The following is a 140,850-nucleotide window of genomic DNA, read 5'->3' as shown; positions in this document are numbered from 1 at the left end:
ACTTGGTCTTCGAACCCCAGTCAGGATCCAATGAGCAGAAGCAAGAGCGTCTGGCCCACCTGAGCAGCTGAGTAGGTCTTGCACCTGTTTCTGCCTTAACCCCCAGCATGAGTGACAGCCATGGTGATGCCCCAGGGACGCAGCCTCGGAAGGGTCCGAGCACCCACGGGATTGCGAAGTGCATTACCAAGTTCATGCCTGAGTCCTGCGTTACACCCTCCGGGCTTCTGTTTTTCATTTAATACATTTAATATAGTGCTCTAGGCTCACGAGAGTTAGCCTGTGTGTATGTCAGTCAGGGACATGCAGCGTCCTGGGTCCTGGGGTGTCTCCTTGTTGAATTAGAGGGCTCTGAGGCCCATCCAACTCTGGTGTCTACTGTCATGTACCCTTCCTTTTCTCTTGGCCCAAATTTCTGAGAGATTTTGGTCACCACTCACCACCCGGGACAGAAAAGGTTGCATTTCTTCAGCAGAACTCAAAATGTCACCACCTTGCCAAGGCTGGCATGGCGGACGCAGGCTGCCTGTCTGCCCTTCATCCTGGCACACAATCGACTGCATTTCCCAGACCCTTGGGTCAGGTGTGACCGAGCTGGAAGGTTTCCAGGCCTGGCCTGCACTCCCCCAGTGATGACCCTCCATGCTATATGCCCCTGGCCCTGGACGTCAGGGGTTGAAGCTGACAGAGTTGCAGGAAGGCCCTTGAGGTCCTGAAACAGTGCATGCGGGAGAGACACCAGGTGACCGGGCACCTGTTTGGCATCGCGTGGGTGAGGAATAAATGCTTAATTCTGCTAAGCCCTAGAGATTTACACGTTTGCTGTAAGAGTGGCAAGCCTGTCACTTTTCTGACACTGATGCTTTGCGTACATGCCTCTCATGCGCTCGCGAACAGGAATAGATAAATAAAACAAACCAGTTAAGATGCCCCTGAAATCTATTGACATCCAAAGCCCCACTTTTCAGAAAAGCTTTCAACTGAGAACAGTCTGTGTCTGCATTTTTCTGCAGATCATCCTCCAATGTCCCAGGAGCACTGGAGAGGTAGAATCTGTTAAAAGAGCACCCGTTGTCACTAGCCCCTGACACCCTGCACAGGCAGTGACAGCGGTGGCCCACCTGCCACCTGGCTGACAGTGACTGTGCGCAGCATGATGTCAAAATACGCATTGTAAGGTAGGAAAATGATGGGGCCATTCGGTGTCAATGACTCCAGATTTACACTCCCAGCCCCAAAGCCCCCACGGAGTCTGGCATCTCCCCTGGAAGGTCTAACAGGTTCTCAAACCAAACCGGCCACCTGCTTGCTTAAGTCAAAGACTCAGGAGCTGGCCTCAAGGCCTCTTCTCCCCACCACTGCTCCGACATTGGCTCCTTTGCCAGGCTTGCTGATTCCACTTCCAAAATGTGTTCCTAAGCTGCCTTTTCTTCTCCAGCTCCAAAGCCTCCGTTCTTGTCTAAGTCACCGAGCCCAGAGAGGTCTTGTTAGCACACAGAGCAATTCATACCCCTGCCTAGCCTAAAATCCTCTCCGCGTTCAATTCCTTCCCAACACTCTTGAAAGGAAAGCCAAGCTCCTTATGCACCTGGAGCAACGTGACCTGGATTCCTCTCTCTGACATCCTCTGCCCCAACGCCCTGCTTTCCCGGTCCCTTATTCTGCTCCAGGAGCGCTGCTTGCTCTTTCTGCTCCAGCAACGCCAAGCTTACCTCTGCCTCAGTGCCTTGGCACCGGCTGTTCCCCTGCCTGGGACCCTCCGCCTCTCACTGCCCTTGACTGGCTCCTTCTCATCCTTCTGACCTCAGCTTCCTTGAGCACCCTGCCTAAGTTTGTCTCCCTGCCACACACACACACAACATGCACACACATGCAACGCATATACAGAAACATGCACACACATGCACACGTACGATTAGTTTACTGTAAAGGTCCAATAAGAGCTTTCTGCAAGGCCGGTAAGAGGTCGTTGCCGTAGATAAATTATTATTCTAAGAGACTGCATTTGCTTGCTTGTCACAGATCTCCACACTTGTCCAGGAAGTCATCCGAGAGAGACCGATTAAACCAATGTGCTCCAGGGAGGGATGGGGGAGTGTGTGTCCTGAGGGCACAGAGGCGAGCCAGTCTCGAACCGGAGGGCATCAGTACCAGGAACTGGGGGCTGAGCTGTGTCCTACTGGGAAACCAGGGGACAGTTTTAAATGGGGGAGGGGACGGTATCTGTGACATGATCGAAGCTGCGTTTTTAGAAGCTCACTCTGGGTGTCAGGTGGAGAAGAGACTGTTCAGAGTAGACACGGCAGCACAACTTGCAGGCCGTGACGACCATCCAGCGAGAGGCCGTGCTGGCTTGGAGTGCGGCGCTGGAGGAGGAAACGCAGAGGAATCGACTCCTTCAGGATACATTTAGAAGGTAGAATCTCTAGGACTTGCTAAGAGCTTGGGTGGGTGAGGGAAAGAGAAGAATCAAGAATAACTCCCAACCCCGGCTGGGTAGCTTAGCTGGTCAGAGCGTCATCCCAATACACCAAGGTTGTGGGTTCGATCCCCAGTCAGGGCACCTACAAGAATCAACCACTGAATGCATCAATAATGGAACAACAAATCGATGTTTCTCTCTCTTTCTCTTTTTTTTTTCCCTCTCTTTCTCTCAAATCAATAAATGAAAGAGAAAAGAATAATTCCCAGGTGTTGGCCGTGGGGCCGACGGTGGCCGCCTGGGGAAAGGGGAGGAGGAGCGGCCTGCGGGTGAGAATCCAGTGCTCCGCGTGGAACCTGTGAGCTCTGAGGTGTCGCTGGACTTCCGTGTGCAGCTGTCGCCTGCGCAGTCGGGTGTGCGTGTCTGAAGTTCAAAAGCGATGTGAGCACAGGAGATAGAGATGGGGCCGCTGGCATAGAGAGGGTGTGTAACACCATGGGGGCGGGTGGGCTCACCAGGGAGCGTGCAGGGAAGGGACAGGACTCGGGACCCAGTCCCGGGGACCCCACCACTGGAAGGCAAGCAGAGGAGGAGCTGCCTAAGGAAAGGAAAGGGACAGGAGCCAAGAGTGAGAGGAGGAGCCAGATCCACGCGGGAGCCTAGGGAAGGGATGGAACTAAGGGGGGAGAAGGGACTGCGTCAGATGCCGAGACAGGGAAAATGACGAGGACAGAGATTGTTACCGCGCGTGCCCACACTGCAGTCACTGCTGGTCCTTCCGAGGGCAGGCTCAGAGGACCAGTGGCGGCCGGAGACAGCCGGGAGCTGGCTGAAGGTGGACACAGGGATGCCAGGCCGCCCATCTGAGAAGTTCTACTGTGAGCAGGAGCCGAGAAGGGAGGAGGCAGCGTCAAGAGGACTTTTCCTCTCGTGGGACAGCAGAGCAAGTTTCTAACCTGATGTGTGTGATTGGTCAGTTAGCACAGAGAAGCTCCATGTTCAGGATGATACAGGTTACCGTGGGAAGGAGTCCCTGACCAACCAGAGGGCAGGACCCAGAGCCGGGGCAGAGGGCTTGGCCTTCGACAGAGCAGGGACGGGTCATCCTTGGGAGCGGATGGGAAGACAGAATGGGCGCACGTGGGCTGATCTCCTGCATGTGCCTCCACGCCTGATAACTCTGTTTCACGTGTCCCCATTGGACGGTGTACTTATAGCGTGGTGGGGACGTTCCAGCTCTCCCAGCATGGGACACAGGGTACCTGCTCAAAGGACGTTTGCAGGGTAAGTAACTTCCCAATAGGTTTCCAATGTTGATGGTTAAAGGCAGGGGAATTCTGCCGCACAGATAAAACCAACAATTTTGGATGCCTAGGTATTCTATTTCCTGGAGGGCCTCCTCCACCTCGCTCCCCATCCCTGCCTATCAAAGTCCTTCCAAGTCCACAGACTGAGCCACCCCCTCCAGGAGGCCTTTTGGTTCTTCCAGCTCCCAGAACCAGCTCCCTTCCGAATTTATAGATCTGCTCTGGCATCTCTTCCATTTGGTCTGGAACTAAACTGTGTCATTCTCTTGACTGCATCCTGACCTAATGTTTATAAATAAATAACAGTGGGCTCTCTCAGGTCGGAGTTGTGTCCTGGTGCTCAGTAAGCCCCGTCTCACGTTCGCTGGTTTGAGTTGGACATCTTAGACCCAGCGCTGAGACTTCCTTCTTCCGTGGAGTTGAAACCACAGGTCAGCTCTGCAGAAAGGGACGGTGATGTGATCCCTAGCTCTGTGCCGTCCATGACCCATGGGTTCTCTGGTTTCGGTGCACGTCCAATGGGGAAGTTAACCGACACTGGTCCCTGCTGTAAACTTGGCCAACAAAGGCAGGCGTTCCCTTCTCCTCAAGCCTCGAGGTGCTGCGAGACCCGGCCCGCCCGAAAGCCTTGCTGGTCCTGCTTGCGTCTCTGCACACGCCACAGAGCCTGCCCAGGCCTGGTCCCCTGAGCAGCTGCAGGAGTGATAAGTACCGGAGCCGGAAAAGCTCCCTGCCTTCCTGCCACTGTAGTCCTTGGACTTGATCATTGATGAGTAGTAACTGATAAATAGTTCCTGAAAGAGAGCCTTTGAAAGAAGGCCATGTTAGCCCTGGCTGGTGTGGCTCAGTTGGTTGGAGCATTGTTCTGTAACTGAAAGGATGTGGGTTTGGTTCCTAGTCTGAGCACAGGCCTGGGTTGTGGGTTTGATCCCCGGTCCAGGTGCGTACAGGAGGCAACCGATTCCTATTTCTCTCTCACATCCAGTTTCTGTCTCTCCCTTCCTCTCTCTCTAAAAGAAATGAGGGAAATGTCCTTGGGTGAGGATAAAAAAATTTTTTTTGAAGACCATTTTAAAGGTCTAACGTGAGCTGAACTCTGTGTCAAAGTACGAGACAGCTTGGTTAGGACCGTGGAGCTACCCTGGCTGATTTAAAGGAGCCTCATATTGACAAGGCTTAGATCGGTTCTGGGTGGTCCCAGAAGGCAGAGTTGGGACCGAAAGGCAGGGAGAGTACGCAGCCCGAGGCAGACTTCGGCTCAGACCTCGGATGAACTTTTCACCAATAAAGGCATTCACGAGGCGAGCAGGCCGCCTCACCGAGTGAGCGTTCTCCCCGCTGGCCCCCCAGCAGAGCTGGCAGCGGGGACTCCACGAATCCTTTTGGCTTTGAAGAGAAAAGGCTGGCACCTGCAAATGTCAGCAAGTGCCTGGGGCATCCATCAGTCTCCTGCCACCCTCTGGGTGTCCTTGTCAGCAGTCATACTCCAGGGGAGCCCGTGGAATTACTTCTGACCCCCTGCAATAGCGTCACATCTGATAAATTCCGGATCAGCCTCAAACTTTAGACACCAGGCTCCAGGTCACGACAATGGGGAGGTGGAGGAAACGGAGCAGCGACCCCTGCCTTCAGGGAGTTCACGGTGTACTACAGGGGCAGATGGGGGTGGAGAAAGGACACTGTGAGGGCCGGGGTGCTAAATAATAACTCTGCTGTCCTCTCCTGCCTTCTGAGAACCAGGAAACAGTAAACAAGCGCAGATCAGACTATCAGCGTGGTTACCAAAATGGTTGATTGGAGAAGGTGACCCATCAGGGGGACCTCGTGACCCTCTGTGCCAAGCATGGGGTAGAGGTGGGAGCTCAGGGTCCGCTGCCCCAGAGGGGAGGGGCCATGGGCTGGCTGCACAAGTTCGCTCCCTCTTCTCCCAAATCCCCAACCTGAGCAGCTGCTCTGCGCTGCCCCCAGGAGTCACTGAGAGGCTGAAAGGGTTCCTCCCACACTTTTCCCTCCGGGGAGTACAGTCGTTTAACCCGGGATCCTTGGACTCATGAGGGTTCATGATCAGAACTCAGACTGGCCTATGAACTTGGATGGAAAAAATTACCTGTTCTCTTCTAATCCGTCATTGAAATTTAGCAGGGTTTGTTTTTGTTTTTTTCAAAAAAGAATAAAAGTGTGAAGGTGGTCAAAGGTACCAACTTCCAGTTATAAACTAAGTAAGACTTGGGGATGTAATGTACAGCATGGGGACCATCGTTAACAATGACACCCTCACTGATCTATCACCTCCCCCGTCCTCCAGCCTCAGACCCAGAAACAAAGGCAGGAAACAGGCTTCAGACTCCTTTGCCTTCCCACCTCTCACCTCCTTCTTTCTCATTCCCACAATCTTCCAGGTTCCCCAAAAGGGCTGCTTTACTTCCCCAAATTCTCACGTCCCTGTACTCCATTCTCCCTGGCAGTCTGCCCCGCCCCCAGACAGACCCCTGGGGATCTGAACAGCCTCTAGGCTTTGCCCTTGATATGCTAAAGAGGCAGAACAAAGCCTAGCACATCCTCTCTCTCTTTCTCTGAAGAGCTTTCAAAACCAGGTCTTGCAAAGCCTCTCCTGCCTTGGAGCAAAAAGCCTTCTGGCTCCCTTGCAGGGAGCGGCTGCAAGGAAACTGGATTGAAAAGGGGAAGTGCAAATGCATTGGTTTAAATTTACAACAAATTACCCTTGGGACATGAGGCTCATTACAGCCCTTGAGTTGGGGTGAGATGCCAGAATGGAGGATGAACTTCAGGCAGATCATTCCCACGTCCACACATCCGTGGTCTTGAACCACAAGGACAGCAATAAGGGTAGGAAAGCCCACAGCTGGGCCTGAGTCTTGAACTCTGAGGAGCTCAGGCGTCTCCTCCAATTACGAAATTCGGGGTTTGGAAGAGGCCATCCCCAAGGGCTTTAAACTCAGAGGTTCTCTGGGCAAAGGTCCTAATTCCCTGCATCAACGCTTCATATTTCTGATCGAAGCTGCCAAATACAGTAAAAACCCAAGCCATGTTGAAGGCGGTGGTACTTTAGGAGTTGAGCACCTGCATCCATTTACCAGGAGGAAGGGTGTGGACCCAGGTAGGGCTCATGAGCTGGGGCAGAGGGGCAGCAGGTCAGGGCTCACCTGCAGGGAACCAGCAGGGAGCAAGAAAATGCAGAAGATGACAAGATGTGAAGAACTGAGTGAGGTCATTCCAGACGATGTAGCCCAGCAAGACCGAACCATCTGCTTTGGTCTATTCCCACTGTCAGCAGGCCCAGAGCACGCCAGTCCTAGAGCTGCCGCGATAGCCTCCACAGGTCTTCCTGCCTCCGCTCTGGGTCCCTCCCATCACGTTCTCACTCAAGAGCCTGAGCGTCCACCACCCTCTGGATCTTCCCTCTGCCCAGAATAAAGACCATGGCTCACGAGGCCTTGAATGTTCTGGCCCACTGGTTCTCAACTCTGACCGCCTGTACTAATCCTGCGGGCCCAGTCTCAGAAGATTCTGATTCAGTTGATCTAGGGTGAGGTTAGGGCAGTTGAAACAGGTTACAGATATTCCCCACAGCCCATGGCTTGGGGGATGGGGGAAGGAGATAATACAGCTTTTAAGGGACTTGGCATCTCTATGGTAGGCTGGTAGCTAGATAATAGCTGTGCTACTGCCCAGGTAAAAGGTGTACCTGTCTTTCAGAGTGTATCCTGATTCTTTTGAGGTAGCCAGGGGAGGCGAAAGCCCTCCCTGGGAGCCCCTGTGACAGGAACTCTTGCCCTGACTACAAATGGCAGCCCAAAGGTTGTAAACAATACAGGGAAACTGACAAATGTAGCTCATTGTGGGAGGGGTTGGAGATGAGGTCCCGTAGGAAGTTCCAGGTCAGTATTTAAAAGAAAGGCAGGCAGCCTGGGGGATGATGTAGGTGCCATGAGGTAGGAGCAATGACAGCCGTGCCGTCTGTGGTCAGGATCCGGCCGCGCGGCCCGGGCCAGCAGGAGAGCAGGCAGGCTCCTCCTTTGGTCGTGCCTACTCCAGCTGACTCCGAAGCCACCAAGGACTCTGCCTTGCAGACTTGGACTCTATCTGGACTCTTGGAACTAGGGACATATGGAAAGGACCCTCTCTTAGGACGTGTGCCTTTCCTGGACTCCACCACGATCCAGTGCAACACGGCACATGCATTTCTGGACTATTCTGTGGAGGCTGAAGACAACGTACCCCAGATCCTGAAGGGGAGAGCCGACAGATAAGGGATGGGGAACTTCTGGGCTTGGTTTTGGCTTATAGCCTCTTGGGGAGCAAGGGAAGCACTGGGTCTCACGGGAGAACAGGGCTCTGAGCTGAAGTGCTCCCAGCCCACTCACCAAGGTTGGAATATTGTAAATAAAGGCCTGTTTGTCTCAACACTCATTGCTGGGTCTTACACCAAGGCGCCCCGTGAACGGGCCCCAGTCTTGGCCCTGCCCTGGCCTCCACCCCATCTCATGCGACCCCCCCTCATGTTCTCCACGGCACAGCACCTTGCCCAGTTTTCCCAGGAGCCCTCACGTGTCACGCGGCCTTCTCCCTTGGGTCACTTGCTCTTGCTTAACTCTGATGCCCAGAAATCATACTCATCCATTGGCTCTCTGCTCAGAAGTCCCTGCCTCAGCGAAGCCGTCCTGACCCGCTAGTCTGGGTCGCAGTACCCTCTTCCACACTGTGTCCCTCAGGGTCGGTTAGGAAAACAGAGGCCACTGTAGGTGTTTCAGCCAGAAGGAATGTAAATACGGGCGCTGGCTGCACAGGTGATGGGGATGGGGATGGGGGCTGGTGCCGCCACAGCCGGGCGCTGCTACCGCGCCTGCACCAGAGGGGTAACATGCTCTCTGGAAGCCAGAAGCTGGGGGCGCCTGGTAGGAGCTGGGATGCCGTGAGGGCTGCCTACTGGGCGCTGAAACCACAGGGGGAGGGTGTCTCTGAGAAGAGATACAGAGAGGCAGCCATTGCAGGAGGTGCCGCACACAGCGGGGCGGGAAAGAAAGCACCTGCCTTCTCCCTCCCTCCCCCGCCCGGTCTCCACAGGTGCCTTCCCTTGGTCCGGACTGCTGGGAACCCAGATGACACAGTACCTAGGACACTTGATTCTCCCTGATACCAAAAAAAAGGCAGACGTTCTAGTGTTGATGGCTGCATCAGACCACCCCAAACTTTAGCGACTTAAACCCATTTATGATCATCCTCCATGGCTCTGTGGATGGATGGGACTCAGCTGGGTCGTCCTCACTCGGGCTCTCTCCGGCAGTTTCAGTCCGATGGTGGGCGGTCTGCAGCTCTCGGAAAGCTCAGCTAGGCTACCTGTCCAAGACGGGGCACTCGCAGGGCCTCCAGGTGATGCTGGCTGTCGGCTGAAGCTGTCCACTGGAACTCCGCATGGCCCTTCCACAGGCTTGGGGCTGTCTCACAGCATGAGGGCTGGATTCCCAAAGGGTGCGTATCCAGAGCAAGCTTTCCAGGAGACTGAGGCAGAGCTGGACGGTTTCTTAGGACCTAGCCTTGGACATCATCTCCACTGCATCTGTGGGACCACGTGTGACTGCAGGTAGTGAACTAAATACCAATAAAGGAGCAAAGGGCATCAGACACTGAGTTTTATAAACTGGGGAGCATGAGCCTGTCTGCTTCACCAGGAAGCTACAGCTTCACACCCCAGTGGGTCATAGCATCGCTCTGCCAAGAGGATTAATGCTCCTCCTTCCCTCCCACCCGTGCACGACTGCCAGGGGGGCAAGGGAAGGCAGGCACATGCGCAACAGAAGTCAAAATGGTGCGAAAGCTTGGGAACTTGGTAGGTTCTTTTGAAAAAGCATCTGGTCCGTCCCAAACCAAAGCTAATGTAATCCCAGGGAGACAAAGGGCTTGCTCTCTCTCTCTCTCTCTCTCTCTCTCTCTCTCTCTCTCTCTCTCTCTCTCTCTCTCTCCCACGTGCACACAAGCACTCAGGACCCTGCACTCACCCCATGCACCCCCACGTTCTCTCTCCACAGCCCTGTGGTCTTGGCACCTGTATGGCCAGCCGCCGTGTGGACTCTGCCACCGGAGCAGCCACGAACAAGCTACCTGGATGGGGACTGGGACTGGTTATCAGCTGCCTGCAGGCTCCAAGGGACTGAGCTTTACTATGAAGCGGAAACTCTGGATACCAGCCTTTCTTCTGGCCTTGCCGAGGACACGGTTGGACTTCTTCCATGGCTGGACGGAGGGAGACGGCACACTGGAAACCCAGGACGTAGCTCTGCTATTTCCACCCAAACAAACCACCTTGTCACGGTACAATCTCCTGCGCAAGGGCCCTTGGAATGCTTCCCTCGTGATCCCATGTAGGAGCCTCATTTCCGCTGACAACAGAAGCCCAGGTGCACTCTAGGGGTTGGAAGAATAGACTCTGCTTCTCCGTGGGAAAATAGCACATGTACACAGGGAGAAAACAGATCAATGGTGGCCACCTTTGGAGGCAAAGCTGCCATCATCCCGTCTATAACCACAGCAATCCACAACCCTTTCACGTGCAAAATTTCCTTCTCCCCTGCCAAGACCTCCAAACTTTCATCCTATAATGGCCTTGGGTTCAGGCCCAAGGTATAGGACCCCATTGTATAAATCAGGCCCCGGTGTGGGTGAGGCTTATGATGGTCTGAATTCGTGTGTTGAAATCCTAACCCCCAGAGAGGTAGGATTTGTACGTAGGGCCTTGGGGAGGTGCCTCGGCTGTAAATGCGAAAGCCTCACGAACAGAATTAGTGCTGTTATAAGAGTCTCCTGAGAGCTCCCTCACCCCTTCTATCCCGTGGAAGTCACAGCAAGTAGGTCCTGGCTACGAACCAGGAAGAGGACCTTGACCGGGACGTAGCCATACAGGTGCCATCAGCTGCGACCTCCCAGCCCCCTCTAACTAAAAAAGAAACTCCTGTTGTTTATAACCCACGCAGTCTGTGGAATGTTGTTCTAGCAGCCGGCGGACACTGAGCCAGGGTTCCTCGGGGCAGCTCCTCAGCTACCGTCCTCACAATCTAAGGACCTGAAAAGGAAAGAGACAATGATGTCCCCCTCCTAGTCCCAGTCCTGGCACACAATGCTGAGATGAGCAGAGGATAAACGCAGTAACATGCCCAATAAAAAAGGGGCGGGGGGTGGATAAGGAGTGGGGGAAATGGAGGGTCCACGGGAGTCCCTGGTCTATAGCAATTCTTACTCAGCTGCGCACATCGCCAGTTCCTTGATTAAAGCCCCGTCCTGGTGTCTGGGAGGCTTCCCTGACTTGGCTCCTCGGGTCATCCTTCCTTTGCCTAAGACACGGCCTTTGCATGCAGTCAGCCTGCCTCCTGCTTGTACTATGTTCAGGGACAACGGGTCTCTTGTTATGTTCAACATTGTCCCTCTGGTCTAAGGTGATGCATTTCCCTTAAAGTTTGTATGGGTTTCCTATTATCCAATTATAAGCCACACATTTCTTTCTGAGATGTGCTCTTCCATACGTGTCTTGGGCTGCCTGTGAGGCTGCCGTGGGACAACAATGTTCATGTTCTTAAAGACCCTCTTCATGAGGTGGGCTCTCCATCCTCCATCCCGGGGGCAGAGGGTGACCTCTGGGGAGCAGTAGATGGCAGAGTGTCGGAGTGTCGTAGGGGGAGGGAGACCTGACGGAGCTCAGAGGAGAGGCAGGGAGGCGGGAGGGCCCCAGGACACGGAGCGTCCTAGGGGAGGAAGGCTGAGAAGGCTGCAGGAGTGCTGCCCGGGGACGTGCGCCGGCAGGTAAGGCCTTCAGGGCTTTGGGATCCTGTACAAAACGTGAGTCACCGTTATCACAGGTCTAAACCAGCACAAATGACTGCCCGGAGACCCAATGGGGCCCTCTGCCTACATTTTCATCCACAAGCTAAGAATGTGTTCGCATTGCTTAATGTTGAAAAGCAGTTTTAAAGAAAAACATGTCATGACAAATGGAAATTCTCTAAAGTTCAAATTCCAGTGTCCAAAAACCAAGTTTCCCAGGAACACGACCCTATGCATTCATTCATCCAGGGTCGTCTATGGCGACAGAGGTCATCTGACTCAAAAAACCGGAAGTGTGGACTCTTACCCTCTGAGTAGGAGGTTTGCCGCCCCTGGTCTGAACTGTTGCGTGGGGATGTCTTTTGGAGAACAGACCCTGTCTACCGTTAGTGTGAACTGTTAAAAGACAAATGGAAGTACACGACCCCTTGAAATCTGAACTGGTCTAAGTACCGCAGGACCTGGGCCCGTGGTTTTCTGTCTCCACGGTTTGGATCCTGCACTCAGTAGAGAGAATTAAGCTCTGAGCAGAGGGGAAAGCTGCCTGCCTTTGCACCTGCTTGGAGGGATGTCACCATGTGTCAGCAATTCTCCATGCCAGCTAATTAAGGTCACTTCCAGAAGCTCCTGGGATGCACTGCACTGGGGTCCTGCTCAGGGTACTGACCCCACCTGTCTTTGCCAGGCTAAGTCCCCTACCCCCACCCCCTAGGCTTCCTCTCACCCCAGTGTGCACGGGGTGGCAGCTGGGGCTGCCCAGAGTTTCCTGGCTCTGCGTCACCCCTGCCCTCCTGCATCCACTCCCAGCAGCCCTTTGTGACTAGCCTCGGGCCTTGGCGCTGGTCCACGGAGAAGTCTGCACAAGGTCAGCTCTCTGGGGAAGCCGAGTGGGCTTGTTGCCCATAGGTAGCAAAGGAAGAGGAGAGAAAAATCAAATAGAATTGTGTCCAAATAACTGCTCCTATTCGCAGGTCCCTTAGCATTTCATGTTGGTTTTCCGTCATTTGTCTCTCGCTCTCGGGGGACCGAGTGGATACCAGGCACACAGTGGGTGCTCAGAAAGGAGCAGACAAAGGGTAGTCCCTCAAGTCTGGGCTCCTGACATGTACCACCTTGTGTAACCCTGCAGCAGCCCAGAAGGAAGTACAAGTGACCTGTACCTTTGATGAAGCACAGAGAACTCCAGCAACTTGTCCATGATCACACAGCTGGCAAGAGGCAAAGCTTAGATTGGACTCTTAGCCCATGCTTTTCCGCAGCAAACTCACAGGACAGATAGAGATGAGAAGCAATTGGAGGCAGTGGATTAGAACATGGGCTTTGGGTCCCGGAGTCAAATCCTGATTCTGCAGTAGAGGCTGCTACTTGTCTAAAAGACTCTACACCCCCAGCTTCCCGGCCTCTAAGGGTGCCCACTTAAGCACAGGCAACTAAAATGTTGAGTGTGATCTCCGTCAAGGCTTTCAAGCCAAGCAGGTGCACCTTCTGTTACAGAGTGGGGGGGGGGGGTCTCCAAAAACCACCAGAGTCTGTAGGTTTGGGAATGGGGAAAAGGGAACAGCTTTTAAGATGCCTTTGCATGACTATGGCTGGTAGCTAGTTTCTTAATTATGCAAATGGCTTTGGATCTTCCAAAGCCCCAAGAAGATGGGAGGGGTTTTGACCATGGAATGGTGTGGAAAGGGCATATAGAGCCTGCGCAAGGTTCTGTGAATGGTCAGAACTGGTTACCACGCCCACTGCATCACAGGATGCAGTCAGAGATTTAAAAATAGGTGGCAACCATTTTAGAGGGGAGGAGAGGAGATCCACGTGGTTTGCAAGGAGGGCAGAGAAGGAACTCCATGCGGCTTTGAAAGGGCAAAGAGAGAACCTCGCGTGATCCAGTGCAACATGGCACATGCTTTCTTGGGCTATTATATGGAGGCTGATGACATCGTACCCCAGATCCTGAAGGAGAGAGCTGACAGATAAGGAATGGGGAACTTCTGGGCATGGTTTTGGTTTATAGCCTTTTGGGGAGCAAGGGAAGTGCTGGGTCCTGCGGGAGAACAGGGCTCTGAGCTGAAGTGCTCACTGCCCTCCCCAGGCTGGAATACTGTAAGTAAAGACCTGTTTTCCTCAGCACTAGTTGTTGGGTTTTACACAAGGCGCCACATGAAAGAACCCCCTTCTGCTCTGTAACAGATTTGGCGACCCAGATGGGACTAGTGGAACCTGTAGTCAGGTTCCCTCTGTAACACTTCCTCCATCCTGTTGGAAAGTGGATGTGATGATGGGAGCTTTGGCAGCTACCTTGGACCATGAGGAGCAGGATTACACCCAAAAGACTAGGTATCAGAGAGCTTCGGGGGCCTACCATACAAGCCCTAGACGTTTTAACACAAGGGAAAAATAAACTGCTATTTGGTTTAAGCCATTAATTTGTGTATTTCTTTTTAAAGCAGATAAATATAACCGTAACTGCCATACTTACTCTCTCTGAACCCCGGTCCCCCAATACGGAGTCATTATGGGGTGTTTGCACAGCAGCTAACACGAACTGAGCACCTGCTGCTTACCAAGCACTTTTCTATTAAGCATTTGACATGTACCAGCACACTGAGTCCTCACACAGGGGAGGTGCTATTGTTACTGTCACTCACAAGGAGAATGCCGAGGCTCAGAGAGTGCGTTTGCTAATTCAGGTTCGGCTGTGAGTGACGCAGACCCTAGGGTCGCAGTGGTGATCTTGTTGCCCTCACAGAACAGGCCAGAGGGCAGCTGGGCACCGGTGGAGACTGCGCTGTGAAGGCCACGGAGCTCGCCTCCTTGTCCCTGGCGGTGGCCTGCCTGCTCAGGTCCTCGCTGCCACACTGCAAGGCAGGTGGCGTGACAGAAGGTATATGCAAAACAAGGCAGGGGGGCCGTCTCTGAGGAAAGACTCCCCAGAAGCTAACATAGGCATTTTGGCTTAGACCTCATTGGCCAGAATGTAGCCACATGGCCACACATAGCAGGGAATGTGGTCTTGAGTCTAGAATGCCGTGTGCCAGCTAAAAACTCTGCTGCTATCAAAAGGGGAAGGATGGGTCCGGAGGGGCTGTATGCGTCGGGATTCTCCAAAGAAACAGAATCAAAAGGTTGGATGGATGGTTAGACAGACAGACAGAAAGAAAAACAGATAGATAGATGATAGATAGATGATAGATGATCGATAGATGACTGGTTCTAGGAATCGGCTCACATGGTTTTGGAGGGTGAGAAGTCAGTCCCATGATGCAATCTGCCACCTGTAAGCTACAGACCCAGGAAAGCAGTGATGGGATTCATTCCGAGTCTGAACACCTGAGAACCAGGGGGCTGACGGAGTAAGACCCAGGCTGAGTCTAAAAGCTTGAGAACAAGGAACCCTGATGTCTGAGGGCAGGAGAAGGGGGGCCTCTGGGCTCCCGCAGAGTGAGTTTGTCCCTCATCAGCCCTCAAAGGATTGGATGGAGCCCCTCCGCATTGGTGAGGGTGGGTCTTCTTTACTCAGTTCACCAATTCGAATGCGGATCTTTCCAGGAACACCATCACAGGCAGACTCAGAATTAGTGCTGGCCCCACTCTGAGCAGCCCTCGGCCCACACAAGCTGACACATAAAAGGAACCCTCATAGGAACTGAAGAACAAAGAGGTTAAATAAGTGACCTAAGACTACTGAGATTCACAGTGGCAGAGCCTGGATTCAGCTCCCAACAGTCTGGCTCAAGGGTCTGCCCTTCGAATCGTCCGTGGTGAAATCCAGCCCGCCACGTGTTTTTATAAACAAAATTTAATCGGCACACAGTCACGCTCATTCATTTCCATACCGTTGGTGGCTGCTTTTACACAACAGCCTGGGTGAGGAGTTGCCATAGAGACCATGTGGCCAAAGACGAAAGTATTTATCTTTGGAGAAGAGGCTACAACCCCTGCACTTCCAGAGGAGAAGCAGACACGCCAGTGCCAAGGCAGCCCAGTGGGGAGGTGAGCAAACCCTCCCCAGGCCACAGGAGGAGCTCCCAGCCTCCGTGGGGGCAGGCGCATGCAGAGGGGAGGCCAGGGACCCCATGCTCTCAGAGGGTGGGTGGATGGAGCCTGTTATGCAGGGCTGGGGACCCGCTGAAATGGCACCTATTTTTCAATGCTTGAATCTGTGTAGGTGAGCCAAAATTAAAAAGGGAATCTGTAGACAAAATGATTGTAAAGTTCATTAGGAAGAGAATTTTGGAAAGAATATCCAAGAAAAGTTTGAAAAAGAAAAGAGGAGAGAGTAGAGATACTCTGCCAGGAATTTGAGATGATAATGTCTCCCTCCCTGCAGGTGCATTAGGCAGGGACTGTTGTTAACCCCACTTTGGAGATGGGAAAGCTGACCTCAGTGACGACAAAGGGTCTCCCAAGACAATAGATTCAGACGTATTTGTAACTACACACACACACGTCTACCTCCACCTAGAAATGGTGTGAGAAGGCATTTCGATGAATGTTTTTTTCAACCAGATTCTAGATTCTTCCTTGATGGCTCCAAAGCTGCCTCTCAAACCCCGGTCCTCTGGGAGACGCTATGGGTGTGGCTCGTGACTGTCCCAGATTGCTGAGAGTCTGTCTTCCCGCTGGCATAACTGATCTCTCTGTCAAAAGTGGTTGATTAGAAGACGCCTCCTAATTGTGAAATGCTGCTATGTAATAAATAACCCCTCAAGGGAAAATGATTTCACACACACACACACACACACGGGTTGTTCGATACACAAGGAGACCTGCACACATTCAGCAAGAAGCTTCATTACCCCAAGCCTGAGGGCAAATTCTACGCCTCCTCTTCTCCCCGCTGTTTATTACTAGGGCTTGGAGCATCTCCACGTGTCGGGCCCTGTTATTGGATCCAAATGGCAGGCTCGAGCAGAGACTCAACAACATCTACGCTAATGAAAGTCTGGGAGTCACGCAGCACGGGCCTCGGAGCTGCAAGCTCTGCTCCCACGGTTAGAGTTGACGCATAATTCCCAACGGCACGTGGCTCTCATAGTCCACACACTCGAGAGCTCTCGTGTCAAGTAGATGGCGGGGTTCACCTCTCTCGCTTTCTCTCCCCCAACTCTCCACCACACCCACGCTCATGGGAAGCCGCCCCAGTCGCTTGTACATTTTTATACTATTGGCGGCCACTGTCATCAGGTGAAGGAAGGCCTAGACAACAGAACCATCTGGAGCCCAGAGAGTGGCCCAGGAAATGCTAGTTCCTAGGCCCTGGTGCAGAAACTATGACTTTACACATAGCTCCTGCTTCTCGCTCCCCCCAGCACCTCCAGCTCTACCTTCTAAATATCTCTCAAAGCCTTCACTACCTTCTGCCACCACTGCCACCACTAAAGGTTGTGAAAGCCACTCAAATAACTTCAAAAATGGCAGAGTAGCCTGGGTATTCAATCCTGGGCATGCAATGTACTGGCACCTCCTATATGCATAGCACTGTGCCAAGACACAATATGTATACAAGCTCTCTTTAATTCCTGCTACGACCTTTTAGTCGATATTATGACCCCCACCCCCATTATAGATGAGGACACTGAGCCTCAGAGGTGTTAAATAATTCCAGTTATGAGAAGAATAAGTTCTGGCGGTGTTAGGTCTAGAGCAGTGGCTACAGTGAATAACACCCTGTTGTGTATTTGAACATCGCTTAGAAAATAAATCTGAAACATTCTCATCACACATAAAAAAGTAACTAGGTGAGGTGGTGGGTGCGTTAATGACCTTCACTGTGGTAATCATTTCACAAACGTGTATGTATATCACACTGTACACTTTAAATATATATAATTTTATTCGTCAATTATACCCTAATAAAGCAGGGAAGGGGGAGGAGAAATAATGTTCTGTGTTGTTTGAGGCTGAATGAAGAAACTTCATAGGTCCTAAAACTTAAACCAAATTCAGTTCAATTCAGCAAGTATTTTTTGTGCACCTACTATGTGCCAACTATTCCCCAGGTACTTAGAAAACAGCAAGGAGCTGCAGCAGCAAAGTGTTCTCCCCACTCCTGATCTGCTGTTCCTGCTGCAACAGCAGAAAAAAGTGGGGGGAAAAAAATCACAAAAATTGTATTTCAGGGGTATTGGAAACTGTAAAACATCATCAGCCTCTATGGATCTTTTACACAAAATGGCTGGCTACAATAAATATAAAAAATCATGTGCTCTTCAAAGGGGAAGAAAATGTCATTCATAACTAGAAGAAAAAGAAGACCACAGCAGCATACCCACAGATGCTATAAATGGTAGAGCCAACGTGAGCTCCAGAATAATTATAATTAATATGTTAAAAATAGAGGAGGGACTTCCGGCCAAGATGGAGGCTTAGACGGACACACTAGGTCTCCCTCTACAACTAAAGAGGAATACAACTACTTCAAAACAAAGGATAACTAGAAATTCCAGAAAATAAAACTACACGGAAGTCCAACATATGAAGTTATAAACCAGCGGTGCCACTTGGGCAGGTAAGAGTTAAAGAGGGCAGTGCTGTTTGCGGTCGCACCTGGGGCGGCGAAAAATCCCGGCAGCAGTCAAGCCCCTGGCGGTGCGCGACTCCGGAGCTGGGGAGAGCGGCCGCATCGCCTTGAACAGTGAGGCCCAGGGGGGCGGGAGGACGGATCCCGGTCTCCTGGCTGAATAACTGTGTGAATCCATCTTGGACCCCCGCCCCCAAAGAAAGCACCACAGGGCTGCGAAATAGGTCGCGGACAGGCAGGCGCCGGCGGTCGCTGATTTGTGACGCGTACACAGGCACTGCCCCCGACAGCCAGCCCAAGAAAACAAAACGCATCTGTCAAAATGAGGCAGACAACTATAGAAATCCTGGTGGCGCAGCTCACCAGACAGCAGATAGAGAACCTGACAGATGAACAGATAAGAAACCTGTCAGAGGCTCAGTTCTGGGCCATTGTTATCAGGTGGCTTACAGAATTCACAAAAGAGCAGGAAAAAGATATGAAAGAAGCGAAAAACTTTCATAACGAAAGGAACAAAACCGCATACGAGACAGAAAGAAAGGAAATAAAATCCAGAGTTCATTTCAACAAACTGGAATATGGAGAAGGAACAAGCAGTCAACCAATGCAGCGAGAGGAAATGGCAAGCAACAATGAGAGGATCAGAAACCTCTGGGACAGCTATAAAAGGCCCAACATAAGAATCATTGGTTTGCCAGAGAGCAAGGAAGATGAACTAGAACTTGAAAAATTGAGTGAAAATATAATAAAGGAGAACTTCCCAGACTTGGGGAAGGGAATAGACTTGCAGGTCCAGGAAGCAAGGAGAGTTCCCAAGAGACTGGACCCAGGGAGAACCACTCCAAGACACATTATAATCAAAATGTCAAAAATTAAAGATAAAGAGAGAATCTTAAAAGCAGCAAGAGAGAAGAAAAGAATTATGTACAAAGGGGTCCCAATTAGACTATCAGCTGACTTCTCAAGGGAGACCCTACAGGCAAGAAGGGACTGGCAAGAAATATTCAAAGTAATGAAAATCCAAAACCTACAACCACGAATACTCTATCCAGCGAAATTGTCATTCAGAATAGAAGGACAGAGAAAGTGTTTCCAGGACAAAATAAAACTGAAAGAGTTCATTAGATCCAAACCACTGTTATATGAGATGTTAAAGGGACTGGTTTAAAAAAAACAGAAGCTAGGGAGATGAAACAAAGGCAAACTAAATAGGCAACGAGAGTGGAAAAGGAACTGTGGGTACGGGAAACATATTGGGGGGAGGTCAACAGGGAGGGGAAATGGGGAAAGGGAGGGAGATGATATAGGAATTGGGGATCAAGGTAGGAGGGAATGGAATAGACGGAGAGAGGTTGGGAGGAACTGTATGCACAACTAATGGACATAATCTAAAAGGGGGGGACAACTGGAGGGAGGGGGGCCACCGGGTGGAGGGGAGCAGAGGGAAGGGAAATTGGCACAAATGTAATATTTTAATCAATAAAACACATTAAATCTAAAAAAAAAAAAAAAAAATAGAGGAAATGATGCACAAGAGATATATGGAGAATTTTAATCAAGAATGTATCATCTATGAAAAAATTAGGTAGCATTCTAAAACATACTGTCTAAAAGAACTCATCGGATGGGTTTAACAGCAGTCTGGACAGGGCAGAACACAGAATCGGTGACCTTGAAAATAGGTCAACACAAAATACCTGCATACATTTCTCAAGTGGTAATGACTGCCTTGAAGAAAAGAAATTTGGGTAAGGGATAGAGAGGGATGGGGAAGCGGTTCTTTCCCAAAATGTGTTTGCCAAGAGCCCCCTGAGAATCCTGACTACATGCTGAGGTGGTGGAACTTGACGTCCTCGGTGAACAGCTGACCATGAACCTGCCCTTTCTCAGGTGACTTGTTTTCCAGCTGGCTCCTGCCAGCTTTGGCTTTAGACTGTGATCTTTCAACCAACACCATCCAGCCCGTTGCACACCTGGCACTGGGCTGGGTACAGGGGACTCAGCACATCAGACTGGCCCGTGCCCTTGGTCTCGCTCCTGGAGAATGGCCGCAGGCTATACAGAGCCAGAACTGAACTTCCGTCTGCTGGCCTTCAATCCAGTGCCCGTCTTGAGACCAGGGATATACGTTAAGACACTCTGGGGAGGTCAGAACTGAGAAAACAAGGTCTTCTTTTATGTGACCCCCCCCCCCTTCTTAGACTGCCACAGCCTCGGGCCAACATGGGCCACAGTAGTGTTAGGCCTGAAGGCCCCCTGCAGTTCTGTTGCTGGGAAAGCAGTCCCTATTCCCACCCTGCAAGGGATACTGCCCCCCTTAGCTCTCGAGGTCTGGGCAGATGTAAGCTTCTTTCCGTGTCCCTGGGGTGGGAAGAGTCCTGCTTCCAAATGAGTGAAGGCAGTGAGACCCATTCCTGACAGGTGAGTTGTTGAGCAGAGGTGTCAGGCCTCCTCCCCCATTTCCTGACAGAGGGACACTGATGAGAGGCCCAGCTGGAAGCAATTTACGGCCTTTGAACAAACACTTCCTCTCTGTTGCTGGGGGTTTCATGGGAGTTTCAGGGGGCGGGGGGAGGGCGCACACATTCAAACCATAGCAGTGCAAGACTGTTTAAAACTCACAAACTCCCTCTCAGGTGTTAGTTACCCCCTTTTGTAGAGGAAAATAACCTAAGACCTTGCTACAAGGGGCGCTCTAAGCAATGGGGACCACTGAAGAGTTTCATCCAGGTGAGTTACAGGCATGTGGACGGGCAGGTGAGTTGGGCCAATGGGTTTGTGGCAGTGGGGGTGGAGAGGAGACAACTAATTTGAAAGAGAGCTGGGGCGGATGCCAACATTGTTTGTATTGGAAGGAAGAAGAGGGTGCCTGGCCTGAGCAAGCAGTTGGAGGTGGGTTTGGACAAGACTAATGATCATAGCATGTAACGCATGGGTGACACATCCCATTTTCCAGCACATCATCATGCCTGTTCTTCAAGCCTCTTGGCCACCCTGGACGGAAGGACAAGGGCACTCTGGATAAGGGACATGGAGCCGACCTGGAACATGGGAGATGGAGGGCCGACCAGGGACCTGGACAGACAGATGCAGGCGCAGCCTGTCCTGAACATGACGGGCATAACCCCCAAGATTCTGGCGGACCACGAACAACGCAGCCTGCTTCCTTTGATGACCCCGCTGCGGACCAAGGGCAGGAGCCCTGCCAGCCGCTCCGCCTCTCACCCAAGAAAGGAGAACGAAAGACCATCTCCAGACACCCAGGTTTCTCCTCACCCCGATGCCAATCCTACCTTTGCCTTGGCTGTTGTCGGTTTTCCTTGCAGAGAAGCAAATTAACTTCTAACCACTACCCGCACTGGCTTATTTTTTGACAGGAGGCAGATGAGGCCACTGAGGCTCAGAGAGATTAAGTGGGCATCAGGATTCTGGTCGTGGTGTCCCGCCTGCCGCTTGCTTCCCTCCTCCCCACCCGGCCCGCCGGCCATCTCTCAGAACCACCGATCCCCGCCCGCGGAAGCAGGCATTCCTGGGGGGGAAGGAATGAACGTGGAGCGCTGTAGGCCTTTCTACGTGACTGTGCTGCCTGGTGACAAAACACACTCCCGATGTGCCAGAGAAGCATGTGACATCCCCTTCGGTGGGAGGACGTGTGGAACGTGGGGGAAGCAGAGCTCTACCTGGGGACATCTATAAATCTGCCTTATTTGCTTTTTCACACGGACGATGCATCAGAGAAGATCAGAACGTCTCGGCGTGGCTGCGTCCCAGCTGGGAAATCGGAAGTGGGGCACGGGGGGGGGGGGGCGGGGGCGGTCCACGGGGGTGCTCAGGCCCAGGGACGCAGCGCCACCTGCTGGGCCCCTGTGGAGCGACGCGCTGAGACCGCAGAGCAGAGGCCATTGGAGACTGGCATGGCCAGGACACAGGCGACGCCAACCGCAGGCTTTCCTGCTGGAGGTGAAGTTGAGAATATGCAAGGGCTTCGTCCACTGAGCATTTAAAACAAAACCAAAAAGGATGTTAATGATGCAATAGGTATGTATTGAGCACCTGTTAAGACAAACATGGTCCTGCCCTTTTGGGAGTTGCTGTTGGTGAAGGGTATTCATACCATCTGCCTCCCTTTTACACACACACACGCCCTTACCTACAGACCTATACACTTATGTACACACACTTACCTACAGACCTATACACGCATGCACACACACACACCCTTACCTACAGACCTATACACGCATGCACACACACACACACACACACACCCTTACCTGCAGACCTATACACGCATGCACATATACATACAAATAAAAGTCTGCTTTCGGTACTCTCAAATAGAGACCTTTTCTGGTGTGTGTAACTAAATTACTAGGGTAGTGGTTTGGATCACGGTGGGCCTTGGCACCGCTTGCCTGGGCTTATATTCCAATTCTTCCACTTTTTTTTTTTTTTAAGCTGTGTGTCCTGAGCAACTCGCTCAACCTCTCTCTGCCTCAGTGTTCTCATTGGTAAAATTTTAAATTAACTTGAAAATATATTTAATACAGTTCATATATTTGAGTGTTCCATATGTACAAAACTTAAAAAAAATTAAATGAACAAAACTTTCAAAAAATGTCCTCTCACTGAGAAGCATGAGAGAAGGCGGCCCCCTTTATAGACGGCAACACACAGTGATTCCACTGGAGCTGGGGTTACCAGAGCTTGTGGTTCAAGAACTCGGCCCCAGTCCCTGCTTTAAAACAGGGTTTCTCTTGAGCAACTCTGTTAGCCTCAGAAAATATAAACAGGAGCGAAGTCTTCAAATGTAAACAACTGATTAAACAAATAGATGACAACCCCAGAGGAGCAGCTTGCCCAACCAGTCCCTTCCTCCCCATCCCCAGCGCCCTGTACTGTGTGGGGGTGACAGATGAAGTGACCCCCGCCCCCAGGCACAGGGGCCGGAGGTCTGTCCCAGGGACATTGGTGCGGGAAGGAGGCTGGAACCCAGACAGGAAATCCCAGCTCAGAGTCTGGCTCCAGGTGGCTGCAAGACAGGACTCAGAAACTGTCTCTCTCTGAAAAGTGGGGACCCAGGTGTGGGCTGCCAGGTGTCCGAGGTAGGAAGGTTCTGCCGTGAGCAAGCCCAGGTGTGCGGGCCGCACCCTGTCGTCCTGTTGGTAAGCATTTTCCCGCGGTCATTTCCGAGTCCTTAGAAAAGTCTACTTCCCTGTTCCAGTCCTGGCCCAACTATGCCGGAGGACGCCACGGAGGGTCACGGGGCTGACCTAGTAACTAGAGTCTGTAAGAAGTTAATATTCTCTCTCAGAGGAAGGTGTGGGGGCTCAAAGCCCAGCCACCTGCAGATCCTCCTGGTGTCAGCGGTCCCCAAGACCACTTCAGAGGAACTCACAGATTTTTTTTAAAAAGCAAAGGTAAGAGGTGTACAGGGCGGAGTCCATGAGGGACCAGGCAGGACCTGCCAGTTACACCCCCCCCCCCCCGCATGGAACCACAGACAGCACTGAGTTCTCCCAGCAATTGTGTGACATGTGCCAAGTGTCGCCAACCTGGGGAGCTCACCTGAGCCTCGGAGTGCAGGGTATTTATGGGTGGCCAGTTGTGTGGGTGCTTAAGAGGTCAGACTGCTGGAGTGTGACCGGGGCCTCAGGGTGTGCCAAGGGCTCAGGAGCTCCCTCCCAGGACCCGGGCGGAGGGGGGCCAGGCCTCGCTGTGAGACGGGAGGGGTGTGGAGCCCCCCAGCCTTTACTCCGCTGTCACTGCCCCTGTCGAGTCCGATCCCACAGATGCTTCAGGCTCTTCACACCGCCATTCGGGAGCACCTTCTTTCCCACGTGGTGGACGTGTTCAGCACGTGGGGAAATGCAGACCAACTTCAGGAAAGACGCTTCTGCTTCTTGCAGAGCTCAGTGATGCCTTCAACTTGTAAGCTCTGATGACTGATAGGATCCGTGACTCACCAGCTTCCGAGTTAAAGTGGTCGCTTGGCCATTCTGCCCTGGTCCTAACATTCTAGGGACGTTTCTTACACTGATACCCCCTGCTGGTAACTTCCTCAGCATTTGTTTTCAAATGAACCCTAAGGGCAAAGCACCACACGGCACACCAGATGCGACTGGATGTGACCGCGTGTGCCCCACAGTCTGGTATTCACGCAGGGAATTCATGGGCGATTTGTCAATGGTCATCTTTGCAAAAGACAAGGTCGCAGCCTTGGCTGGGCTGACGAGGGGCAGTGGCCCAGGCGGGCCTTTGAGCACGTGGTCTCCCTGTGCCCTCACTTCCAACGGGGACACACAGTGGCTCCCCGGGGCGAGCCCCAGCCAACCTCCTGTGAGTCTGTGTGCGCTTAGCCTACAGCCGACACAGAAGGTGCTGCGGGGGGCAGTGTGCAGACTCACCTCACCAGAGCGTCTTGTAGGAACAATGTGCCTTCCCTGAAGCAGGGAGCTCTGCGGTTACCCAAGGGCTGTCCTCTCCTCCGACAGCACAGCCCCAGTGGAGTGGGGGGTGGGGCTGCCATTCCCCTTGCCTTTCCTTTTAAGTTAAAGTTTTCTTTTTCTTAAAAGATTTTATTAGGAAGGAAGGAAGGAAAGGAAGGAGGGAGGGAGGGAAGGAGGGAGGGAGGGAGGAAGGAAGAAAGGAAGGGAGGGAGGGAGGAAGGGAAGGATTTAGGGAGGAAAGAAAAAGGAAACAATTGTTTGAGAGTGGCTGACAGACCCTCAAAGAAACCCCCAAGGTCTGGTATTCATGCCCTTGTGACTCCACCTCTTGGAGGGGTGGGACCTGTGACTTATTTCTAGTGACAGAATGTATTAAGGGTGACAGGATTATGTGATTCCATGTAAGTGATTAGAGTTTATAAGACTATAGTGCTGATCTTGCCAGAGTCTCTCTGCCTTGCTGGCTTTGAAGAAGGAAGCTGCGATGCTGTGAACCGCTGATGGAAAGGACCATGGAACAGAGACCTGGAGGGAGCTACTGGCCAACAGCCAGTGTGAAACGGGGGTCCTCGGTCTGACAGCCTGAAGGGACTGAATGCTGCTAAAAGCCATGTGAGTTTGCAAGCAAATTCTTCCTCAGTAGAGCCTCTGATGAGACCACAGACTTGTCTGACACCTTGATTTGCCTTGCAGAGGACCCAGTTAAGCTGCGCTTTGACTCCTGACCTACAGAAACTGAGATCCTGTGCTTTAAGCTACAAAGCTCATGGCAATGTTGTTAGGCAGCAACAGCTAACTAATATATTGGGAAAAATAATCACTACGGCCTGTACGCTGCACAATTTCTACAGCTCACGCAGGTTAGAAACTGGTTAGGTTGCCTCGGCTAGAGTGAAGAGACCTCATTCTGAGTTCCAAAATTTAGTAGAAAACCTGCCAAAGCTGCGACGGAGGAGTGCAGCAAAATCAGCCCTAGACAAAAGGCTGTTTTAAGTCTGAAAGGGGCTTAAAGCAAACTTTGGAAAAACTGAAGTAATATTTAAGTAACTTACTAAATGGTCGGTCAGAGAAAGTCCAAGAAATTTAAAGAAGTATAATAAAACCAAGTACCCTGAAACAATTCACAATGTCCATTATTCAATTTTAAAAAACTAACAGACATACAAGGAATCAAGAAAATGTAACCTCTTACCAGGATAAAAAAAAAAAAAAAAAAAAAAAAGATTTTATTAATTTATTTTTAGAGAGAGGGAAAGGGAGGGAGAGAGGGAGAGAAGCATCAACGTGTGGTTGCCTCTTGTGCGCCCCAACTGGGGACCTGGCCCGCAACCCAGGCATATGCCCTGACCGGGAATCGAACCAGCAACCCTTTGGTTCGCAGGCCGGCGCTCATTCCACTGAGCCACACCAGCCAGGTCTTTTCCTTGCCTTCCTTTTGGGAGTCCCAAAACCCCCAGGGGAGGGAGGGCGGCAAGAGCAGCAAGCTCTGGGAGGACCCCGACCTGACGTGTCAACCCCTACCTCTAAGTCAGTCTGTTCTCGAGCTTTTCAAGAGGCTCTCAGGTTCACTGACATAGGACAGGCCTCGAGAATGGCTATGGGGGTTGAGGCTCGCCACGCCAGGATGGGCTCTCCCCCCAACTCACCGCCAAGCACCCCTCCAGCTCCCATTCCAGCACGGAGGTGGAGGCCACCGGGAGCCTTATGAAAAGATCCCGGAAGAACCTCTGCTATGACTCCAATTACTCCTTTTTAAATCGAGGCGCTCTTTTTGAAGAAATAAAGTACTCATTAGATCCCATCCTTGGAGGAGTGTCAATGACGTCTCCCGATGGGCAGGGGCTGCCCCCCGCAGCCTCACAGCTCGCCAGTCCCGCAGGCCTCCAATGGCCCCTTTAGCACCGCTCAGCGTGAACAACTTACTTCCCCTCGAGAGCCCAGAGCGCAGCCTGATAGCAATTTCTGCGGCGAATTTAACAGAGTGTGAAAATCACTCTTAATTTCTAGACTCCCAAGGTCACAGAACTAAAAATCCTGCTGTATGTTGAGTGTCTGTGTCCTGTCAAAATTCCTGTTGACATCTGGCCCGTACGTGGGTGGGGTTGGGAGGCGGGGCCTTTTGGAGCAGAGCCCTCATGGGGGGGATGAACACACTCACAAGAGGGACCCCAGAGAGCCCGCTAGTGAGCACACAGGGAGAAGACAGCGGTCTCCGCACCAGATGCTGGTTCTCACTGGGCCCGGAACCTGCCGGGCCTCGATCTTGGACTTCCAGCCTCCGGACTGTTGTCCACGAGCTGCCCAGTCCACGGCTTTCCGCTACAGCAGCAGGAAGAGCCAAAACACAGCCTTACTGCTCTTCAGAATTAACAACTCAACACACTGTATCCCTGGCAGTTTATTTTAAAAAATGACACCTCGGTTACCGTGTTCTCTTCCTTAACAGAACAAGTGACAAAAAATTGGGGGGCAGATATTATCTTTGCAGATTGACACACTGGCAGGGGACTCGTGACTAATCACGACGATGTAGAAACCCCTGGTTTTCCTCCTGAATCAGACAAAGCACAAACGGCTGTGTGAGCACACGCTCTGTTTATAGCAGGACGGTCACACGACCCTGAGCTACTACATACAGCGCAGGGCTTACAACTAAATCACGACAGAACCTTCTCGCCCAAACCCCTGACACACCAGGATCGCCTGACCGCTCACACACGGGAGGAGCCCGTGCGGGCAGCTGGGTGGGCAGGGAAAACAGGCCCGGTCAGGCTTCTCCACGGCAGCGGGTGTGCGGCCCCCGCCACCCTCACTTTGAGCCCTGGTCTTTCGTTTCGTCCAGAAGGGCGGAGCGGATGCCCAGCTTTTTCAGTTCTTCCACCAGGTCCCCGTTCTGGTGCATCTGCAGGAGAATGTCGCAGCCCCCCACAAACTCGCCGTTGAGGTACACCTGCGGGATGGTGGGCCAGTTGGAGTAGTCCTTAATGCCTGCGGGGAGAGAACACGTAAGCGTCACTGACACGGACAGAGCTGCCTTCTCCTCAGCCGCGTGCTCCTCGCCCGCCCCCAGCGGAGACCGGCGTTCCGGCCCGACGGCCCCCATGCCTGGGCAACGAGGTCACTACAAAGGGCACCAGCTGCGAGCCACACGGACTGGCGTTTAACCCCGATCTCTTCCCATTACAAACGGGGACCCCAGACACGTCATGACTTCCCCTCCCCTCTGCGCCACCCTCATCCCACCAGGGGCTGATGGGAGTCAGGCAAGGCTCTCCTGTGAAACACCCAGCACATGCTCGGCGCTGGTAACAGCCCAGAACGCGCGATCGGTTCATGGACGCCACACGTGATTCCCAGAGCCATGTTCTCGACGCACCTGCCGGGCATGCTTTCGGTAAAACCGACCCTGGAAGAAACGCTGCGGCTTCATCTCCAAGTGGGTTACATCGCAGGGAGCCGTCAGGGTGGCATTGCCCAGTGAGGCCGACCCACCTAAGGCCTGCCTCGGTGAGGGAGTGTCCCCCGTGACCCCTGCTCACGATGTCGGTCATTGGTTTCACCTTTAAACTCTCTGACCCAGAGAGAAGTCCCTTTCCATGCCTACAACCGCAGCCCTCATCTCGTTCGGCCCCCGGGACGGGGACAGGGACGGGGACGGGCATGCCATGGGGCAGGCCACTGGGCTCCACTCAGAGCCCCCAGGGACCAAGGAAGGGAGGCCCAACGCTCGCGGAGGCCCGGGTGGTGGTCCAGGCGCAGGACTCCCAGCGGCTCTCAAGCACTCACAGCAGGCGAGACCACCCAGCACCCATGGGACCAGGAGCCGCAGGGCTGCCAGGGACTGTCCTGAGCCCCATGGGGATGACGGTTGTGGCAGAGCAGTAAGAAGGAAATGTGCCTTCAGTCCCGAGACATAAAGAACCCACTCTTTTCTTACGTTCATCCTCACCCCTCTACTCCCACGTTGGGACGAAATATCCTTTTAAAACATATCCAGCCAATAAACATCTGTGCTGGTTACATTAAAACAGAGGACGGTCAACATCATGACATAATAATATTCACTACAGAGTACATGTGATTATTTTACACTTTATAGAGACAGGCAGTTATTTTAAAATAGTCGAAACAAACACAAAATAGAAAAGTCAACAGATCCTGCAAACAAAATACAGCATTATAAAAATTAAAAAACTGGTCACGTGGTGGTTTTTATGTAAACAGACTAAAAACACGAGGACTGGTTCTTGACACCCTATAATTTATTATCATTTATTTTCCCAATAAAATCACCAATTTCAGTTACATCACAAATAACTGCCCAAGATATATGTTTTTCTCATTTGAAAGTCACTGTTTTCTTTAAGAAGAAAACAGCAACCTCGCCCTGCAGGGCAGCTCTGGGAAAGGCCCCCAGCTGAGCTGAGGGCTTATCTCTCCCCCCCAGACACCCGTAGGAAGTGGTTACGATGTTACAGGCTCCCCAAAGCATACTTCTTCCCTTATGAACGCTTTACTGAGCTCTGACACGATGTTATGTTAGTTTCAGGTGTACAACACGATGTTTGCATATGTTGCAAAATGGTCACCACAATAAGTCTATAGTGACAAAATTTCCTCTCTTGCCATGAGATCTTAAGATCCACTCTCTTAGCAACTTCAAAGCATACCTCTAAGTCCCTCTGGAAGTCCAACAAGTTGGCTCCGGGGTCACCAAAGCAGGGCCCATTCCATTAAGCATCAGAATGCCCTCACGGTACCATCTAAATATACTAGAAGGCCCTGATGGATTCCAGTTTGTCAGCATTCTGACATTTGTTGCTATGACTTAGCACACAAGGGTGAGCATGCGTGTGCATGTGTGTGCATGTGTGTGTGTGTTATCTTCAGTCTATCAGAACTTCTTTTACAAGATGCCTGTTACAAACCTGTGTGTTTACTCTATCTTCAGTCTATCAGAACTTCTTTTACAACGACGCCTGTTACAAACCTAATTTCTTTACTTTTATGATAACTGAGATTGAGTGTGGGAATTAAGAAATGTTTAAAGTAAATATGAACTGACCACACATTCAACCCTAAAAGGGACAATTCTTTTAAACGGAATCTTTGCTGAGCAGCAGACTGGTTTGCTCTTATTGATCATTTGTACAGCACCACACATGACCAAAGCATTAGGCTCGTCCCATCCACTGAGCTTTATGTCACAGACTGTCTCTGACTGAGGGGAAGAGAGTGACATGCCACCAGGACGAACCCTGACCACCAAAACCACCACCACAAGGGGGCTTTCCAACCAGCCCGAGCATCCGACACAGAGCCACGTGCAGGGGGGTGGCTGGCCCCTTCCCAACCTTTGGGCCAGCGGCCAAGGTGCCGATCGGCTGACAATTTATCTGCTTACCTGCTTCTTTAATTTTTAGATTAACAAGTGTCACGGGCAGCTGATGTCAAGGCAAAGCTTCAGCATCTTTCTCTAAAAACATGCTATATTACATTTTTTTAAAGTCTGATACAGGTTTAAATATGTAAGGAAATATGTAATTGATCCCTGTAGAGCAGCGATTTTCAACCCTTTCCAGATCATGGCACACATAAACTAATTACTAAAATTCTGTGGCACACCGAAATACATATGATTTTTTTTTTTGCTGATCTGACAACAAAAGTATAATTTTGATTCACTCTCACTGGACAGCTGTTATTGTCATGCTGGCTGTTGCCATTTTCTTATCTGACTGTCTGAAGGACGAGAGGTCAGTGCCCCTGACCGAACAGGCAGGTAGCGCTTGTTTCAAAAATTCTTATGGCGCACCGGTGGAAAATTGCTGCTATAGAGTGAAGTGAGATACTTAAAATGATAAAAGAAAACTGTTCATAAGTTGAAGGTTAAAATGAGTCCCATCAATTCACAATTAACTGTTTAAATATGGCTAATTTCTCTCACAATTCAATTTTTAAAAACTGCAATATACAGAGATGGTTCTCCCAAATATCACTTGGAATTACTCAGAATCAGAGAGACTCCTGAAAATTCGAAAATTATATCCAAGAATGGACTGTAATGACAATCATCATATTTATTAGGTAACAGACACTGATTCAATCTGGGACAGAGAATCTTGACTGCAAAGTTATATAACAGGATAACACTCAGAACTGGAAGTCAGAAGGGTGTCTTACATATATACCTACTGCTCCACCAACCATTTAACATTCCAAGTACAAGCCAGAGTGGAGAACATGTTCTGGAAAATTCCCTTCCAAATTTTCAAAAGGCACTTTTTGAAATCCCTCACATTTCAGAGCGTCCTTCCTTGTTCCTGGTTTGGACAGTACCGTACGTTTCAAGAGCCCCCCTTTGACCTGGTAGATTTTTCACTACGGGAGCCTCAGAGTAGGATGCAAAGCAATTCCAACTTGGCCACTTCCTGGGCTCCGTTGACCTTGGGCGACTCCGGGAGTCCTGTACTTCTTCCTCTTCCCTGACTTAGAGGAGGAGGCTTGGACCAGGAGGTAACGTGAGCTGAGAGCATGGAGAACAGCAGACCCTCCACAGAGGGGAAGCAAAGCCCCGGGGGGGGGGGGGGGGGGGGACCAGGCACCCGCCAGGAGGCCATCACACTCTGGCCTGCTAGCTTGTACCTGGAGCCTCAGCTAAACCTGCTGATCTCTTAGCTCCAGTTTCCTCATCTAGAGAATGGGGATGACTCCCCGCCGCCCAGATTTCTTATGAAGGTGAAATGAGAAATAACTGGTGAAATGAACTAAACTCCCACAGGGCCAGGGACGGCGTGGGTGTCCTACTTCTCCTTCTTGAGGTCCTCTACCCGCCCCGCCCCAGGAATGCTTCTCTGAGAAACACACGCAACAGAGAAAGCTTAGGGAAAGGATGCAGGAAAATACCAATGAAAGATGCCACTAGACACCCATTTATTGAGCTCAAGGTTACAGAGTTTCATACTCTTTAAGTTTTACCTACATCATCTCACTGAATCTTTACAAAAATCCTACCCGGTAAGTATAATTAACCCCCCTACTTTTCAGATTAAGAAACTAAGGCTTACAGGGATTAAGTAACAATGCTAGCATATGCGGGGCCAGGGTTTACCCCAGGCTTCCCGGCGTCCGAAGGCCAGGCTCCTGACCACCAGGGGCAGCCTCTGGCCTGTGTGGGGCTGGCCTCTGTCTCTCCTGCCCATGGGCTACACTTGCACACACGCAGCTGCAATACATGGGCCAGTTTGTCATACTGAACATTTACACACACAAATAGCATTACTGCACACTTACCTTCTGGCGACTTACTTTTTGACTAAACTTTGCATCTTTCTGCAATTTAGTCACATGAATACATCTCGATTCATTTTACCAAGATCCCTTCTTGCCGGTTTTTCATTATTACAAGCAACACTGCGGAGGACAGCCTTACACGTCTCCTAACTCACAGGCAGGGTCTGTCTGTCTAGACCAAGGGGTGACACACTATGGCCTTTGGGCCAAATCTGGCCCAGTTCTTGCTCTCGTAAATAAAGTTTTATTGGCACATAGTTCCTCTTATTCACTAACGTAGGATCCCCGACCGCTTTCAGGCTACAGCAGCCAAGTCGAATACTCGCAACAGAGGCTGCACCGCCCATAAAGACTCAAGTATTTACTCTCTGGCCTTGAAAAAGGAAGCCTGTCAACTCCTGCTCTGGACGACACCCTCAGGAGCGAAGCAGCTGGGTGCTCAGCTCTGCTCACCTTCCACCCGGCCAGGCCCTGACGGTATGGGAATAACTCGGCACCCTCGTGCTCCTCCAAAGTGTCGGCCACCATTTCACACGCTCCTCTTCAGCGCACGACACATCTGCCACGCAGACGCATACAGACGGCCCACGGTCCAACTTTTAGAGTTGGCCGACGTCACAGGGTTTTTGATACCGCCTTAGGTTCCCGATACTGAAAAGGCTGGACAGATTGTCAAATGCTTCATAAACACGCAACAGTAGCACAATGATTATTCATTCCAAAGACAGTGGTCCCAAGGCAAGAACTACAGTGGTGTCTGATGAGGCAGAAATTTAAGGGTGCTCGTGCTTTTTAAGAGCGTGGAAGAGAGTCCCCGATACGATGAAGAAAAGTGGCGTTTAGTAATTCACTGGAACCCTCGCGGAAACCCTGCTCTGCAGAAACACGATACACAGCGGCCCCCGCTGTCCCGGGCCAGCGAAAAGCCACAGGTGCCGCCTGGCCTCTGGCTCCGGAAGCTCCCCGTCTCCAAGCCCTGGCCCCGCAAATCCTCCCCTGCCCTCGGTTTCCTGCCCCCCCCCCCGGATCCCCACGCAGACCAACGACAGAAGATGGTCCCTGACACCCTGAGCCTTGACCTTGCAGAGGCCAGCCTCTGACGTCACCAGCGCCGGACGACGGCACCCTGGGCCCCTCCGTTCACAGCACCAGCTCGTAACCCACCCAACAGGCAGGCCGATGCCCTCAAAGTATCCCCCCAAGTGCTTGCCTCCCGGGTTCTTACTGCACCCCTCTCCGCCCGACGTCCCCCTCCCTGCAGAGCGGGCAGCGAGGCGGCTGGACACTATTCGGAAGCAGCGAGGACTCGCCCCGAAACGCCGACGCCTGCTCCGCGGGCGGACCGCTGAGTCGCTAGGACTTAGCCCACTGTCCCAAGTGACAACAGACCGGGGCCCAAGGTCCTCGGACCGTGTTCAAGCCCATCATGTCCCCGCCCGAGACTCTCACACCGTGGGACCCGGGGCCCTCGCCCCGCGCAAACCCCAGAGTGGCCCCCGGCCCCGAGCAGCGGCCTGGGCCCGTCGTCCCCGTCCCGCACCTGGCCCGCCCTGACCTTGCCGGAGCTGGGGGTCGTCCAGCACGTTGTAGGCCGCGTAGTCCTGGACACCGTGCAGCCGCAGGATCTGCACCACGGCGTTGCTGAAGCCGCACTGGGGCTGCTCCGGGGTGCCCTTGAGGAAGACCACCACCTTGTCCTTCTTCACCATCGCGTCCAGCCGCTCCGCCGAGCCGCCGCCGCCCCCCGAGCCTGCCGTTCGCACGCCCGGGCCCCGCAGGCCGCCGCTGCCCGCGCCACGCCCCCAGCGGAGCAGAGCCGCCGCCGCGCGGCCCACGGACCAGCTCATCCCGCACGCTCGCTGGGACCCTTTACAGCCCGGGACCTCAGCTCGCCCCTAGGCGCCTTTCCCGGCCCGCCCCCCCGGAGGCCCTCATTGGGCCAACTCCATGCTGCTCTTCGTGATTGGAGAAGGCTGGCCGGCAACTACTCGAGTTTACCAATCCTGTCACTCGCCCCGCCCCGACAGGTTAAAGGTGGTCCTTACGCCAGAGCCACATCCTACAGCCTTATCATTGGCCCTCGGCAACCGCTTTGTTAGTTGATTGGAGAGAAGGGATGTCCATCAGGGTCACGCTCCGCGGCAAAGAGAGAAGAAACGCGGGAAAAGACGACTTCCCTCGGGAGGGTAGGCGGGCCCGCTGGGATCTCCCGGAGGACTGGGAAAGGCACTGGGCGGGGTTTTGCCCTTCCGCGGAACGCCGGGAAGGGGTCATTTCCAGATGGAGGTTCCGGTTCCGGTGTAAGGTGGTTGAGTTGCCGTGGCAACGCGGTTGGCGGCTCTCAGGTTTCTGCATCAGGGTTGCTAACAGCGCTAGAAAAGGCCTGCGTACATCTTTCCCAGCTTAGGTGAGCGACTCGGGTGCCTCCCTAAGGCCGGGGCCGAATGCCAGGCCAGGCACTGGGGTCCAGGCTTGCCCGGGGCTACCTCATCTGATCATGCGCTGCCTCGGCGCGCCGCCCACGTGGGAGCAGAAGGCCATGCTCGACCCCTTGGCCTCGCCTCTGGCGCGCGATTATTTCTCCAACATAGCTTTTATTTTAAAGGTTTGTAAAGCCTTCTCGTCTGCGTGATCCCATCAGGGTTTAGGGGAGCTGACTTTCCACTCTACTTAAGCCCTTGGGCCTGGCCCCGGGAAAGGTTTGCTGAATGGGGAACTAAGACGGAAATTGGTTCGTTGGACAAACGTTTTGTGAGCAGGTGCTGCGTGCTCCGCCCGAGGCCTGCGCGGGATCTCCAGAGAGCGATCTAGATCTTGTCAGCGTGAGAAATGAGAAGCAGGTACAAAGAAAGGCGGGGGTACAGCGTGCAGAAAGGAAGGTCCATTGTTTTCTAGTCTCTTGTGCTTTTGACACCTTAGCATATATTTATTAGGAGTTTGTTGATTTCACTCCCAGGCACTCGATTTAGCCCAGTGTACTTGGAGCGTGGCAGGTGCTCACGTTGGTGGAACGAATGATTCCGGAAGCGTGGGACTCGGGGAAATGGCCACGGGATCTGTAGTCTGGAGCCGCCCCTGGGTTGATGGTACCCGAGGGCACACCAGACTTGCAGAAAAAGCATACTGCAGAGGAAGCTGAGGCGTGACTGCTCCAGAGCCAGCTGTTCCATGTGCAATTTTCCTCTGATAGTTCCTCGGTACTGTTGCCACGGTGATGATGACTTTCCCATGTCATTATCTATCCACCAACAGTAAGAGAAGCTTTGCAGGCTTGATATTGTTTAACAGATGGAGTGGTTTCTGTTGGATACTTAAGTACTGCTACAAATTTTTTTATTTTTTAACCTTAAGTATTTTAAAAATTGTTTCTGGGGATGACCTGTGTATGCTTTGGAGGTGCCCAAATGTAAAATCAGAAAATTAGTGCATGCACTGTTAGCACGTGGATCTTTGAAATAATCCTTCAGTGTGAAACTTGAGCCTGCCTAGTTAACTGAAAATAAACTCAAGATGTTACCCAGAAGTGCCCCTCAGTGACATATTTCATCCCTTTGATGACTGATGGTTTCCTAATGTGGGACCCAAAATTGATCAGCTTCTTAAAGAATCTTCTTTTTACCCCCCAGATTATTTGATTCCAGGTAAGTCAGAGGAACACGCATCAGGAACAGAAATAACGAGGCTGTCTGGAAAAAGTCCAGCCGTTGTTAATATAACAGAACGGTTTGTACGACACCAATGTAACCTGGCAGCCAAGGAGAGTGGGCTGGAATGCACATGTGTGAATAATGATGGCCTCACTGTACTAGTCAGTGGGGGCGGTAGACACTGCTGAGTGAGCACGTGTGCTGTGTGGCCGTCACATCCAAAATGACTGAGCAAGCAGAGCAGCAAACCTGCGTCTCATTTTGCATTAAGCTTGAACACTGCTCTGCAAAAACTATTTGGATGACTCAGAAGGCTTCGGGGACAATGCAATGAATGCAGAGCAAATAAAAGTGCGGCACAAGTGATTCAAAGATGGTCAAGAATCTGCTGAAAGTGACCCATGTCCTAGAAGGCCCGCAACGAGCAGAACACCCGAGAATGTTGAACGTGTACAGGCTGCAATCAGCAGAGACCGATGACCCAGTTGACTCAACCCCCACACAGCCCAGATTTGGCACCATGCGACTTAATGGCTCTTTCCAAAGCTAAAATCACCATCGGTGAGATTCAGGAAAATACGTACGACAAGGCAGCTAATGGCAATCCCAACAAGTGATTTTGCAGAGTGTTTTGAACAGTGGAAGAGCCTGGGGGAACTGTGTGAGGTCCCAAGGTGCCTGCTTTGAAGGGGACTGAGGTGTCATTGTCCCGTGTACAGTGTTTCTTGTATCTTCTTCGAGAAATGTCTGGTTTCACAGCACGCGGCTGGATACTTTCTGGACAGGCCTCGTATTTAGGAAGCACGGTGATGCTGGCGCAGAACCGTGGCTTCGGAAGTCCGGCATGTGGTGCCACAGCAGGGAACGTGCGATTTCCAAGGTCACCTTTTACTCCTAGTAAGTTGTTTTTTTATTTAAAAAAAAAAACCTAAATATTGGCTATTTGTTCCTGAAATTGTAAATTGTTTATTGCCCACTGGAAACTGTCTCCTTTGGCTTTTGTGCTTGTTGGAAGAGGGAGAAGAATTTGCGAACTGGTATTCCAAGGCTCTGGAGGCACAGGGCGGTAATGGTACCCCTTCTCTGGTGTAGAGTATTGGCTTCGGAAGTGTAGTGGTCTTTTTCAGTTGTCTTACTAAGTTGAGAATACAGCCGTCGTTAAAGACGAAGTGTCGTCCTTGCGCAGGAAGGGCGCAGAGCCTGCGTCTCGCCAGCACTAAGCGGAGCCTCCGCGCCCAGCAGAGGATGAGAGGCACGTGAGTGAGAGGCAGGCCCTGGGAAAGCCTGTCCTTGCCCTCCAGGGAGCTGCCGGTGGCTGCGGTCGTGCACCCAGGGCAGGGGAACAGACCACGTCGCGACACCGAAGAAATTGGAACACTACACCTAAATTTAAGTGTTTAAGAGAGGAAGCAGAAATATAAAATGTTGTCTGTGTGGAACATATTCACTTCTGTCTTTGAGTGAAAACCACTGTTGGAGTGCTTGGCTCCAGACATCAAAGATTTAGAGAAGCAGATAAAATAGTGTTCAAAATATTTCTTCCAAAGCATAGAACTCTTATACATGTTTATGATTTGGCATTTTAGTTTTGCGGTTTCTCTTTAGGAATTCTGTAATGAAAATGTGTCACAAATATACTCTTTAAATAAACAGCTGTCAGAAATCTGCACATATGCCCAAATGTATTCGGGTGTTTTGAACACAGAAGTCAGTAATCTACCAATTCGTGATCTCTCCCATGTGGACATTAATGGGGACATGGGGGTGGAAAGTACACAGAGACTTCAGAGAATCCCGGCCTTTTGGTCACGAGATATAATTAGACCCCAAACCAAATAATCAAGGCATGTAAACATGCTGACTCAGGCATCTTAAAGATGTTTTTCTTCCCTGCACTTATTTATAGATAAGGCTTTACTACATTTGGTAAAATTTTTCCTTCCACCCACTTCTCCAAAAGCAAATTCATGTTGAACTATAAAAATCTTACAACGTTGAGATCACGTCTCCCCAAAACAAACCCTAAGTGATTATCAAGCTTAAGACGAATCCTTATTTGAACTGGGCACATCCGTGTTGCTGGGCCTCAGTGTTGAAGTCCGTTGCATCTGGCAAAGAGGGTGTGTTTCTGAGCGTAGGACAGGCCATACAGAAATGGCTGGGTCCCAGCTGCTCGGAGCATTCTTCCGTGTCATTTTGAGAGAAAAGTGACTGCCTGGGTGGCACAAAGAGTTGAGCCAGCAAACGTTCCTGAGCTAAAATAGCGTTTGTGCCCCGGCGTTGCAGCTGGAACCTGAACCCGTTCTCTGGTGCACGTGGCTGTTAACGGCTGCAACCCCGGCATTCACTCGGTGCCCCAGCTGCCCGAAGAATAATGTAGTGCGTGAGAAGCCAAGGCGCTGCCCCGCCCGCCAAGAGAATCTTTGCTAATCCCTAATGCCAAGATACAAATGTCTTGGATTTCGACTACCTCTATCTGACAGCTGTTTTTATAAATACTCCTCCGACCATGGGAGTGGCCCCAGTTTTGCTAATCGCTGTGTCCCACGCAGTGGGCGCCGCCCAGAAACAGGAAGGAGGGCCCCACCAGGGCCTGCGCTCCGCTCCGGGTAAAGGGGTGCTGTAAAGTGGGTGAGCGCAGCCCAGAGCCAGCGGTGGGAGATGCGGGCGAGGACGGGTTCCCTGAAGAAGCGTTTACGGAGCGTCCGGAGGCCGCAGCAGAACCTGATCCTGCTCTGGGATTTGAATTGTAGACGGGTGATGTGAGCCCCAGGTTCCAGTCCTCAGCAATCCTAAATACTCGGGGGTTCTTTTTCTCCTCCGTAGAATTTTCCACCCCTTCTGTCTTCCTGGTTTTGTGAAAAATGTGTGACGTCTGCAAACAGTTCCTGTTCTTTCAAGATGTCATTATACAAGGGCTGCGGAGTAAAAGGAACCGATTTGTACTCTTCCTCTGCTCCTGAGCCTTTACCCCCCCCCCCCCAAATAATAACTGTCTTGCATGTGTAGCGCACTGTTCTGGCCTTCAAACGGGTTTCTGCACGTGCATTCATTTGGACCTCACCGTTAACACTAGGATAGTGGTTCTCGGACATTTTGGTCCCCAGATTCGGTTCTCTTTCCAGTATTTGTGTAGAACATCTTTTTGACAGACTTGAGCACTCTGGGTTCCTCTAGAGGTTGGGTTGCCTTCACAAGCACTTTTTGAAATTTTACTGCTGAGTTGTAACCTCACCGGCGAGTCCCATGGAAAATTAAATATTCCTGAATTATCTTCACTGGCTCTGCATGTGAATATATTAGAGACGGATGTGATTTTTTTTATGCTTTGTGGAACTGGAATGACAATTTCAATTTAAAAACCAGTGGAAAAAAATGTAAACCATAGATTTTCATTCCTGAAAGTTACATTTTCTTTTGTCCCCATGCTTTTTCTGCATTGAGGCCCAGACTCCAGGCCTCTGCTGGGCTTGGCTCTGTTGAGAACCTTAATTTTACTCTGAGGAAAATAGCCCAGGCCAATCTCCTCTAAGGTAATATTAAGAATTAAGGGGTAATCGTAAAACATGTTCAGACTTGATTAAAGGTGGTAAAAGAACAGTTGACTTTTCCCAAACTGTTTAATGAAAGATTTTAATGTTCTGCATTATGTGTTTCTGTTTTCCAGCAGCAGATAGTTTCCATAACTCACACTGTTAGCACATTCCAGCAGCTTCTGAGACAGGACATAAAAGCAAGGAGCCAGTGCTGTTGTGGGTCAGACCTGTTACGGAAATTTATCTGCCAGCAGAAGTTTATGGCTCTCTCTGATAATCACCGAGTTTGCAGCCAGACGAACAGTGAGACAATTTTATTATTTTCTTTGAATGATTGCTGAGATGTATTGCCAAGGCCTTAAATACTCTTTATGATGAGTCAGAATTCCACTTGGTGCTTCCACCTTTGAGCCTTAGTAATTTAATGCGTCAAAATTAAATCTGGCTATCATGGGAATCCATTGCTCCAGCCTTCAGCAATGCATCTAGCGAAGGAGGAGAAATCCACCCCCGTTTCATGGCGGGGCGGGAGGCTGGAAATGGGATGAGACATCAGCTATTCATTATCTTTCGCAGGAAAATATTGGAGGATTTAAAATATTTTTCTGCTTTTATGGCCTGAAAAATTCCATTTGTTAATTCTAACTTGAAACTTTTTGAAAGCATAGCCTGCCGAGATATAGTTAACTGTTATCCAATTTCAGTGAGCCAGAGTTTCAAATAACTTCAATACAAGACTGTTAGAAACTAATATTCTGTTTAAAAGAAAAGAAAAAAAGGTGTGTGTGGGGGGGTCACTTTGGCCAGACCTCCCTCGCTCCCTCGCGGGACCAAGAGCATTTCGTACTGAAAGCCTCGAAGAGAAGGGCCCGTGCCGGCCGGCCTGCCGTCCACAGATGCACAGGGACGCGGCCGCCTCCTGCCGTGCGTTTCGGTGCAGCGCCACGTGTGCGCGTCAGCGGGGTGGCGAGGTCCTCCCGCCCGCTCATCTTCATACCACGCACGGCAGCTCGGACAGTTTGGACAGTGTGCACCTCCTGCCAGCTGCCTGGGGACAGAGCCTCTTGCTTGTGTTAAAAACCAAGCCCTGGCTGGTGTGGCCCCGTGGGCTGAGCGCCGGCCTGCGCACCAAAGGGTCGCCGGATCGGTCCCCGGTCAGGGCACGTGCCTGGGCTGCGGGCCAGGTCCCTGGCTGGGCGAGAGGCGGGGCGACCGATGTTTCTCTCGCACGTCCGTGTCTCTCTCCCTCGTCCTTCCCCACCTTTCCCTCTCTCTAAAAAATAAAATCTTTTTAAAAAATCAACATGTGTTTCAAAATCATTCCTTCGGGAACTTGGGGCACTCCGTGAGGGGCCTCTGCCTTCCCCTGCAGGGCCGGGAGAGGGCGCCAGTCTGTCAGGAAGCTGGGCAGCGTCCCTGTCCCCGGAGGGCGTCGGGAAGCGGAGTTTGCCCGACCCCGCAGGACTCGGTTCCCCTTGGAGGCCTGTTCTGACCTTAGGGAATGGCTGACGCTTAGCTTTCTGCTGTTACAGCCACGACAGATTAGAAGCAGTAAATTTCAAAAGTTTAACACTAAAAGCAGGAAGAAGCAATGACTTATAAATCGGTTAACAGGAGATTCTAAAAATTAAGAGGCAGACATTCTGGGATTTTTTTTTTTTTCTTTTTTTTTTGGAAAAGCAGCATTCTGGGAATATTTAATATAAGCGGGACTAACAGTCCTCACAACACACTATTCCTTGAGCATTAGAGGCTTATATAATAATATCAAAATACCAAGAAAAGGAAATTGTATTCCACGTGCCTCTGGATAAGAAGCCAAGGAAATGTAGTATATATTAGACTGCCAACTAAAATTATACCCACACATGGCTTAAAGAGGTTTTGTTTAAAAAAATAAACCTGAGGAATACATTCTTCCCTCCTTACGCCAGATAAGCAGTTTTATTCTACCTCTGTTACAGCCTTCATATTAGTCTGTGGCACATACCTTAGAAATACTTAATTAGGTGGTAAGGGACGGAATGACATTGGCATCGAGTTGGGTTTTCCTAAGCCGCGTGAACCAGATGCGCTTGAGAGCGCTCGGCTAACACGAGGCCTGGCCACGGCCACCCACGAGGCCGCCCTGGGAATGCCGAGGTACTGTTTCACCCGGGATGCGCAATCGGAGGCGTTACGGAATATAACCAGCCCCATTTCACGGCTGTTGGGGACCAAAACCCGTCAAGGGCTTGTATGTATCACAGTGTCATTGTGTGGTGTTGCCCCCTCCCCCACCACCAGACAGGCAGCTTGTAGTGCGACTGAGTTCTTTCCTGCCCCTGGCCCTTAGCACTCTACCTGGCACTTAGTATGTGCTCAATGCATAATTCTTGGATGCGGAACGCATACCATGGTGACAAGGCAGGACCGAATCTCCGAAATCCCCAAGTGCGTGACATCCTATGCCTGTGCCATGGGAGGGAAGAAGCAGACTCCTGTGGAGCACCCACCAGCTCTATGCTGGGTGGGTGAGACAACCCTCCCAAGGGCCTTGCAGTCATGACAGCGACAGGGACAAATGCAAGAATGCCATGAGTATTAGGTGGCAGTGGGGCCCTGAGTGCAGCAGTCAGCGCCTCAGGGGCCAGGGGGAGCTTTCACTGGCTGTTGGAAAAGGGAAAGGAGCTACTATCTGAAAGGGAGGTGCTTTGGATCCGGAGGAAACGGCCAGGGCAGAGGCCTGCCGTGCAGACATGGGGACAGGCCTGAGGGCCGTAGGGTTCCATCTGTGGGATGAGAGGAGGTCACGGAGGAGCGTGAGCTGCAAGTTCTTGAGGGATGAGCCCCGTGGAACGGTTGCAGGCGAACTGGAGGCCGTGAGACAGACGGGGAGACCCGCCGGGAGACTTAAGAGCCAGCCACGGCAGGGCTCTGGCTGGTGTGGCGCGGCTGTCCAGACTTCGGAGGCCAGATTGACAGCATCTGGCAACTGGCTGGCTGTGGGGAGGGGCCAGGAACAAGAGGGAGGAATGCAGGCCTGTCCCCAGGTTCCTGGCTTAGAGCTGGTGGCTCCTACCTGCCGAGGCAGAGCAGACAGGAAGGAGGGTGGAAGAGGTGAGTCAGGAGTTACTTTTGGACATTCTGAGTTTCGAGGAATTTGAGTTATCATAAGTCATCTGGTTGTATCAGAACTTTAGGAAGATAGTACTCGGGTAGTTGCATCTACAGGTCTGGACCTCATGATGAAAGAGGTTTGGGCAGGAGGAGCAAGAGAAAAGAAAACAGGGATGAGCCCTGGGGAAAGCATGTGGTGAGGAGGGACGGGCCCGGAGAAGGCTGAAGGGGCGGGATGGGGAACAGAAGAGCTCCCACAACAGAGCTGGATCACGGATGGATGTCAGAAGCCACCGGGGGGCCAGGCAAGACCCAACCTGAGTGTCTCCTGCGTTAGGCAATGCAGGTAAACATGGTTGCGAGCTGATGCAATCAGAGCTCTGGGATCCTCTCAGGGTCTCTGGGCCCGGCAGGAGCGGCCCAGTGAATTTGTAAGGTGTCTTCTGGCTGGCGCATGCGCACGTGTGTGTGTGTGTGTGTGTGTGTGTGTGTGTGTGTGTGTGTGTGTGTGCGTGTGTATACGTGCCTTTGTTTCAGGCCATCTTAGAGTTTGTAAACTGAGTGAGTAGACGGCCTGTCCTTTTGCCCAGATTCACCGGTGACACAAGCCAGCATTTCAGTTTGGGTGATGAAACAGCCTGGATTGCTGAAGCGGTGAACTAATTCCAGTGGCACAGTGACAGCAAGGACCTTTTAGACACTCAAGGTCACTGGGATGAGTGTGCTGCCTTCTCTCCTGCCTGTGTGTAGGAGCTGCTTTTGTCTGCTGAACCTGGCTTTTTAATTAGACAGGAGGTGCCTTTGCGGTGCCTGCCGCTTTCCTCTGCCCACCAACTCTGCAACATCAAAAACGATATTTAGGATTTACGGTCTTTAAGGTCTCAGGCCAGATGCCGCCAGTCTTGGAGGACCTGCAGCAGGCTCTTTGGAAAGCATTTGGTCTGCACACGTCTTGGGCCCCTGGTTTGCAGCAAGAGTCTGAGGTTTTATGGAAGGAGGCTCCTGCAGCGAGCCGGTCTTTCCTGCTCCAGAGCAACAGCCCGCATACAGACGCAGGGACCTATTTGACGCAAGCTTCTGCCACTCCAACAAAGGGGTCAGCTGTGCCCCAGTGCAGGCTTCTCCAAAGAGCCGAGCTTGCCTGCTCGCAGAGGGATGGTGGGGGTGGCACAGATGCCGAGCGTGGGCTCCGCTGCCCCAGCCCAGGTGCCCCGGCTGGGCCTCTGCTAGTCTGCCGGGCAGGGCTCAGAGCCTCCCCCGGCTTCCTGGGCACGCTGCCTATCACACAGCGCTGCTAATATTATCACATGTGCAGGACGGCCAAGTCCGCCCAGAGCAGGCGAGAACACTCCTGCAGATTTCAAAAACTTGTCCCGGGGGAGCAAAACAAGACAAGGTTTCTCTCCTTCTCAGGGAAGTCTTTCCCGCAGCCTCCTGCTGAGGTGGTTCTGTTGTGAAGTTCTGTTTGAAAGCACAGTAATCGGAGGGTTTCTTTTCCCGTAACAGCGCGTCTGCACAGAACTGCAGGTCTGTCAGCAGCACATGGTCCTTATTCTCTGATCCTGACGACAGCTCCTCCGGGGAAGACAGGGCAAGAAGTGTCTGCGTCTCCTCGCGTGGAGACATGGGGAGGGGCCCTGGCCCACCCAGCTCGGCCAGCTGGGGAACACGTGCAGGGAGAGAGAGAGACCGCGAGGAGATTTCCATCCAGTGATTTTCTACTCTGCCGACCCACAGCGCGGCTGGCAGCACTGCCGTTATCAAGGCTGCATCCAGGTGATGAAACAGAAATAAATAAGCCACGTTCCTAAAATGCTACTGTTTCAACCAAAAAGATGAAGCTGGAAGGGCGAGCAGCAGTCAAGGCTGTGACTGAGGAGTACTCGCGAGCTCACGTGCTTAGTAACCAAGGAAATAGCTGAGCATGGCTGGGACGTCCCTGGTACAGTTTGCAGCAGTTCAGAGAACACAAAACCACATTCGTTATCGGAAGCGGCTCAGCCAGCCCTGCATGTTCTATCTGTGCTGCTATGACGCTGTTCCTGCAGCAGACGCAGGTCACGGGCATAATGGGAGGGCTCAGCCCTGCTACACACACGGAGGGCTTGTCCCTGCTACACCCACACTCACACCCACACACACACATGGAGGGCTTGGGTTGCTACACGCATGTACATGCACACACCAGCCCTGCTGCGCACACACACACACACACACACACACACACACACACACCCCAGTGTTCTGGGATGCTGTTCTCTATCCTCAGAGGTCTCACATCACAAACGCCAGTGCTGTTCTTTGCCAAGTACTTTCATAACCTTGACCATACAGACCTCATGACGTTAATGAAGCTGGAGCTTAACATTTTGGGTTCAGTGTAGCTCTGTGTGAAACTATACCTTAAGAAACGGACTGGAATTTCATCATGACCGGAGGATGGCCCTCCGCTATCACTACCAGACAGGCAAGATGTGTAGTGATTAAGAGTGTGGGCTGGCCAGAGTGCCTGGGTTGTACCCTAAGTCAGTCACGTGATAGCCACATGACAACAGGCAAGTTATTGCCCTCTCTGTTCCCTCCTTGTTAAAGTAGATAATAATTATAATTCACCTGAAGGTAGTGAAGAGGATTAAATATAAGTAAAAGCTTAGGACAGCACTCGGCCCTAGTAACCCTTTAATAAATGTTAAATATCATGATTATTCTCTATCATTCAAAATGTAGCTCACATCCTGCCTCGTCCAGAACACTTTTCCCCAAACGCTCAAGTGTGCTCCCTCCCTCCCTCCCTCCCTTTTCTGGGCTCTTCTAAGAGTCACTTCTGTACCACGCAGCCCAGCATTTGTAGTTTGCTTTTCTTGGTTTTCCAAAACTCATGGCCTGATCCTGGGCAGTTACTGGGGTTTGCTCATCACCGTGAGTAAGCGGGCCAGAGTCTGGCGGCGTGGTATCGTGTGTTGGTACTCTAACAGTTAACACAGAACGTGTGAAAACTCATCTTGACACAGAAACCTGTACTGAATGTTTATAGCCGCTTTATTCATAATAGCCCCAAGCTGGAAATAATCCAGATGTCCTTCAACAAGTGAATGGTTACGCTGTGGCCCGTCGACACAGTAGACACTCCTCAGCAGGAAGAGGCATGAACCTTTGATACACAAAGCAAGCTGGTGGAACCTCCGGGGGGAAAACAGCCCATCCCCAAAGTGTGCATACTTGATAATTCCAATGATACGAGTGTCTTGAAATGGCAAAAGTATAGAAATGAGGACAGATGAATGGTTCCCAGGGCTAAAGGAGGGGAGGAGGGCAGGAGGGAGGAGCGGCATGGGGGGTTGTCCATGGCGATGGGCATGCTCTCTATCCTGCAGGTATCAGGGTCAACATCCTCCTTGTAACATTGTATACACAGTGTGCAACATGCTGCCATCGGAGAAAACTGGGTAAAAGGTGCAGTGGATCTCTCTGGACCATTTCTCACATCTGCACAATCTACAATGATCACAAAATCAAATGTTTACTTTAAAACAAAACCACTTACAGTGTTCCCAACAGAAGCAGAAAGAGTAGACCGGGTCGCCCACTCATGGGAGAAAGATAGCCAGCCTCTGGTAGAAGGGTTTTACTTTTTAGTAACACAGTTTGTCAGTTGTGCCTGAACATTTCTGAATTTATTGTACTTACTCCTTGGAGTGCAGTAATAGCAGTGTTAAGTCATATTAAACGACGGTCTTGTCTATCATGGCTATTTCCAGGGCGCTGCAAGAATTTTTAAAACATGCAATACCTGACTATTTATCAGGGGCACCGACCCTTTTTCCCTTAGATTGTCAAATTAAAAAAAAAAAAAACAAAAAAAACAACAGCCAACACAATAGCCATCTGTTGTGAATGAATAAAAATTGTACCTATTTTTTATTTTTATTTTTGGTCAGATTGGCAAAAAAATATATTTTTGGTGTGCCACAGAATTTTAGTAATTCGTTTTTGTGTGCCAGGAGATGAAAAAGGTTGAAAATCGCTGCTTTAATACATTTGGATTCACGTTGTTTGTTTCAGTTGGGAGAGGTACGATAACTTAGGGGTGATCTTTTTCTCTCTCCTTTTTGAATGTTTCATTTATTTATTTTTAGAAAGAGGGGAAGGGAAGGAGAAAGAGAGGGAGAGAAACATCTGACCAGGGATTGAACCTGCAACCCAGGCATGTGCCCTCATCGGGAATCAAACGGGTGACCTTTCACTTTGGGGGACGACATCCAACCAACGGAGCCACGCTGGTCAGGGCAGAGGTGATCTTTTCTAATTGTCTCATGGCACAGACTCAGGAACTCAGAGCGGACCCCAAGTCACACAGCTAATGAACAGTACTAACAAGGGCTAGAATCCCGCCACCACCCAGGACCTAGCCCTATGCCTCTGACAGACGTCAGCATGATTAGCGTATCTAGAGAAATGTCCCAAATTACTCCGCTTCCCAAGCTTAGTTCTTGAGACGACTCATTGCCCTCCAGCAAGGGAGCCCCTGCTCAGTGACTGGGTGGGTGGCAGCTACTGGCGGGGAAGGTGACCTGTCCAGAGAAGTTCAGGAACCAGGCTGGTACATGGGCTCACCCTAGAGGCACATTGTAGCACCTGAGTGGGGAAGGACAGACTCACACTTGGAGAGCTGGCAAGAAAGAACAAAAGAGACAAGGAAGGAGGGAGGGAGGGAGGGAGAAAACCTGACACCACAGCCAGGGTGAGAACCAGCTCCCCAGCTCAGATCAGGACTTCTCTTATGGGGCACCCCAGCAATGGCCACCCCAGGGGGAGATTTTCATTTCCGGTTAGTCAAGGACCCTTAATTCATTTAATCACTAAGGGGGAAGTCAGTCTAGGACAGAAAAATGGAAACATAATTTTCCAGAACACCAATTACGACCCTGGGACTCCGGGCAGGGCCTCTCCTTCCTGCCCTCTTGCCTCAGTTTTCCCATCCCTACAACAAGAAGTTGGATTCCAGTAGAGCAACCCAGCTTTTGTTCTGATCTTTCTGTGGAGACTGAACACACAAACAGCTAAAACCAGGTTCACAAAACACGATTTCTACCGAATCGCTGTAGAAGCTAGCTAGCCAAGTACAAATGTGAAACAGACTGGAATAATTTCCTCAGTTTATTAAATGGGCCCCTGCTTCCCCGTGGGGTGGGGTCGGGGGTGCTGGCTGCAGGGCAAACATGCAGGGAAAGCAGAGTAAAAAGTCTGCTTTTTGGGAGACCTTTTGTACGTTGCACAAACAGCTCCCACTACCAGATGAGTCAGAATTTCCGAATGGCATAATTTTAGGGCCTTTTTGTGGTTCCCTCTCTGGGCCACTCTGACAGGGAGGCCATGGGGTGGGGTTTCCTGTGCTCAATTCCAGAGATGACAGGGGGGCTGTCCTCCTACCCTTTGCCAGAATTTTCTTCCAGATAACTTCATTTCCACTGCTTTCTGTGGCAGTAACGCTGAAGCCGAAGTGAATTTTTTATGGTCTCCTGGTTGTAAACTCCCCCATTCTCCTGCCTTGCTTCCTCAACTCTTCTTTTCCTTCTGTGTGAACTGTTTTGGAGTGACAAAGGCTGCCATGTAATTGACCAAAAAAGTCCTGTTTTCATGTCACGCTTAAGAACAACAATAGGAGAGTGTTCTAAAAAGCATCAAGCCTTACAAAACTAATGATAATAATAATAGTAATAGAGCTAGTAAGATATGCATGCTAGTTTGTGGTTTATAAAATAACTTTATCACATATATTCTCACCTGTGAAATATTACTGTTATTTCTCTTGTGCAGATGAGAAAACCAAGGCTCTAAGAGATCACATGGCTTGCCAAGGTTCGTGCAGTTAAGCAGAGGAGCTGGGCCTGGAATTTGGGTCTCTCAGCTCTGGAACGGGTGCTCTTGGCCACGGGAACAACGAGAGGGACAGTTTGTCTCTGTGCACCAGCACGACCCTGTTCAGGCTTCAGCCCTTTGTACACAGACTCATTGCACGCTGACACCCCTCCCCCCCCCGGGTGTGGCAGTCTATGCCACATTCTTCTCTACATTCCCAGGGATTAGCACATAGTAGGTGCTCAGGAAATGTTTGATGAATGGCTGAATAGCTGGCTGTGTGCCAGAAACTGGAGTCATCACACTGTACCCAGAACCAGCCCACAATACCAGGCACAAAACCATTCAGGACAGGTTCCTATCACTACACCCATTTAACAGAAGAGGAAACCAAGGATGAGTAACAGGCTCCAAGCTGTTTGACACCAGAGCTTGAGCTCTTTACCCTCAACTGCACCAAACCTAGAACTGGTCAAGGGCAAGAATGGGAAGGACCCTTTGCGTCTATCGCCTGTGACCCTTGGAATAATTATAAATTAATAAATGGGTTCCAAGTGCACAGGTCAGGTCGGCACCGGCATTTTACTCAGGCTAGGTCTACCCAGCGTTACCTCTAGGCTTTGTCATTCTTCCACCCTCCTCCAGCGTGGGAAACACACGCGCGCGCACACGCACACACACGCGCACACACCCCGTCTGTTTTACAATTTAATCTTTCTTTTAGGAGACATTTCTACTCTGATTTATTCAACACACCTTGATAAAGGGCCTGCCAGCCCTCTGGGAATCACTAGATTTGGCCCAGGGACTTAATTCCTCCAGCCCAGCCTCCTTATCCCCATCTTCAAAATGCGCGTAGCCACACCTGAATCGAATAGACAGTCCACCAGGTGCACAGTCCTGCAAAGCTGTGTTCTTCCTTAGCGGCTGTCGCCCGGTCCGAAGGAGGCGAAACCAGTCGTGCAAACGTGTAATTACTGGGACAAAGACCAGGGCTGGGGCAGCGGGCAGTTCAAAGGGCTTGAAGGCGCTGGGAGCGCCCAGGCCCAGAGGCAGATAAGGTTTAGCCCTTCCACAGTGGCGTGGTCAAGGAGCTGGTGGAGTCCCTGGATCAAGCTAGTGGACTCGCGGGAGGATGGGTTTGCTGCGGGAGGGGGCGCCGGGGAGGAGGGAGGCACATTACTGGGCCTTAGGTTTGTGGGAGGTTCGCATTAGGCGTGGGAGTCACATTCTTTGCGGCTTTTTCCCAGGCGCCGCCGTTCCTCGGCATCCTGGGGACTCCCACCCGAACCTGGGGCCCAGCGATCCCGTGCGTGGCGGCTCCCGGGATTGTGGGGTCCGAGGCGCCGGACGGCGCTCCCCCAGCGTCAGGCGACCGAAAGGTGTCACTTCCTTCTTGGATTCGTGCCTCCGGGAGGGGTGCCCCCTGCCTTTGCCGTCCCCTGGGCTCTGAGAGGCCAGTACTCCAGCCTTCTCCCCAAGTTTGGACGCGCAGAGGAACTCCCTCCCCAGATTCAACTTTCCCGGGGAGAGAGGCAGCTTCGCGCCACCCGCAAGGAGGAGACCCGGGCGGAGGCAGGCGTGGGGCGGCAGTCACGGGCGCGGGACGGCGAGTGAGGATGGGGAGTAGCCCCCCCGCGCTCCCTCCGCCCAGGGGTTCTGATCTAGAGCACCCGCTGGGCTGAGCCCGCGTCCCCCAGCCTCGGCCGATCTCCTGGAGTCGGGCGCGTCCTCGGCGGCGCAGCCCTGGTGGCGGGGCCCCAGGGCGGCTCCCGCGTCAGGTCCTGCAGGGGGACTGGGCGGGGCGGGGGCCAACGGCCGGGGCCCCGCCCCGACCCCGCCCCGACCCCGCCCCGCTCCGGAGCCGCCCGGGACGCAGTGGGGAGGAGGGCCGCTCCGCGCGAACTGCCTGCGGCGCCCCGCTCCAGCACTCTCCGCGCCGGGTAAGTGGTGCGCGGCCTCGGGGCCGGGCGAGGGGAGCGCCGGTGGGTCGGGGCCTCAGCCCCTGGCCCAGCTCTGACGCGTCTCGCAGGGATCAGGGTCCCCGAAAGTCGAGGGGGCCAGTGGGAGCGTGCCCGGCGCGGGGGCGGGGGCCCTGGCGTGACAGCTGCTGGCTGGCGGGTATTTTTAGTTTAAACCCAGCCCGTCCCTGCCGCCTGCGAAATCCCAAAGTCCTTCCGCTCCCCAAGCCTGAAGGTTTGGCCCCCAAGAAAAAGCCCCTACACCTTGGGCCCCGCATCCGCGGCGGGCCGGGCGCCGCTTCCAAATCTTCGCTCTGCCTCCGCTTGGGGGAAGCGGACCTGACACCGCGGGCTCACGTGGGCAGTAAACGCGGGCAGAACTCCCCGCTCCTGGCGGCCGCGAGCTAGCTCCGTAGTGCCCCGGAGAGAGCCCAGAGCCCGACGTAGGGAGGGAAACTCAAATCCGGCGGGCGCTCTCCTTCAGGCCCCTCCGGGCTGTGCAGCTTTGGGCAAGTCGCTCACCTTCTCTGAGCCTCACGCCGCAGTTCTAAAGGAGGGGTTAGTGGGGCCAAAGATCGCCCGTGGGGCTCGAAGGAGCCCCCAGTGGATGCTGACTCCTCTTAGGGTCTTCCCATCTTGACTGCAAACAGCGGATCTGGTGGTTGTGTCCCAATGTCAGCCCAGGAGCAGTGGGTGTCCGCTGCAGCCCAGCTGACCTCCGCTTCAAAACTCTAAGGCAGGGGACTCCAGCTGGGGTGGGGCTACAATAAATATTATTATTTTGTCACTTTGACCCTGACGCTCTAGCCCAGGGCTGCCTTGGGACCCTCTCCCAGGTTACTGGCCTCTTTCACCTCTGAAGAGTTAACTTTTTTCCGACACTAATTAGGGCTGCTAGTGTGTGTGTGTGTGGGGGGTGACATGCTCAAGGGACATGCCCCATCCCACCCAAGTGAGACAGTGGGGAAAAGTGACTCCTCCCAGGAAAGGGAGCATGCCACAAAAACCCCTGTCGTTCTGAATTTGGCGGGACAGCCTTCCTCAACCGCTGGGAGGAGAGGAAACGGCCCCGAGAGAGGGAGCGATTTGCCCAGAGCCACACAGCCAAGAACTGAACTGACTCTTGACGCGCCAAGCCCTGCCTCCTCCCTGCACAGTTGGGGCAGCCAGCAGGCCCCGGGGTTCAGGAGCTGGAAGGCAGAGGGGCGGAGGGGCGCGCCTGTGCCAACGGGCTGTTTTACTCGTTTCCTGTAACCGTGCCCCAGCGGGGCTGTGTGACACGTGTGGGTCTGCACATTCCTTGGGCAGGACCACACCGGGCAGCCCGACAGCCGCAGCTGTGCCAAGCCTGCTGGCCCCGGATCTAGCGGAGCGTTGTTTTCAGCCCAAGAGGCCCCTCCGAGGGCAGCTGGGGCAGGCGGGGACTGGGCAGGAAGGGGGAAGGCTTATTTCAGGAACTTCTGTCTTGCCGGGGGTCCTGGGGGGAAGTCCTGAGGACTTACTGGTGGCACCAAGAAGAGAGGAGAGGTGAGAATCCAAGTCAGGTTTCTGCCTCGATGCAGGCTGGCCGCAGGCCTGGCAGGCACCTTCAGGGTGCTGGAGCACACCTTCTGTCTCCATGGGAACAGTCTCTAGCCCAGGTGCTTTGCATGTTCTCCCGAAGCTGTGGACTTAGCCGTGCCTGGGCGGTCCCTCCACCTGGGCAGACGGAAACCTGGGGTGGGGGCTGCTGGGAGATCCTGGCTTGGCTGCAGGATGACCTCCCCTCTGGGATGGCAAGACCGGGCAGGTCAGTACAACCTCCAAAGCACCTTGGAGCCCCTGGGAACCAGAGGGCACAGGGCCTCCCTAGTCACCAGCTGTCGGTTGGGGTGGCTAGGGCAGAATACCCGGGTCCAGTCCTGCCATAGCCCTTTCCTAGCTGTGTGACCCTGGGGACATCACGTTGCCTTTCAGAGCTTCCGTTTCCTCCCCCACCTGCATTGTAGGGTTCCAGGTGCATCAGTGAGACAGTCCCCCAATAGCTCTTATATGGTGTCAGACACAGCACATGCAATAAGTTGTCACAGTTTGGGGTGACAGAGCCTGGCTGGGACACTTGGGTCCCTTTCCCGTCAGCTGGGCCCTTCGCTTCTCTGCTTTGATGTTCCCATGTCTGTCAAAAGGTGGGTGGCCTTGGGTCACCTCCCTCGGGGCCCTTCCAGCACTGGAACCTGGTCCTTGACCTGGACAGAGAGATCTGAGGGGCCGCCGAGGGAGGGCTCCCCGTGTCGGGGCCGCCTGGCGGCATTTCCTGTCTCTCCCCTCTGTGGGTCTGACAGCGGCCGTCGGCCATTTACAGGTGAGGAGAGCCATTCAGAGGCAGGAGTGGTGGCAGCAGGATTTGAATCTGGGGCCTTCATTGCACTACACAGGCTGGCCTGGACGATGGCAGGACAGTGTTGACAGACAGAATCCTGGTCAGCATGACCACGGTGACATTTGCTGGAAAACATGGAGGTCAAACATGTTTCTTCCCCAGTGGCATCTGAAAGTAGCCACGAGTCACCAAGAGAGGATCCTGGGAGGAGTGGGCGGAAGTCAGGGAGGTGTCAGCCGACTCTCCCCGCCTCACTTCCCTGACACAGCCCCTGAGGGTCTTTGCTTCAGGACCTGGGGATGATGTTCCTGGGGATGAGCCTCGAGAGCAGATGGTGGCAGTCCTGGCAGCCGCAACCCCGATTCTGTCATATCTTAACAAGAGATAAGAGCCCCCAGCACCTCCCTGTGTGTTGCTGAGAGGAGCAATGGGACATCTGGGGACAGCGCTCAGCAGAATGCCCAGCGTGGCAGGGACACGCCATAGACAGGCACCACCGTGGATTTTATTATTCCTCATCCTCCCGGGGGGGGGGGGGTTGTGACACCGTGGTGCAGCCGGTGCTTCTTCCCTGGGTTTCCAGGCTGCACACGGGCCAAGGGAGTCCCCAGCATCTCCAAAATGCCTGGAAGGATGCAGCAGAGAGCTGCTAAGGAAGGGATGAAGCTCAGTACATTAATAAAGAGTTATTTAGTGATAGATACGTGGGAAGTGAAATGAGAGCAAAATGCAAGAAAAGGGTTGCCTTAGAAGTTCAATGTCCCCATGGCAGAGGGGAGGAGACTGGGGTGGGGAGCCTCGTGGGGGGCGGTGACTAAGGAATTCACCTTGCAATCATTTATAAGTACACCTGTGTTTTATGCACATCTCTACACACAGATCCTATTTCAGAAATTTAAGTAGGTTTTTTAAAAAAGAGCAAGGGAATGATAATACAAAATCAGGGTGGTTATCTCTGGTGGGCGGGAGGGTACAGGGTCAGGGGGAAGCCTGGTCCACATCAGTGGGCTCCATTATGCTCTGTTTCTTTGAGTGGTGGGCTCATGGATCTTATTTTAAAATATTCTTGTGCTTCATTTACAAATAGGAAATATATATATACACATTGCATACAATGTTTATATACATTATATATATTTCATTATATACAATGTCTATAAACATTTCCACAATGTTTATAGACATTGTATATATTCCACAATGATTATAAACATTGTATATATTACATTATATATAATGTCTATAAACATTGTATATATTCCATTATATATATCAAATCTTACAAATAAAATTAAAAGATAATATGTGGAACATGTTCACAAAGCTCTCTTAGAAAATCAGACTCTACCCACAGATTCAAACGTTGATCTGCTGGATTTAAAAACTCAAAGAAACAAATCCTGTTGTGTGACAGATGCATGACTTTTCATTCAGGAGAAGTAATCTCCCTCTTCAGAAGTCACACAGCAAGAAGTCCTAGCCTAATGATATTTGCTTCTGAATCATAAAACTCAGGCCTGTTTAAGTTGGGAGGAACCTCAGATTCCTGGACCAGTCTGATGGTTTTATGGCGAGGGAAGTGTCCCAGCTGAGGACAGCGTGAGGCCCATAAGTAGGGAAGACCCTTTTGGGCTGCCATACCTGGTGACTCGTCATCAGGACACGCCGTGCCACTCCTGTGACAAGGGCCACAGCCTCCTCCTTGAGACAGGCAGGGAAATGGGTGAGATACCTGAGCTTAAACTCACACACTCATTTTAACTTTAAGAGGTCAGAAGAAGGCTACCACCTGTGATGGCTGCACAGTTCTAGAATGTACGGGGACAGGAACATCGTGAAAGGAGCTACATAGGCAGGGCCTTTCCTGCACGGGGCCCCTTAGGACAGTGGGTGGTATTTCCTCTGCTCTTTGATGGGCAGGCTGGATGCACCTGTAAGTTACCAAAGCGACTCAGTGATGTGAGGGTGATTATACCCGTTTTTCAGCTGGGGAAACAGGTTCAGAGAGGTTAAATGCCTTGCCCTAAATCACACAGCAGGTCAGTGCTGGAGCAGGGCTTTACCTGGAGGGGGAACTGACAGATGAGAAACAGTTGTAAGTGAGCTCTGCAGGGAACACCTGCTGTACTCCCAGAAGCTGCAACTCCCGAGGCTCAGCCCAGCCTCGCTTCCTCCTGACGGACGTGCTGATGTTGAGGGTAATGGGGTGGTGTCAGATCATAGAAGGCCCTTAAAGCGGATGGCTTCGAGGGCCACGCTTCCCCCCTGACCCAGCTTGCTCTGTGACACACGCAGCAGTGCACTGAGAATGGGGCGGGGTGGGGGGAGTCCATCCCTTTTGGGGCTCTGGTGCTTCCGGGGCTCAATTGGACTCCTGGCCACCTTCTCTTTGCCCAAATCAGAAGTGTTCTTCAGGCCTTCCCTCTGCAGAGCTGCCTGTCACAGGGCTCAGAGGGCGGGTGTCCCAGGACTGACGACTAGGGGACTGGGGGGGGCTGTGCTGATGCAAGGTGGGCACAGAGGCCACTGTTGTCCCCTATATGCGTGCTCCCTGGTGCAGCGGAGCCCCGGGGCTGGTCCCAGCCCCGCTCTGTGTCCTGGGGCTGGTCCCAGTGAACCGTCTCCCATGGGGCAGGTGATACCTACTGCAGGGCTGGGCTTAGTGTGAACCCGATGGGGAAGAACTTCCCACAAGCAGGGAGCTTTCAGAGACTGGGAACCAGACCCACGCTGTGTGTGCCAGAGCGGCCGTGTGCGTGGTGCTCAGGAAGCACTTAGAGGTGACAGCTGCAGTGGAGAGGATCAGGCCATCTTGTCCGAGCCTATGGCTTGGCCTGTGGGGAAACTGAGTCTCCGCAGCAGAAATGACCAGCCTCCGTCTCTCAGGTGCCTCTGGGCCCATCTGGGATTTGAGACCGTGCCGTCTGGCCCCTGGGCCACCTCCCTAAAAGTCTGTGTCCTCGGCATCCAGGGAATAGCACACCTGGGGATGGTGACATGGTGGAAGTGTGGGGACTGATCTTCCAGGTCCAGCCCACCCAGGCGGCACCAGGCCTGGATGGAATGGGGTGGGGGCACCGTCACTGGCTAAACACTAATTAAGCCAAGCATTTTATTTGAGATCTGAGAAGGGCTGAGCCGCTCCCAAGTGACATTTGCTGAAATAATACTGCGGGCTGACTCACTGGGGTAGCCTCTTCCCTTGTTGTTTCAAAGAGCTGAGCGTTCCAGTGGCGAAAACAAGAGGAGCTTGCCATTTCACAGCCGCCCTTGACCTTCACCTGGGCTGGTCCCTGTTTCCTGCCCTTTACAAGGGGAGGTTGAAATTAGATTCATAAGGTGCTTTGAAGGCTGGATCTTCTCTAGTCCCAGAGCCACAGCCTTGAACCAAGTGTAGTCTGCCCAGCACGCCAGGAGGAGCCAGGTCGCTTAATGCAGGGGCTCCCTGCCTGTCTGACCCCTCTTGCTCTGAGGATCAAGTCCCAAGCTCCCTGCCTACCCATAGGGCATTTCATGCTTACTGCCACCTGGGCTGTCTCCTGGGTTCCCCATCCCCAGGCCCCAAACTCATCCTGATCCTTGCCACCTCCACACCTGTGCTCCAGCTGTTACCTCTGCCACTATCCTCATTGCTCCTCCCACCAGCACCTCTTCCTAGAAGCCTTCCTCAGCCACCACCACTGCACTTCACACAGGATATTTACTACTCAGTTTTTGTGTCTGATTCCCCCCTAGACCGTGACCTTGAGGGCGCAGATACAGGATGATGACTTCTCGCATCCCAGCCAGAGAGAGGAGGTTATTATCACCATCATTGCTGTTCTTTAATTACAAGACTTGACACTCTAAAATAGGATTTTACAAACTTTAGGATTGCTGAAGGGAATGGACAGAGCAGATCCTAATGACTCCCAGGACACAGAGGAGAGAGGTGGGCTCCAGAGGCTGGGGAGAGGGGGCGTGACCCATGCCATCTCCCTTGGTGCCCTCTTGGAGAAAGGTGCACTTTCCTGGGCTCTCCAGGGGTTGACTCTGGAACTTGGAACACATCTCTTGGCCTCTCAGGACTCATGTCTGACGTCTGTTCTCCTTCCTGAGCACCCCCACTTGCTTTTCCCACTTGGGTCAGGTCTTCCTCCTTGCGCCCCCTCTGCCTAAAGAATGCCCACCCCTCCCAGGCCTTCCCAGAGTTGTTCCTCTTCATTTAGACCTTAGCTCACAGTCATAGGCTCCAGGGGACCTTCCTGCCCACACAGCAGCCCCTGTTCCATCCCTGCCACTGTGCCCTGTCCTCCTGCCTCTCTAGCACTCATCACTCCCTGAAATTATGTATTTGCCGCTGAGTTTATCACCTAACTCCTCTACTAGGATATAAACCCCATGAGGGCAGGGATTTTTCTCTGTCCCCATAGTCCAGCCTCGTAGCTACTCAATGCATACTATGGAATGAAAGGATGAATGAATGAACGGGGTGCCAGCTAAGATTCCTTGCCCAGTTTGCCACAGTGCTGGCATCTGTCTGGCACTTACAGAATGCCAGCCTTGCTCCAAGTGCCCCCTGCATTTCCTGTCTTTATTCTCGCAACTACGCAGTGCGGTGCGCTCCTGCGCTCCCATGTGACAGCTTGAATGACCTGCCCTCAGCTCCTCAGCGGGGGAGCTGGGGACTGAACTCTGGAGCTCATGCAGGTAACACCAGCCTGCGCTGGCCTTCCGTGCCGGGCATGCACTGGGCAGGACGTGGTGAGTCAGACCTAGAGCTCAGCCTCCTCCAGGCATCCAGTTCTTTCCTTGCAACCTCCGAAGGCCATTCCTCAAAGGAAATCCTTTGTGTGGCCAGTGTCACGTGGGGCCAGGAATGCCACCAGCGTTCCAGGGCCGGGCCCACCCTGGAGCACCCCACCCTGTCCACACCCTTGTCTCACTTGGTTCCAGGCACTCCGTCTGTGGCTGGTGCACTAGCTGTGAGAACTCAGTGACCACAAGCTGGCCATTGTAGGGGGGGACACGGGCCAGGTGGGGTTGCCAGGCGAACATCTTTCTTTCAGGACCACGCAGCGATCGCACCTGGTCCACTTCCTTTGCCTATTTACCTGTTTGCTGATTGCAAACTCAACTTTGCTCAGAAATAATGGTAGAAAACCGACTTAAAAAATCCCTCTTGTGGCGTCTCTTGCCCCCACTTCCTTCTGGGTAAAACCACCTGAATGCCGGGGTGGGGGTGGGGGTGGGGGTGGCGTGCCAGGTGGCCCTCGGGCAGACCCTTCTTGCTGATGTGTTCCTCAGAGGTGGCCTGTAAGTTCCTACATTTGTCCCCTACAGGAAGCAGTGGGATTAGTCACCCAGCTCCTAGCTGGTGCTGACTTTGGTTTGGGAGCCGGAAAGGCACATGTTTGTGGCTGGGACCTGGGCTCTTCTGCCCTAGACGCTGCCAGCCTTGGGCAACCACATTCCCTCACGGTGCTGGCACTGAGATGCACAGGAAGGAGGACACCAGAGGCCCGCCCTGCCGGCGGGTGGGAGGAGTCTGGTGGGGGGAGGGCGCTTTACCCAGACTGGCCCATCCTGGGGGTGATGACTGGGAAGGCTAGGAGGGGCCCCAGGAAGGACTCTTGTTTTGTCAGAGGGCACAGTTGTTTTTATTTTCTTAGAGCTTTTAATTATTTATTTTTAGAGAGGGGAACGGAGGGAAAAAGAAAGGGAGAGAAACATTGATCTGCAAGAGGAAAAAAAAATCCATTGATCTGTTGCCTCTCACATGCCCCCATCAGGGGACCTGCCATGTGCCCTGACTGGGAATCGAACTGGCGCCCTTTTGGTTTGTAGGACGATGCCCAGCCCGTGGAGCCTCTGGGCCTCCACCCTCTTCTCTGTAAGGTGGGGGGCCTGTGCTGCACTCTGCACCCCGCCGTGAGCATGCACATTGCAAGCCTGCCTGGAGCTGAGGGGCCATTGGTATGTTTAGGTTAGCTCACTGAGCAAGCTGTCACCTGTCTTCTGGTGCAAAGGACAGTGACACCGTCTAGTTTGGTGGAGTCCTCGTTGTTGCTGGAGTGGGGCCGGCAGCCTCGAATGGTGGGATCATACGGATGTGGGCTGGGCCCCTGGTTCTGCCACCTGTGCTATGATCTTGGCAAGTCACAGAACCTCCACGGTCCTGGCCACCTCACCTGTTCAGTGGGGCTGGCCGCACCGCACCTCCCCTACAGCGTCAGTCCGAGGGGCAGATGTGCTTGCAGACGTACAAGGAGTTAGTTCCCAGCTCCAAGTGGGTGTTTGATCTCAGAAGTTCTGGCTTATGCGTTCCCAGCTTCTCTGAGCACTGCCCTCTTTCCTGAGGTGCCCTAGCTAGGGAGGTGACTTTGGTGACAACGTGGGCCACTCGCAGCTCTCAGCACTTCCGCCTCCCGCTGCCCCCAGCGCGCCCAGCGGTTGAATTCAGCACAGCTGTGGGTGAGTCAGCCTTGGCTCAGGTGTTCTGGGTGGAGGCCAGTGCTCCGGCAGCCCGGGGCGTGGGGCCCGAGTCAAACCAGCCAGGCCTGTCCCCTTGGGAGGACTCTCCTGTTGGGGTGTACACAGTGTGGACCAAACACACCTTGATCACTCATTTCCCTCCCAGGGCCCCCAGTCACCCCTAATGGCTAATGCCACTTCCTTCTTTTATAGGCGACTATGGAAAGTCCCTGTCACTCTACCAGGCCCTTTTGTCTTACTCCCAGCCCTGAGTGGCGGGGTCCTTCTCCACACCGTGCAGGGCGTCACTACAGCAGGTCCCCTCTCTGCGTCTGGGCCGGGGCCACTAGTAACTGGCAGGACGAACGTGTTGGCATAAGTTCAGGGTTGAGAGGGACAGTAACTCCCTTCTCCAGTGCCTCTCCATCATCCTTCTGACTTTTCCCTCCAATCCTTCTGATTATGTAACGTCCTCATAACCACCTGAGGCTAGCAGGTGACTCGCTTGCCACACCTGGGCCGCTTAACGGCGTCTTTCAAAACCCCCCAGGGACTGATGCTCAGGGATGGATGAGAACCACTGGATTTTGTCAGGAGAACATCTCCATGTGGTTCTGATCTGGTTCTGGCAGATCTCTACCATGTCCCACCTTTAACTCTGAGCGGGCCTCAGGGCCAAGCTAGTGGAAGCATCAGGGAGCGTTAAATAAACGGTATTGTATTTATTCCTCGTGATAGTCTAGACAGGGCAATCAAGCTTGGCCCCGGTTTTCTATGTCAGGCAAAAATAAACCAAAACTAATGAGGAAAAATAATAGGGCAGGTGTCCGCACATGTGACCGAAATCAAGGATGCGGCCTGCAAAGGGCCAAGTGTGTGAACACATGGAACTAGGGGGACTCTCAGGACCCCTCCAGGGCGGACAGCCTGGTGGTCCAAGGGGTGCCCACCGCGGGCTGCCTAACAAGATGGACAACTCACCCAGGACATCTTACACCAGCCACGGGACCCGGGAGAGCCAGGGCTGGCCGATTCCAGGCGACGGTGCATAACCAAGGTTTCCCAGCCTTCCTTTACTCAGTGACCCCCACTCCCGCCCTGACCCGTGGACAGTCCAGCTCGTCCTCTTTGTTGCAATGCACTTGCCTGTCTGCCCCCGATCAGGTCATAGGGGGCTCCCTGGCCAGCATTCAGGGCCCTCTTTCTGGGGACATTGCTGCATAAACGCAGGGAATGCAAAGGTACCAGGAGCTCAGCATCCACAGGGGGCAGAGAGGAGCCTGCCATCGGGGGCAGCGCCCAGGAGAGCTGGCCCCGGGCATTGACGTCTCAGATGGAGAAGCGTCCCCATCCTCTGCCCCTAGATCTTAAACTCTCCAGAAGGGAAACAGAGCCAGAACATGAAGAGAACAGATGCTGCCTGGCCCCAGTGGCCTTTTTCAGCTTGTGTTTGGTGGCGCTGACCTGCCACCGCTGGAGAGCTGGCCCACGAGACAGCTTTCTGAGTCACTGTGGGAGGCTCCTGTTATCTTTTTACTGGACGTGTCCTTCCACTCGGGATTCATACCGTGGCCCCCCATGGAGGGTGGGACCCGGTGCGGGATGCAGATGCTGTCTTGGGGGTCCTGGGGTGCAGAAGGTCCTGCCAGTTCGGGGAAACCGCAGCTCCAAGGCACACGCCACCTCCGGGTCTGTAAGGAAAACTCCAGGCGGCGACCCCGACGGAGAAACCGTCGGCTCAGCCCATTCTGTACCGCAGGGCCTGCGTGCTGTTTGCTGCAGGAGTAGCATGGAATCTCCTGGATTGCTGACAGGGGGCGTTGGGGCGGGTGTGTCCCTTGAGCTGACAGTGGCCTTTGGTCCCTGGAACGTCTAGAACAGAGGTGAGCCATTTTTTTTTTTTCTCTCTGTAAAGGGGCAGAGAGTAAATATTCTGGGCTTCGTGGGTCATGCCGTCTGTGCCACAGTCATTCTGGGCTGCCGTTGTCTATCCAGCGAGCAGCGGGGGCCACTATGCAAAGGACGGGCGTGGCTGGGGTTCAGCAATAAAACCCCCGTGGACACTGGGATTTGAGTTTCATGGCATTTTCGTAAGGGGCTTGCGGCCCCTCGTTCTAGAAGCCCTTTCTGTGCTGGAGGGTGGGCCTTGTGTCACTGTTACCATTTCCGTTGTTAAACGCGTGGCTCCAGAACAGGCCTGCATCTGTGTCTGCTCGTTCAATCAGAACCGAGAGTTGGTTAACTGGTTAGTGTGTTCCTTCAGCAAATAGGGATGGTCTAGAGGCAAAGAAGAGAGGAAACGGGGGGAACACCAGGAAAGTCTCGGGCAGACCAGGACGCGTGGGTCACCCGAGATCAGTCGGTCACACCTCAGTGACTGTGGCATAGGGGCCGGCTGGGTCAGGGGCCGACCCTGTACTGGGGTCAGCAGTCCTCTGAGCCTCGATGCTCCCTGAGACCTGACTGCCCCCCCCACTTCCACCCAGAGCCCCTGCGCACAAAGAATCTCCTACTCGGCCGTCCCCCAAGTCTGTGAGCACCGGAGGCAGAAACCACGCCTGTCCTTGGGCCAAGCCCTGCCTGTCCCAGAGCACAGAGCATTTCGTAAGTGCGGTTGGAGGCATGGATGAGGGCCCAGGGTCTCTGGCTTCATCTCCGCACTGGTGCAGGTCCCTCAGGGGCTACTTCCTGCTCCGCCTCTCTGCACGTGCTGTGCCTTCTCCTGCATGCCCTTCCCTCCCTTGGCCACCTCCAGTGTGACTCGTACCTTGACTGTTCATCAACACAGAGGGCTCTCACCCCTGCGGTGTCCTTCTGAGCTGAATCCCTACATGGGCGTCTTTGTTTATCTTCCCCTCTCCCCCATACGTTTCCTCAAGGAAGGGCAGCAGCTTGGTGTTATCTCTGCTGCACTTGGCACCTGGAGTCCCCGTAAAGGTTCCTGAAGGGATGAATGAATACAGGGAGCAGAGAGTCATTCATTCATTGACCAACTCCTTCCCGAGGACCTACTGTGCGCTGGGCAGCGGGGTGGAAGCAGCGAACATGGCTGACGAAGTCTTTGCTCTGAGGGAACTTAACATTCTAGATGGATCTAGAATCCTCTAAGTTCAACAAGAAAGTGAAAAATAAGCAAGACCATGGCAGAAGGTCTCCTGAGCTCTGAAGAGGATGCAAAGGAGGAGGCAGGATCTCAGTGGCTGGCAGGCCGCCCCTCCACGGAGGGCAGACGGCTCAGGGACCCTTCCTATGGGGGCTGGAAGAATGAGCCTTTCCTGGGGGGTAGCCACCCTACTAGAGTACGGTCCCCTCCGGGATGGGGCCGCCGCGTTCCACACACAGCACGTTCCTTCAAGGACACTTACCAAAGCCAGCATTGTGTGTGAGGAGGAGAAAACACAGTTTAGAAAGTCCAGCGTGCGTTGTGTCTGGTCCGGGCTCCTGTGCCGGCTGGGTGGGGGACCTCTCTGGGGCAGCCACGATAAGGGGCGTGCGTTCTTACTAAGGGATGGTTGGCGGGACGGGGGAGCCCCGGGTCCCCCAGGGGGAACGGGATTAAGCTTCGCGCTGGCCCTGGTGGGGGGCTGTCAGGCAGAGGGTCAAGGGGGAGCCTGAGGGTGACAGCGCTTGGTCAGCTTCTGAGCGCTGCACGTGTCAGTGGGGTGTTGTCCACAGGGACTGACGGGCAGCTCAGCCCCTGGCCCAGTCCCCTCCAGGAGAAAGGACGCAGCCTTGGCCGCAGGGCCAAAGCGCTGCGGAGTCCCCGGGGCCCCAGCCGACGGCTCCTCCCCACTGCTTGGCGTCGGCCGTTTCCAGGGCTGAGGTTGGGAGTTTGGGGCAGCACCTCTGAGTCTACAAAGGCATCACGCGCCCTGCTGGTAACACCTTCACGTTTCGGCCCCAGAGGGCTGGGTGTCCTTGTCCTCACACAGACACACCATAAACCTGGCGTCTCCAAGCCCTGGCAGCACCGGGCGTGTGCTAATTCTAATCGGCACAGCCTGTTAACAAGCGACCTTGGACTCTAGGGAAGTGAGAGTTTCTGGGGGGAGGGTCTCAGGGTGCTCTAGGGCTTCCAGACACATGGAGAGAAAGCAGAGCTTAGTGATGCAGGGGATGGACTATTTTAATAGCTCAGTGGATATCACCTCACGCTCCAGCAAAATGGGGATGATTTTAAATCTCTATGGATCAGCTAAGGGGATGTGGGGGGCACCAAGCAGGATTCGGTGCAGTGTGACCTTGGGCGGTTCACTTAACCTTTCTGAACTTTGATTTTTTAAAATCTACAAAAAGAAGACAGTCATTCCTACTTAATGGTGGGTGGAGAGCTCAATTAGTTGATGTGTTTAAACACCCAACACAATGCCTGACACCTGGTATATTATTACAAGGGGCTACCCCCTGAAAAATCCTGAAGGGCTTCCTGGAGGCAGTGATGCCAGAGCTGATGGTGAATGTAGCCAGGCAAAGTAGAGCACAAGGAGGGAAAGCCCTAGGGAGTTCCTGCTGCAGGGAGAGAACGTGGGAAAGGGTTGAAGGTATGGTTGCAGAGGTGAATGAAGAGGGACTTCAGCTATCCTGCTAAGCATTGAGGACTTGCTTGGGTGGGGGGCTCTGGGTCACTGGAGGATTTAAGCCAGAAAAGCTCTTGACCCTGGTCCCTTCAATGCCCCTTTCTGCCAAAAAGACAGGATTTTGGTCCCTCTGCCTCTTGCAAGACTGGCAGATTTCCTGGGGAAGGAGTTGAAGTCCCTGGCAGCTGGGCCTTCGGAGCTGGGTGTGAATTTAGCTCTGCTGGGGTGTGGGTCTCCCCAGGGGTTCAGTCCGTCCAGCCACAAGGACTCACTCCCTTTGAGGACTCCCATGTGGAACGAACCCTCTCTTCCTTGGCCTGTTCTTCCCACAGCTGGAGTGCCTTTTATTCATTGAAAAGCGAGGTTCAGATTGTTCTGTGTCATTTTAGAAACCAAACCTGAAGGCCACGAAAGGGTGTTTTTCTTAGCTGGACAGTAAAGCACGCTGGGTTTTCCAGTTGGCCTTGTTCCTGGTGAGGGCGTGGGCCGAGCATCAGCAGCGTCCAGCCCACGTGGGTCCATGTGGGCCTGAGATGGCGTCTTTGCATTGAGGGCCTTTGCATGCTTGTTGGTACCATTGCTAGCCTCACTTTACAAACGAGGAAACCGAAGCACAGAGAGGTTAATAACCTTTCGCAAGATTGCACAGCTAGTCGATGGAGAAACCAGATTCAGTCCCAGGCTGGCTGCACTTCAGTCTATTTTTTCTGTGCAGCAGAAATATGGACGTTGGGCTTCAATACGAATCATACTTTAACTTATTTTGAAAGTCGAATAGATCTGTGAAATTTTAAAATTTGTTATTAGAGTGTATGTAATGTCAAAGTCCTTTAATTTTTAAAAAACTGTTACAACCCCCTTAAGGAAATTGAAATTAAAAAAAAATGTATCTGTGATTCCACTGCTCTAAGAGAACTCTTTCTCCAAGTTCTTTTTTGACAGTTTTCGTATAATTTGCATGGCAGAAGCTGGCAAACTACAGCCCACTGGCCACATGCTGCATGTTTTTGTAAATAAAGTTTTTGGCACACCGCCCCGCCGGTCATTTACATGTTGTCTCTGTTTTCACACCACGGCTGCAGGTGCGTGCAGTTGTGACAGAGACCATATGGCTTGCAAACCTAAAATGCTCACTCTCCAAGCCTTTCCGGAAAAAGTGTGCCCACCCCCGGCCTAGGGCGCACGGAATGTTGCAACATGCTTTTTATATTTTTTCTCGTGAGCCACAGCATTCGTCCACCGTGTTGCCACATTCCTCATTGTAAATGGCCCAGAATATTCCATGGCATAGATAGCACAAGCTTTTCTTAACCGTTTCCTTTTGGCTGACTGGTGTATCACCTCCTCGTTTTTTCTCTCAGAACCGTCACATTGGCAAGTTCATTATTTATTTAAAAAAACACTTAACTGCGGCCTCCTGCAAGCACTGACCAATTGAACTCAATGCTCAGGTCAGCGGTAAGAAGCTCACGTGTGTGTGACCCCATGTTGCAGACGAGAAGATGACGCCGGAGAAGTTAAATCCACCGGACTCAGGCCGCGTGGACCTCCAGCAGCAGCGTGAGCTCTGCGTCTGCTCAGCAGGCTGGTGCCCAAGTCCCAGAAGAGGCAGGCCTTTGTGGTTCTGGGTGTGGGTGGGGGGGTCTGGGCAGTGACTCACGGGGAGGGAGCCCCTCCCTGCCTCCTGGCCTCACCCAGCCGCCCCCATCGTCCTGGCACAAGCCAGGCCGCTAGGGCCACGTGGCCACAAACTTTGTTTCTTTGTGGAAAATGTCCCTGAAAAGAAGGCCGGCGGCTGATACTGAAGAGAACATGCAGAGCCTATGAAAATGATGTCTCCTGGTCAGAAAATACCACTTGGGCTGTCATAAAGAAATGATACATTTGCCAGTGTTCCAGTTGGACTGAAAAAACAACAGCAATAATAAAAATGCAATGCAACCCTCCAGCAAAATGGACGTGGCTAAGGAAAGTGTGACCTCCACCGCCTAGAATATTCTGGGTCATTTACAATGAGAAACATTAAGGATTCACACCACGAGGCGCCTGTGACAAGCTTGTTTTTGATCTTCCCTGAGTCAGGGGCCTTTGGGGAGCTGATGAGTGCTGCAAGCTTCCCGGGGGACAGAACACACCCATCAGATCTCAGGGGCACGTGGGGACCTCTTGCCCGTCCAAGGTCGTGCGCATGTTATCAGAGGAGGCAGGTTTAAATCCCTGGTCCACAGAGAAGTCTTGAAAAGTGGATTTAGTGAGCATTGTGCTTGGGACATTTGTGAACTGGTGGATGCCAGAAGGTCTCGGGTTGAGAATGCGACATTGTGGAGCTGGGGGGTGGGAGGGAGACCGCGCCTGTACAGAAGGCTCTGAACATCAGCCTCATCTCCCAGAAGAGGAAAGGGGGGCTGAGGTGTAGCCCGCCCAGGAGCGCGGGACCCGGCCCAGTTTATTCACCACTGTGGTGTCCAGCACCGATTACAGTGGCTGGGGTGGACTCAGTGCTGAAACAAGATTTGTCATTAAGGGAATTAAGTGTCCCCCAAGCTCTGGAAGGGAAGGAAGCAGGGCCCGGTGTGGTTGTTGGTGAGAAGAAGAAGAGATGAGCCCAACCTGACTCTCTGGCTACTCCCTCGAGGTCTCGGGGGGGGGGGACACACTCTGCTGGGTGGAATGAGAGGGCACAGGCAGAGTCCGCTGGGGTTTTCTCAGCCACCAGTTCCTGGAACCCCGGGCCCAGGGCCCCCCTGCAGCTGGGGTGTGTTCCCCTGGTGGGTCTGATTCATTCTGATCCCTACACCCAAGAGACCTACGGGGGAGGTGTCGCCAGGCCCATCAGCAGTACCCCGAGCCACGCATGCCTCTTGGGCCTGTCTCCATCTCAGGCAGGCTCACTGTGGAGGGGCTGGCCCAGGCAGGCTCCATGTCATTCTGAGCCGCGGGGACTCGCCCCCCACCGTGCCTGCCCCTGCTGTCAGTTGTGTGGTAGGAAATCCTGTTCTGACTCAGAAAGGAACCCCCTTCTTTTGCCCCGGGCACTGACTTCCTCATTTCGCTGGCCATTTTGCAGCATGGCGCGGGGGTGGAGCCAGGCTCTGCACCTCAGTAGCTGTCTGGCTTGGGCAGGAGAGTTGGCCCCTCTGAGACTCAGTTTCCCCACCAGTAAGGTGGTGCAGTCGCGTCTGCCTTGGTGGTTGGCAGGTCAGGTGTGCAGAGCAGCTGCCCAGTGCCTGGCACCTAGCAGGTGGCCTCACATGTAAGAGCTTTTGGAGACATTTTCCCCAACCTAAAGAAGTCTCCTTTGACATTCACAGGTCAAGACCCATAGTGACCTTGGCACCCCTCCAGGATCAGACGAGCCTGGGGTGGGGACAGGGATGGAGCAGGCAGGACACTGTTACCCACCAAACAGCCTTGGCCATGGTGCTGGCTGGGTGTTTGCTGGGAAAGGGCTCTTGTTGACAAGTTCAGGGGCAGACACCTGGGAAGGTGGAGGCTGCGCGGCACAGCTCATCAAATGTTTGCATGTCCAATCAGTTGTTGAGAAAAGAGCCTTCGGTTTGACCTCCTGGCCCTTTTTGTGAAGAGTAGGTTTCCAATAAGAACGATGCCTTAGGGATGGATCAATGGCATTTCACAAGGCGTTTGTCCTGTTGCAAGGAGCCTGCTCGTTGTTTCCGGAAGGTTGATGAGATGCTGCCCGGCTGCTTACGGGTCTGTCACTGACCAGAGCATGCCACGCCCTTGCTCCCTGACCCTCATTGGCTCCCTATTGCTGAAGTCTGGGTACCACTCTGAATTGCATGCTGCTCAGGCCCCTCAGCCTGCTTCTCCAACACAGCTTCCTTCTGGCTCCCTTTGACAGTTCTCTGAGCCTGGCCTGGCCCTTTCCCACTTCCCAGGTTGTGCACATGCCGGTCCGTCCACTGTCATGACCTTATCCAGTTCTCATCTTGTCCAGACCCGGCTCACCCTTCACCTCTCCGTCAGGGTGTGCCCTCTATGGGAGCCCCCTCCCTGGATCCCCTGGTTAGCATCCCTGCCGCATTCTCTGGGCTCCAGGAGCTTTGGGGGTCTCTCTCCATAGCCACCTCAGTTAGAGTCACACAGACCATGACTTTGTCACCAGCAAGGTATAAGGGTTTCTGTTTCTCCACATCTTCACCAATTGCTTGTTGTTATCTGCCTATTTGTTAGAGCCATCCCAATGGGTATAAAGTGGCATCTCATTTTAGTTGTGATTTTAGTGTGGGAGCATCTTTGCATGTGGTTATTGGCTATTGGTATGTACATTGATGGGACATCTGTTCAGATTATTTGCTCATTTTATCATTGGGTTGTCTTCCTATATACAAGTTCTTTATTAGTGATATGATTTGCAGAAATTTTCTCCTATTCTATGGGTTGTCTTTCCACTTTCTTGTGTCCTTAGAAACACAAAAGTTTTGAATTTGATGATGTCCATTTTCTTTCTCTCTCTCTCTTTTTTTCTTTTTTTCTTTTTCTTTTTTTTTTTTGGTTGCTTGTGCTTTTGGCGTGACATCTAAGAAATCATTATCTAACCCAAGGTCAGGAAGATTTACATCTAAGAATTTTATGGTTTTTGCTCTTACCTTTATGTTTTGATCTATTTTGAGTTAATTTGTGTATTTGGCTTCAGGTAGGGGTCCGTCTTCATTCTTTTGCATGTGGCCGGCCTGTTGTCCCAGTGCCATTTGTTGAAAAGACTAGTCTTTTCCCAGTATATTGTCTTGGCAACCTTGTTGAAAATTAATTGTCTGTAAATAAGCGAGCTGGGTGTTTCTTTATCTGTGGATCATCTTGAATAAATATAATGCTTCCCATTATAGGTACAGGATGTGTTTATACCAAGGTGAGTCCTGGCCACAGGTCTGGCACTGAGCTGCTACAAGATCTTGGGTGGGTCCCCTCCCTTCTCTAAGCCTCATTCTCCCCATCTGTAAAGGGCAGAGCTAGGTAGAAGGATTCCTAGGAAGGGGTCCAATTGGGACGCCCTAAGACTCAACTCAGGGAGGTGTTTGCAGAAACTTTCATGGGCTCCTTGGGGTGGCCCAGACTTGGGGATGTCAACACTTGCTCTGGGCAGTATCTGACGACTATCAGGTTGAGCTGTGGGGCACGGCCACTGGAGGGAACTGCCCACCGCTCCGGCACTCGCTCTCCCGCAGTGGCAGTTACCTTACTCGCTCCTTCAGCTCCTCAGCTGGCCCTGACACGCTGACCGCCTGTCTACAGGACGCAGCTGCGGTCAAGGGGAAGCCTCGGCGCCAGGCTGCCCAAGGTTTAGTCCCAGTTCTGCGTGCTTTGGGGGAGTTATTGAACATCTCTGTGCTTTGCTTCCTTATCTATAAAATGGGCTTAATAATAGCCCCTGTGTTGTAGGACAGTTGTTTCCAAAGCACTATAAAGTTGCAGCTGTAGCTCGGGACAATGTAGCATTTACGCTGGCATGCTGTGCGCCTCCCTGTTGTTTATTATAGCCCCTGGCTCTTACATGTTGTAACATGGTAACATGGTACCATTGCCTTTAAGTTGCAAGACCAGAAGGTGATCATTACAGGCCTGCACATTTGATAGAGCAGGGCTCCTTGGCAGTTTCCCTGGCTAACAGTAAGCGCTTTTGGGGAGCTCAGAGAGCCCCGTCCCCCCAACACACACACATAGACAAACATACGAGAGAGAGACAGAGAGAGAGACTCCATTCAGGTATCTGTTATTACAGGCTCTTGGCTGTTGGTTCAGGGTGTCTGGTTTTGTCGTCAGAAAACCTCCTGATGAAGGAGTCCTCTGGCAGCAGCGCCCTTGGAATTGGAGCAGGTTCCTGTCACCTGCGTGTCTCCCTGTCACTCAGCTCCTTACTCCCTTAGCCTCCAGCCACCCGGCAGGAGCCGAGCACACCAGTGCTTTCAAGTGGGAGGAGCCTGGGAAGTCAGCACAGAGCCTGAGCCCGGCCAGTGCTGGTGTCCCGAAGGACCTGGGCCGGAGTCCCTCTGACAGTTCGCCACCTGGGGCTGCACTTAAAGCCACAGTGAGATATCACTGCGCACTGACCCGAAGGGCTGGGATGAAAACTGCTGACTCCAGGGGAATGAACGTGCGGAACCGGCGCTCACACCTTGGTGGTGGGAATGCAAAGCGGCGTGGCCACTTCGGAAAACAGTCTGGCAGGTTCTGAAAAATGTAAACACACTCCTACGGACAGCGCAGCCGCTCCAGTGCTAGGCATTTCTGCAAGAGAAATGGAAGCAAAGGCCCCCACACGGGCGTTCCGAGCTGCTTTATTTGTGATAGCCCCAAACTGGCCACCTGCGGGTGAACGCGTAGCAATGTGGGGGCGTCATGCACCGGAACGTAACGTCCCTCAGCGGCGGAAAGGAGTGACCCACGGTCCAGGCCCCAGCATGGCTGAGTCTGAGTGATGACACTGAGCGGGGGAAGCTGGGCCGAAAAAGAGCACGTAGTGTATCGCCTCACTTGTGTAGGGACCTCCCGAAAGTGCAGACTAACCTCTAGGGACCGCGAGCACAGGAGCAGGTGCCTGGGACAGGGCGGGGGCCGGCAGGAGGGGCTGGCAATGAGATCGGGAAACTCGGGGGGTGGGGGGTGATGAATGTATCCTTTATCTTCATTGGGGTGCGTATGTCAAAACCTGGCAACTTGTACAGTGTACATGTGTTGACTGTTTCTCAGTTTTACCCGCAATAAAGCTGTTACAAGCAAAAGCAGCCCCATCTCCAGGCCATCGGTCACTAAGACGCCTCTGACGGTGCCGTCCTTCAGAGTTTGTGCCCACAAATCAGAAGCATGAAGTCTGGATGGTGTGGCCAAGCCCCCCGTCCCCCCCGGTTCATGCTTCCTGACCTTGGTGCGCCTCCCTGAGCCCCCGTTTTCTCGCTGTGACATGGGACCAATAATTGTACCTTCCTTGTCTGGTGGCTGTGAGGAGAACGTGGGAATCCACGGAAAGGGCTTAGTGGACACACAGCAGATGGCAGCTACCCAGGGCCCCACGGGGACCCTGGCATGGCAGCGGTTGTTCCTGTTAGCGGTGGGGAGCTGGGGAGGTTCCCCCTCTGAGTGGCTGGGAACCGAATCTTGAAAGGAGAACAGGGAAGCGCCTTCTGGAAGGAGGTGTGGCGGGGTGGGGCGGGGAACGACTTAGCGGGCAGAACTGAGCTGGGGAGGCAGCTCCCACACTCCAAGCTCCCAGAAGCATGGGCAGTGTGCCCCCCCCCCCCCCCCCCCCCCCCCCGCAGGCCAAGGTTTCTCCACCTGGGCTCTGAGGAAGATTTCTCCGGAGAACACGAGTTCTGTGGGAAGTTTTGACGTTTTCGTCAAATAAAAACACACAAAGCGTTGGAAGCCCTATGTCTAAGGGCCTCCTCGGGAAGAGGGGGTTCTGAGATCGTATGATTGTGCCGTCATAATTGTCTTTTAAAAAGGTCTGTTTGTACGCTCTTTGGATTCAGGGGCCACAGGGGAAGTGGGGGAGGTGTTGGGCTGTGGCCCGGACAGTCCAGGGGGGAGGAGCCGGCTCCATGGGGTCGGGGAGGGATGCTGTGGAGGTGAGGCCAAGCGGCCAGGCGGGTCTGCATGTTCCTGCACCTGTGCAGAGACGCCCACCCGAGAGAGGTGTGAGGCACCCAGGCCTGGCCTGTGGCTCCCATTCCCAGGGCCCATGAGAGGCCTGCAGAGGGAGGTGCAGGGATGGGGTGCGGTGGGGGGCTTCCGTCCCACCATGCTGTCACGGGCTCTGCTCTGGGTCCCTTGGGAAGGAAGAGGAGGGCAGGTGCAGCGGCGAGGGGCTGACATCCTGAAGGCTCCACCACGGTGGGTCCCTGGTGGCACCCCCTTCTGCCTTGGTTGTCCTGCAACTGGTCCCCCCCCCCCCCAAACACTTATGTTTGCCCCTGCATTGCTTAGGACGGCACTTCCCGGGTAGAAATCTCGTCTTCCAGACTCTGTCTTTGGATGGAGAGCTAGGGTTTCGCTGACTTCAGAGTGACTGGAAGTGCTATTTGATAGTCAGGGTGTCGGGGCAAGTCGCTGGGCCGGGGAGCAGCTGGTTTTCACCGCCTGGTGCCGTTGCTCCGTGACGGAGAGCTGACTGGAAAGCCCTCTCCGAGCTCTTCTCATGAAGGCAGTGCCTGGCCCGTGCCCTCTGTGGCTGGATTGTAAGGTGGCCCTTACAGACCTGTTACTAAGCAGGGGTGCTCAGTGAACCATTTGCAAGCCAGGGGACAGAGGGTGGGCTGTGCGCCCCAGATTTGTGTGGCTTTGGTGCAGCCTACGGTTACCTCTAAGATGGGCTGGAGCCCGGTGTTGCTTCCCGTGGCTGCATTCAGCTGCCTGGGATGGGAGGGTTGTAAGATTGAATGTGATCGCGTGTGTTCCCGGTCCGGTGACCCATTTGGATGCCGCTGCCGAGAGCTCCTGCCTTTCCTTTCTGTACACGTGGCTCTCAGAACCCCCTTCTGTGAATGCCACGTAGCAGAGACGCCCCCAGACCCATCCTGGGCTCTGAGCGGTGTTCTGAGCGGAGGCCTCTCCCAAACGTCTGCTATAAGTAAACAAAAGCCAGCGGTCCCAGGGTCCACGTGGAATGAGCGTTGGGATTAAAAGCAGCTGCCCTCTCAGTTCCTGACATTCCATCTGTGAATACAAGAGCAGCGGGAATGGTCTGAGTGGAAATTGTGTGTGGCAGGGCAAGAATGAGTCACGGGGAAGCCGCGTGAGTCACGGGATGGGGAGAACGCCCCGGGCCGGGGCTCTGGGTCAGGTTGTGGTGCAGGCCCCTGGCCAGGCTGGCGGAGCAGGCGCACCAGGCTGTTAGTTCCTGCCTACAGAGCCTGCCATGGGTGTTGGGATTTCCTTGGGTCTGAATCCTGAGGTCTTCTGGGTCCCAGAACAAAATTCCAGTGGGCAGCAGGGTTGGCACAGGACTGGGGTGGCCGGGCACGGTGGGACTGAGGCTGCCTGGCAGCTGGGGCCTCAGCTATTGTCCCCATTTATGCCTTGGAGGCAGCTTTCTGGAACTTAGATGCTCATGGATGTGAGATGACCCACGGAGGGTGGGCTGCCCCAGGCTTTCCACACCATGTGGGCAGAGGCAGGAGCATGGGAACCAGGGAGCACTATGGTATTTAAGAGCAAAGCCTCTGGACTCAGGCTGCCCTGAGTTCAAGTCCTGCCCCTGCTCCTCAACATCCTTCTGGCTCTGGGTAGTGTTCTTACATCGCAGACCCTCAGCTTTCTCAGCTATAAAGTAGGGAAAACAACAAGCACCTCACTGGGTCTTTGAGGATAAATGAGTTAAGCCTTTATCACGAGTCGGGCACACCCAGGATGCCAGATACATGTTGGCTGTCACAATTATTACAGCGAATCCTGGACCCCCCCACTCGGGGCTGGCTACTGGCTCCGCGGAGCCTCAGTGTTGATCTTTATAAAGTGGTACTGATAATATCAGCCACATAACAGCCGCTCTGTGAGCCTGACTTTGCTCCTCTCTTTGCTTGGAAGGGTTTTCGGTATCATGTTTTGGGGACCTTCTCTGATGGGATGTGGCTAGGTCCTAAGCAGGATTCTTGAAGTGTCTGCATCACCGGAGGGCACGTGGTATTCTGGTATTTGCCTATTCCCCAAGAATGTGTTGGATAGCTCGAGGTGGGGGCTGTTTCCACCTGACCCTTATAGGGTGTCTGCTCCTTTCTGGTGGCATTGCAGAGCCAGCAGAGACACCCCCCCCCCCCCCGAGGCCTCTGCTTCACAGGCCCAAGAAGGAGAAGCGGGGGTGGTGAAAGAGGCGTCCTTGCCAGTCGCCCTCCAGGACAGAGGGTTCTGAGCCCTGGTTGGCAATCGTGGCTGGCGGTCAGAGGAAGGAGATTTTTGTTGGGGCCAGTTCTCTGCTGTTTTTCCGGCAAGGCTGGTTCCCCAGAGACCCCATTGCAGCTCAGCCGGTTGCTCAGGGGGCCCGGAACAGGGCAAAAGGAGCTGCCTCCTTCGCAGTTTCCAGATGGCCAGCCTGTTCCATCCTGGCTCCCTGGGCCCTCACATCCGTTCCTCCTGTCCTTTGCTCTGTTCTGGGTCACCGGAGGGTTGGCCCCTGTGGGCTCCGGAGCCCAGACTCCCTGTGCTGGCCCAGGGATTCCCCCACAGCTGACAGCCTCTCCCCCCAGGCTGGGGCTGTGTCTCCCCTGGGTCCCCAGGTCCTGGTGCTCAGCGGCTCCCAGCCTGGGTCTGCTAATGTCGCCTCCTCCCATGGTCCCTCCAGCCTAATGGGGGAAGTGGCCCATTTCCTGCTCCTGTTCTTCTCTCCTGGCAGCTTCAGTCCCTCTGGTTCACAGCTTGACTCAGAGCAGATCCACTCAGGCTGGTGGGACGCTGACCCTGTCTGTCCTCCCAGGTCTTCCAGGTGCCCCGACGGGCAGCAGAGTTGAACGTGGCTTTGGAGGCTCTGTGGTCAGTGGGACAAGCATGGGCTTTGGGGTCCGACAGAACCAGGCTCCGCTCTTAATGCTGTGCTGATGGCTCTGTGTCCCCCGGCTGCTTACTCCATCCAGTCTCGGTGTCCTTGCCTGCGACTGGGGAAGTGACGGCTGCCCCGCCCTCTGAGCACCTGTTCCCAAGCAGGTGCCCCGTGAATGCCCACCACATTCTGAGAGGGCGCTGGTGGGCAGGAGGAAGCTCTGCGGAGGTGTCCAGCCCCCTGTGTCCCCTCTGCTGCCTCCTGCGTGACCATGACCCATCCCTCAGGCGGGAGGGGCCGAGGGCTGAGTGGGCAACGCGTAGACAAGTGTCAGCACCGTGTGGCCTGTGCATCATGGCAGAAACATCAGCCCCCTTCTGTCCCTGGCTGGCTTTTTGGTTTAAGTCTGTGTCACGTTCTCCAGCACCTTTCTGTTCACCATACGCTTTTTTTTTAAATGACAATTCCATCACTTTACTCCCCCCGAGTTTTCCCTGTGACTCGAATTAAACTCTCCCCTTTGGAGGTGATGACTCAGGCCCAGAGCTCAGATTCTGGATGCTTCTCAGCCTCCCCCAATGTCAACAACCCTCACAGTCCATTCCTGGGGAAGCTGTGTCCCCAGCGGCGGCCACAGGTCCTGCTCGCCTTCTGCAGACGTGCCAGTCTCGCAGGCCGATGGCTTATGACCGGCGTTTCCCCTGAGGATGTGCTCTGTCTTGACTGCGCCATCATCTGCCCGACCCAACACCTTGTCTGTTGTCAAGGAAGAGTAAAATCATCTCCCTCCTGGCTGTCCTTTGTGATAGCCGCACAGACGCTAAAAACCGAGACTGTGTCCTTTCTAACTGTCTCCACCGTGGGACCACCAAAGCCGCCTGAACCAGGAAGGGCCATGGCCCTCCTCCGGGGCAGCTCGGAGCCACGCCCGCGGCCATGCCCAGGGCTGCTTCTGGGGCTTGGAAATAGGAACAGCTTCTTTTTTTTCTTTTTCTTTTTTAACGCTGAGCACAATCTTTTTTCTTTTTGCCAAATTGGTGGGGCCAGGACCACTAGGACCAACTCTAGGTCCTTCTGGCCTCAACACCTGCCCTTCCCCGGGACACATGCCTGGGGGTCATGGAGCCAGCTGGCTTTGCCTGCTGGCCGCTGTGACTCCCTGCAGCTGCTGGACTGGACTTGGCCTTCACCATGTAAAGCAAGGGCGGCAAGCTCTAGCCCCTGGGCCACTGTCAGTGAGCAGTCTAGGAATGTAAATGGTTCTTACAGTTTTAAAGGGCTGTGAAATCAAAGAAGAATACACAACAGACACTGTATGTGGCCTGCAAAGCCTAAACATATTTACTATCTGACTCTGAACAAAAAGAGTGCAGCCCCCAGCTGATGAGAAAGGTCCTCTGGGCCATCTCCCTTGGAAGGCGCCTTAGATTAGTGGGGGCCTGGGAGCTGAAAGCTGTGGCCTGAGCTGGCTGCGGAGGGGATCCCTGGGGAGACAGGGGCCAGGGCCAGCTCAGGCTGACTGTCTGAGGGCAGCGGCCACTCCCCAGGCTCAGCTCAGGGACAGGCTCCGCCTGGCTCACAGATCTCAGCCGACAAGCTCAGAGGTCCCTCGGAGATCCTCTGTTCCGTGCTCACAGGGCACAGATAGGAAAACTGAGGCCCTTGTGCCAAGCCCAGGGCTCTCTCCTACTTTCCCTGCCAGATTTCAGAAGCCCCCTCCATCCACTCAACCCAGCACTGCGTGTTGTTTGCTTTGTTCGTTCATTTCTTCAGTGGATGTTCCCAAAGGGCTGATCCCTTCGCTCCCCAGCATTGGGTGCCAAGGAGGAAGTCACCTCAGGGCACAGAGAAGGGTGGCCGTCCCCAGCTGCTCTGGGAGCCCCGCTAATGGTGATGCTTTGGGGTGTATGGTCCTAGCAGAGGGGACAGGGGTCAGACATGGTCCCGGCTGTGCCGGTGAGGAGGCACTCCCTGAGAATGACGTGTCTGCCATGGGGGTGGTCGTGAGGGGCTGGAGACAGGGTCCCGCTGGGGGCTTGGGCCCACTGGCAGACCGCGCGGCTGCAGATCATTTACACAGGGCAGTGGCCAGCTGGATCTGTTTTCCACGGCCCCGCCTGGCTGCCGCCGGAGGAGGCGTGGGGAGAGGGCCAGAGCAGACCTGAGTTCATGGAGGCCTGAGCGCCTTCTTTCATCAGAGAAGGTGCTGGCTCTCCTCCTCTTGAGGGAGGGTCTGGCACCACCTGGCTCCCCCAGCCACGGGCTGATCTGTCTCCCAGAGGCCTCCCCCACTCCCCCAGCCCCCAGTTCCCTGGTGAGTTTCAGGAAGGGACCTTGGGAGGAACGTCTCCCTGGGCCTTAGATCAACTGTGGATGGGCGTTTCATGAGCTGCGCATTTTTATTTCACCTTCTAAACTTGTGTAATGAAGCCGGCCTTTTTACCGGCTGTTAGGAGGCTTAGAGCAAGATTCTTGCCCTGGTCTATGGCAGGGAGCCATGGATAGGATTTAGGGGCCCGTGAACTTGGATGGGAAACTCACCACCTCCTTACCGCTTCTAACCTTTACCTGTTAGCAATCCTTCAATTACACACGAGACAAAACCAAGACAAAGCGCACTCGGGCGTTATCAGTGCTGTGGCCGCGTCACGTGCATTTTTGTAATACCTTGCAGTGGCAGATTCTCTGAAATGTCATTTATGCCCATCAGTGGTTCAGAATTAGTAGGCCTATTGTTAGATCTTGTGATTTAATGTGTTAATAAAGGAGCATGTGGGTGGGGGGTCTCATGAATGCGATTTTCAGTATTTTGATAACTATGTTTTCATATGGTCCGTTTCCTCCGTCATCCTTTGCATTTTATTCTCGATGTTTCAAGCTTTTACTCTGAGGATTCCACAGCAAAAGTTAAGAGCCTGTCCCACTGCACCCCAAAGCCCCACCTGGCTTGTAGTTCATCCGCCTGCAGCCCATCTTGCGTCTCCTGCTCCGTGTGCACTTGCTGTCCTGGGCGCGTCTCGGCGCAGGGGGAGTGCCCGTGTGCGCTGCCGTGTTGGTAGCATCAGGCCGAGCCAGCGGTGTGTGCTTCATTCCCGTGTTCTGCTGAGTTGGAAGGAAATGGTTTGGCAGAACAGGACAGGAAGCCCCGTCTGCAGCCTCACCAGGCCCCTGGTTAGTTCGGCTGATCTGTGGGTGTGAGGCCCACCCGAGCCCCGCTGCACCCGCTGGGTGCCTGTGTTCCGTTTCACATACCTGGGGGTCCCCAACACCATGCCTCACAGGCCCCGGTGTTTGCAGCTGGGAGGGCGGTGCAGACCATCACCGCCCTTTGGTAATTAGAGCTTCCCTGCTGCTGGCTCACATCTGAAACCCCGGGGCCTCATCCCGCCTCTCCCCCTTCTCGCTTTATGAAAACAATAGCTGGGCTTTTGGAAGCCAATCAAGTCACACACTGGACAAGAGATTAAAGCCACAATGAACCAATTTAAACGCCTGCGCCTTCTAATGTGCCTTTCAAACGAAGCATTCACAGCCTGGGAGTGGCTGTGGGGAACATATTAAATGGTTGGGAAAGAAAACCGAAACAGCTCTGAAAGGAAAACAACACGTTGGGCGACCGAGCTCTGAAGGGTGCTGGGCTCAGGTGGCAGGGCGAAGCCCACCGTGGGCCACCTGCCCCCCGCCCGCGGCAGGCACCTGTCCAGCAGGTCTGATGGCTGAGCCTCCCCCGGGGGCAGAGCCCGGGGAGGGCGCCAGGCTCCCACTCCGGGCTTGTTAAACAACCAACCGACAACGGGGAAGAAAGTGCCAACAAACCACTCAGCCATTGTTAGGAGCTGTTTGTTTGTTGTTGTTTTTTAAAGCTATGATTGCCTCTCTGGAGAATTCACCAAGTACCTAAGAGGGAAAATAAGGAAACAGAAAAACTTCCAGCTGCGGTTCCATCCACTGCAGACCATTGTCCTTGACCATGGGGCCTCTCAGGACACCCTGGCAGGGAGAGGCTGAGGCCACCTGGGCTGTGGCATCGGTCATTCCGCCCACACCCCTTCCCTCCATTTCCGTCACGGGACCACTTTCATGGCGAGACCTCCCAGCCTTTCTCTGCGAGCATAGTTGTTATGCTTGTCGTTTTGGCTTGCTTTTATTCATTGTAGAGTTGTGACGATAAACGATACAGTTTGGTCCCATGTTTTTGGTAGTATCATTATCTTCGAAGACTTCTCCATCACAAATTCACATTTTTTTAAAATTTAAGATTTATTTATTTATTTTTAGGAGAGGGGAAGGGAGGGAGGAAGAGAGACATCAATGTGTGCTTGCATATGGTGCGTCCCCATCTGGGGACCTGGCCTGCGACCCAAGCATGAGCCCTGCCTGCGGATCGGACTGGCAACCCTTTGATTCGCAGGCCGGCGCTCTGGCCTCTGAGCCACACCAGCCAGGGCTGCACAGATTCGTTGTAAGCACACTTTTGTCAGCTGCAGAATATTCTGAAGGGTAAGTGTAGCATACTTCCTGTACTTAAGTAACGCCCTGTTATTGGGCATCTGCCTTGTTTCTAGTTTTGCTTTGTTTTGCCATTTTAACTAATGCTGTGGTCGTTTTTTGGTGCCTTAAACTTTATACCAATTCTAGGCTTTTCCAACATTTGCAGAGGGCTTTCTCTGCGCAAGGCATCATGGGAGATTGGAGGATAAGCTAGGCACAATCCTTCACGTAAGATGCAGATATAAATAACTTTAATCCAAAGTAGCTTAGAGTTCCCCTAAACAGACAGCAAGGACTGGCATACAGAAGAGTTTTGCCTGGGCTCACAGGGGTGTGGAGAAAGTGACATGAGAAAATCGGAGACTTGGCCCGCACAGCTGGACGGTGAGGGTGAGGGAGGAGTGCGCAGAGTAGCCAGAGGGCTGGTATAGCCGGGAGTCCTACCCCAGCAGGCAGGTCTCCTAAGGCAGGCAGGGCATGTGGGTCTCATCTGAAGTGCTGTGAGCTGACGGTCATCAGCTGCCAGGAGAAGGTGGTACGTGGGTCGGTGGAAGTGATGTCTGCTGTGGACCCCCTGTTGGTGGACAAGTAATGACTAAGATACCTGGTTAACCTGCAAGGCACCTGACTAACCTGCCGTCCCCAGCCTGAGATGTTCATTTCAGGCCAGTTTCAGGGGCTGGTGTCAGCTTGGCCAATGCCAAAAACTGTGTTTTTCAGGTTGGGGCTTTGGATTCATTCAGCTCAAGATTCATGACTTGTCAGTGACATCCCAGGCCATGTGTGTTTCGGGATCCTCTTTGGGAGAGGCTTCAACCCAAAGAGACAGGAAGGTGCCCCTGTGTCCCAGGGTGGGGTGAGCGCAGAGCAGGGAGGCTGAGAGGCCAAAGGGAATCTTCTGGGCCCGCTGTCGCGGCTCAGCCACAGGAGAGCCCAGGCCTGTGTCCCTTTCCTGGTGTTTTCAGTCCTCTGGCTCTTTGACAAACATAATCATCCCTGACTGTATCGCCCCAGTCTGAGCACAGGGGTCGGGGGGTGGACCTGCCCTCAGTGTCAGTCTCCCACACCCTCGTGGCCCCCCATCGGCCTACCCTGGAACCCACCCCCCCAGCATCCTTGCCCATCTGCCCGGTCTCACGTGGTCCTGCCTTCAGCCCCCGCAGGTGCCATGACTCAGCAGCCCCAGGAGGGCTTCACCAGGAGCGTGGAGGATGCCCAGGAGTGGATGAAGGCCGTGCAGGATCGGCTGCAGGTCAGCGACAACACCCAGGGGCCCCGCGCCGCCCTGGAGGCCAGGCTGCAGGAGACCGAGGTATGCAGGGGCTGTGGCGGCCTTGGCCGGGTCCCTCCCTCTCATGACTCAGTGTCCAGACTAGACCAGTGTCTCTCAAACGCTGGTGTGTTTGAATCTCCTGGAGATTTGGGTTTCAGTGCAGATTCTGATCCTGGAGGTCAGGGTGGACCCAAGATGTGGCATTTCTGACATGCTCCAGGTGTTGCCATTGCTTCCGGTCCTCGGACCATACTTTCATCGTAAGGGTCTAGTGCTCACCCGCTGGTCCTGCTGTCCTGGCAGGGGCATTGTGCAGCCAGATAGGTCCCCAGCCCAGCTGGCCGAGGCCTAGCTTCCCGCCCCTTTGCCTGCTTCCCTGTGGCCAGGTCTGGGTTGGCCCAGGTTGGCCGTCAGCGGAATGTGGAGGGGGCTGTGCCCAGTGAGGAGTAACTCCTATGGCTTCTCCAGGGTTTACCCCACGCCTGGCACAAAGCAGGGCTCAGTGCACGTGGAGCCAGTCTGACTGGAAGTGCAGGTGCCCAGTACCTGGCCCAGCATCATGGTGGGAATGAGCACTGGACTAAGAGAGAGCTGGGTCATAGTCTCCATAGTGAGATCCTAGTGCTGTGTGACCTCCGCCAAGACCCTGCGTGTCTCTGCGCCTCCGTCTCCCATTTGTGAGCAAAGCAGTTGGCTTGCCTGTCTCTCAGGTTACATCTACTGGGATATTCCACAATTATGATTTACCACCTACCAGTGGTTGCTTTTAAGGGGAGGCTTACCGTCCCCTGTGCCAGCTGACCCCAGACCAGGCTAGAAGTGGTGCTGACCACACTGGGTTGGAGGTCTGTCCATAAACAATGCCTGGTGCTGGTTAGAGCCCTGGCCAACTGTCATGGCAGAAAGAGGGGGTGACCACTCTTGAGTGACCCAATCAGAGGCTTCCCAACTGGATGATGAAGTGAGCAAAGAATCCAGGACAGTCAGGGAGTCTGGAGGAGGTCATGTCCCTTGGCCTGGGGTAGGGGGAGTCATCAAGAGAGGCCTCTGGGGACAAGTGACTTTGCTTCAGAGGCTTAAATAAGGAGGAGTTAGGCTGGAGGATGCAGGGGGTAGGGTGGTGAGGGTAGGGTCCAGGCAGAGGGAACAATGTAAGGAAGGCACCCAGGGGTGGGAACAGCTTGGAGCACATGCCAGGGGCCCTGCCAGGGCCGGTGTTATGGCAGCACTGACTGTCAGGCAGAAGCAGGGGACAGGGCCAGAGAGGCGGGCACGGGTCAGAGGGTGACAACCTGAAATGTTGAGCCGAGGAGCTTGGACCTGTCCCCTGTAACGGGGGGCAGTGGGCTGGAAATTGGAAGGTCAGGGGCTGAAGGGGCGGGGCAAGGCTAGAGGTAGAGAGGAGCTGGCAGCCCCAAGCCCCTTCCCTGATCAGACTCATCATTGTTGTCACCAATAGGCATTTATCACATGATCATTCCACCTGGGGGTAGGGGAGCCGACTTCACTGAACAACACTATCGGCTTTCATGTTTTATTTCACAGAAGACCTGTGAGTGTGGTTTTATTGTCCCCACTTTTCAATAGTGAAATGGATTCCTAGACACAGTGACGGGCCAAAATTCAAGGAATTGATCTGGCAGCTGAGTTCAGAACGTCACCGGCCATCCCCATGGGGGGACCTTGGCTGGAAGCGGCTGAGGCCCACCCTGCTCTGGGGTCACAGCGTAATGGGAGACAGCTGTGCACATAATCCAGGTGGCCACACAGGCACGTATGAGTAACATCTGCAGAGTGGCTCTCGTGATGCTCTTCCCCTCTAAAACCTTCCATGGCTCCCCATTGCCTACCAGAGAAATACCAAGCTTAACGTGGCATCAAAAGTCGTTCACTCTTGGGACAGCCCTGTTTTCCAGCCTCATGCCCCATCCCCACCGCTGCAATCCCACCTTCCGAGTAGACACCTCCTCCTATTGGCAGAAAGCCTCTTAGATTTTCTATCACTGAGCCTTTGTCTGTGCTGTCGCCTCTACTTGGAATGCCCTTTTGTTTGGGTCCAGGTGTGCATGTGACATGAAACACTCCCTTGTCCATGAGACTCTCCTGTCCGCCCCCGCCGCCCCCAGCCCCAGCTCCTGGCAGTCTCTGTCCGGAAATGCCGCTGCCCTGTGTGTGTGTGTTCGCTGTCTTAGGGCGAGAATCCCTTTGGAACTTGCGCCCTTTGTTGGCGGGTCTGGCTTAAGCGAAGGCGAGGACGGTCCCTAGGAAGTGCAGCGGGCGAGGCCAGGGTGAGTGGGCCCTGGAAACCGGAGTGAGCACTTCCATCCTGTGAGGCCCCAGGAGTGTGGCCCGGAGCCTCGGAGAGGAGCGTTGTGTGCTGGGGGCTCCACCACCGGGCTCTCCCGCGGGGCTCAGGCATGCTTCTGTGCTGTGACATTTCAAAACCAGTTTCGCAATGAGAAAACATGGCACTCCTATCCGCTGGTGCCTTCTTCGCCTCCCCAGTCCGGGGACCTCACCCTGGGGCCTGGGGTCTCCCTTGTGGTCCCTCCACCAGCTCAGGGATGCACATCCCAAGTGTGTTCACTTGGGTGCCCAGGATGTGAATTTCCGTCCAGCTCTGATGCTGTGCGAGCCCCATGCCCTCCCACCCCCTCATTCTCCATCCGTAAAACAGGGGTAGAACCCCCTCGTCCTTCGTATGCTGAGGCCCAAGAAGCCGTCTGTGAAGGGAGACTGGACTCACAGAGGTTGAGAGCCCGGGGCTGGGACCACAGGCCTGGACTCGAATCCCTGCTGAGGCCGCAGCACCTTGGGGGTGCTTTTCCAAACTCCGGAGCCCCAGCTTGCTCCAAGGAAAGATGAGACTTGCTGCCTTGCAGGAGAGGGGGGGGTGGAGGAGAGAAATTCACTGACGTGCTTGGCACCACACAGGGCATGCTGGCAGAACCGACCCAGCAGAGGGGGTTGCTTCTTGCGGCTTTGATGCAGGACACAGGTGCGCCGACCGTCCCTGCCCGCGCCCTGAGCCCCAGGCCTCACTCTTCCTCCTGATTCTCAGCCTCCTTGGCCCCGCACTCAGGGCCTGGCCGCAGCCAGGCTGCCTCCTAACCGGCTTCCAGGCCCCTCGGTGGCCGGGGGCATGCTGGCTTGCAAAAGCCGGCGCGCTGTCCCTGAACATGCTGTGCTTCCCCTTTGCTCAGCCGCCGTCTCAAATGCCTGCACATCTCTGGGCTCGATGCCAGTGCCGCCGCCTCAGGGAGCCTCCGGGATTTCCCCACAACCCTCCTTGGAGCTCCAGTGACACTTTGGGGTCTCAGGGCTCTTTCACTGGCATCTGCGCTCTTGTCTGCAGACCCCACCGCAGTCTGCAAGCACCTGGCCATGTTTGCGCATCCCGGACTCCAGGGCCCGGAACAGCGCCCAGCACAGTGCCCAGCACCACACCCACCCGGTCTTGGCCACCTCGGGGGAGGCCCTGACTAACTCCATTCCTGCAGCTCTTCTGGTCCCCGCTCCTTCCCACAGAGGCTCCCCCACCATCCACCCTCCCGCCCCCACCACGTGACTGTTGCCTTCATTGGCTCCTTCACAGAAGGAATCGTGTTATAGTCGTGTTCACACACCCTCCCTGCTGGCTGGTGTCCCTTACCGAGCGGCCCTGGATGGCATCCCTGCCTGTGAAGGGACATAAAGGAGCCTCGCACCAGCCAGTCCCCAGGGCAGCGCGCAGGGGTGAGGTCTGCTTCTCGGCACTTGACCTGCCAGCCCGGCCACAGCCTCTGGCTTGGTATTTCGGGGCAGCCGTTCTGCCTGCCTGCGGGATTGGCTGGCCCTTCTCTCCCTGGCGGGGGAGCAACCCTCAGTCCCCTGCAGAGGCAGCGGGTCTTGGGTCTCCCAGGTCTCTCAGTCCAGCCTGTGCCTCTGACCAGGAATCAGGAGGGCGGAGTCCGGAAGCCTGGAGGTCACACAGCTGGGACGCCGGGACTTGGGGAAGGGCCATTGCTCTCGGGGACTTTCCAGCCTGGCGGGCTCCTCCTGGGTGCGGCAGAGAGAGATGGAACTTTTCGGGAAACTTCTGGCTCCTTGGTTTATGGAGCTGGATTCTGCCCAAGCTTATGTTGGGCTGCACGTGGGAGGGAGGCTATCTGACTGTTCATGAGAGGCATTCCGCAAAGCTCAGCATTTGTGTGGGTCCCCAGCACCCCGTTTGTAAAACTGCTAGCTCGGGTGGTGGGCATGCAGCGTTCTCCACACCTCGGTGTCAGAAATATCAGGTCCTTACTTGTCGTGATCTCTAATCCAATGGAATCTCACTGGATGGCAAGAAATTTGTCTGTAGCCACAGTGTGGGACGCCTGCTCCTGAGTGGTGTGAATTGTTCTGGACAGGGGACGATTAATATTTCTCAGTCCGGAACATTCCATGGTGGCCCTTGGACCTTCAGGCCACACTAGTCACTATGGCACCTTTGTCGTCCATGTTGCTGCTGCCTGCTGAGCGGGACTCGGGGTCCTGATGGGTGGTTGCTGTAGCCATGACCCCGGGGGGCCCCGCCCCATCCTGCTGCCTGGCCCACCCCAAAACTCAACCAAAGCCGCCTCTCCTGTCTTGGGGAATCTCCCTGATCTTCACGCTACCCGTTCCTGTTCCCCCACCCACTCGCAGTTCAGAGACAGCCTTAGAGAGGGGCTTGTTCAGCTTCACTCTTTGATAAGACACGCAGCAGGGGAAGTCCCTCTGTACCATTGCCTGTCATCTTCCTCCTCCTCATCATCATCATCGTTAACCGTTCTCACACCAAGTAACCAAGGGGTTTGGGGCTACTGCCCATGTGCGCATGTTGGGGGAGAGTCTATATAATTGCTCGCTTATAAGCTATATTAACTTACATCCATGTTTTAATTAACAGTATTTATAAAAACTAACACAACACCCCTGTGAGGTAGACAAAGCAGGGTGTCACCATCTCGGGGCTAGAAAGGGAGGCCCAGAGTGGCCGAGTGACCTGCCGGGGGTCACACAACTACCCGTGGGGCAGCATTTGACATGGCAGGGCCCCTCCCCCCACCCCACCCACAGAGAAGGGTCAGAGACAGCCAGCCCACTGGGAACATCAGTCTGTGAACGTGCCTGCCAGCCCTCCTTTGCACGCACAGGCTGGGGAGGGAGTCTGAGCGGGATGGCTCTGCCTGGTTCCCTCACTTCTCACTGGCACCCTCGGGGCACAGGCTGGGAGCATCCGAATGCCGTGACAGCTCTCCTGGCCCCGGGATTGGAGTCCAGTCACATTTTTACTACAGAGACCAAGCTTTTGTTGTCAAAGAACGGGAACAATCCCAGTTAATGCTGACAATTGGAAACACCTTGTGTATTAACTGACCTTGGTCCTCCAAGAATCCAAGCCAAAGTGAGGTTAACCGTACAAGATGTTCATTAGGGAAACCCCTATGAGAAAAAAATGGGGCCTGGGTCTGGAGAGGCTGGGAGCGGGGAGGTCTGTCCAATGCAGGCTGGACCCCGAGGCCGGGGGAGTGGGCAGGGCTCAGACTGCCTCACAGTTCTGGGGGGTGGTTGGCAAGGTCACAGGTCATCCTGGACTGGTCACCCTTCATTGGAGCCCGATGTCCCCCAGGAACAAGCCTGCCTTAGCGTTCCTGCCTGGTTGCTGGTGGGAGCAGCCACAGGGCTGAGGCCTTGGTGCGTACTGCCAACTCAGAGACCATTCCGGAGCCTTGGCTGGGGTCGTGGGTCAATCCCGCTTCCTGCATAGACCTGGGAGGCAGACTCTCACGGCCCCACATCTGGACGTGTACTTCACATGCATTTTCTTCACTGAACTCTTGAAACAAGAATTTGAGAGCTACTCTTAACGTCCCCATTTTACAGATGATAAAACCAGGTCCAGGGAGAGGAGGAGACTTGTCTGAGTTCATACAGCTCATAACAGGCCACATGGGGAAGGGCGAGAACTCAGATATCAGGCGGCTTTGGTCCTGCTGCGCTAGTCCGTTGCCCTTGTTCCCGCCCTCAGAGCCATCAGCAGGCTGTTGCGGTCACAGAAGGGCACAGGGGCCACTATTCAAACCCTAGCGCTCTGGGCTCAGAGTTCTGGCTCTTTCCATCATGTACTGTCTGTTGCTTGGCCCATGTGCACTTTGTCCGATCCCTGGAAACTGGCTTTTGTGCCCACGACAGAAAATATGCCAACTGGAGCCAGAGGGGCGTGTGAAGGTGGACCTGGTGTTGCGGGCGGCCGAAGTGCTCCTGGCATGCTGCCATGAGGACCAGAAGCCCGAGATCCTGGCCCAGCTGAGGGACATCAAGGCCCAGTGGGAGGAGACAGTCACCTACATGACTCACTGTCACAGGTAGGGCTGCCGGGGACCTGGCCAGGGCTTTGTCTGCCGTTGCCCTTGTCCCTCCTTGCTCACAACCACACTGGCCTGGGGCCTCTGCCCAGCCAGGGACACTTCTCCAGTACTGGGATTTCTGGGAACAGGATGTTCTCCTGGGATTTCTGCCAGCTCGGCTTGCCTCTTTCTAACTAAAACCAAGCTTAATGATGATAATGGACAATGGGAGCCCATCTTGTTTTGCCAGCAGTTAATTCTCGGTCGACTTGCCATGGGCGCATCCGCCAGCGGAATGGGCGAACGGCCCTGGAGGGAGGCCTGTGTCTTACCAGCACTTCAGCCCAGACTCTCTGCCTGAATCCAGGAGCCAGGCAGGGCTCGGATGGGGGCTAGACAAAGTTGGGGGGGGGGGCCTCTTGCTCTGACGACTCCTTGCTGTATGGCTTTGGGAAAGTTACTGACCTCTCCGAGACTCAGGCTTCTCATCTAGACAATGGGTATAATCTAATGTTCCATGAAGGCTCTTAGGAGGACGGAAGGGTAAGATAGCCAATGTCAGTAGGCCCTGAGTAAGCAGGAGCAGCCTGCACCCTCTCCAGAGTGTTGAGTGCGCTGGGGGACTTTGCACAGTTCTTTTGCCTTTCGAGATTTTTTACTTGGAATTCCAAAGTGGCTTGGTGTGGCTGGACAGTTAGGGTCCTGCCCATGTTACAGATGGGGAAACTGAGGCGAGTGAGGAGGCAGGGTTTTGCAATGAGTTTATGGCACCCCTCGAACCCACACACAGGCCCTTAGCCTCCTGTCCCCACTGTGTGGCGACAAGCCCACAGATACTAGTGTCCTCTGTAAGTTATTAGACAAACTCTGGTGGCGTTTTCGGTATCTGTTAGTGGGCATGCATGTAGTAAGAGTCTGGGTGACTGTGCCCAGTCCTGCCGCTGGAGAGAAATGACTGGGGGCCCCTGCACACTGATGATGGGAGCTTAGGGTGAGAACTTGGGGTGCAGGTAGCTAAGGCTCCATCAGCTCCATCAGCAAGACTGGTGGTCCTAGAGCAGGTCTGGAATCGGAGCCACCCTGGACCTTAGAGCCTCTCTGTCAGACACAGGGTCTTGTCAGCAAGACTGAGGGGGGGATCGGCATCTCTGGTGTCAGCGAGTGGCCCAGGTGACTCAGGCCCAGAGAGGGCGTCATTGTGTTCCCCTCCCAGAACCCCAGAGTCCCAGGAGCCGGGTGGGCGGCTCACTCAGGGGCCCGTGGTCTCTGTGCCCGCAGCCGCATCGAGTGGGTGTGGCTGCACTGGAGCGAGTACCTTCTGGCCCGGGATGAGTTCTACCGCTGGTTCCAGAAGATGACGGTGGTGCTGGAGCCCTCCCTGGAACTGCAGCTGGGCCTGAAGGAGAAGCAGTGGCAGCTGAGCCACGCGCAGGTGCTGCTGCACAACGTGGACAGCCAGGCTGTGCTCCTGGACCGGCTGCTGGAGGAGGCGGCCTCCCTGTTCAACAGGATCGGGGACCCCAGCGTGGATGAAGACGCCCAGAAGAGGATGAAGGCCGAGTACGACGCTGTGAAGGCCAAAGCCCAGGTGGGTGAGCGGCGGTGGGCTTTCCCCTCTACAGCCGTTTCTCCACTTCATCCACCCATCCAGCCACCCCTTTGCTAACTAACCATCTCTCCCCCCACCCACCAACATTCACCTGTCTATCTACCCTCCTGTCTACCCACTCATCCACCCGTATGTACCATTTATACACCCAGAGTCTCTCGGTGACTTATACACACGTGGGTGCTTAACACGTGTGTGGCTGGCCTGCTGACAGATGGGCTCTGGCTTGTTTTCCGCTGCCTCTCCTCCCTCCTCCCCTGCCTCGCCTCCCTCCTCCTGCACTTTCAGCCTCTCCTCTTCTGCCCTCTCTTGCCCTCCCCTCATCCCTGTGCCCATCCTTTGTCCCTGTTCCCTCACCTCATTCTTGCCTTGATTTTTAAACAGCCCATTGAGTTTATTAAGTTCAACTCTTACTCCCATATGTAAGAAATTTGATTCGGTTCTTGATTATGTCCACCATTCTGCTTTTCACTGGATCTCTTTTCCCTAACATCGTGCGCCCCTCCCAGATATGGGCTGTACCTGCAATCATTCTACACACACAGGCTTTACCATCTCCATGTCTCCATCAGAGGCGGCAGGTGGGTGGGGACCGGGGCCTTCTGACGTTAGATTCAAACCGCCGTGTTAGAGGGGACATTTCACTGTGAGAGGAGCTGTAGCTTCCTTCAGATTCCGGAGGGGGCCATGACCCTCAGAAGACTCAGAAGCTACGGAGAGGGGCAAACTCTGTTACTGCCCTTGGCAAGAGAGTTAGCTCCCAATCCCGAGGTCCTTGTCAGTAAAATGGGACCAGCTTTCCTGCGCCCCCCACCCCGACCCCCTGACAGAAGGAAAATCATCTGGCTGCCTCCTAAGCAGGTGGTTCGCACTGCTGTCCAGTAGGCCCTGGAAATTCTCGGTGGCCAAGATGCCTCCTGGTCCCCTGCTCTAAACATGGGATGAAAGGGTCACCTGGCATGAAGGGCTCTCTCAAGGTAGGTGAGAAAGCCACCCCTAGGCAGGCAGCTGAAATGCCCCCAGGGATAGGACTGGGGTGATGCAAGGACCCCTAGAGCCTCCGGCCTGTTCTCAGCGTGGGGAGGGTCCCTGGGGTGTTACCATAGTCTGCTTGGGCTTCTACGATGGAAGTCACGGACCAGTGGCTTCTACAGCAGGAATCCATAGTCTGGAGGCTGGAAGGCTGATATCAGGGTGCTGGGCCTCTCGGTTTTGGGTGAGGGGCCCGTCTTGGCTTGCAGACTGCTGCTTTCTCATTGTGTCCTCACACGGCAGAGAATGCAAGGGACAGCAAGCACCATGCTGCCACTTCTTATGAGGGCACTAATCCCGTCGTGGGGACCCCACCCTCAGGGCCTCATTTAACCCCCATCACCCCCCGAAAGCCCCATCTCCAAATACCATCACCTTGGGGGGTTAGGGCTTCAACATAAGAAGTTGGTGGGGACACACAATTCAGTTTGTAGCAGATGCTGTCTGTATTAACAGTCATCCTTCCCCAATAAAAGCCCATTTCAGCAATGCTCATACTAGTTAGCAGGCCATTAATTTCACCTCTGAAAATCCAGTTTTGACGTCTACTATATTAATTTGCAAAGCATCTGGTGTCAATGGGGCCAGGACCACAGAAGCGCTATGGGGGCCACCTCTGGGCTGGTGGCCTTTGTGGCCACGCCCCTGGAAGGAGATTCTTGGTTAGGGCACCTGGCCCAGCCAGGAGTGAGCAATAGCACACTGTCAACTCAAAGCACTCTCGAAGGTCAAGAAGAAAGAGAGCGGGCTGGTAGCCAGTAGGGTCTTGCTTGTTTATTTTGTTTGAATGTTTTTAATTCAGCAATTCCATTTTCTGAAGGGCCAGGGGAATGGTAGCGTCCTCTGCCCGCCTGCTTCCCGCCCTCAAAGGAAGTGTGAGTGCCCAGTCATGAATCAAAGCCGGCCGTGTAGCCTGTGCAGGGCATAGATCCGCACTGCCTTTCTTAGTTGGTCGGGTTTTGACGTCCTTGACAACTCTGCTGGCCACAGATGGTATAATTGTTTGGTCTAACGGGAGAAGGTCGAGCACTCTCCCATTTGTCACTGCTGTCATCCGCTGCTATGGCTGCGGCGGCGGCGGCAGCTGAATTGTGCTCTGTGATCGCTCTGCCTGGCACGGAGTGCGTCTGGATGGCTGCCCTACTCGGCTGCGGGCCTGTCTGGGTCTGCTCCCTGTCACCGAGGCTTTTATTTACTCTGGATTTGCCTGGGTTGCCAGCACCTCATCGCTCACCCACTCACGGAGCTGCTGGCCGGTATGTTCACTGCGGGGGTGGCTTCACTACCACATTTATAACCATCAGCGTCAGCCGGGGCCAGCGTCTGTTCTCTGCTAGTCATTCCCGACCCCCTTGGTGTCGTAAATGAGCCTTTGCCGGTGGATGGAGAAGCTCTGGATGGTCACAGGCAATCCTGTAGGAAGGAGAAGCCCGCAAGGGCGACGTGAAGGAGCCAGGCACTGTCCCTTGGTCCACTTTTGGAACTTCAACAGCAGTGTGTTCGTGCTGCTATTGAAGCTCTGGGCCTCACGTCCATTGCTGGGAGGTTTCTCAGCTCTTCCCTGAGGACTTGGTCTTGTGCCTTGCTTTCCCCATCTCTAAAATGGGGCTATTTCCCCCTGCTTGTAATGGTTGCAGCAAAGGTTTAAATGAATTAATTAGTATTTCTCGATTCGGCGAGGAGCTTCTCAAAGGGAGGTGTAGGCATGTACAGAGAGCAGCGAAGTGTCTGAGTCTGTCCACGATCCCAGTCGAGGCCTTCTGACTTTGTTTCGTACGTGCTCAGAGTCTTCCTGGACATGGCCTGGCTCCGTGGCCGGAGCGGAGGTCCGCAAACTGCAGCGCAGGGGCCGAATCCAGCCCACCTCCTGATTTTGCCTGGCCTGTGAGCTAAAAATGGTTTCTATGTTTTCGAATGATTGCGGGGAAAATACAGACCAGAATATTCCATGACATGTGAAAATAGGAATTCAAGTTTGCGTGTCCACGTGTCAGCGTCAGGAGGCTACAGCCAGCCCTGGCGTGTTTGTCGTGGCTGCTTGTCTGAGCTGCAGCAGCAGGAGCAGCGCATGGGAGGCTGAGTAGCTGCCATGGTCACCCCCGGTCGGGGAACGGCGAACGGGCTGCAGGCGGCCGGCCCCTGGTCCAGAGCCCTGACTCGCCGTCCCGCACATGCCGTTTAAGCCCTGTGTCTAAGGCCCCGTGAGAGTTATGTGACCTCCCAACATCAGTTTGGACATCTGCATAATGGGAGGGTTCTGTGACTGTAGCGAAGATTAAATACGATCATGCTTGTCAGGTTCCAGGCCCGTCGCCAGTGCTTATTAGATGGAAATCCCCTCTTCCCTTTCCTCGACTCCCCTTGAAACATCCCCGCCACCGCCCTGCTGGCAGGCACTCCCTGTGGAGTCTTCCTGCCGCCCAGAGCCTGCCCTGAGCCGGAGCGGGGAGACCAGCCGCCAAGGGGTGGCCTGTCTGTAGGGAGCTCTTGGTTCCCCCAGCAGGAGCTTCCACAGCAGGAAGGCCGTTTACTCGGCCTGGGGCAGCACACACTTCTCCAGGAAGGGAGGGTGCTGGAGGTTAGTGCTCCCAGAGCACAGGGACAGCACGTGACAATAAACAATGGCTCACAGTCATTTGGCACTCACTAAGCTGCCTGGTGCTGTCCTTGGGTTATGGGAGCTCTGACTCACTTAGTCCCATGGCACCTCAATCGCCCCAGGGAGGCAGGGACTGCCATTCACCCCGCCCTACAGATGGAGAGACTCAGGCACAGGGGGTTAATCACACGCCATGGAAGGGTTTAAAGAGATGCTGCTATGATTTGAAAAACGGAGTCCCTAGGCACACAGTAGGTCTTATATCAGGAACACTGTTATTTTCCCAATGCCAGTCGCCCTCAGACTGCTGTCTTGTCCCTATGTGGTTAGAACTTCAGTGAGGCTGTCTGAAAATAGAGATGACTCCAATGCATGCAAGTAACATGGCCTCCCTCATGAGGAAACAGGCAGCTTGCCGTTTGTTTGCACGCCTGGCGGACACCCTGCCACCCAGCCTCACCTCCTGGGTTTGAATCTCAGTGCTTTCCCAGGCAAGGGGTGGCCTCGGATGAGTCATTTCACCTCCCTAGGCCTCAGTGTCCTTGTCTGTTACACTGGGTTCATAACATGGCCTGAGAGGGGCTGCCTGGGAGAGTTCCATGACATGACAATGCCCCTAAAGTCCCCGAAGTGGTTCTGGCCCCTTGGTGAGCCCTCGGTGACAGTGTTAGGTAGCAGCAGTTGCGGTGGCCAGACCCCCGTCTTGAGTGCCGTTCCCAGGACATGGTAGGAAAGATAGCCGGCTGTCTCTAGGGGACAAGCCCAGCCCTGATGTGCTCTGGTCTCCAAAGCTAAGAGTCTCTTGGCTTATTGCTAACAAGCTGGTGGAGCGTGCCTGGGATCTCTTTATTCCCAGCCAGAGGGCCTGGGCTTGGTTGCATCCCGTATCCCCTACACACACACACACACATGCACAGACACGTGTGCTGGCCTCGGAGGCCAGGGCGGCCAGGCTGGAGGCCCTCATGGCCAGTGACTCTCCTCCCTCCCACAGGACAGAGTGGGCCTGCTGGAGCAGGTGACCCGGGAGCACGAGCGTTTCCAGGCCAATGTGGACGAGTTCCAGCTGTGGCTGCAGGCGGTGGTGGAAAGGGTGCATGGCTGTGTGGGGCGGAACTGCAAGCTGACCGACACGCACCGTCTCTCTGAGCTGCAGGTAACTCGGCTGTGTCTGCACCCCGCGGCCACCGAGGGAGCCCGCGCGTGGGGCGAGCTCTGTGTTAGAGTTCATTTAACAGGGTGGTGCCGGGGGCCGGAGGAGATACACACACCCACGGACCACAGATGCCGGGTGAGGAAAAGCGTGGCGCCTAGTGACCAACGTTTGGGGCCGTGGCTGGCTGCTTTGTGGAAAGCTCTGAGCCAGCAGGGCATTGAGAAACCCCAGGCCACAGCAGCATGGTCTAGATGGGTAGGTCTCAAATAGGGGACATTTGGCAATGTCTGGAGACAGTTTTGGTTGTTATAATTGGGGGTGGGGGAGCCCCTGGCATCTAGTGGGCAGGGACCAGAGATGCTGCTAAGCACCCTGCAATACACGGCACAGCTCTCACGACAGAGAACACAATGTCAGCAGGGCTGAGGGTGAGAAAGCCTAGGACAGGCGGCAGGTCGGCCGAGGGGAGAGGCCGGCTCCTCTCCTGCCTTCCTGGCGTGCTGTGACCGCAAATCAACTTCTGACTCCCTCTGAAAAGGAAGTGGGCAGATCCTCTTCAATAATTCAAGAACCACTCTATAATTTTTGCTACAGTTATACAGCACCTGTGCCATTTATTAAATATTTGTATTTAAATGGACTCACTTTACAAAAAAGCAATGAACAATGACTAATATAAGGATGTTCACAGCAACCTTGTTCATAATGGCCCCATACTGAAAACCACCCAGATTTTTATCAGCAGAGTATTAGATAAACAACCCATCAGAATGTTATCTATTGGATAAATGTAATGTCACGTATATATGAAGGAATGTAACTCACAATAAAAAGGAATGAAATACTGATATATATGACAGCATGGAAAAATCTAAAAAAATATTATGCTGAGAGAAGCCAGTTTCAAAAGGTAACATATTTTATGATTTCAAATAAGTTCTAGAATTTTCCAGAGGGTTAGAAATGCTGTGTGTTTTGATAATAGTGTGGACTACATGAGCATGCATATTTCTCAAAAATTCTTTGAACAGTAACACCTAAGGTCTATATTACTTTACTCCATGTAAACTACCTTCAATAAAAAGGTTAAAAAATATTTTAAGGCATTTTCAAATAAAAAAATTTAAAGGTGTTTATATAACAGTATTTTTTAAAAATTAAAAGCTGATGACCATCTATTAAAAAAAGAAACCTGGTATCATTGTCATAAATGGATAATCAGCACTCATTTATAATTAGCGGGCAACCATACAAATTAATATCATGAAACCAAATGGGGTCATTAGGGTCCATTTGGCTCCCTACTGCTGCTGCTGGAGACTCTGGGCCTGAGGCTGCCTCTGTCTGTGTCAAAACAGCAGATGAACAAATGACAGGAGAGTCTTAATGACAGAGAAGCTTCCGACAAGAGACTTGCTCCTTGACTGAATGAAATGACTGGTAAAAGTTGTGGGCAGGGAATTGCACCATCCGGTTGTGAGTCAGGGTCATTAAGGCACACAGTCTGCCCCTTGGAAAGGTGTCCCTGGCTCTACGCCAGGAATCTAGGAATCCATCCTCAGCCTGACGTTCCCCTCGCGTTTTTTTCCATCCACTCTCCCCTTTAGGACATCGCCAAAGATTTTCTCAGGGGTGAGGAGACTTTGAAGCGGCTGGAGGAGCAGGCGGTGGGGGTCATCCAAAATACCTCCCCTTTGGGTGCAGAGAAGATCACCAAGGAACTAGAGACGATGCGGGAAGTTCTGGAGAAGCTTCGAGTGGTCCAGGAGGAGGAGGAGGGGCAGCTGCGGGGCCTGCTCAAGTCCAAGGGAGCCTTTGAGCAGCAGAGGAAGCATCTGGAGGCCGAGCTGGGAGAGTTCAGGAAGGACCTGCAGAGGCTGGCCGAGGAGGGCCTGGAGCCCGCGGCGAAGGCGGGGACTGAGGACGAGCTGGTGACCCGCTGGAGACTCTACTCGGTGAGCAGTGTTTGGCTAAGCCACGGCAGTCCAGGCGGCGTGTGTGCCCTGGGCTGTCACCACTGGGCGCTCCTCTACGTGGTGGGAGAGTCCCAACAAGCCCGAGACACACTCACACTGGTTTTCCCAAAGTTGGGTGTTTGTACCCATTTTCCAGATGAGGAAACTGAGGCCTGGAGAGATTTCCACTATCATCCCTATCACTATTTATTAACTCAGTGGGCTCACTCAATGTCAGTTCCATTAGGGGAAATATCTGGAAGAAACACCACCCAGACCCACTGCATTGCATTGTGGCTGTTTTTCTCTTTCTTCTCATGTTTGCCCATTTGTAAAACTATTTTTGTGCACATGGGGGCACGGCACACGTGATCTTGGGGCTCGCTCAGAACCGCCCAGTGGACCGGATTCCTCTGCAGTCAGCTTCATACACAGGGACTTGTGTCCCCTTTAGCCCTGTCTGTCTGCCTTGGCTCGAGGTGGAGGTGCCGGGCAGTGGTTCACAGCGGGGACTTCGGGATCAGACTGCTGGGTTCAAGTCCTGGGTCCTCGCTTTGCCACTGGGGTGACTTTGGGAGAATTACTCTCCTCTCAACTAAACGTCAAGTGGGGATGTTACTAATAGGACCTCCTCCCGCCCCCGCCAGTTCTCTAGGAACATGTGAAAACAAACAGTGCTCAGGACAGCACCTTCCAAATCGTCAGTGCTCAGCATCCTGCTTTCACTGTGAGTTCAGAGGGGGGAGGTCAAAGGGAACAAGGTTGGGAGGGGAGGCCTGGGCGCCCTGCCACAACCGCAGCCACCGCAGCCGTGTGCCTCTGGCTGGCGGTTTCAGGAAACCTTTTCCGAAGCAGGAGGCTGACCAGAGGCTCCCTGTCACACCTGATTCAGGCGTTGCCTCAACTCTGATTAAGTCCTGACTAACCGGAAATCAGTAAAAGGGAATTTTGGAATTTATTACTAGAGACTTTTGTTCTTAAACCAGCCCCGGTGTAGTTACTGTTTGCTCTTCTTATGACGTGTCCAGTAGCAAGGAGCAGTCACACCTGACCCACTCAACCCAGCTGTCTGGGCGCCCGGGGACCAGGCCAGGCGTGTGGCTGCAAAGCCACGGGACCTGCTGTGGGCTGGGACTGCCCTGGCCCAGCAGAGCAGGGAGGGCCAAGTGCTCCGATCCCCCCTTGCGCCGAGAAGGAAGTGCGGACTGCTTTCCCTCTTTTGAGAAAGGTGCGGGCCGCAGGTGTGTCGGGGCCGGGACAGGTTCATCCTCAGAGCAAAACAGTGCGGCCATTGCTTCCGCAGCACATGCTGCTCTGTCCCGCACCACCCAGGGCAGGGTCACTGTCACTCACGATCCCCCTTTTATAGATGGGGAGACGGGCCACGGAGAGTTCCAGGATGGGCGGGGTGGAACGCAGTCCCGGGATGTGGTTCGGCGGCGCTCCGTGGAACTATCCCTGCGGCCCTTTTAGGTCATTGTGCCCTTTGGTGCTGAAGAGGCAGCTAAAGAGCCAGGGGGCCTGACTCCAATGTCAGGTGCACCTGTTACCAGCCCTTCAAAGTCAGAAAACACTTAGGCAGGGTTTCCTTGTGTTCGAAGTAGGGACACGCACACTTACCTTCCAGAATCACTGAGAGGCTAAAATGTAAGAGACCCCAGAGCACCCAGCACGGTGTCACTGTTCCCAGACATTAGTGGTTTGTATTATTAGGGCCAGTATGTGTGACAGTGCTTTGAGGCAGGTGACGCCAAGAGCAAAGCCAGCTTGACGAGAGGACCCGGATCGGGAGGTGGGGGAGCGGGGGCTGAGTCCCTGCCCTTGGCAACAGTTTTCTCCCTGGGGGGCCTACTCCCACCAGCCATGCTCATCCCCCTGAACACATACCCTGTCCTGTCCCGGGACCTCACCGCCCCCCTCGGGGGATTTTTGCTACAGGCAACGCGGGCGGCACTGGCCGCGGAGGAGCCCCGGGTGGACCGGCTGCAGGCCCAGCTGAAAGAGCTCATGGTCTTCCCCCAGGATCTCCAGTCTCTCCCTGACAGTGTCATCGCTGCCATCCAGGAGTTCGAGAGGTATGGGGGGCTGAGGGCGGGGCTCAGGGCCTCTGTCCCCACCTGATGCTGTCCCTAGGACGCGGGCTTGCTTTCTCTTGCAACCTGGTAACTTCAGTAATTCTTGTGCCTCTCGAGGGCTGGCTGTCACAGGGTCTCACTCAGGTTAGTCACTATCCACTTGGATAGTATTTTACGTTTTGCTCCCCCAGAGACGCCTGAGTTTGCTCTCCACCATGCTAAGGGGCTCACTCACCCATTTCCACCGAGTCTCTCTGTGCAGCTCAGTACTGGAGCTGTGTCCACAGCGTCATGGCCCAAGGGGAGGACTTTTCAATAGACAGACACTCACCCACGCCTGCTGATGGTGCCGACGGAAGCCTCGGGGCCCATCCCCACCCCGGCCTCCGCCTCCCCCTCGGCCCATGGGCGTGGGCACAGCAGGTCTCCACTCTCCTAGCTCAGCACAGACCAGCAGACCGAACAGCCCCCCCGCCATGCCGCTAAACACAGGGTTAACTTGGAATCTGGGGCTATTCTCAGTCCGTGAGCCTCGGAGTTATTTAGAACACAGCAGTTTCATTCCTCTGCCTGATCCTGGGCTTCCTCCAGAATGAACTTGGGGAGATCCCCCCTTGCTGTGTGTCTCTGATCCCACACTGTGTTCAGGCCCCACTTCTGGACATTCAGAGCAGTGGCCCGGATCCCCGGGGGATCTCAACATGGAGTGGGAGGGGCGCTTGCATATTCTGTGCACCAAGCAGGCTGTGGGACAGGGTGGCCCTCCCATTGCTCTTGTGAGGGTATCAGGTGCTGGTTATCTATGGCTGGGTGCTGAATATTGCATTTGAAAAATTATTGGTAAGAGTTATATTTCGGTGTAGCATGGTGGTCTCTTAAGCAAGGATTTTTCTTGCTTCCACGAGGTCCCCAGGGGCAAGCAGTCCCTGTCTCCGGGCTCCATAGTTGCTCTTTGGAGCTTGATGTGCCTGGTCAGGAAGCTGGGCTGCGGGTCCGTTTAAGGACCGGCTTCTTTCCAGTGTGCTTCTCTCTGGAGGGCATATCGCTCATGGCCTGGGTGATAGCAGCGGGGCCACCCTGGGAGCGGCACACGCTGGGCTCCCGGGAGGTCTGGGCATGGCCGCACCCCTGGACTGACCCTGCTCTCTCTGGGTTCTCCGCGCAGCATGAAGGGGAAGAGCACCAGGCTGCGCAATGCCGCGGGGACAGAGCTGTGGCAGCGCTTCCAGCGGCCGCTGCAGGATCTGCAGCTATGGCGGGCCCTGGCCCAGCGGCTCCTTGACGTCACCACCAGCCTGCCTGACCTGCCCTCCATTCACACCTTCCTGCCGCAGATCGAGGTAACCGTGGTTCTGCCAGTGGGGGGCAGGGGGGCTGACCCGTGGGGCTGGGGAGGCCGCCACCAAGCGTGGCATCTCAGGCATTCTCCCAGGGAAAGGCGTGTTCCTGGGTCCTCTGCTTATCTGGTAAGGCTCACTGCAAACATGCCTGGCATAGGAATCCTGTGTGCCCAGGAAATATCGACACTCGTCATCAGAGACAAAGGTCATCCTCAGAAGACAAAACCCAGTGTCTGGTGTGACCCCAGGACTCTGCGCTGAGTCCCCCACACCCTTTCCCTTCAGGACCCCACTGCGGGCAGTCCTCTGGTGGGAGCAGGAGCAATGAGAGCACATGACCTTTACCATGTTAGGAGGCATGTGACAAGTGACAGGAAACCTGATCAATGGTAGCTTAAAACACAGAGCCCTTCAGGCAGCCCCCGGGCTGGCGTGATAGCTTGACAGTGTCATTCAGGACCCAGGCTCCTCTAGCTCTGAGCCACGTCTCCCTTCACGGCCCCACGATGGCAGGTTGCTGCTGCCAGCATGCGTCCTCGCGTGCTCAGGAACGTCTGTGCAGGAAGGAACGGCGTGGGAGCCAGAGGACTCTCCATCTGCCTTTTCCAGCGGGGAGGCGAATGCTCCTTCCCAGAACCGCCAGCAGACTCCCCTTACATCTCACTGGCCAGCCCAGGCCACATGACCGTCCCTGGACCCATCCCTGGCTGAGGATGATGGGATTACCATGTCTGGCTGGGACCCATTGTAGTCGTAATCCTAGAACCTGGAAACCTGCAATTTGCTACCGAAACAAGATCCTGGTGGTTTGGTGAGGAAGAAGGAGGAGTGGCCGCGGGGCAAGCAGCCGACAGCGTCTGCCCCAAACGCCTGCCACCGTGGTGGCTCTGATTTGCCGGTAAACACTGCCTGGGCTACGTGGAGCTCTGAAGTCCGCTAAGTGCTTCCAGGTCCAAAGACTCCTAGACACTCAGAGTGGAAGCAGGCACAGGAGTATCAGGAGTGTCAGCCCCGTTTTATATTCATTTCCATTCTGATGATAAAAGTCATGTCTACTTGGAGAATGTAAAGATTTGTGGCGAAAACCAGGAGCCCTCACTGGTGTTCCCACAAGCCACAGGACCCTGTGACGTGCCGGGCACTTTCTCCATCTCCTTTCCTGTCCAGCCTGGTGTAGGCCAGGGTTTGCCCCTCCTCACCCTAGAGCACGCGCCTCAGCTGTAGACCAGGGTCTCCCTCATGGTTTTCCACTCGGGAGCAAGTGTTTGTCTGTCCATATTGGTTATGATGCAGACCATGGCCTTTTCTGCTGGGGGTCCTGTGGGCTCCCCTCCCCTCATGCTCCGAAGGTTGATGGTCTATCTTTTTGCGGCACTCCTCGGGGATCCCCAAAGTGAATTTCATATGTGCCACAAACCTCCATTTTAGGCCACACAATCCCAAATACACCCTTTTCTTCTGATGAGAATTCATGTAGCCATTTCCGTGAGATACGGTCATCAACAGATCGAAGCTTTAATTAATTAATTAATTAATTATAATTTCTGTGTATTTGAGATCGTATTATTTAGTTATAGCCACTGATATGTCCACTCTACACATATGAGCTTATTCTCAGCATCATTTAAAACTGTTCCGAAAAGTCACCATTTTAATGGCTGCATAATATTCCATTTGTGGGCATGCCATAATTTATTGGATGTATCACAGGTATTTAGGTTGTTTCCAGTTTTCATTGCCATAATTAATATAGGTCGACTATCTATGTACACAGATTTTTGTCTTCATTTCTATCATTTTTCTCCTCACTTTGCTGAGGGACTCGGGCCGGGAAGAGGTTAGAGCACTTGTTCAAGGTCAAGCCACTCAAGAGAGGCAGAGCCAGGGCCAGCATGGTGAGCTCTAGACTTTCATCTAGTGCTCTTGTCCCTGTTTTCACATTGGTTCCTGGAAACAGCTTTGTGAGTTAAGCTGAACAATCTTATTAAAATTATCTGACTGTTGAGGAAACCAAGTCTCCCAGAGGGGAAGCCACTTGCTCAAGGTCACCGAGTCATTATGGCTTTGACTCAAGCCTGTCTGGCTCAACGACAAGTGAATTTCCGTCCTGTCCTTCCCACTGGGACAGAAAGCAAACCGGGACCTCCTTGAGGTGGGAGCAAGAGGACCTGTCTTTCTAGAGGGTAACCCGGACTCCCAGTGCAGGGGTTTCATGGGCAGTGGGTTGGAACAAGTCGGGCCAGAACTTCGGTTTGTTCATGTTTGGATACTGTTTGCTGGCTGGGAGTCTGTCTTGTATTGCTGTCACCAACCTGCCCGGGCGGCATGGGTGTCACAGACCGGGCCTCAAGCTACCAGCCCTGTCTTTTCTTGACTCAGCTCCTACGTCTAATCTCCGAGTGGCCTGTGGATCTGCAGAATTCCTCCAGAACTGAAACTCTGAGCCCCCACAGTTAGGGTGATTGTCACAAAATACAGAAGCTGGGTGGGTTAGAGCAACAGAAATGCATTCTCTCACAGTTCTGGGGAATGGAAGTCCAAAATCAGGGTGCCAGGAGGGCTTTGCTCTCTCCAAGGGCTCCTGGGCAGCGCCCTGTCTCGCCTCTCCCAGCCACTGGTGTTCCTGGGCTTGTAGGTCCCATCCCTGCCTCTGTCGTCACATGGACATCTTGTCCCCATGTGTTGTCACATCGTGCGCAAGTGCATCTGGGTCCACATTTCCTCTTTTAAGTAGGGCACTGGTCATACCGGTGACACCCTAGTGACCTCACTTGACCTTGGCTACCTCTGTACAGACCCTGTCTCTAAAGGTCACATTCTGAGCTTGTGGGGGGAGGGTTAAGACTTCACCATACCTTTTTTGGGGGGAGGACACAATTCAGCCCTTTAATAACAGCTGAGAAGAGCTGTTGGTTGTGTGTCCACCATGGGTCTTGCTCTGTTCAGTGTTTTGTAGGCATCGTCCCATTTAAGCTCCATGACAACCCCTTGAGCTGGGGTGTGACCACCCCTATGTTACCGATGAGAAAGCTGAGGCTCAGAACTGCCCACAGCCTCCCAGCTAGTATGTAATCCAATTCATCATGATGACAACTCCCTGGCCTGCATTCTTAACCCCGTGATACTATGTCTGGGTTTGGTGAAAAGGGGCTGCAGATGACCCGTACCTAAAGAGGTTTGACCCCGTTAGAGGTGTGGCTGATCACAGAGCACACGCCCTCATTCACAGGACATGCCAGTCCAGCTGTGTCAGCTGTGTTTATGCCGCCCTTCCTCCAGGGACCCCCTCTACTCTTATCAATACTGCTTCCTCTGAGGAGCCTTCTCAGACTTCCCCAACAAGGAAATCCACTTCTGCCGTGAACACCCACAGCGCTTGGTGGAAACTTTGCCTAGGAAAACACTCACTTTTTGCCTCCAATGCAGTTACCTACTGGGGTTGGGGTCTTTGTTCTTTCCATCCCAGCCCTGTGCCTAGCTCAGCATCTCAGTATCATCATTGTAATAATCTTAGGACTCTGACCAGCCGGCAACAAAACCCCTGGCCTCCGGGGTCCTGGGGCTTACCTGAAGCAACTGGTTAGTCAGCAGGAGCCTGAGGCTTGGCACAGGGCTTGGGGGCAGAAAGAGTGAGTGTAGGCTGGGAATGTGGTCAGGGCAGGCTTCCTGGAGGAGGTGGGGCCTGGGCTGTCCAGAGTTCAGGCTGTGTGGGAGGAGCAGCTGTCCATTACAAGGAAGCTTCTGAGTCCCCTTTAGATCTCCTTTTCACCTGGCGAGCTCCTGTGTATCATGACTCCATTCAGGTGCCACCTCCTGTGGGGAGCCTTCCTGAATTCCCCCTGACTGTGCTCCCGTAGGCCCTTAGCCCCTCACAATGTCCCAAGCACCACCTAGGAGGTGGCCCACTTCTGTTGGTGAAGGGAATCACGGAGTGGAGGGTCAGACTGGTTTGATTTGGGCTCTGCTGCAGTGGTGATGCCTGATTCTGGGAGGTTGAGGCCAGCAGGTAGCTGGGGCTGCTGCGGGCCAGGTGAGCGAGGCTGAGGGTGCCCATGGTCAGTGGCAGTGGCGATGGAGAGGATACGATTTCCAAGACATGTAGGTGGTGGAATTCTTGCTCAGGCTTTGACAGTAGATGAATGTGGGGGGCGAGAGAGGGATCAAGCTGACCCTGAAATCCAGGGCCTCTGTAGTGCCTTCTGCCAGCCTGCTTCTCGTGTTTGCCGCTGCCTCTGACCCAGCACAAGGGTGCAGCTGCCTAGGAGTCGCGCCGGAGCAGCTGTGCTCCTGGCGCAGTTTCCAAGCTCCGTCCTGCCCTGTCCTGCTCTGTGGTTAACGGCGACCCGTGTCCCTCCGCAGGCAGCCCTGGCGGAGAGCTCCCGCCTGAAACAGCAGCTGACCGTGCTGCAGCTGAAGAATGACCTGCTGGGCAGCGTCTGCGGCGAGGACAGGGCAGCCGCCCTCCTGGAGCAGGCGGCGAGTTCTGTGAGGGACAGAGACCTCTTGCACAACAGCCTTCTGCAGAGGAAAAGCAAACTGCAGGTGAGCCCCGCTGCTGTCTGCCGGCCCTGGCCCTGGGGCCCTGCCGGAGGACGGGGCCATCCTGTCCAGGATGGGCAGCCCCACGTTCTGATCTCAGCTCCACCCAGTGCCACAGGGTGGCCCTGGGCACGTCCCTTTGGCCCCTACAATCTAAGGTTCCTCGTCTATAAGCTGCGTAGGGTTATTGTGCAATCCTTCTAACTGGGCTTCTGACCACCTATCTGCCCGCGAGTCCCCTCTCTATACTGTAGTCACGGAATTGTTTTTCACAGAGAGCTAGGGAGTGCCAAGTAAGAAAATGCAGAGACAAAGAATTTAAGCTTTTAACCACCAGTCAACTGGAAACTATTATCAGCATCACGTTTCTAAATGTGACCGCACTAAATCAAAGCTGTAATGTGGCCTGCTGCAGACAGTTCATTCTTTATGTTACAAATGTTTGCTGAGCATCTGGTGGTGGTGATGATGATGATGATGATAGCTGTGGTCTATGGGGCACTGATGGGGGGCCCGGCACCTGCTCAGTGCTTCACAGCCATGACCTCGCTGATCCAAGTAGCAAACATTCTAGGGTTTGCAGGGCAGATGGTCTCAGCTGCAGCATCTCAACTCTGCCACTGTAGCATGAGAGCTACTGCAAATTAATGGGCATGGCTGTGTTCCAATAAAACTTTATTGATAAAAACAGGCCTCTGAGGGGAACTTGGGGTGTATGGTACAGATGTAGTCTGCCAGTCCCTGTTCTAGTGGGCAGAACAGCTGTATGTGAGGACACTTTGGTGACTCTGAGGAGGGGTGTTCAATCCCCCCAAGAGCTCTGGGAAGGCTTCCTGGAGGCGGTGATGCCTGAGTGCGCATGAGCAAGCCAGGAGAAGGCTGAAGAAAGCACCTGGGTTGTGAGGAAAGCTCTTAATTTGTGTGCTGCCCATTTTGTGTCTCCCCAGAGCCTGCTCGCTCAGCACAAAGACTTCGGGGCTGCTTTTGAGCCCCTGCAGAGAAAGCTCTCGGACCTGCAGATCAGGGTCCAAGCCGAGAATGGGCTTCAGCGGGACCTTCCTGCGAAACAGGCCCAGCTGTCAAGGTTGCAGGTAAGGGGTCTGTGGGGCTGAGTCTCCTCTGCTCAGGTGCTCAGCTGCACCCCGAAGCCGTTCCCCTTCTTGGCAGTGACTGGCAAAGCAGCGGCCAGCCCCAGCCAGATGCTTGGACCCTCCCTTGAGATCTGATCTTTCATCTCTGCTGAGCGACATGATGGTTCCCAGTCTCAGCAGGGCCCTTAGCCCCCCCAGACTGCTGATTCTCGAGCTTAAGAACCTGATAAGCTGCCTGTGGTTCCAAAGTCTAATGCTGATCTTGTTTTTAAAGTTGCTTTGCTAAGTGTTCCTAATGAGTCCAGAGGCCTTCAGTTAAAATAAACCTGCTGGGGCATTAAGACTAAATGTTTTAAAACACACGTGGATTGTACGTCAGCTGCTCATTAATAATTGTTGGCTGGATGAGGCGCTGCTGGCTTTTTAACAATTATTTTTCAAAACCCAAGCACAGCTTGTACCTACATTGAGAGTATTCTTTGGAAGACATTAAAAATGGTGCATTTGGGGCTTTCACACTGAAGCTGGCATGGGATTCTTCATCACGAGAGGTGCCCATTGAGCGGGTCCAGCTGTGTGTCCCTCAGTTTATTCTCATGGTGTCTCATTATTTTCATCTCATTTAAGAAACTCTCACCATTCCTGGGAGTGGGCCCTGATATCAGACAGCCTCGTGGTGCAGCTGCTGGAGTCAGGCAGCCCCACCATCCAGGACCCTCCCAGCATCTCCCACTCAGCATCCCCCCCCCACCCCAGCCCCAATCAACACCCATGACAAGAGGCAGAAAGGACAGCCCTACTCATTGCTTCCTCTGCTGTAGGGGCTGCAGGAAGAGGGGCTGGACCTGGGGGTGCAGGTGGAGGCCGCCAGGCCTTTCATCCAGGGGAACCCCAACCACCAGCACAAAATGGACCAGCTTTGCACCGACTGCCAGGCCCTGCAGAGGACTCTGGGGGTAAGTGCTGTGACCGACACGCGGCCCTGGGTTCTCACCCTGCGAGATAGAGCCTTTCCCCTCCTGCCTTCTTCATTCCTGCCAGCTCTTCTTTTCCTTTCTCCTGTTTTCCTTTCCTCGTGTACTCAGCGGGCAGTTACCGAGTGCCTCCTGTATGCCAGGCAGTGTTCTGGGCCCCAAGGACGGGGCCACGTTAATAGGACAGCCCACCCTGGGGTTACACTCTAGTGGGCCAACAAGTAAATATACATTTCCACTGGCCAGCCAGTGGCCAAAGAACAGAACAGACTGCTCAGGTGCTTAACAAGAGCCCAGCGGGCAGCTGGCCCCATCGCGTTTGCTGCCTCAGGTGAGGCTCCAACGGGCGTCCTGGTGGCCGTGAGCCTTGTCTGCAGTGCCCTCTGGTGGCCACCTGCATCTTCCTGTGTGCACCCACGACCTGCTCCCTTTTAAGGGAATGGAGGGTCCTTCAAAATCCCCCTGAGGACACGTCAACATGCAGGCTCCAGCCACCACCCTGCCACGGATTTGGCTGGAGTCCTGGGTCTGCGTGGGTAACCAGGGCCCCAGAAGCACAAAGCCAGCTCTCAGGCTGCCTCACTTTACGAAAAGTCAGTCTAAGGCAGGGGTCCCCATCCTACCGGCCCAGCCCGCCCTGTTGAATAACAAATATTTCTAATGGCCACTTTGCAGTTCTGAACTTCACAGATAGTATAAGAACCCATACCATTTAAACACTTAATGTCGTGCCCTTTCTATAGCAGAAAACATAAATACAGGTAAAGTATTGAATACTTATACAAAATAATCTTTCAAAATATAAGGGCTCCAAGGGGGCCACTCCAGAGGCAGGAGGCAGCAGTCACAATGCGCCCCCTCCCCAGGGGACAGCCTCAAATGCTTCTAGCAATGGGGTTTTCTGAAATGTGAACAACCCCGAGTGCAGGCCTCCATTAGTTTACAAAATAGCTACATTCCTGGGAAGTCGGCATGTTTATTCAAACTACCCAAACCTCTTTGTGTTTGTATGTTAACTGGTCAGATTCTAAGCTCAGGCCCCAGTGAAAAGAGTTTTTTATTGTTGTTGTTGCTGTTTTTATTTTTATTTATTTTTTCTGTGTGGATATCCGGGGGGCACGAGAAGACCCTGCGACCCTGTGGGAGGCGGACTGCCCCTCTCCCAGAGCAGTCAGGAGTGCCCCCCACTCCCACTGCACCTGCTGGCATCACCCCCACCCCATCCTTAGCAAAGCATCCAAAACCCCCACGAACTTTCAGAAAACACAGCTCTACCCACAGAGGCCCACTGGTCTGAGTGAGGTCTCAGGTCTCGATGAACTTGTTCCATTCCGTTTAATAAATTAGCAGCTAGAGGCCCCCAGGTGGCCCCAAGGCTGGGGGCATAGAGAAATGGGAATTGCTGTTCCTGCCCTTCAGGAACCATGAGCCCATAGACACAGCAAACTTCGGCTTTAATGCCTGCAGCCAGTGATGGCCTAGATTGATCCTGAGAATAATCAGAAGCAGCATTCACTGGCATCACTGGGGGCTGCGAATTGGTGATTTCCAATTCTGTCACAGCTCTTTATCATTTAAATTCTTCTCTAAAGAAGTATCATCGGCAGCCGTCCGTCTCGAGAGACGATGGTGTAGCTTCTTAAGAGTCTGTCTGCACCGCCGAGAATGGCTGTGCAGTCCGACTCGGGAGTGACACGGTATCTGTCTCCTCCCGTGTTGAATCGACATCTTGCGATGACGCTGGAGTGTCCTCTCCAGTGAAGCTGAAGCTACAGAGCCTGGGCGGGGTGATATGGAGGGTCTGCTGTTGCCCATGCAGCAGACCCCCCCTCTCTTCGCAGCTGAAGGGTCCAAGGGAAAGACGGAGTCAATACAGCTTGGCTTCAGGTGTGCCGCAGGAGTTGCCGGTGTTGACTACAATGTCAAACCGCCTTAGGGACTCCGGCTCCGGATTTTCTGTCGGGGTTTACTCCCTTAGCCTTTCCCCTGAAGAGGTATGCCGCAAGGCAGCGGAGGTTTTTTGGAGTCAGAGTTTTCCTTCTCTGTAAAGAAGTATACTGCCCCTCTTTTATGATTTTGGTACTCAGAGCTTTTTAAGGCTAATAAGTTTTAATTAGTCTTTACCCCACAGCCCAGGGGATTTTCCCACAGGGGGTACGTACCCCAAGAAGTAATGGGGGCCATTGAGGGCATTAGGTCTGACATTGGTGCACAGGGGACAGGAGAGGGCAGTAGCAGGGAGGGTGCAGGGACGCGGAGCTTTAGATCATTGGCAGGCCCTCGTCCGTGGACGCCCTCTCTGTCCCCGCTCCCGGGGGGCCTGGCGTGTGTTCGGTGGCATCGCCAGTGTCTGTGGAATGCAGGCAGGCAGCACCTGTGCTGGCCCAGCAGAGAGTCACGAGGATGCGAGGCAGGAAGCAGAGCACGAGCAGGGAGGACGGACCTTGGGTCTGACTGAGGGGTGGTGGGCTGACAGGGAGGGTCCCAGGCTGGGCGACCAGCAGGATGGAGGATGTCTCCTCGGTTGGATCCAGAGCCCGCCTTTCACAAGGAGTCAGAGAAGAACAAGGCGAGAGCCGACCAATGATTGACCCGAGGAGGGAAATAAAACCAAGACTGTTTAAAAAAAAATCTTTACCAAAATGTAATCCTATATAGAAAAATGAGCATCTGAATATGCAGCTTGATTTTTAATTTTTAAATTTTGAATTTTTAAAAACTGAACATACCTGTGTTACCAGCACCCAAATCACAGCAGAGAATAATAATACCAGCACCCCGTCCCAGACACACAAAGCCCCGCGTGCCCCTCAGTCATTGCCCCCTGCTCCTGATAGCTGAAGGGAACTCTGCCCTTGGACTTGGGCAGCATAGCTTGGGTTTGCCTGATTGTATGTGTTATTCACATTGACTCAGACGGAATTTTTCTTTTGTCATGGCTTCTAGCTCTCGTGATGGTTGTAAATCCATCCATAATGTTGCCTTCAGCTTTGTGTGACTTGTTCACTCTCGCCGCTATAAAATACTCCATTGGGTGGCAGTGTCTCAGTGTGCGTATCCGTGGGCCTTGGGTGGCTTCCAGTGTGGGGCTATTACAGGCAATGCCACACTCCTGCCTTTTGGTGGGGGCGTGTTTGCCTTGCTGGGCATGCACCCAGGGGTGAAAGGCTTGGGTCGTGGGGCTGCCCATGCTCAGTTTTGGGAGCTATTGACCGATTGAACTATTTTCATAAGTGGTTGTCCCAGTTTACCCCCACACCAGTGGTGGGCAAGGGACCCGATTGCTCCAGACCTGGAGCGTGACGGTAGGACAGGCTGAGGCACCTGACCCCAGAATTTGTCTGTCTGCGTAAATTCCTCGCATTGAGCAGATGGGAGGATCAGGGTCTCTTGTTCCTGCTGGGCGGGGAGCCCTGGGGGGTCACACCCCCAGGCTGGGCACGGTGGCCCCGTGGCAGCCTCTGCCAGCACTGAGGGTACCCTGGGCCCCCTGGGGCTGTGCTGCAGGACCTCGTGGACAGGTGCCAGCGGGGCGTGAGGGAGCACTGCACCTTTAGTCACGAGCTGCTGGGGCTGCGGCAGTGGGTCGGCGTGGTCACTCAGAAGCTGGAGTCGTACCTGGGGGACACAGGCCCATGGGATGCCCAGTCCCGCGAGGCTGAAGTTGAGGTAAGATGGCTTTTCCTGCAGAGGTGCTGCGTCCCCCAAAGTAGACCGAAGCTCCCACACGGGGCAGCAGAGGCCCCCCCACAAGACCTCACAGTGTGTGCGTGTGCGTGTGCGTGTCTGTGTGTCCTTCAGAGGCTGCTGGAAGAATTCCCAGAGAAGCAGGCCCAGCTGCCCCTGGCCGAAGTGCACGGCCGGCTGGTGATGGAGAAGTCCTCTCCGGGAGGGGCTGCTGTGGTCCAGGAGCAGCTGCGGGAGCTGGCGGAGCTGTGGCAGGCCCTGCGGCTGCTGCAGGAGGACGTGCTGAGGTGAGACGGCCTCTGGGCCCTGAGCTGCTTAGGGGCCTCGCCCTTCCCGTCGGGGGAGAGCTCACCGGTGCCACCGAACAGGGGCTGGGGTTCCGGGGCAGCCCCGGCGGGGTGCCAGGGACCTGCGGGCATCTCCCGTCTGGCCCGCGTGGCCTTGTAACAGGGCGGTTAGTGCCGGGAGACGGCCCAGCCTGGGAGGGGCGTCCGGTCCAGCTGTGCCGTGTGGACTGTGATATGGGTCTCAAGTATGTGATCTGGGGATGCTCTGGCAAACCTGGGGGACAGGCATGGACTTGGGAAGGGAAGTAGCACCCCACCACCACATGCCCTAATTCTGTCACTTCGCTGTGGCCCTGGTGAGGCCCCATCACCTCTATCCCCACGTTGACTGGGCTGGATTTGTCTCCTCAGCCTCGTCAGAAACCGGCAGCTGCCGAGGACAGAACTGGACTCAGGGACAAAAATGGTTTTCACCAACAACATCCCGAAGACTGGATTTCTCATCACCCCCATGGACCCCATTTCCATTTCCAGGCGTCGCCGGCAGGTGAGTCTGTCTGGTGGGGCTTCCAGGAGGGGCCAGACCCCAAGTCAAGTGGTTAGGGGTGGGGGCAGGAGTGGGAGGAGGTCATCCAGCAAAGCTCCCCTTAACCCCACCCGGGGCCCATGCTCAGCTCAGGACTCGGCTGTGTCCTGCCTCGTTGAGCCTGCCCTGCTGTGTCTCAAGTTTTCCTTGTGCCACCAGGCAGAGGAACTCAGAGACCCCAATCCCAGGCATCCCTCAGATGGGTCCCCATGCCTCAGAAACATGGCCCTGCGGGGAGGAGAGGGTTGGGGTTAAGAGCTTCCTACTGGCCCGCAATTGCAGGCTGAAATCTCATAAGATGGGGATGTTTTGTGCCATAAGTTGCGTTTTGTAAAAACAACTAACCTAACTACATTGCACATTTGTCCTGTCCCCTGGGCGCCTTTAGAAAAGGAAGCCCATTGAAAAGAAAATCACTCCACGTTCTTCAAAGACAGCAGGTCCCTCCATTCATTCTCCCATTCCCCGTCAAAGGCCTTAGGAGTGTCACCGTGTTCTGAGCACGTGCTTGGGGCTGGCACATAGCTCTGAATAAGACAGGAACACTCCTGCAGCAGAGGACCCAGAGCCTGGCGCAGACTCTCATGGGGGACATGCTCCCTGGTACTATTAAAAGGCAGACTCTGATTCGGTAGGTCTGGGTGGGCCCCATGAGTCTGCATTTCCACAAGCCCCGCCTGCTGCAGGGCCTCGGAGCACCTTTTGAGAGACAAGGGAGAGGTGCCCACGGGTGATTGCGGGTTTACAGAGAGTGTGGTGCGTGGTGGCAGGGGGGCCTCGGCTACGGGAGCCAGCTGCAGCCTGACCGCGTCCCCGCTCTGGGGCAGGGAAGCCCTCTGGGGAGAAAGGAAGTGGGGGCAGGAGTCAAGGGGAGGAGCAGAGGGGGCTGCGTTCCCCGCAGGGGTGACAGAGTGGGCAGAGACCCCGGGAGAGAGCGCGGTGCCAGGGCCCGAGACGTGTATCGGGGCTCGGGCCCAGAGGATGAGCTGCAGAGTCGGGCAGAACCGGAGCCTGAGGCTCCCGGGCCCCATGGAGGACAGTGAGAAGCCCCTGAGGTGTGTCAGGGACGGCTCAGCGGAGGGGACGTGCAAGCTGGATGGGTCACTCCAGCTACAGAGCTGGTGGGGGACAGAGTGGTAGGGGGTCACCATGGTCACAGCCATCCCGGTCAGGCGCGATGGGGCCACCACTGGGAGACCAGGGAGCTGACCGTGAGGAATGTCCCTGACCCCTACACACAGGCCACGTTGCATAGTGACATGCCTTGCACCCCGATGCTCGCTCACCCCCTCCCTCTGCCTCAGACGGGTCCCCAGGACACAGGGCCCACAGGCTGCTCTCCCCTCTGATGCTTTGGACACCCCGTGCGTTCCTGCAGGCAGACCCGCTCCGGGAAGCAGAAGGCGGCCTGGAAGGCTCCCCCCAGCTCCTGAGAGGCTTCGAGCAGTGGCTGCAGGTGGAAAATGCTAAGCTGGTCAGAATCATTGCCATGAGAACGGCCACGGCCGAGGACTCGAGGACCAGAGAGACGAGGCTGCAGGTGTGTACACCATCGGCGTGTTTGCCACCAGGGAGTCCTTCCAGAGAAAGGCACACCCACCTAACTCATGAGCTGTTCTCGCTTGTGTATCCATAATGGTTTTAAAACTGGGCTGGTTCAAACGTTTTGGAAGAACTGTTCGTTCATGTGTTCATCTCTTCAGCCTGCTTCTGTGTTCCAACTTGGAACGTATCACTGCTCAGCCCCGCCGGGCTATCACTCAGCTGTGCCGTGTAACAAACCAACCATTTGTGGCTTCAAACAGCCACAAATGTATGTATCTCATGATGCCGAAGGTTGGCAGTTGGGGGTGAGCTCGGCTGGGCAGTCTATCTACCACAAATCTTTCTCTGTCCCTGCCACCTGGAACGAGTCACCGAGCCCTTCTTGATTCCACCCCCTAAATTCACTGTGTCTCCGCCTCCTCTCACTACAATTGTCTAAACTAGGCGCTCGCCATTTTCTACCTTAATGACGGAGCCCTGGGCGTCTCAGCGAAAAGAGGGAATGGTTTTCAGCCTCGGCCTCGGCAGGGCCCAGACGGTGACTTTTGCTTCCATGGCCCTGAGGGGCTGCCAGAGGCAAGTTCTGTTTCCCAGCGATTTCTTCCAGACCAGGCGGTGTCCTGTTGGCAAAGCGGGCCGTGCCGGGGCTGCCGGCTCTGGCTTTCACCCTCGCCCCGCTTTTAGCCTGACGGGCCTTGGTCTCTTGTTAACTCTTTACTGCCTTTTATTTTTATTTCTTTGTAGTCAAACCTCAGGTTTCTTTTTTTTTTTTTTTTTTAACTACATAGTTCTGCCTCTGTAATACCTTTTAAATGTTTCTAACATGTTGTCCTCAGTGAGAGGCGTGGCCCAATGACCTGGCCGACCATGACCTGGAAGTCCCCCCCGCCTCCCTCCTCTCACTTCCTGCTGCCACCACCTAACGCCAGCCCTGTCGCAGACGACTTGCGGTTGCCCAGGGGAACCTGCTGCCTTTGTAGCGGTCACCTTCCAGGGGGCTCTGAGAAGCTAAGCCACGTACCCTTATCACACCGCTAGTAGGATGGGGCAGGGCCAGGATCCGAAGCCAGAATGGGGGCCCAGGCTCTTGGATTTAGTCTTCTTCAAAGCCCCACAACACATCACTTCTCAGGAATCCCGAGAATAAACGGTGTCCCCCTGGGGGACACAGTGCTCCATTTCGGTAGAAAAATCCCACTCCTGGCCTCGCTCTACCAGGCTCAGACATGACAACAGAAGGTGTTCAGCTGTGGCAGCTTTCATAACTGTACCTCTTATGTCAGCCCCTCTGGAGGACCTGGTTCTAGACTGTCAGAGTTGGACGTGACCATGGAGGTCAGCAGTGCAGCTGGCCCTGTCCTGCAGGGTCCCTTCTGTTCCATCGCAGAGAGCAGCGGCCTGGCCTCGGCTTGCGTCTGCGTGGATGGGATACTTAACAGCTTCTGTCAGCTCCTCTGCAGGGAGCCTTGATTAGCTCCTCCTTACAGCCAAGTGGGGCCATCTGGGCCATCTGGAAGATGCACGTGACACTGCCTTTCCCCCATAGGAACTGGAGGCTCGGGTCCCGGAAGGTCAGCATCTCTTTGAGAACCTCCTTCGTCTCGGGCCAGCAAGGGGGACCTTGGAGGAGCTGGAGGACCTGCGCTACCGGTGGATGCTGTACAAGTCCAAGCTCAAGGACTGCAGCCAGCTGCTGGTAGGTCGAAGGACACTGAGGTCCCGGGCCCGGGGGAGGGGACCATGGCTGAGTCCCAGCTCCCCTGGGAAACCTGGGTGGGCTCGCACCCACTCCACCCTGGGACTCCGCAGACCAGACTGAGGGGATTGCTCAGAGATAGAACAGGGAGACTCCCGGGTCCGAGGTGCCGGATGACAGATGTCCTTCATCCATTCTGCCACCCTGCAAGGCTGGGCCTCTGGTGCCAGCAGCAGGGACTGTCACAGTGAACGTCCGAGGAGCCCTCTGCTGCCTCTAAGCTGCACCCTTTATGTGCGTCATCCCATCAGTCGTCTTCGCGGCAGCACTTTGCCCAAACAGTTGTACCTCCGGTCCCCAGAACGGGGGTCCCAGAGCTGGGCCATGGCAGAACCAGCACTGACATGCACCCCGCTGTTGGGGGCGGGAGGGACGGAGCCCGGGATTCTGCCTGGCTCCTCTCGCCTGCTCGGTGACTCGGAGCAAGCGTCTTCCCCCTTTGGGCCCCTGGTCCCCTCCTACGAAACAATAATAGCTAATAAGAGCCTTTATTAAATGCCTCGTCCGCGTAGCAACCCTGTGAAGGAGGTACTGTTCTTATTCCCCGAGAAGCCACGAGGAAACGGAGGCTCGGAGGGTAGCGTGAGCAGGACCCAGGACGCTGGCCTCGCAATGGCCGAATCGGCCACTAGGTGTCAGCCCAGCCCCAGCCTGGTGGCGGTGCCCGCCAGCCTCGGCCCAGGCTTTCCCAGACAGAGTCCCACCTGGGCCTGAAGTGCGTTAAAAAGCTCATTAAATCGAATCACCTGCTGGTTCAGCCTGTCCAGATGACCAGAAGTTTTCAAGAAACGCTCCCCTGACAAAATGAATATTCCATTACAGGCTCTGTTGGGACTTCAGTTTCACTCACTTAACTTTTTCTTTTTTTTTTTTTCCTTTTCCTCTCCTTCCCTAAAATAACAGACACAGGGCTCTCCGGGGCTGCTGACGGGATTCCAGAAGGTACGGAGTCTGCCATCTGCTCCACAGGGCTGAAGGGCAGGACGTCTGGAGGGTTGGGGGCCTGCAACACTGGGGTGGGACTCCTGGGGTTTCTGGAAGGTTCCATGAAGCCTGGGGAACATTTATGCAGCATCAGCTCTGGGCTGCACTGTATTGGTCCCCAGGTCCTCACTCTCAGGAAGCCCCAGGGGTATGCGGAGTGTATTGAGCTGTGACAAGCACATGAGAAAGGGATTTTTCATCTGAAAACAGGACAAGGTGAGGAGTGAACAAGGATGCCCTTAATAATTATGCTGTAACAACAGGTGTAAACCAGAGCTGTCCTGCAAAACATGGGCTGTTCCAAAGTAGACAGTGTGGCCACCTGAGTGGTAAATAGGAATCGGGGCTCAGTGGGGGTCGGAAGAGGAAAGGGCGGGGTGCCTTTCCCATTCTACCAGGCAGATGTTACCTCGTACCCCCCCCCCCCGAGATATACTCTGAGCCCCTCCCGTGGGGCTTACGGGCCAAAGCAGTAGCAATAGCAGAAGCAATCCTCATAATGATGAGTAATCAGTGTTATTACTCTAGATGCTGCATACAGTCCATCCAGTGTGTGCCGTGAACTGTGCTAAACCATGGTTAGGGTGTTTCTAAATATCCCGTGCCACCCATGGGCATTGTCACCTCCGTTATAAGCATGACAAAACCAAAAAGCAACAAGTTGGAATGACGTGTTCAGCGAAGTCTCCAGAGTAGTCTGGGGTCTCTGTCTCCAAAGCCTTGGAGAAAGCACCCCTGAAGCCTGGTGGGTCTCCCCACTTCTGGACAAGTCCCATGTACATTCATGTCCCCAGTGCCCCCTTTCCAAGGGAACATACCTATTTTCCTGCTCAGCATCGCCTGTGAGAGATGCACCTCCAGCCTGCTCTGCCCCCAAGTGCTCTGGGTCCCTCGAGGCCTCTCCTGTTGTAGAATCTGCTTCCAGATGCTTTGCAGACCAGGATTTCTCCTTGGTCCCCAGATGGTGTTCACGTCTCGCATGTTTGGAAGACAGGGTGTCCCCTGGACTGGGCGGTGCAGTCCCGAGACTGAGGTTGTGCTTTGGCCCCACGCCAGTCAGCTGAGCGGCCTGGGACCCGTTGCTTTGCCTCTTAGGGCTCACCTTTCCCATCTGTGAAATGGAACTATGACCGCGACCTTATTTACTTCATGAACTAGTTTTAAAGATCATGCAAACTGCTGCATGTAAACATTCATCAGAGATCCCAAGGCCCTGGTTCCCTGCCCTGCAATTTAGAATAACAAAGAGACCCCTCGTGAAACAGGGGAGAGCATCAGGAAGGACCCCGTGGCCCACATAGTCCAGCCTGGTGGCTCCTGGTGGGACTTGGGGGTCCCAGGGCCAGGTGTCTAGGCTGCCTCTACCTCTCACACTTGAAGCCCCTCACTGGCTGGGAGCCCTCAGCATACAGCTCCCAGGCTGGAGTCCATAGGGAGCCACGTCCGGGTCCCCTGGCACGTAGCACATAGTAAGTGCTCACTCGGTATATCTGAGTAGGGGACACCTGGCCGGCTGGCACCAGCCCTCCGGCGCAAGCTCAGCTTCTCAGCAGTCTGTAATCGGGTTAACGTGGAGTATTCACAGACCTATGCTTCTCTCCTGTTTCCTCATTCAGTCAGTCAGTCAGTCATTGCACAAATATTGGCTGAGAGCTGACTTTGTCCCAAGCACTATTTTAGGCCTTGGAGATCCCTCAGTGAACACAAGAGCAAAGCCCCGCCCTGGTAGCCTGAACATCCTGGCAGGGTTTGGAGGGGGTGGAGAGGGGGCTTCCACCTCCAGCTGGTCTTGCTGAGCACAGGGGCGAGGCACCGGGTCAGGGAGCTTCCAAGAGCAGCCGCGGCTTGGAGTCTTCTCTTATCTGTGGATGGCAGACATTGGGCACAGTTTCATGGGTACACAAAGCAGGCAGGCTCCAAGTGGCAAAAAACAACCTGCTCATCTGACCTGCGTTGAAAACAATGGGATGTGTGCGTGTTTGAGTCTGGTTCCAGGTGGCTTCTGAGCTAACAGGTCTCAGTCCGCCCTGAGGAAGGAAGCATCTGGAGGCCCACCTACAGACACCGTCTCGGGCTCTTTCATAAGACAGCTTGTTTCAGCACAGACTTTGTGTCCCTCCCCCAGAACTGTGGCTTCAGTAGGTCTGGGGTGGCCCACGAACCTGCATTTCTAGCAAGTCCCCAGGTGAGGCTGAAGCGGCTGGCCTTTGGAACCACTGCTTTATGCTCTGTATTGGAATCTGGGATCCACCGTTAGTGCCTTTGATGGTCGGCAAGTTCCTTAGCCACAGTTTTGCAATGAGTACAAGAAGGGGCCGCAGAGCTCATGGCAGGCAGATTTCTTGTAACAACCAGCAGACAGTAGGTTCTTAATGGCCATGGAAGTGCGGACCCTGAGACTTCTGCAGACACCACCACTGCTTCTGTTTCTGAGAGCAAAAGGATCAGTGGTTGTGTTGGGGGACACTCCCTTTGGCTTGGTTCTGGTGCTCCTTTTCCCAGTCAGGGTGTGTGCATGTGTGCATAGGGGTATGTGCACATGTGCACATATACACACACATGCACGTATGCATAGGCAGGCCCGACAGGTAGAAAATAGGCACTGTCTTCAGAGGTTGTACTCTTGCCAACTCAAAAACATCTCATATATTATTTTTATTCGAAAGGGAAGGGGGGAAAAACCTGCCCCAAAGCCAGTTATTTATGAGCAGTTGGTTCTGCACGCTTTTTTCTCTCCGTGCACAAGCCATTGAAGGCTCCAGCCACGTACGTCAAGGCCTGCAGCCTGCTTGTTTGTATAAACAGAATAATTAAGATTTATTAAATTCGCAGCTGCCCACACGCTTGCCGGCTCAGTGCCACGAGATACGCCTGCAGCTTTCAGACACACGAAATAAAGTTGCTCTGCCAGTTATGGGCCGCGAGTCAACTAAAGTTCTGCCCTGGCCCGGGCAGCGAGCGGACCGTTAGCCGAGGGACAGGTTTGCCAGTGTTTCCATTTGCGTGGGTGATGGGCAGGGCCTGTGCACCGGTCTGCAGGTGTGGACAGCACTCGGTACTGTGGCCTCTGGGTTGTCCCGGCCTGAGGGTGGCATTTAATTTACTTGGCCCGATTTTGTACAATAGGTTTTAAGGCCCCTCATTCTCTGCATTTTCACATCTCTCGAATTGGGGTATCTTATTTCAATTGATTTCTTCCAGGGAGGATGTGGACTGGCTTCTCCCCCACCCCCACCCCCACCCCCACCCAGCCTGTGGTTCCAATTCCCAGGGAAGAGCTTTGTTTCTTGCCCTTCACCCAGTGCCAACATCAGACCTCAGATTTCCTTGCTTCCCTTTTCTGTGAGGTAGGATTAGTCCTTGTTCCCCCTGAACAGGTCTTTGGTGTGCCAGCCTGATGCGGGGTCTCCAATCAGGTGCTCCATCTCCGTTGTTAGTATTTTTTAAGTAGTGCGATATAAAATAATGGTGCCCCTCACAACCGGCATCTCAGAGCGGAAGTAACACCGTGACACCAAATCTCAAAGCATCAGTGACTTTTCCGTGTTAGGTAATGCCTTCCTCTCCCACTGACTGTGATGTTTCCAATAACCCCTACTGTGTGCTAGACCATATGCCTGGTCTTTGATGCTCCCTGGTGACAATGACCATAGGCACCCCTCTCTTGGTTCTCTGTTTTTTGCTTTTTTAGTTATCCGAATCAGCACTGATACAATTCGGTGTTCATGAAATACTATCACCTAATCCACAGTCCATACACAAAAATTTTAAGCTGTCTCGGTAACCTTTAAAAAGTGTTTCTTCTATTATTAATATCTTGCCTTAGCATGGTACGCTGGTTACAATCCAGCTACCTCATTAGTAACTAAAGTCCCTCGTTTAGAGTTCATCTTGGTGGTGTACGATCTATGGGTTTGGACAAATGTATAATGCCATTTATCTGCCACCGTAGTATCATACAGAGCATGATACTAAAACTTTCCTGTGCTCCTTTTATTGTCCCTTTTCCCCTCCCCCAGAGCCCCTGGCGACCACTGCCTTGTTACCTGTTTCACTTAGCAATGTGCATTTAAATTTCTTCCACGCCTTCACATGGCTTGATACCCCATTTCTTTTTATCACTGAAGCATATTCCATTGTATTAATGAACCATTTTCAGTCTTTTTCATAGACCTTTCTCCTGAGTCCAGGGCCACCCATTGTATTTAATTATCACTTCTCTTTAGTGTCCTCTAAGCTGGAACTATTCTTCAGTTGTACTTGGCCTTGACCTTCTTGAGTACAGGCCAGATGCTTTGTGGAATGTCCCTCAAGTTGGGTTTCCTAGACGTTTCCTCATGATTAGAACTGGGCTGTGCATTTCTGGCAGGAATGTCCCAGAGTGAGGATGTGTTCTTAGTGCATCTTATGGGAGACCCATGATGTCAACATGACCCCAACGCTGGGGATGTGACCAAGAGATGGGGGTGGTGTCTGCTGGATCTCTCCCCTGTAAAACTGCTGTTATTTCTTTGTGACTAGTAAGGGCTCCGGGGCCACCGCTTAGACATGCTGCAAACACAGTGCCTCGTCCTCAGTCATTTCCCCAGGGTCTCTAGGGCCTCTGACCCTCTCACAAGTCACTCTGTTGCTGGCGAGTCCTTCTGCCACCATGGCTTTGTTCTCTGACGCTAAGCCTCTCACTCTTTCTGGTCCGTCTGCAGCCTGGGTCTATCCTAACCTAACTTCAGTCCCAAAGGTCCAACTTCCTGCTAGATGTCCGCCTGGGGATCCCGTGGACCCTCTCAGACTTCACAGGTCTAAAGGCGGCCTCACCGCATCCCCAACACCCACCATGATCCCCTTACCTGTGGAAGCATTATGACCACTTGGTTTCCCCAGCTGGGTATCTCTGGGTCATCCTGGACCCTCACTGACCTTGGTTCTAGTCCTGGTTCAGAGCCTGAGCCTGAAGGGAGGGGAGGGCAGGGTGGGACAGGGGAAGGCAGGGCAGGGGAGGGCAGGGGAGCGGAGGGGAAGGGGAGAGAAAAGGAAGGAAGACAACCTTATGCCCACACATCTGCTCCTGAATGAGGCTTCATCCTTGCTTGAATAATGACAGAAATCGCCCACCACTCCAACTATATCATCCAGAGACATTTCCCACCAATCAACTAGCCCCCACCCCAGAAGGCCAGCTCAGGCCTTCTCCTCTCCTGCCCCTCTCTGAGCCAACCTGGGCTTCTGGAATAGTGCAGTGCTATGGCCTGAACATCATATGCAGAGCCACCCTCACGAGAAGATGGGATGAACCCGGCCCCAGCCCAGCCCCTGCCACCTGTCCCTGGGTGGGAGCTACCCCGAACCGCTGAGCTCTCATGGGAAGGGCATCTCGGGCTGTGACTCAGCTTTAGCACCGAGAACTGGGGAAGAAGGCGTCCAAGGCGCCGTGGGCAGGGCCTGGCAGGGGAACTGTGGGCTCCCAAAGATTCCGTGGAGCCGCCGGGGAAACGCGGTGGGCCCCCGACATTCTGGAGATGGTCTGGAGGAAACCCCGGGAGAGGAAGGCAGCCAGCACGTGGCACGGCAGCCCGTCAGAGGGGCCCGAGGGGACTGAGCTCGCAGCCGGCTGAGACCGTGATGAGGGTGTTGGGCTGGCCCGTCCTGCGCTGCCGGAGGAAAGCTGGCCCCGTCCGTCACCTCGGCTCGTGGCACTGGAAGCCCCTTTGTGGTGGGGAATGAGACCAGCTCCCGGGAAGCCCCTGAAAGTCCCACACTCGGGCCCTGGGCCAGGTGGGACCGGCGTCAACCGTCCCAGGCTGGCTGACAACGGAGGCCCAGGGGGATTCTATGGTTGCTGAGTTGTTTCTTAGGGGAGACGCTGTGTGGGGTGGTAGGCGGAGCCCGGGCTGTAGAGAGATGCTGGCGACAGGAGCCTGCCTGTCGACCTTGGGCTGGTTCCGGGCCCGGTCTCTTCCTCTGCGACAGGGGCCCAGGAGGCCCACCTCCCCCAGCTGTGCCGGGGCTCAGGCAGCCCGGAGGGAGGGAGAGAGAGCGCCACGTGCAGGGCCTGGAGGGGTGCTTGCGGTGCGCTCATTAACGAGGTGCCCTGTGTTCTGGGGAACCACTGGCCAGTGAGAGCGTCTCACAGCCGGTGGTCAGTCGGCGTGGTCCTACCACGGGCACCAGGGGACGAGCAGATGGCCAGATGCACAGGAAGGGAAGGCCTTTGATTCCTTGTTTTGGTCGTCCAGCAGATATTTATCAAGCACTGCTGGGGGTACAGCAATGAACCAAACTACTGTGAACCCAGCCTCCAGGGTGTCTGGCGGGGCACAGCCCTGAATCAGGACTCTGGAGGAAAGGCCTGGGCGCCCTGAGAAGGTGTGATCAGGGCTTGTTCCGGTCACGGGGCCCGGAACGTCTCCCCGAGGTAACAACTCACAAGCTGAGGTCAGAATGGTCAGTAGGAGCTAACCGGGTACATTGGTGAAAAGGGGGAAATGAGTTCCAGAAAGAAGGGGTGGCCTCTGCAAAGGTCCTGTGGCAGGGAGTTCTGAGGGCCCTTAGGGGCCAAGAGGTGGCATTTAAGGAAAGCGGTACTTTCTCTCCAATGGGGCTGGAGAGGATGATGGTGTCTGAGCCTGGCACCTGGGGGAGCGGAAGCTTGTGGGGCTCATAGGAACTGCCCCCCCCCCCCCCCCAGTGGCCATCGGTTAGAGGAGGAAGGCACTGAGCATCTACTGAACACCAACTATGCACATGAAGCACGGCATGCCCCGCCTCACTTCTCCTAACAACATTGGTAGGCAGGCATCGTGTCCCCAGCAGATGAAGGAACGGAGGCTCAGAGAGGTTAACCGGCCTATCCTAGGTCACACAGAGCCAGGCTTAGAACCCAGAATTCCAAACCTTTCACCAATGGCAGAAGATTAGGTCACATCTTCCTGAACTGCGCAAAACTCTCTCCAGTAATTACCTTACGCGGCATCTCCTGCCTTCCCCACCATGAAGGGCTGTAACCCCTTTGCTCCCATAGCCTCCTGCACAGGGGACTTGTCACATCCAGAGGGAGCCCCTTGTGTCATGGGTAAGTCCAACGGGGTGGAGCACAGGTAGTACTTTCTGTGGGAAACTGAGGGACAGAGAAGCTTCCAGACCTGGGAAGAGCTGCGATGGTCAATTCCTTTGTTGGCTACTTAAAACTCAGCTTGTGCCTTGTCTGTGAGTGTGTTTGTTTTTTATGAGCATTAGAGAACCATATTAAAATGTGTCTTTTATTTTAAAGAACATTTTAGAATTCAGGTCCCTCAGAGTGAGGCTATGAACTCTAAGTAAACAGCCACTGGGCAGGCAGTAGGAGTCCTTTCAAAAAGACACCCCCCCACACAACACTTCTTAATGTAAACACACTTCAGACCTTCAAAAATGTTTTCCCCCCTGAGGGTCATGGCCAAAACCCAACTCCTCACTTCAGGAAGCAAAGAGTTAGCTCAGCAAGTGGAGGAGCGAAGAGAAAGTGAACGCTTGTAAATACATTCTGCACTTGGGAGGCCATCAATTGCAGGCTTGTGGCTGTGGTGCGAACCCAGGCCTGGCAGGGCCCCCAGCAGGCTGTCTCACCCTCCTCGCTGCTCCCAGCTGGGCTGGAGATTTGGAATCAGGCAAAGACAACCCGAAATGTCAAGGAGTCACGTTAGACCCCCACAAATGGAGGCGGCTGCCCCTACATGAGCCGAGCCGGTGGGCAGAGCTCACACCCCAGCCGGGTCCAACCCAGCCCCATGGCTAACTGCCCCGTCCCCCCCCCTGCCCCCCGTGTACGGTGCTCACATGACTGCACCCCCTGCCCCTGAAGTCACTGCTGCGGTCAGTGCAGCCAGCAGAGCTTCTCTGTTGTGTGCGTTATCAGAAGTCCTTTTTTACAAAGTGTCTAAGGACTTTGGTAAGTGAGAACGTTTGAGACCGGAGGCACGGAGACGAGTGTTCCTGGCCTGGAGGAGATAGTTGGGGCCGGACAGTGGGTGAGGTGACTCAGTGTGAGAGGTGGAGACAGAAGTCCCCAGGTAGGAACCTCCCAGAAATATCTGCATTAGCAATGTTTGCTCATTACCACCATCATCACCCCCTCCACCATCACCATCACCTTTCTTATCACCACCAGCAGCATCATCATCCCTACCACCATCATCATCATCACTACCACCACCATCATCATCACCACCACCACCATCATCATCATCATCACTACCACCATCATCATCACCCCCACCACCACGATCATCATCTTCCTCACCGTCATCATCACCACCACCACCACCATCATCATCACCACCACCATCATCATCCCCACCACCACCATCATCACCACCACCATCATCACCCCCACCACCACCATCATCACCCCCACCACCACCATCATCATCCCCACCACCACCATCATCTTCCTCATCCCCACCATCATCACCAAGACCATCATCCCTCGATTGTAACTTCTGGTGTCTTAGAGAGGGAACCTTTGGTTCTGCAGGGAACCAGTGGATAGATTTTATAATGATAGTACTACAAGTCAGAGCTTATTTACCCTTCAGTTGGTGTGTAAATATACTTTGCTTTAGTCCTCACCACAACCCAGACAATGGGAGGTAGCTGTTTTATCCCAATTTTGCAGAGAAGGGAACAGATGCTCAGAGAAGTCATTAACATGCCCAAGGTCATGGAGCTGATGTGTGACAGAAAGTGCATTGGCACCGAGTCAGCCAGGTTTCTAAGAGCCGGCCCTGCCTGCGCCTTGCCGCATCGTGCCTGGGGGCCTCCGCTTTCCCGAGCAGCCAGCTCTTGGCCCTGCACTCCCAGGAAGGCACAACCCAGCCAGTCCCTTCAGGATTTAGAAAGAGTCCTTCGGCCACTTTTATGGGCACAGCAGGAAAGATGTCCATCAGGCATTTGGACTTGTGAGACTGGCCTCCGGTGGTAGCGATGGTGTGGATGATGAAGACGGTGATGAAGGAGGAGGAGGAGGATAAAGTGGTGGTAAAGAACATGATGACGAACGTGGTGGTGGTGATGATGATGATGATGAAGATGATGGTGATGGCGGTGGTGACTGTGATTTAGATGATGATGATATGACCAATGCATAATAACAATAAGGACAGCAATTTTGAGTCCCTACTATGTTGCAGGTCCTATCTCTTTTTTTTTCTCACAACAGCTCTTTTGGGTAGGTATGATTATTACCTCTTTTTATAGATGAGGAGTTTGAAGTTTAGAGAACTTGAGTGACCTCAAGATTCCCTCCTGGGACTCACAACCAGACAGTGCTTTACATAATAATAATCTGCAGAGCCTGTAACTCAATATATTTGTTCTTCCTTTTCTGCTTTGAACGGTTTGAGGAAACTAGAGGGGTCTTTGTTTTCTGGCAAAGCTGACATTGGGCCCACGCCGCAGCGGGGAAGACACAGACCCCTGTGGTCAGAGGGCCGGCCCAGAGCCACCGCTGCCCCTGGGGTCCGCCCAGCCCCACCCCTCCCACTCCGAGCACCGACCCCCCTACTCCCACCCCCCACCCCCACTCATGGCTGCCTCTCTGGTTCCACAGACCCCGCGGTGGCGCAGCCCAGGCGCCCTGTTCCAGAAGGTGTGCTGCGTGGCGCTGCCCCTGCAGCTCCTGCTGCTGCTGCTTCTGCTGCTGCTGCTCCTGCTCCCCGTGGGCGAGGACAGCCGGAGCTGCGCGCTGGCCAACAACTTCGCCCGCTCCTTCGCGCTCATGCTCCGCTACAACGGCCCTCCGCCCACCTAGGCCACTGGGGGCACACAGGTGACTTTCTTCTCCAACTTTCCATCAGGCCTGGGTTCCTCCTGAGGGCACAGGGGACACTGGAACGAGGGCAGGCCAGACGGCAGAGCCGCCCAGTCTGAATCCTGTGTCGATGTTCCCAGCACAAAACTACTTTTTATACGGTGTTGTCTTCGTCTATTTATACTAAATGTGTACTATGTGTGACCAGGAATAATGTATAGGATTTTTATATGTTCTGTATGGAAATGCTCAGTATGCATGGTTTCAAAGGTGGCATCCATTGGTAGTTGGGAATGGTGGCCTTGGTCTGCAGTCTGCCCTGGAAACTGTAACATGTCACTTGGATGGCAGCCTCTTATCCAGAAGCCAGCCCCCATTCCAGATGTTAGTGAGCTGTCAACACAGACCAACACTCCAGGGCCTCACCCAGCGCCTGGTGGCTCTTGTTTTAGGCACAGTGAGGACAAACATGCTCGTCTAGTTTTTACAATGACAGCAGATCAGAGCAGAAATGGTGATGATCAAAGGCAGGCCCGGTGACAGCCCTGAAAAGTGACAAGTGAGAGAGGGACATCAGGGAAAGGGGAGCGCTGCAGAGAGTGGGCCCAGGCAGAAGTGGAAGGCCCGGCGGACCTGGGCGCTGCCAGCAGGAGCCCGAGCGCATGGACCAGTGACGCGTGTCCGTGGCCACGCGTGGAGTCTTCAGCCAATGGTGAACTCAGGCCCCATGCGCTCTGTTCAGGGAGAAGATCGTGGAGCGGGACTTCACTGTCCAGACCCCCACGGAGAATGGCGGGCACGGTCTGTGTGTAGCAAGCGCCCCCCGACAGTGACGGGGAAGACGTGTTACCTCAGTCCCTCTTGGGCTGAGTTTGTCATCCTTTCCAGTTCAAGCCAAAGGAACAGAAGGGGAGCCCACTCCACACCAGAGACCAGGGATCGAGGGTCTAAGCCAGAGATGAGATGCGGCCTTGGAGCTCAGCCCATCTGAAGGGTTCTCCCTCCTCCTCCCAGAAGGGACTTTGGACAGAAGCAGACCCTCTGGGCCAAGAATGTCCCACACACTTCCCCACAAGGGAGCCAGGCTCCAAGCACCCCCGCCTACACCCTCTCTGGCCAGGGCTGGGCAGTAGGGCCCTGTGTGCCATCTGGGAAGGGGCTGGGCCCCATCTGGGCCCTTCCTCCCCAGGGAATTCCAGAGTGGTTCCTAAGTGCTTTATGATGAGATCACAGTTTCCTTAAATCAACACTAAGTTTTCCTTTTTAAACAGTGCTCAGTGCCCACTCTTTACACACCCGTTTTCTCTGTTCAGCTACGAATAGACCAGGAGGGATTCCTGAGGCCTTTGGAACCATAAAATGTTATAGACCCAGGAAGGCCCTTGAAGTAGAGGCAAACTGAGGACCCAAGAGCACGCTGCCCCCAGCACCACGCCCTCCCCCTGCCCTCGAACATATAGGCCCCTCCCTTTCTAGCGCAGGTTCAGCTGGGTCCCAGGCTTCCCAGGAACCAAAAGGGACTGGACGTCCCTGGTGCAGGGAGTTGGGGCTGCCGAGAGAGCACTTGGCGCTGACTCAGAAAGCACCCTTTTCTCCAGACATTCAGGTGCCACGAAGCCACACCCGCAGGTGACCACTTTCCTGGAAAGTCAGGGCTGCCGCCACCCAGGACCTCAGTCCCAGGCAGCCAAGCCCAGGTGCTCCCCAGCTTGTGTGGGTCCTGCTCTGCAAGATCAGAGCTGTGGCAGGGGCCTTGGAATGTCTCCATCCCCACTCTCCCACTTCTCTAGCCAGAAAGCTGAGGCCCAGAGAGGGGAAGTAACTTGCCCAGAGACACACAGCAGGGGGGCCGGGTCACTGCTGCCAGAGGTGTATTAAGGTAGGCACAGAAAAAATATATTGGGCCCCTTAAAAAAAAGAGAGAGGGAAAATAAAAATACATGTTAACCATATTTATGCAGCGTAGTCATGAAACCAAACTTGGAGTTATTAGAAAAAAGTGTAAAGTTGGGGTTTTGCGGGGCCCTTCAGAAGTCGGGGCCCAGGGTGCGTGCCTGGTGCGCCCACCGTTAAATCCGCCCCAGGGGCAGCCCTGCTCACTATAGCACATGGCAGGATCCCCTTCCCCTCCCACCAGGAACTTCAAAAAGCATAAACGTGTAAATGTGATTGTGTCCCCTTCGGGGAGGGACAAACTGCAGTCTCTGGGCTGGCCGGTGGGAATGTGTATTTTTTTAAACTTTGATAATGATCCATAGAATCTGCTTGTTTGCATAATTGTTTTTTTTAAAAAAGAGAACTGATATTTTCCTTCCTTTGTATAAATGCAGTTGTCATATGGTCTAACACCCCATTTACCGGTGCTTTTCCAGTGTGATCTCTTTAGCTTAAAGTGCGTGCAGACAGGATTTTTATGACTTTCTAGCTTCCTGACCAAGAGCCACCAAGAGCTTTACAAGTGCCACGTGAGCCAGGCGCACGGTGGGACCGCGTGGGTTCGGTTTTCCTCTGTCCCCAGAGCACACGGTGGGGAAGAAAGACGAACGGCACTGCTCAGCCCAGCTTTGTGTGCGTGTGTGTGTGTGTGTGTGTGAGAGAGAGAGAGAGAGAGAGAGAGAGAGAGAGAGGAAATGAGAGGGAGAAGGAAAGAGAGGGAGCGAAGGAAGAGGAGGAGGAAGAGGAAGGGGTAGGAGGCGGAGGGGAGCGGGGAGAGAAGCCCCAGTGAGCTGCTAGAAGCTGCTGGCTACCCTGCTTAGTGGTCTCCCACTGCCCTGCCTGGTTTTCTTAGCTCTCCCGGTGGGGTGTGTAGGCAGCAGACAGGACAGGAGAGTCCGGGCGGTGTGTTGGGACGCAGGCGGAGGAGGGAGCGATGACCTGGGAACAGAGTGCCTTCCGCTTGGTGCTGCGGACTCCTGAGCCATGTTGGGTATCATTCCCACAACAATGCTCAGGGCTTGGTATAACTCGACTCCATGTTTGAGATGAGACAGCTGAGGCTTCAAGGTGGAAAGATGCTTGTCCCTGCTGAAATGGGGTTCTGAACCCATGTTAGTCTGCCTCCGAAGCCCGTGCTGGGAGGGTTCTGCCAGGTTCTACCAGGTGTCTCGGGTGCAGCCTCTGCAGACCCTGGGGGTGAGTTTCATGACCAAGCACCTCTGCCCTTCTGCTCGGTGGGCATGGGGCCGCGAGGCTTCCCTTCGGGGCTGACTCTGGGCCCCGGGAAGTCCTCGCCAGTAGCACAGTCGCACCAGCCACCCCCACCCTGTCCTCCTGTGAGGTCCTAGGCAAGGCTGCTGTAGCTGTAGCCCCCGCGCCTAGCCCGGGGCAGGAACTCTGGCTGTGGTTTACTGAACTGCGTGAAACCCCCACAGTGAGTGTGTACTGACATCCTCCTGCGTGCAGAGAAAATGGGTCCTGGGTGAGGGGCCCCACTTCCATCCCTCACAGCCTCTTTGCCTCGGGCAGCTGGCAGGAGTCCCCAGCAGGGAACAGAAGATGGGGATGCCTGTCCCTGGGGACTGGGCCTCAAACACTGCAAGGTCGTGGTTATTTCTGTTACTGGCACGGTTAGCAATCTACGGTCATGGTTCACGGTGAAAACATGTGGCTGGAGGTACCAAACCGAGAACCCGCTTTTCCCCACCGGAGAGTTTCCAGGTTGGTAGTGGACATGCCAGCAATGGATTTGGCCATGACTTAGCATGAGCTCCTGCCCCTGCCCACTCCTGCCTACTGTACCCCCCAGAGCAGGGGAGTTAAGCGATGTACCCCCCACTGCCCTAGGGACTCTGCCCCCCAAAGTCCCGGCCTGCCCTGTGAGTCCTGAGACGCCAGCGGCTGCCTCTGAGGTGTGTTACATCCCCAGCGGCAGCGCAGTGACCCTGAGCTGGCCGCTCATGTCCCTGGTCCTGTCGCGATCATGCCCGGGTTCCCTCTCTTACAGGGACTCCGCTAATCTAGTAGGGGCTCCCCGTGCTCCCCTCGCCCCAATCGGATTATCACCAGTCTGGGGCAGCAACAGAGGACAGGGGGTGAGGCCAAGGGCCCTGGCCCAGCATTGCGTACGTGGGCACGGACCTCCTTCCCTGCACCCGGGGCGCACATCACTGGTTGGTCCCGAGCGCTTCCCCTTTCTCTCTCCAGCCCAGGGGGACCTCACTGTCTTACTCAAAACCACGCCAGGCAGCTTCGCCAATCATTCGCATTTGTCATGTGAGAAAAACCTGTTTGACATGCTTGTGCCTGACACCACTCCCGCCAGAAGACTCTCAATTCGGGCCTCCCCCTTTAAAAGAAAAATTTCTTTTTTTTTTTAGGAAATGAGGCTATTCTTAATCAAAAATCCATTTCCTTGGTCCATTACCTGGGTGAGACAAGCTGGCCCCCCAAAGCTGGTATTGGGATGAACTACCGGATAGGACTTGTAGGGGAAGCAAAATGGAGGAGGAAATACTAAATTGCGAGTGTTTTAGGCTGTTGTGGGGGCGGAGGGGCTCTTATAGGGTCTTGTTTCCATGTGTGCCCATTTTACAGGTGAGGAAACCGAGGTCCCAACAGCTCCTGTTCACCCGGTGAGTTCAGGGAGTTAGTTTTAGAAGTGGAAGTAGGTCAAAAAGTGGAGATGAAGCTTTCCTGTGAATAGTTTGGGGGACGTTTCTGCCACCCTCCCTGCAGCCACTGGGAAAGGGGGGAAATCAGTCCTGTGCCACCTGAAATGTTAGTCATTCCAGGAAGACATGGTGGGCCCCTGTCTGGGGGGCACATCCCTACATTCAGCCACAGGCATCAGAATCGCCCCTGCCACCAACGGGGACTTAAACAAACACAACAAATGAGGCGCTTGGCCCTCTCCTGTCCCCGAGATGTCCAGAGCTGAGCGGCTGGCTCCGTTCCCGCAGCTCAGGGATGGCGGACCCCACTTTCCCGCGGCTCTCTCCTCTCTGTCTCACGGTCCCCTCGTGGCCCAAGGCGCTTGCTCGACCTCCAGTTTTGCATCTGCGTTCCAGGTAGGAAGAAGGGGCGGGGGTGGCCAGCTGAGCCTGTCCTCCTTTGGCAGGAGCTTTCCCAGAAGTTTTACCCAGACTTCTGTTGTCATCTCATTGGCCAGGGCTGTGTCCCAAGGGTCCCCCCACACCTGTATGGAGTCTGGGAATGTGCCACCCCCACAAAATGGGGTTCTCTTAGTTAGAAAGAGTGGATGTGAGCAGCCCTTGGGGGTCTCTGCCTCAGAGCCCACCCCTCCGTGCCTTGATCTCATGGCCGGTCAGCTGAACTTGGCCTTCATCGTTGAAGAGTGCGACAGCCTTCCACCATGCCCACCGCCTGTCTTGCCAGTGAACAGGGTCCCCGGGTCCTGTGATTTCTGCCCCCTCCCCAGGGTATTGCAGATGTTCCGTCCACGCCCAGGACACTTCTAGGCCTCCCTGCTTTGTGTTGGGATCCAGCCCAAGGAATTCATATTGGGCTTCCTTTCTTCTGGAACATGAGGAACTTCTGGATACAAATCCTGGAAAAAGAGGCTCTCTGAGCTTTTTTAGGCTGCCTGCCCCCCATTGTCTCCTGACCACCAAGGCCTTGAAAGCAGAAGTTTGAGGACACACCCACAGGTGGCCCCCATCCCCTGGCTGGCAGAGCCCAAGGGGACTCCAGCAGAGGCCCAGATTCCAAGGACTTAAATGGGCCATCATGTCTCCTTCAGTCCCAATTACAAAAGAAGCGCCTTCTGTCTGTCAAAGTAAGAAGAAAAGGGAATTTGTTTTTAAAAGGAAATTTTTTAAAAAACAGAAGCTCTTGGTCTAAAAACAAATCTTACAGCAGAGCACCTAAAGCCTTGAACAGCATCCTCAGTGCCTGCCTTTTGGTTGTCATGGTAATATCACAGCTGCTCACAGGTTGGTACCCAACTACCTTGTCCAGACTAGAGATAGTAATCACACAGCGGGACCTCAGTTTCCCCAAAGTGTCCTAGACTTCCTTTCAGGAATGCTCACTTCCGAGCCCAGGAACCAGGACACAGGTCTGCAGCCCTCTCCCTGTTCTGATGACAAAGGGATGGAAGGAACATAATTGAGGGTCTGCAAGGTGGCCCCAGTTCCTTCCCAAGGCCCATGCTACAGAATCACGCTCTCGTTTTGAGATGCTGAAACCAGAGCGCAGAGAGGGTTCCCAGCTTGCCTAAAAGCCACCAGCTAGTCGGGGAGAGGTCAGTCTGGGACGTGAACCCAGGAATGATGGGCTCCAGGCCTCTCCACGGAACTTCCGCCTCCACTGCCTGTCTTCCCTTTGTGGGCCATGGGCAGCTGCTGCTTTGGCCGCTGGTTGGCTGGTCGAGAGTGTTGGTGCAGAGCAGGGCCTATGGGGAGTTTTTCCAGGGCCCCCTCCCATGGCCGTCGGGGGCTGGCGACACCTGGGTGAAGGTGGGTGGAGGCTGGTGCTTAGGGAAGCAGGCCGCCTCTTGCAGGGAGGATGGAGGGATGGAGGGTAATCAGCTTTGTGACAATCGCAGCTCTGATTGCTTGCACTGGAGGGAAAAAGAGTATTTTCTCTCCCGACGCAGTGGCTGTGCATGTTCCAGATATTTTATTGTTAAGGAAGGAGCGGACAGAGGAAGTTGTGTGTATGCACGTGTGTGTGAGTGTGGCAGGTGTGTGTGTGTGCTATGCCATATCTCCACCTAGAAGCACAGGCCGGCAGCCTTGTTTCTAGCCCTGGGCTTCCCGATGACAGACGTCACCAGCTCTGTGGTCTCTGGGAGCCTCTGGGTGACCGAGCTGGACCCAGGATGTCCCCCTGACTCCAGCGCTTTATGTTCATGTAGGAGTGACTGGGTCACCAGCTGCCATTCTCTGCACATGCGGAGGTCCACGGACCCCTGAAATCTCTGCCTTCTGGAAACTCCCTTGGGCTGATCTGGAAACAAAGCCGTCTTTTTCCTCATGTGGCGTATAACCTGCTTGTGAGCAGGCACTCAGCTCAGTGGGTCTGAAACGTGCCCCTGTCTCTGTTGCTGTGTGTGTGTGTGTGTGTGTGTGTGTGCGTCTTTTTGTTTTAGTGACCAGGGATGGTCATCAAATTTGTCAAGTACCTAAGGAGTCAGAAGCAGGAAAAATAAAAATAACAAGTTTCCAATACCAGCTTTGGAGGAATGAGTATTCCCCCCGCAGCCCCCAATTTCAAGTTCCCAAGACCAGCTGCTCATGTAGCTGGACTGGTCTGGTTAATGTGCCGGGCAGTGGCGTGGTGGAGTGTGTGTGTGTGTGTGTGTGTGTGTGTGTGTGTGTGTACAGACACTGGGTAAGTGGGTTTTGGCATCAAAAGCAAATTAACTTCATTGTTTAACATTTTCTATGATGTAAACAGCACACAGAGGGACCATAGCCACTCCCGTCATACTACTTGTGATTGTAAAACATGCATTTGCAATAAATTAAGCTTTCTGGGAAGGCAAGCGGTGTCGGAGCCAAATGACTGTCCCAGAACTCGTGTGTCTTATCAGCTCATGTCAAGCCCAAGACCTGCCGGAGCCCCCTCTGCCTTCCGTGCTCGGGCGGGACGTGAGGACGTGTCGAGTCCCCACTCAGTGCTGCACGTTAAAGCCGCACGGACGTTCTTATCCCTCCCTGTGGGTCAAGTCGGAAGCCGCAGCGTTCTCAACCACGGCTTGGTGTTTTGATGTTTTTGTGGCTGCTTCATGTTTTTTAAAATGGATCTGCTTTACATTTGGAAATAAAAATTTCTATTTTGGTCTATAAAAGATGATGCGGTGTGGCAATTCTTTTTCTGAAGATGTGAAGACAGGGCTTGTCCACGGAGGTCAGGAGGAGAAGGATGGCATGAGCCTGAGTTTAATTCTGATTTACAGGCGGAGTTAGGGCACAGTTTATGCCAAGGTTGGGATCAGGGCTGTCACGCCCCTCAACCCGGCGTCCGCATTGGTGTCACCTGGGAAGCATCTTCAGCGACACCGCCAGCACCTCCCCAGACCTCCCAGGTCCAGTCTCGGGGTGGAGGGACAGGCCCTGTGGTTTGAAAAGTCCATAGGTGCTCTGAGTAGCTTAGCAACACGGCCCCAGACAGATCCAGGCGCCAGGCAGGTAACAGGAGGCCCTTCCAGCCCTCTGCTGCCGCCCCCTGGGTCAAAGCCCCACGAGGACGGTTCTTTTAACAACAGTTCTTAGTTTTGGAGATCAGGGTTACCAGCCCGCGGCGCACTGATGCTTAGATTCAGGGGACCTGGCGGACACTGTCCCCATGTGCGAGGAGAGGCCTAAGAAATGGGCAAGTGAGCCAGGACCGCCGCTCGTGAAAGCAGGCTCCTAACAATGGCCCTGGCTGGCCCAGGGAAGGACAAGTTATGACCAGAATCTGCTGGCAAAGGCATGAAGTATACCCTTCCATTCAGAACCCTTTCTATGAGCAGGATTTAAGCTATAAAGGCTTTGCATCTTGCATAACTTATTATTCCCACAAATGGAAAAAAACTGCCTTTATTTTATTATAATAACACATGTCAGCTGTTTCCTAACCTGTCCTCTTAAGAAACCCGTCTCACCTTTTGGGGAGGGGGAGAAGGACCCTTTGGGTGAGAAGCAATGGGTCTGTAATCCTTCATCCTTAAGTAGCAGGTAACAGGCAGGAACCAGGTTTTGGACTTGGTGTTCATCTCAGCGAGGAAGACTGAACCTTCTCCACTCGGGACCCGATTCCATGGCACGTGCCCTGGAGTTCAACACCCTTCAAATTGCTCAGAGATTTTGACCTGGACGAGCAGCTCTGCAGACCAAGAGCAAAGGGTGGCAGGTCTGCGCGGTCAGGGGAGGGGGTCTTGGTTTCCACTGGTGGCCTCGTTTCGGGGCAAGGGAGATGATGATGTCCTCAGCACGCCAGCTCGCACTGCCACTGCCGTCATGGGACAGAAGGGCAGCAGGGAAAACCTTTGTTCGCTCCAAGAAATTTGCAACTAGAAGCATGTCCACCAGGCATCTGGAGTGTCTAAAGTATACGAGGAGGGCCAAATGACCCAAAGGTACCCCTGTGCCCCTCGCAGCCTGGGCCCCCGAGGCCCCTTGCCTTTAATGAGTTGTCAAAGGGTGCAGCATATTCTGTGACGGGAGAGAGAACTGGGCCCTCTGGGAGCCTCTGCCCTTTAGTTGTGTGTGCAGTTGGTCATGGCCTTGCCCTGTGTGGCTGAGTTTAAAAGCCTTCCTCCGTACGGCGTGGGCGTGTGCTGTGTGCCCTGCACAGTAACCCAGCGTGTGTGCGTGTGAGCCCTGTGACAGGAGTCTCACACCCCGGGTCGGGCACTTGGGCGTTAAAACATGGTTTCAAGGGGAAACCTGGCCGCAGCCGCCTTTGCTTTCATTTTGCACCTTCTTGGGAACCCAACCGGTCGGGAAAGTGACATTAAACACACCTGCGGAGTTGGAACCTTCCTGGGCTCTCTCGCCCACTCCTGGCTGGTGATTAACTCATGTTTATGCTGATGGGATCTTTTTTTCACAGCCAGGCGTGTTATGGAAGTAATTATCTTACCTCTGTTTTCGTCTGGGGCTTCCCAGCCCGGCCGTGACGTGTTTAATTGGAGAGATTCATCATTTCTTGTGGACACCCCTTGGTGCGAACGTTATTGAGCTACTTGGCCTTGTCGGCCTCGGCTGTCACGGGCTGGCCAGCCCTGGCCCCCACCGCCCCCCCAGTGACCTTCCTCCCCTGCTCTCTCCTCCATTACGTTTCCAGGGGGCGGGGGGGGGGGTGTAACTAACTTTCTCAGGCTTCCTTGACTGAGGTTTCGCCTTGCGTCGCACGCTGTGTGCGCCCTGGTCCCTGCTCCCAGCTCCCCCTGGCCTTTCGCTGTGGCTTTTGGCTGCCATTTTCCAACAGGAGGGCTCCTCTGCTGACAGACACCGAGGGAAATTGTTCCAAATTGTCCTCTCTCAAGTGGCAAGTGCGCCTTTCCCATCCGGGGGCATGTGCAAACCATCGAGGCCCCTTTTGCCTTGGAAGGAGGTGAAGGGATGGCAAAAATAAAAGCCAAAAGAAAAAAGAAAAAGAAGTCAAACACAATGTGGTACCATGGACTGCATCCCGGGACAGTAAAAGGACATTAGCAAAAAACCCAACGAAACGCAAATGATGCCTGTAGCTTCATTAACGATGGGGTACCCGTATTCACTTCTTGGTTCGGACACGGGTCCCATGGTTACATAGACATTCGCATTAGAGGAGACTGGGTCAAGGCTAGATGGAAACTTGATGCTATTTTTGCACTTTTCTAACACACTCCAAAATTTTTTTAAATAAGGTTTTTTTTATGGCTTTAGAAAAAATGTAAGGATTCTCTTTTGCCCTGAACTTGCTCCCTTAAAAATGGGGGTGAATCTGTTCTAGGAGCAGGCTTGGTGTGGGCCTCATCGGGGTTTGGCTCCCAGCAACCTTGCATGTCCGAGGTATTTGACCTTGGAAAAGGGCTCCAGTCCTCTTGAGTGACACTGTCCTCGGAGGGCGGTGGTGGGGAGCACGAACGGGACAGCGTGAGTACAGGGCTTGCAGGTAGTAACTGTACTCCATCATCAGGAGCTAGTTATTTACCTCCAATCCCGGCTGCCTCCTCAGTCAGACGGGTTCAGAAGAAACGTCTTGTTTCAGCTTGGAGTCGCCAGGATATACTCAGTTTGATCCCAAAGTTCTGCCCCACCACTGCTGCTAGGGGTCAGGGGTGTCCCCTATGGGCTTACAAGTGTCTTGGGGATACTTTTTGAGGGGAAAATTCTAGAATCAGTCACGGTCAGTGGCAGACAACAGAATCCACTCTACCGGTTTCAGGAGAGAAGGATTTATTATGAGGTGACCCATGAACTTGCTGGAAGGGCTGAAGGAGCAGATTCTAGTCTGAGTTCCCAGGAAGAACTCCGGCCTCGGAACATGCTGCCTTTCCTGAGGGAGAACGAGGCGGTCGCCCCTGCAAGGAGCTGCAGAACCAGGAAACCGCCACTGCCACCACTGCCACCACTGCTGTCAACCCGTGGCAGCTAGACAGCTGCCCAGCTCAGGCTGCCTCCCTCCCATACTGAGGATCGAGCGGGAGACCTGAGTGGGCGAAATCGAGCGCTCATCCAGGACTCGGCAGCAAGGATGGGCAGAGATGTCCTTTCAGCGTAACCCTTTCTGCATGACCGGAAGGCACCTTGCAAGGAGTTTAACGGGTGACAAACAGGCAGCCCACCGTCCCCTCCGCAGGCCACGTGTGTGGGGACTTACTAACCATGCACACTCCTGATTCTATGCCCGCACTTCCAAATGAAAACAGGTAGAAACAAGGAAGTCACTCTCTAACGGTCCACATCCCGCACGCAACTGTGCACACTCAGCCACATGTCTCACCGGCCATGTCAACGCTCAGTCCGTTTTCTCCTTAACTTGCTGACCTGAAGTCTGCAGACTAAATCGTAAGGTTCACCACGCCCACCCCTGCCACCATGCCCACAGCTGGCCGTGACCCTTCCTCAAACCTCCTCGTCATCAGTCCCCAGTCTTGTTCTTCCCGAGCCCCTGACCACCCTTAAGTCAAGAATTAAGTAGAGCATATTTAAGTCAAGAACATGACGGAGCTCCTACCGTAGGTCAGGTGTAAATAAAATGGTGAGCACAACACAAACCCAGCGCTCCTACCATCACGGAGCCTGATTTCTACCCTGGCTCCCGCCCGCCGTCCCCCGCAGGTCTGCAGCCGCTGTCCCGTCTCCTTCCGGGCAAAAAGGACTTCCCAGGGGACAGCCCAGAGCCAGCCCGCGGGGACTGCCCTCCAGCCTTCAGCGGGGCTGTCATCTGTAGCGCTGGACTCTGGACTGCTCCAGCACGTTGTCCTGGCCTCGTGCAAACTGGGCTCAAAGCCCTTTCTCCTAAGACAACTGGTCGTGGGGACCCCCCGGGGAGGCCAAGGGAGTGCGCGGAGGGGGAGGGGGCTGTGCAGCAGTCCTAGGGGCCCTGGGGCATGAATCGCCTATGTGTGCCTCTTGCGGGGTGACCAAGGAGAGGGTGGCAAGCAGCCAGGGAGGTCCCCTCAGCCAACACGGCTCCCAGCCACTTGCTTGGACACTGCTTCACCGAGGGCTTTCTGTCCGCTCACCATCATGGTGGTCCCGGGACGCAGACGCTCCTCGGGCCCCCGACGGCTCTCCCCGGCGGCCGGTGTGTGGGCATCACGCTGCTCCTGCTCCTCCTGTTCCCGGCCGGGTCCGCTCGCCCACTGGCTCTGACTGCCTGTCTTCGCTCCAGATTCTGGTTCCACGGATTCAAGTGTCTGTCTGTTTCGATGCTCATGTCCTGTAGGACAGGGGCGGGCTGCTTCTCTTCTGTACCACCCAAGAAGGTAAAAATGATTTTTAAATATTAAAATGGCTACAGTTTTGCTTCTTCGCTTGTGAAGACCTGGAATCTTTCCTATTTGGCACTTTATGGAAATGTTTGTCAGCCCTGCCCAAGGGCGGACTTGCACCGTTTCCCACCTAGCCACTCTCCGGACATCAGGAGAGACCGGGGTCAGCCCCAGGAGGGCCACGCACTTGCTTTGTGACTCTTGGGAACGCCAGTCCCCTCACATCCCCTGTCTGTCACATGGGGAGTTCAGAGGTGAATCACTTTGGGGAGCTCTGCCCGTAGCATCAGCCCTCTTCAGTCACCCCACAAACACGAGGAAACCGTGGAGAGCATGATGCAGCGGGCAGTGCCCGGGAGCCACAGGGTCAAGCCCTGATTGATCCTTCATGCCAGGCTGCGGACGAGGAGCCATGCTGTGGCATGTGCATGCTCGTGTGCTACACACCACGGACATATGCACATGCTTGCACATGTACACCACACACACCTGCACACACACACACACCAAACACACCACACACATACCTACACACTATACACATCAAACATTATGGACATGGATACATGCACACACTTGCACATACACTGCGTGCACCTGCATACATGCACATGCCACACACCAAACACACACATGCACACCATACACATAACACACATACGTCATGGACACATGCACATGCTTGCACATACACTGCATGCACCTGCATGCATGCACGTACCATACACCAAACACACACATAATGCACACAGACACACACACAACACACAGACACCACAGAGACACATACAGATGTACACACAGCGCACACAATTACTACATACAGATGCACACAGCCACACCACGTGCACAGACCCACAGAGACACACGCAGCCTTGGCAACTGTTGCTTGGGTCGTTAGACTGGGAGCCCAGCAGAGCTCTGGGGCACACCCCTCGGGGATCCCTCCCTGACTCTCAGACAGATTAAGTCGACTCTTCAGCACCCAGAAAGTTAAACGTGGGGCCATCTCTCCTTTCCAGATATCGTGCATAACTTGAGCATCACCCTGGGCAGGGAGGAGAGACTGGACCGTTTTCTCCCTTTTTAAACCATCGCGTGGGGTAACGAGCGCTTAGGCGGTGCGGCCGGGACGGCCAGAGCCCGCATCTGAGCGCGCAGCAGGCCGCTCCTTTGGGTCCGAGGAAGGTGTCGGCGTGCAGGGGCCGCAAAGAACGAGATTGCATTTAATTAAAGAAACGTCTTCTCACAATCACGTGTTTCCTGACAGGCATGTCGGCCCGCGACCAGAGGCCCAGGGGCCAAAGACAAAATGTGGAGTCTGGGTTGCCAAAACACCTCCCACAAGCTGCATTGGAACGCAGCTCAAACCCCGAATTATCCAGGAGTTGGGGGAAGTCTGGGAGGGAGCCCTTTACTTTATGGGTGATGCGTACCAGACTTAATACAAGGTGCTGCAGCACCCACAATTCGCTGGGCGCTTCCACCCTGCATTTGGCTCTTACAACAGACGTCAAAGGCATTATTGTGTCTAACCCCCAAGACTATGAGGTGCAGAAGAAAGAACAAGGGCTCAAGGTTGTTAGGGCCGAGCTGGAGACTCTTGAACAAAATCTCTCAGCCCAGAGCTCCCTGCTGGGTAAACTGAATCCCCGCCTGAAGCCCTGTGTTAAAAAGGGCTCTGAGGCTGCAGTTAAGCTCAGATCTCCGAGGTCTCTTGGTGACATCTAGCATGGCGGGGGTCGGGGGGGGGCGGGGGGGGCAAGGGCTTATTTGGGTTCCTTTCTCTAACTTTACTTTCTTTCTCTGTAAAAGTGAGGGGACTGCTCTTGGAGTGACCGCACACGCCCACATGCTTCCAGAACCCAGACAGGAATTACACCGTTGTGTGGGTCATGTTCCAAATAAGAGTCTACACCACACGTGAAAAATACCGTTTGGAAGGTTTGGGGGCACTGTCCGGGTGTTGCCATGTGGGCATGCTTCCTCTGGGTTACTGGGTCTGACGGTTTCGCGATCATGCAAGACTTCCCATTTTAAAGTCACTGTTTTTTTTTCAATTGGCAACTAATTTGAATGCTTAAAAAATACTGTGTGAACTGTGGAGGGCGGGAGGGGCTGGCTACGGCCCATAGGCCATCACTTTGCATCCTTTGGTCTAAATAATCCCCAGGATGCCTTCCAGTTCAAAAGTTCTAGAATTCTGCGTGGGATGCAGACCCACCAACCACGCGTATGTGATGTCTTTCTCAGTGGACCCATTCTTCTAAACCTGGTCACTTGCCCACTTGACCTGAGGCCCATTTCAGCACCTACTACGTGCCTGTAAACCATGATCTCACGCCGGCTTCGCAGTGGCTTTTCCAGCTGGCTCAGAGAAGTTACAGACTCCCCCAAGGTTGCCCAGCACATAACCAAATCAAAATTTACTCCTTGGTGATTTTTTCCAGTTTCCGGGCTTTGTAGGTGGACGTTCCGGGACAGAACAGCACGAGTGGAAAAACCCTCTTCAAACACGGATGACTGCATAGGGCTGGGGAGGGCATCAGCCCACCCAGAGTCGCACTGAGACCCACTGTGACAGGTCCAGTGTTCACGGGGACTGTAAGGTGATCCTTTCCAGCGAGTAACCAGCAGGGTTATCAGGGCTGGGCCGGTACCTGAGGCCCCTGGACAAGCAGTCCCTTGGCTGCCTTCCAGCCGGTTAATTGTCCCGAATGGCTGCCTGATTTGGGCTGTTGGTGGGAGGTGGGGGAGCTGGAGAGACTCTGAAAGGTGGCATCTTTCCCATCTGTTCCACGTGACCACGGTGCTAAATATTTCATGCTCCCCATTGTACCAGCAGATAAAAGCAGAACTGGTCTCTTTGTTTAAGGCCATCAACTGGCATCGCTGGGGATTCAACAACATACTTATTTTCTCATAACTGGAGGAGACCGGTTCTGTGGGAGGTTTGTTAAAAGAACAGGCCCTCCCCACGAAGCCAAAGAAGCATCCTGAGGCTGATGGAGGTAGAAAAAATGGCAGCTCTAGGGTGTGGGGGTGGGAAGGAGAGATGCTTCGCAGTAGCCTCAGCCATGGAGATAAAAACCTAGAGGAGGCGAAAGGCTTTCTGGATTTCCATCCACCCACCTACCCGTCCTTCTATCCGTCAATCCTTCATCCATCCATCCATCCATCCATCCTTCATCCATCCATCAATCCTTCATCCATCCATCCGTTCACCCCTTTCCCCCATTGCTGGAAGGGGGCCACAAGCCAAGGGATGCACATGGCCTCTAGAAGCTAGAAAAGACCAAGAATGGCTTTCCCTCTAAATCCCCCAGGAGGAACGCAGCTCTACTAATATCTTGATTTTAGCCCCATTTTTGGACCTCTGAGCCCCGAAACTATAAGATAAAAAGTCCATGTTATTTTAATTTACCAGACATGTGGTAGTTTGTTACAACAGCCGTAGAAACTTAACATAGTCTCATGTGAGCATGAAATGATCTGTGGCCAAGGGCTGGCTCCGCCCTCTGCCTGCCATTCTGGGGGCCACCCTGGGGACCAGTGCTAAGTGTGGTTCTGGGCCCACCTGAAGCTGGCCTATTCCAGGCAGAGGTGAGAACTGTCAGGAGATTGATGAAGTCAGTCTCTTTCTGAAAATGGAAATTGTTGTTAAATAACAGCATAAATATTTAATCCCCACAGTGACTACTCCTTGCACAACAATTTTGAGTCCAGATTCAATATGAAGCAAGCTTAAAATAAACACAACAGCCAGGTACAGCTCCCCCACCTTGCCGACTGAGGCGGCTGTCACACGGAGGCTGCCTCCCACATCCATCCTGAAGGGAAGCCTTTCAGTTTGTCCTCCCCGCGGTGTTTCCAGGTGATGAGAAGAGCCAGCTACCTGTTTACAGCCTTCCAACACCACTCATGGCTCCGACATTAAAAGTCTCACCTCTTGGCTCTGAAAGGCCCTGCGAGCTGGCCCCCCTCCTGTCTAAGGTGAGACCTGGCTGTGACAGTTTCGTCACACTCTTGGCTCCTCGTCACTCTCCAGACGGCACGTTTCTGGGAACGCTTCCAACTGGTCTCACCATCGCTTAACCCTTCATCCAGAGCCTGCACTTTCCCCTCTTCTAGGCTCAAAGCGCAAAGGAGGCAGCCATCTTGCATTAGAGCTGTCTCTGCAGGGCAGAGGAGGGCCGTGCCCAGCTGCCTGGGATGCGTTCTCTGACCTGGGCTTCCGCCTATCCCCCTCCTCTCTGAGGGGTCCTCTTGCCCATCCAATCATCGGTGGCAGTGATGCCCTTCTCTGGAAAGCCCTCTAATATTTAGTACTTCATCACTTCCTCTGAGAAATATTCTGGGGGACCTGCTCCTTCTGGTGCCAGGCTGACCCTCCATCTACACACGTGAGAGACAACTGGCCTAGCACTGGAGAGGCTGGGAGTTGCCTGAGGATGGCTGGAGCATGGGGACAAGGGAGAGGGTGACAGATGTGGAGGTGGAAAGAACCACAGCAGCCAGGTCACAAAGAGGGAAGTCACAAAAATAACGTGACAGTCATAGTTCTAATGGCTCGTTCTCACACTGGGCTTCCACGTGTCAGGTGTGTGTATTGGCTCAAGTCCCTGCGGTTCTTTCCTCCGGGAAGCGGGCGCTGTCCCGGTCTGCATTACACAGACCGGGGAACGGAGGCTGCCTCCGTCCTGCCCACGTCGAAGCCCAATCTTCCAGCCTCTTGACATGTTTGAGGCCTGTCCCCTTTCCTCTACTGTTCCTTTCCCATACCTTCTCTTTGGGGACGTGAGCCAAAATTGACTTCTGTGGTGTGCCGCCAAAGGCCCTACGCAGCCTGCACAGCTGCGGGGCTGCCATCTGTCCCAATAATTGGATCTTTTTCACTCTGTGGCACCTGAGGCTGCCACACAAGCCTCACACCTATTCAACCTCCGGGTCCCTCTAAACCTCAGCCAGGGACAGATTTTCCCTCTTGCCCTGGGGACATTGGGCAATGTCTGGAGATGTTTTTAGTTGTCAGCATGGTGAGGGAGCATTATTGGCCTCTGGGGGGCATAAGCCGAGAAGGTGCTAAACACCCAACGATGCCCAGGGCAGCTCCCAGCTCTGAATGCAAACAGTATCGGGGTGCGGGGTGGGAGACTGCTGTAAGCCTGGGGTCCAGCTTTGTTCCTGCCTGACTTGAGTCTCATCCCTGATATGGTGGTCCCATTTCTGAACCCCCTCTTTGATTAGACCCATGAGAGCTCTTTCCTGCCTCCACTTAATGTCTGCTGTCCCCCTTGGGGTGTCCCGTAGTTCTCTGTTGGCCCTGACTTCCTGCCCCAGTGGTCACCTGCTCCCTGTCACCGTCGCCACCTGCCGCTGACCATGTGGATACCCTCCCACCAGCTGCGGCGGGCCTGCCCCACCCACCCGGCTTCCCACAGTGCCAGCCTTGCCACATGGGCGTGGCTATGCCCAGGTTTGGCCAACACCAACTGCAGTCCCCATGCTCTGCCAAGACACAAACGAGCCCCTACTAGAACAAGGCTCCTCGCTCCAGGAC

General features: G+C 54.0%; 2 protein-coding genes, 1 long non-coding RNA gene and 1 other non-coding gene across 5 annotated transcripts; 2 read left to right on the top strand and 2 right to left on the bottom strand.

Annotated features, from left to right (window-relative positions):
- Nucleotides 1-27,333: 27,333 nt before the first annotated feature.
- GLRX5 (glutaredoxin 5) lies at nt 27,334-33,752 on the bottom strand. Its single transcript, XM_090271363.1, has 2 exons — nt 33,380-33,752; nt 27,334-27,519 (listed from the first exon to the last, which is right to left on the bottom strand). Exons 1-2 carry the CDS (start codon nt 33,669-33,671, stop codon nt 27,341-27,343), a joined length of 471 nt encoding a protein of 156 aa, XP_090127489.1. The 5' UTR covers nt 33,672-33,752; the 3' UTR covers nt 27,334-27,340.
- Nucleotides 33,753-34,877: 1,125 nt separating this feature from the next.
- On the top strand, nt 34,878-35,153 carry LOC150017238 (small Cajal body-specific RNA 13). The gene has a single exon (XR_016510368.1).
- A 9,969-nt stretch (nt 35,154-45,122) lies between these two features.
- Nucleotides 45,123-49,424, bottom strand: LOC150017237 (uncharacterized). 2 transcript variants are annotated; one of them, XR_016509883.1, is made up of 3 exons: nt 48,831-49,424; nt 45,794-45,868; nt 45,123-45,601 (listed from the first exon to the last, which is right to left on the bottom strand). It is a non-coding gene; the product is annotated as an uncharacterized LOC150017237 (long non-coding RNA). The 2 variants fall into 2 exon arrangements; XR_016509884.1 differs by lacking the exon at nt 48,831-49,424 and adding an exon at nt 47,891-48,063.
- Nucleotides 49,425-49,853: 429 nt separating this feature from the next.
- On the top strand, nt 49,854-123,157 carry SYNE3 (spectrin repeat containing nuclear envelope family member 3). The gene is made up of 18 exons (XM_090271362.1): nt 49,854-49,908; nt 79,447-79,604; nt 85,764-85,936; nt 87,197-87,506; nt 92,153-92,314; nt 93,922-94,269; nt 96,208-96,344; nt 97,510-97,684; nt 102,044-102,226; nt 103,171-103,314; nt 104,136-104,270; nt 107,796-107,957; nt 108,090-108,262; nt 108,674-108,809; nt 110,227-110,388; nt 111,940-112,089; nt 113,053-113,091; nt 122,717-123,157. Exons 2-18 carry the CDS (start codon nt 79,461-79,463, stop codon nt 122,915-122,917), a joined length of 2,934 nt encoding a protein of 977 aa, XP_090127488.1. The 5' UTR covers nt 49,854-49,908; nt 79,447-79,460; the 3' UTR covers nt 122,918-123,157.
- The last annotated feature ends 17,693 nt before the right edge of the window (nt 123,158-140,850 follow it).

This window comes from Furipterus horrens, unplaced genomic scaffold, assembly GCF_987537825.1.
Source record: "Furipterus horrens unplaced genomic scaffold, mFurHor1.1.pri manual_scaffold_3, whole genome shotgun sequence".
NCBI classification, from domain to species: Eukaryota; Metazoa; Chordata; class Mammalia; order Chiroptera; family Furipteridae; genus Furipterus; species Furipterus horrens.
This window is presented reverse-complemented; position numbering and strand designations above follow the sequence as displayed.

Coding starts and splice junctions, on each gene's coding strand:
- SYNE3 (XM_090271362.1), top strand. CDS start 79,461: ATGACTCAGCAGCCCCAGGAGGGCTTCACCAGGAGCGTGGAGGATGCC. Junction 87,507..92,152: donor CTGTGAAGGCCAAAGCCCAG/GTGGGTGAGCGG, acceptor TCCCTCCCACAG/GACAGAGTGGGCCTGCTGGA. Junction 96,345..97,509: donor GCCATCCAGGAGTTCGAGAG/GTATGGGGGGCT, acceptor TTCTCCGCGCAG/CATGAAGGGGAAGAGCACCA.
- GLRX5 (XM_090271363.1), bottom strand. CDS start 33,671: ATGAGCTGGTCCGTGGGCCGCGCGGCGGCGGCTCTGCTCCGCTGGGGG. Junction 27,520..33,379: donor CGACCCCCAGCTCCGGCAAG/GTCAGGGCGGGC, acceptor CTCTCCCCGCAG/GCATTAAGGACTACTCCAAC.